General features: G+C 37.4%; 2 protein-coding genes and 2 long non-coding RNA genes across 6 annotated transcripts in view; 2 read left to right on the forward strand and 2 right to left on the reverse strand.

The window, feature by feature from the left end:
- Positions 1-19,293, reverse strand: part of LOC136256189 (alpha-tectorin-like) — a 25,835-nt gene extending 6,542 nt beyond the window's left edge. Inside the window, exon 1 of the mRNA XM_066049135.1 lies at positions 19,057-19,293. Within this exon, the coding sequence (XP_065905207.1) occupies positions 19,057-19,242 (186 nt within the window). The 5' untranslated portion in view covers positions 19,243-19,293. The remainder of the gene's footprint in view (positions 1-19,056) is intronic.
- Positions 19,294-24,461: 5,168 nt separating this feature from the next.
- Positions 24,462-36,270, forward strand: LOC136256195 (uncharacterized). 2 transcript variants are annotated; one of them, XR_010701364.1, is made up of 5 exons: positions 24,462-24,610; positions 24,658-24,764; positions 33,994-34,147; positions 35,893-36,007; positions 36,056-36,270. It is a non-coding gene; the product is annotated as an uncharacterized lncRNA (long non-coding RNA). The 2 variants fall into 2 exon arrangements; XR_010701363.1 differs by having other exon boundaries at positions 33,994-36,007.
- A 282-nt stretch (positions 36,271-36,552) lies between these two features.
- Positions 36,553-101,430, reverse strand: LOC136256190 (sushi, von Willebrand factor type A, EGF and pentraxin domain-containing protein 1-like). 2 transcript variants are annotated; one of them, XM_066049137.1, is made up of 36 exons: positions 101,318-101,430; positions 101,216-101,256; positions 100,946-101,156; positions 100,756-100,892; positions 100,606-100,697; positions 100,378-100,442; positions 97,723-97,845; positions 97,521-97,667; positions 97,357-97,467; positions 97,177-97,302; positions 88,222-88,413; positions 85,375-85,494; positions 85,169-85,315; positions 85,005-85,115; positions 84,815-84,940; positions 72,894-73,013; positions 72,685-72,834; positions 71,425-71,616; positions 69,104-69,673; positions 68,290-68,475; positions 67,762-67,953; positions 65,286-65,471; positions 62,146-62,337; positions 60,229-60,435; positions 59,194-59,385; positions 58,518-58,715; positions 55,720-56,289; positions 53,596-53,781; positions 50,075-51,022; positions 49,847-50,014; positions 47,912-48,109; positions 46,868-47,065; positions 45,852-46,052; positions 44,097-44,303; positions 38,882-39,007; positions 36,553-36,862 (listed from the first exon to the last, which is right to left on the reverse strand). In XM_066049137.1, exons 2-36 carry the CDS (start codon positions 101,216-101,218, stop codon positions 36,735-36,737), a joined length of 7,026 nt encoding a protein of 2,341 aa, XP_065905209.1. In that variant the 5' UTR covers positions 101,219-101,256; positions 101,318-101,430; the 3' UTR covers positions 36,553-36,734. The 2 variants fall into 2 exon arrangements, with proteins under 2 accessions (XP_065905209.1, XP_065905210.1); XM_066049138.1 differs by having other exon boundaries at positions 101,216-101,272; positions 101,318-101,390.
- LOC136256198 (uncharacterized) lies at positions 95,193-97,122 on the forward strand. The gene is made up of 4 exons (XR_010701367.1): positions 95,193-95,736; positions 96,457-96,528; positions 96,591-96,834; positions 96,902-97,122. It is a non-coding gene; the product is annotated as an uncharacterized lncRNA (long non-coding RNA).
- Positions 101,431-118,735: the final 17,305 nt, after the last annotated feature.

Below are 118,735 nucleotides of genomic sequence, written 5' to 3' on the forward strand. Positions count from 1 at the left end.
AAAAACATTTATTCATTCTTCCTATCACTATACCGACAGTGTGATGCACCAGCTTCTTAGTTGATATTATCATGAATATCATAGGAACATAGAAAATGGAAGAAAGGAGGTCACTGGGGCTGACATATCCTTTTGGTTGCTTCAAGAAGTCTAACCTTCCTGGATGAGATCACATTCATGAATATGAGGCTAAAAAAAGGTTTTGATGTTCTCTAGTAAAACATGTAAATGCTTTCATTATGTCATAAAAGTGTGTTTGTGAAACTAGTTATACTTTGAAATAATCAAGAGTTATCATCCTGGAATGATTTATTTACCTCTCAATCTATTACCAGCACTTATAGTGCTTATACTCAGTGAGATCCTGTAAAATTTGAGAAAAAAGCTATTGCATGAGATAGCCTAGTCCAACTGACCCTGATTGAAGCAGGGGTGGATCCAGGGCTTGGCAAGGGAGGGTGCACCAGGGTTGTAGGTACATATATGGAGCAGGGGGTCTGGAGGGTGGAGCCCCCCACCCCAGAGATAAACTTAAAGGTATATTTCTAGACAAAAAGTTTCAATATAATGGGAAAATGTATAAATCTTAATATTACACTTTTTAAGAGGTCTGCATTGATTAAGAGGCAGGACTCAGTGACAGTCATGAGTAGTTCAATTATGAGCCAAAAAATGGCATACAAAAATCCTGTGCATTTCATTTACAAAATATCTCCTAGCAGGCTAACTCAGTCCATGTAAATCATACTCAGAAATAATTGTGGAGAATTCTTAATTTTGGTGATTGTTCTATTAGAGTATTTGACTGAATGCTCCATTAGAGTTTCTCATTCTTGTATAAGTTTTGTTTGTAAGCTTGCTTTGGGGGGAGAGGAGAGCTCCACCACTGTGAACTGATTTTGGCTGGGACTTCATAGTAAGGTGGCTTAATTTTGAAAAAAATTGTTAAGAAGTGGATAAAAACAGCACTTTTTCTGAAGGCTTGTTGAAACATTTTGACCATTTTTAAAAGGGGTGCCATGCCCCCATTATTATTGGCCACTGCTTACAGCAAAAAATCGAAATACCCTAATAGAGCATTCAACTACTAACAGATATATTGTATATATCTAAAACCTGTAGCTATTAATTTATCTGTAAAAACACAGCAAGAACAGTCTAAAATGCTATAGCAGACCTTCTATGATTGCTGGGTGTATGTCCCCCAGACCCCACCATATCTACTGTATTATTCATACTTCAATATGTAATTTCATTTTCTAAAGTTACCCTATCTCTCACACTCTGGCTTGCTGCATGCTAAGAGTATAGGGTTAGGAAAGCAGCACTTTGTTTGGCTTCACTTAAGTTGCTTTTACAGTGTGAGTAATTTTTTGACTATACTCTTTGTCTTTGTGTCATTGTAGCTCAGCACAGTATAAGTATTGCAATAGTTTACATCCTTGGTGAACTTCCAACTTTTATGCACAATTATGTTGATGATCTAGAAACTTAACATTTTTGGGAGTCTAGAAGAACAATCTGCAACCATTTTTTGAGTTTTAAAATATATTTAGCTATTCGCTTATCCAGCATGTTATGGATGTTAATGTAGTTGCTTAAGACCTCCTGGAGTTGGTCCCCCTGTTATGACTACACAGAATGCAATTTTATCCCATGCAACGTTTTTTTAGTTGAAATGGTAAAGTGTTACATGAATAGACAGTGTATATACAAGGAAACCAATATTCAAGAAAAGATGTATGCAGAAACACATATCTCAGCAAACAAATCTATCTGGTTTTAATGGAACTACAGTACTTCATAATGCAAAGCAGAAAATAGACTAAACTGTCCATGTTGTTAGTTTAGAGTTTATGATCTTCCATGCATGCAAACTAGTTTACTACTAAACATTACAACAAGTTAAGACAGTCTTTTCTAAAGGGGTGATGGCGTATGGAATTCCATAGTCATCTTGTTGTAGTATCATACAGTATGGTAGTACTGTATATTAGAGATCATGGTGTTTTGGGGTTTTTTGCCCCTGAAAAACAGCCTCAGTTTTCCTTCAAAACAGCTTGATTAAGCATAACCAAGCCCAAAAAGCAACCCCAAATCTAAGTTTCTATGGAATTTTAAAAATTTCCTATTTACTGAATTTTCTACTAACTGACTAACTAATTAACTAATTTATGCCTTCAGACAAGCATAACTCAACAATGCATAAGGCTTGGGGCTTGAATTTTTCAGTTTGATGTTGCCTCACTCCAAGACATGACTGCAGTATGTACAATACACGCATCAATTGGCATTCCTTTTAACAATAGTCAAAATGTTTCAACAAGCCTTCAGAAAATGTTATGCTTTTATCCACTTCTTAACAATTGTTTTCAAAATTAAGCCACCTTACTATAAAGTCCTAGCCAAAATCAGTTCACAGATGCACTAAGAAGCTAAACTAAAGACCGTTCTATTAAATAGTTCAAACCAGAAATTCATAAACAATTGCTTGACAAAATGGTGCCAATATTTGGCAACATATGCTGTAGACCTTTTGTTTTAAGATCAAAATTCCCTAATAAAGTTGTCAGCAACTGTAATTAAACAGACACATTAACTGCAATGTATTTAGCAGTATTTATTGTTGGGTCCTCTTCTGCTTTAGCGCTAAAGCAATAACGCGCATTCTTGACAACAATCTGCTGTGTCTCAACATGGTCTCAATTTAAGACATATTGAAAGCTAGTATACTTAATTTTGCATACAAATAAACTATGCATACAGGAATCTATCATTTGTAGAGAGTATAAGGCGTAGGACTGCTCTCAAACCAAGGTACTTAGTGGACGACAGAAGACGCGTTATCTCTTAATAACCTCAAGTTTTAGCTCCAATACTTCACATGATGAAAGCATATTATTACAAGAATCATTCTACGTATCAATAAGTGGAAGTGATTTACAAGTCGAAATATATGGCATTTACAAGCAGATGAGAGCCTTGTTCCACCGTTCGCACCAAGTGAAGAAGCCATAGAATGGATTTATGATATACTGATACGTAGAATTATTTGGACACTATTGTTTACCATTCATACGAAGTATCATGGCTGTTCAACCCATGTCTACAAAGAAAAGATAATGTTTGTAACAGGCTGTAGGGTGAGTCGAAACAAATAACAATTATTAGTGGCACTTGTTTTCACCTTGTTAAGGTTGTCAATTTGTTATAAAAGTGAGTTACATTCCACCTGAACTGTGTAACAGTAGCTGCTTGTTGTTTTTGCTAACAACTCACCTGTTATTCATGGCTCGGTAAGTTTATTATGGTGTAGAGCTGCTCTGTAAGTTTATTATGGTGTAGTGCCAAATTAGCCCAGCCTGATTTACCACAAATCACATAGTATATGATACGATATGTCATACGTAATTGCTATGGCTTCTTATGCACGTCATTGCTTTATCGCCACCTTAAGTAGCTATATAAGTCAATGTTCACATAGAAGGCTATTAAAACTAGCTAGTTATGCCAAAGAATAGCTACAGCATTCCAAATATACTATAGCATAACTAACTAGCTAGTTTTAATAGCCTCCTACAATGTGAACATTGACTTACACGTAGCTACTTAGAATTCCAGTAACAAAGAACAGAATACACTGTTGCAATTCGTGACTGCTTGATTAGAGAATATCAGAACACTGGTAAAGCACAATAAACATATATAGCTAGACATGATTGCATGAGACCGATACGTGGTACTGAAAGCTTGTCAGTGAGTTTGGTCATTCCGTTCCGGATTCCGGTTCTGGTTATAACTTGCCGGACCATACCAATCTGCTTCTGTCTTGGGGAAGCTCAAGGCATAAACTATAATCTATGCTCAAAGTTAGTTCTATAATTCACTACCACACAATAGCTTATCAGCTGGAAGGTCATGAAATATCCTTTCATATTAAAAAAAGGGAACTATATATGCTTTAAATTATAGTCATAGGTCTTGCATAATAAAATGAAGGTAACTCCATGAATACTTTGTGTTCAGGTTCATAACTTACAATCAACAAAACCAATTGCAAGTACAAGAAACATACATTTATGTATTATGAGTGATTTGATGTAGCCATTACAGAGATATGGCACACAATTGTTAGAAAAATGCTAGAAAAACAAATCAGTCTGCTTTACCGCAGCTGCAACTATTCTGTAGTGCTGCATTGACTTCCTCTGGTGGGCAGTTTCAAGGCAATTTTAATGCACAATCATTCAATCATGCCGATTGAGGGCTACATTTATGTACTTTTTGGCCATTAACTATGATATCTGAAGTACAAGTGTTGCACTGGCTCAGGGGTGGATCTAGGGTTTGGCAAGAAGGTGCATACCAGGGTAGTAGGTACATGAAGCTGAGGGTACAGCCCTTCAGAAGCTAGAGCTATATTCCATGTGTTTCAGGATTGAATATTTGATACAGAGTGGTTTATGCACAAATATCTAAATCATACTGCTTTCTAAGTAGACTACAATATGAAACAAGGAACGGACATTATTGTGCTTAATCACGGAAACACTGCAATTTTCACAAACTAACCTGCAGAACTACAGTAGCTAATTTCCAATGTCAATTTGCCATAGAAAAAGTAAGTGATTTTCAACATGCTTATATTTCCTTTGGCTTCCTTCTGCTATAGCTCAGTTTAATCACTATTCACTGCTCTTTCCAAATCTGGACGGAATCTGGAATATCTATCATGTGCCATGGATTACTATGCCTTTTAATACATACCCCTGAAATGCCCAATACAAAATGTATGGGGAAATTTGCTACACCGGAGGTCATTTTGTAGGCTTGTGCCAATTATGCCGGCATAATTTCGAGCATAATAGGCTAGCAAAAGTATCAAGCATTATTCCAGCATAATAAGACAATTTTCAAGAATTTCAAATAAAACGTGCAATGCGCACATCAAAAATACTGCACAACATGAACATACTGCACATTATTACTGTTTCTTGACTGATTATTCGCACTTCATGGAAATAAGATCGAGATACTCTAATAGAGCAGTCATTTACTCTAATACAGCATGCAGATATACTCTAATAAAACAGTCAGCTCTCGAAAATAATCTTGAGCATAATTTTGAGCAGTCTCGCATGGCCAGGCCCACTCTTCGCATGGCGCTTATCAATTGATAATTATAAGCGCCTAGCTGCAAGAGGGTCTGGTATAGTTCGAATAGAAAAGTTGTTCTGACACCCTGAGTTTTCTCAGGGTGACAAAGAAACACCTGGTTAACTTTCATTACACCACGTCATATTATGGACTGGTGGCTTACTGTCAACAGAAAAAGGAATTCACTAACAACCCACAACTTGATGTGGCGTGATGAAAGTTAACCAGGTGTTTCATTATCACCCTGAAAAAGCTCAGGGTGTCAGAACAACTTTGCTATTCTAACTATACCAGACCCTCTCGCAGCTAGACGCTTATAATTATCAATCGATAAGTGCCACGCGAAGAGTGGATCTGGCCACACAAGACTAAATTTAGAGCATAATAGGCTGGATTTTTGAGCATTCCTCAAAAGCATAATAAGGAAATTTTTAAAGCATAATTGGCTCAAGCCTACCATTTTGACATGCCAAAATTTCCAAACTTACTCTGGCATTAGCTATTGTACTTGTAGCAAGTTTCTCCACACCTATCACACCTGGAAAGCCACTAAACAGACTTGAGATAGGCAGTACAAAATAATTAATTCAATTTCTAATGGTTTTTCAATCAGTATTGGACATGCCTGTTCCAGCTGGCATTTTTGCCATGAACAATAGTATAGTAAATGTCCACAAACTTGACAGTCATGACTACCGTACGCAAGGAAATTTTGACATAAGAAAAATTTGACGAATTCACACTTCAGTAGATTTGACGAATAAAATGTTGATGAAAATCAAGAAATTGTAGAGAAAAACCTATACTTTTAAAGACGCTTATAAACATTTGACAAATTTAAATTTGATTAATTAAAGTGATTCATCAAATTGGGAGAAGCACAGTTAACTATCATTGCATTATCGTTATCTATACATATATTAGTATTAGTATTACTTTCAGGAAAAAGGCATAGCCCGTGAATCCTGCTCAATTACATGCATACAAATCAATCATTATTAAACTAATGATAATCATTCCAATGTTTATCTAAGAGATCCTTGAATGAATTTAATGAATCAGCATTAACAATGTAACCAGGTAAACTTAGTCCGAAGTTCCATAGCATAAAGTAATTGTGTAACACAAGACTTGCCAGGCATAAAGCCATGTTGGTAGGATGTAAATAAACCATTATTAATAAAATTGTCAAGGATATGATCTTTAATGATGGATTATAATATCTTACCTATAATTGAGGTCAATATTGTATGTTGTTTACTCTGTAAATAAAAGTTAACATCATTGATCGTAACGGGAGGTAAAGGGGATACAATGGGTCACGTGCACCATGCAGCATCACTATTTATAGCTATACATGTGTGCACTCACCTCAAGGCGCAGACAAAAGTATAAGAGTTGCAGATTCTATCCAGCTCTATCAGTTGAATAGCAGCCCATCATGCCAAAAACACCCACCCACCCACCCATATGGACATACATGCATACACCCGGTAACCCAGGACTAACAGGGTGCAGTGCAACTGCTTGACCAGAATGATGCTCACTACTTAATAGCTATAGTGATGAAATCACGTCATTAATGCAGAAGCTGTGCACTAACTTGGTCAGGCACTTCACTCAGCCATGTTCTTGGCTGCCCAATATTTTCCCAAATTAGGCCAATCATGCACCTGAGCTTGGGTAAGCTTGGCTAATACAATAAGATGTTAAAGGACGATAGTTGTCAACCAGGCGACGGTCTCCTTTCTTATGGATGTGTATAACATGACCTCTTTTCCATGAAGTTGGTAGTATGGATGAACTTAAACACTTAGTGAATAATATGGTCAGAGGAATACATAACTGATCTGCCATTTCCTTGAGGACTTTGGGTGGCCAGTTATCAGGACCAGCAGCCTTGTTTGGATTTAAGCCACTTAGTTTTGTATACACAACCTCAGGTGAGATTGGTACATCATCTAAAACAGGAGAATCAATCTGATGCTAAACTCAGGCAATGAACTGCGGTCTTCCACAGTAAAAACACTTAATAGAGGCGTTAGCTTTGTATCTGTCAGATTCAATCACATAACCATCAGATTTAGTCAAATCTTTGATGGGAAATCTAGTATGTAAGCAGGAGTTGACATACTTCCAAAAACATTTAGAATTATTTTTGATGTTACCAGTAAGCCTCTTCTCAAAGTCACTTTTCACCTGACTGGTAAGAGATCACAAAGAATCTCTAGCATGCCTAAAAGCCAACAAGATATCATGGGATTTTGTCTCAGTATAACGTCTCCACAATTGATTTTTTTTATTCTTCAACCCCATCAATGGCGGATCCAGCATGGGGAATTTGGGGCAAATTCCCCCCACCTTGTGGAGGAGCCAGCCATACTTCTGATTAAAATAGCTACTAAACTTTCAAGATCAGTTTAAAACTCATGAAAATATGCACATTTATTACAAATTCATCTGAAACCAAAGCGAACTAAAGTCAAACTAGCTGTGAAATTGTCACCCAGCACCTTCATGCATACTAAGCGCCTCTAAAAATAGTTGTTGTCAGGGGCGTAGCTAGCCAGAAGGTGATGGAGGGGCAGGCATGCCCAAAACGCTCAAAATCATTCATGATTGCAAAAAGGGCTAATGACCCAATGGTGGGCTAGCCAACATACGGTGTTGTATTATTACAGCTCACACAACTAGCTACATAACTACTTCAGTATTAATTGCTTATCTTTTATCAATGATTCATTCGTCGAGCTTCATCGCACGTGCCACAACTGTACTCCAACTAATTCATCCAGTCCGGTAGAGCTATATTGTTAATATTTTAGTGCTAATACAAGTTACTTTACGTTTGCCACAGCTTGTGTTGCAGTCCTAGCACACTGCTGAAAGGATGACATGTTCACTCACTTCACTCGGCGAAATTCAAATGCCACGTATTGCATGAAATCCCACTAGTCTTTCTTGCTAGCACAACTTGTAAGCTTGTGACTGATCCAGGCCCGTAGCCAGGGGGTTCTGAAGAACCGCCCTCTTGGAATAGGCCGACTACACTGGCAGCACTGCCGTACAAAGATCTAGTGTGATCAACTCGAGAAAATAAACTTGGTACATTTAACACTTTATGACCTCATAGGCAGTAGGTTCTTAGCGTCATCTGGTTTCCTTTGTCACTTGTGAGTTGTGACTCCTGCCGCGGCAAGGTCCTTTGAGCGGGTCACTCTTTAGATTCGAAATGCTCTATCACATGAGTAATCTAGGCTAAATATAGGAGTGTGTTTCTTATATTTTCGTTCGGTGGATTCACGAGCGAGTTGATGTTGTGTGTGCACATTCACTAGCAACCCCTGGTGGTACCGCGTAGTAGCGCACATAATTTATAGTAATTTGCGTGTCAGTTTAATATTGGCAAGCTTGTGACGGAGGTTTAAAAAAAACCACTACGGTGATGGGGGGGCAAATGCCCCCCCTTGGCTACGCCTCTGGTTGTTGTGTTGCTGTTTTTTAAGATATTCAGAGCCTTTTAAACAGCTTTTAAGACTTCACACAACCATTTCAAAATGACAAAAATCAACAGTGAGACACTACTATTAGGTGATTATTTGCTGCTTCAAAAATGCATCACTGAACTAGAGAATCTGGCTTTCCCCAACCACCTACAACTTAGCCTGTTTGTGCCCCTCCCCTCGCCAGCTCCTGGATCCGCCTCTACTCATAGCTTCCTTTGTTATGTAAATATTCTTACACATTTGGGCCTAGTAAGGGGCACACAATCTCTCATTATCCTATCAAAGGTTTCAGAAAAATAATTCCAACAGTCATTGACAGACAGGTCAAACATGTCAGTTTGCCAACTAACAGCACTGAGGAGTGACTTCATGTTATCAAACTCAGCACCATATACATTGTATCTAGGTGGGTCATCTGAATCAATAACATGATAGAAGAACAAGATCAAAAGCAATACACACATGGTCACTATTTCCCAGCCCAGGAAGATAGGTAAGATTGTCAACCATATTCTCATCATCTGTAAACACTAAATCTAGGAACATGAGGGGTATCATCCCCTCTATACCTGGTTGGCTGCACAATGTGTTGAAACATGAATAAGTCTTGCACATGTACAGTATCAATAAATACTTGAGCACTATAGGGTTGCTAGAAGTTAGACATATATTCTCCCAATCAATACTGCTATAATTAAAATCACCACAAATGAGGTAAGAGGAGGTGAAATTGACAGCTTATCTCAGCAGTTGATATAAAAAGTTAGTACTCCCCTCAAGGGTAGAGGATGGGCTGCGATACACACAACCAACAAGAGTACTATTTGATCCACTAAGGTTTATTTTAATTCATAGTGACTCTAAGGAGTGTACAGTAGAAAACTGAACTTCTGCAGATACTAACTTGTTGGAGACGTAAATACAAATTCCTCTCGTACCAACAACTTGTTCAGCATCAGGATCAAAATTGCTATAATGAAAAAAACTTGGGAATATCCACTCTGCTAGAGGACATGCATGTAGAATAGGCTTTAGGCATAACTTCAGTAATTAAAATTAAATCTGGTTCATTACCAGCAATTAACATCAGTAAGTCATCCCGTTTATTGAGAAATTGATCGGCATTAGTGTATACAACTTTTAAAGGGCTAACAGAATTATAACTCGAGAACTATTACAAGGATTGTCCAAGGAACTAAGGATTGTCCAAGGAACTAAGGATTGTCCAAGGAACTAGGTATTGAGGGTAAAACTTGGGAAGTACACAAATTAGAATCACCATGTCTCTGATATTTTTGCAGGAGTGTCTAGTCAATTGTTTGATGCAGTAGTGGAAGGGTTTTGCCTGATTGTAACAATCTTGTCACGTCGAATTACAATATTTTGTTCACCTTGAGATCTATGTTTTTTCAATTCCATTCTCAGCACTTTAGCTAGCTGTTTCCCTTTCTCTGAAGCTCATATCCCATGAAATGTAAGCGTTCTTGTGGTGTTCGCTTATTACGTAAGATAGAGCTTCTTTTGTTGGCATCTAGAACAGTGATTAACACTGGCCTTGGTTTGTTTTGAGTAGCCTTGCCTAAACGAATGCACTTTGTGATTTCAACATCATCTACATGAAGTTCAGAATGTAGCAGTTGAGCAAGGACGTTCATATCAGACTTGGACCTCTCAGTTGCTGTTTGTGCTGCATTAGTCTCCTCTAGATTATATACAATCAGATTATTCTTTCTTTTCTCACAATCTAAGTACTCATCCACTACTTCACTGGGAGTGAGTGTTGAAGCAAGAGATGAATTTAACATGTCAGGGTTTGGTTTATTGATGCTGAAGCAGTCTTAATCTCCTTTTCAAGAGTTTGATTCATACCACTCAGCTCATTGACTTTCTGGGATAGTTTCGATAGCGTTTGGCAGATTGTATCCTGTTCCTCCACTAAAGATTGAAGGGTATTACCACCAGGTGTAATAGTCACTTTCAAGTAGGCAAAAATAAATTGTTTAGAACGCGTCGCACAGTTATTTAGGCGACAGTAAAACATTAGTGACTTCGTTAACTGAGAAATTGACAAATATTGTTTCTTGCTGAAACCTTCGCAGTTGGCATGCACCCATGTAGAGCACAGGTCACATTGTAGAACTTCACAAGTAGGTGTACATTTCTTTTTGCAGTGTCCACAGATCTCAATATCTCGGTCTTTGGGGTCCGGAGAGTCGTTGGGTCAAGTTCTTTTGCTCCATGGCGATCAAGCATCATCCATATCATTGTCCAAACTAACTTGGGATGCATTTGCATCCATCATTATTCTAATAAAAGCCTGTTCAAGACTAAAACATACTGAAGCAAGCCGTTACTGAGTTTGTTCAGAATCCTAAATGATCTATTTAGTGATCTATCACACTAATGTATCAAAGAAGTTGAAAATAAAGCAGGAAAAGACAAAATACATGGGTCCTGGTTTTTGACAACCAGGTCCCTTGCCAAACTATGTATTATCTAGCTACAACTACAGGCTACACATACTAACTATAATTATGGGAAAAGGGGATTGGTCAAATTCATCAAATTTTTCTGATGTCAAAATTTCCTTGCATATGATATTAAACTATTATATGAGCCTAAAGAATGACATACACAAAACCATGTGCATTTCAATAGCAAAATTTTCTTAACAGGCTAAGCGTTCCCATGCATGGGATAGTGCTATAGATGCCAGTTTTCATACCTATGGAAGATTCTCAATAGTGCTATTTGTAGTGACTGTTTTATTAGAGTATTTGACTGACTGCTCTACTAGGATATCTCAACTTTTTTTCGGGGGTGGGGCATGCCCTCCTAGAAATGGGTAGAGGTTTTCCTATAGCAAAGTTTTGTTATTTGAAGCAAAATCATGCTACACTACTTTAATCAATGATAGCAATTCCAGAATAAATTTAAAACTAACTTATGATGTAAATAGTTTTATAGCCTTGTACAGTACTCCCCAAAGATCTCATAAACTAAAAATCCGTCATAGGATGGTGGAATTATAAGCAATCTTCTCCTTTAAAATAGGCAACATTTTCTCCGTATCTTTCTACTGAAAAGTCTCAAAAATGGCACTATTGAACAAATCCTTATAAATTACAACTCAGCTTTGCAAAATCATTTTGAACTTCTGCTGCTTTCTGTTATAAATACCTTAGTACATGGACTGCAGTACAACCTTACTTGTAAGACTTTCTGAATAAAGGTCATCTCCATAGAAGGCCAATAAATAGTTGGATGCATTTAGCTAGCATCTTAAACCAACATGCATATGGTGGAGTGCAAACACTCTGTGCCAGTCATCTTCACCCAAAAATATGCAAAGCAAGGAGTTATATTGTTGATTTATAACGATTAAGTTTGTTCTTAATGTATACCTCCTCCTTGATGCTGTAGCTGTGATAAGCTACTTGTGGTGCGAATTCACTGACTTTCAGAATAGGTAATACATGGACAAAAATGTTTACCTTGGTGTAACTAAAATGTGCTGGATCGTTTCTTACAAAGAGAACATAACATTGTGTGGTTAACTATTTATTGTAAACTAATCTTATAATTGACATAAAACACCACACAAACATATTTGTATAGCAGAAAACTAACTGCACCATCATATTCCTCATCCCCCAATGAAACCCTAGGAATGATCCAACTGTTTGATCAATCACTTGTACGGCAGCAAATCAATTGTACCAACTCTCCAATGGAAGATTTAGAGAAAAATTTATGCAACATTTCAGAATCGCTATTTCGTAAAAACCAGAGCAGCTAGAAAGTTCCACTTTAGCACAAACAAGTCTGGCGCAGCCACCCCTCAAGTGCCAGACTATCCTGGTGATCTTCAACATGTACTGAGGATTTCTAAATCTTTGCAATGCCTAATGCATTGCATTCACATGCGCTTCCATCACATGAAATTTCAAATACCTGTAATATGTGATGAGACATGTATGGCTGAATGAAACACTGATATATGAGTTTAAAAGCTAACTTGGTTGAATCACACTGGTTGTACCGTTCACCAGTCACATTAATTGGTAAAAGACAGGAAGTAACGTAGAGGATCACATTTTTTGTTTTGCGCTTTACAGGTGTTGCAAATAGTGATGGCCAATACCAGGATTTCAGAACAATACGATATCGGTATGACATTGACTAAAGCTTAGAGCTGTACCGATACCACATTTTACAGCCAATACCAATATCCAATATTTTTTGTCTATTTCTGATACTTGCAGGTTTTCTAATAAACCAATATTAAATATTTATCCGATACTTGAAAACTGTAACCGGTTGTGTATTATTGTGATAATAAGATTATACAGCATAATCACTACGGTTGTGTTTAATTTTCTAAAATTCCTAACCAATGATTGTCACAAAGTGTTTTCATCCAAACTTGTCTGTTTTTGGTCAGTGCAAGAGGCCAAATCAGTATCATATATTGAAAATGTATCACCAAAAACTGGTACAAAAAACCTCAAATACAAATAAAAAATATGTGACCACTTGGGAAATTGAAATTCATAGTAGTCAAGAATCTTACCACTTGTCTACAAAGTCACTTGTGCAAGTAAAGTGCTTTAATAGTACTAGTACATACGTTACTCAAATGAAGTATCTGTACTATAGACTTGCAATTGACCAATACCAATACTCGTAATATTATCGGTATTGGTACAGCCCTACTAAAATTGTCCGATATCAATATGAAATGATTGCTACTTTTCTTAAATAATATGATAGTGGTTTCCCACACACATACACAGAGTAATAGTGATTACTGCTAAGCTACAATTATTAACTATTAAATAGGCTAAAATACATGTTAATTCAGATCACGTCATATATTGTATCGAAATATTGAATTCTAAAAAATATATCGATACGATTTGGAAATCTGCAGTACATAGTAAATTTCGATCTGCAGTTTAGGAGTTACAGCCCATCAAAGACAATTTACATGTATAATATACATGCTACAAAAAGTAAGGAAACAAGCTCAAAACTGTTACAGCTGAAATGAGAAATGATCCAACAGTAAAAAGGAATTAGATGACTACTTGCTAAAATGAGATACACTTTAATCCCTACTCTTGGCTAGCATCTTGAAGTGAGACCATCAAATTAGCCAAAAGTAGAGATTAAAGTGTGTCTCATTTTAGCAAGTAGTCGTCTAATCTTGTTTCCTTACTTTTTACTGCTGAATCATTTCTCATTTCAGTTGTAACATTTTTGAGCTTGTTTCCTTACTTTTTGTAGCATGTAGCTATATTATTATACCAATCCCTACTTCCTTTCTATTTTTTATTTTATTAAATAACTAGTTAGCTTACTTTTGTGTCTAGCTAGCTAGCAATATTACACTCTTTTTGTTTTCCACATAGTATAAATATCACTTGAAGCAGTTATCTTTTGCCTTCGTACACAATATGTGCCTCTAAAATATTTATCGTTTTGACTGTTAAAGCTATTACAGCAACTGTTAAAAGCTTCAGTTGCATTTATAATGGCCTAAATGTTGATAATTTTACAGCAAAACATTGCTGGAGAGCCCACCATTAAGAGTGGAACCCTCGCATTTAGAAGTCTGGATCCCGAGGTGGATCCGTCCCTCAAAGACATTATTAGCTAGCTAACTACCTCACAAAAATGACTACCCGGCATTAATAAAAAAGACAACTCCTTGGGTACTGCACTCATCTTACGCACCTGTACTCACATTTCGTTAAAATCATATGTTTGGGTTGTGGCGTGTGGCGCAACTTTTAAGCACCGCAACTATTAATTAATAATCCTTTGAGAAGAACAAAAAAGCGAATGAATGATGAAAGCTAACAGCTTGGTGCAGTGGACAGAACGTAATCGGAACAACAGATGCGTGAATATCCGCCATCATTACCTTAGCTATCTGAAATTTCTGGAGCCTAGGTCTTAGCTACAGCAGGCAGGCAGGCAGACAAAACCCAGGTGAATTTCAAAATTTTTAAAACTCACTGTACATCGAAATATTCTACTTTAAAAAATTCTTTATTATTGAAAAAATACTTTTCGCTTCGTTTAACCAAGGTACAGCAGTACTATTGTATTACAGGTGGTTTTTTGGGGGTAAATTTATTGCAAGGCCGATTTTTAAGGTGCGAAAATCCACGAAACCATGATTTCTTACCAACTCCTACTATACAGTACATGTACTATATGATAATACCCATACAGACACGTGTACAACATCCTATGACTGTAGGAGCTGGAATCGCTGGGCTTTCCGATTTCGCAGTGGCTATTTGTCCAGCAGTCACGTGAATAAAACAAAACTTAAACAAAAAAGGGTCCTGAAATGGAAAAAAAAGCCTTGACCAGGATTCGCACTCGGTACCTCGAGCTTTGTAAGCAGGCGTCCTAACCACTGTACCATGGCTCCCAGCTATTCACCTCCTTTAGTTTCTACTTTATATACATCATTCAAGAAGAAACCTATATAAGAATACCCAGTGAAGAAGAAACCAAAGCTACGTGCATCAGGGGAAGCCATTCCATCTCTTACAGATCATCTGATGCTTACCTGGAACTGGGCCTTGTAAGTGGCCCTAGGGACTTTTAATTGTCCCCATTATTGTTGTTTCAGTTGTGTCCAGCACACATGCCTTTTGTGCTGGGAGTGGTAGGCGGGAATAAAAATTATGAAAAAAAAGAAAAAAAAGCTGAACTCGACCCTAACCCTAACCTAACATTACGTTCGCCTGTTACACACAATGATGACCTTCACTGTCTGTATGAAGGTAAGCTTTTGGGTGAGTTTGAGGCAAGCTAGGGTTGGAGCGAGCGAAGCGAGCGTCCCGTCGCTCCAACCCCAGCTCACCTCAAAGTCACCCAAAAACTTACCTTCATACAACTAGTGTTAGGCATTCCAGCCCGACTTTTAAATTTTGGAAAAATGGACTTTTTATATGCTTAATAGATAGAGTATTGATTGCCGATCTCAGAAAAGTATAGTTTGTTAGGTTGGAATTAGCTACTTTGGCATGCACAGTGCTTAAAAACTGAAAAAAGGTACATTTTTCTCCAGGGCTCTCCATACATTTTAAAGGGGAAAATGGCACAATTGTATTAGGAAGCCATCTAGCAACCTGGACTGTCTTGAAACTGTAGTTGCTTCTAGCTGCAAGTTTGTACATGTAATGAGAGTAACCTCAGATCTTATCGGATCTCAGTGATCTTTGTATGCTTTGTGGTGAGCAAATATGTTTCACCTATTGTACACTTCTCAATACAATGGTGTATACCCATAGTCAAGAGGTTATGTCAAGTAGGTAAAAACATCTAATTAACAACTTATAAAGGCTAACAATTAAAGTGGAGGTGTCACAATGATGCAATAATACCTAAGGTGGAGTTGTGGTTTCAATTACGACATTGTTATGCTGACTTTGAAGTGGTTTATACATTTAAGCTGATGATACGGCCATCAGAAAATTGCTGTGGAGCTGAAAATCGCTAACCCGAGCGAAGTAACTACGCCCTTTAAAGTACAAAAAGAATCTCAGTAATAATCTAAAGCTAAAGTTACAAGCAGAAGAAGATAATCTCCAAGCATTGATTGTAGAAGCTAAGAGTGACTATGAATCCAACTTAATCAGCAACTATGCTAGTGGAAATAATAGTCTCATCTATAAATACATATCCTCTCTTTCAAAAAGTTACTGCTTACCACCTCAGATGCATTTAGGTACAGACATCGCCACCTGTGACCAGGACAAAGCCAGATCATTTAACAGCTATTTTTACTCTGTTTTTAATGATAAAGACTTGACCAATGATTCCCTGACTACCACCAATGAAACTTCTGGTACTTCCTTAAGTGACATAGTAATCACAGCTGAAAATGTTCATGAAGCTCTAGTCTCCCTAGATCCAAACAAAGCAATGGGACCTGATGGCATCAGCCCTAAAGTATTAAAATATTGTGCAGACGCCCTCGTCAACCCAATCAGTTATCTTTTCCAGTTAACCATTACAAATAGCTATTTATCATTTGAATGGCAAACACATTGTGTCATTCCAATCTTCAAGTGTGGGGATCGTGCTACTATATCCAACTACCATCCTATATCACTATTATGTATCATTTCAAAGGTTTTGGAAAAGATCATCTTTAATATATCGATTATCCAACTCGTTTACCCCTCATCAGTTTACAAACAAGGTATCAAATGACATTTATCTAGACTTCAAGAAAGCCTTCGACTCTGTTACTCATACCAAGTTACTACACAAAATAAGACCTTTTGGCATTACTGGAACATTATTTAACTGGTTTATAGCATATCTTCCTAATGGTGTACAATACGTCCGAGTCAACAACAGTCTCTCAGAGTTTCTACCGGTGTTATCTGGGGTTCCCCAAGGAAGTATAGCCCATTGTTTTTTGTTCTATTTATAAATGATCTACCTAAGTGCCTAAAGTTTTCCAGTGCATTTATCTATATGCTGATGATACCAAATGCCTGAAACATCAAAGTGGTCTGAATACAACTGAAATGAACCTCCTTCAAAAAGATCTGGATAACCTCTTCCAATGGGGCATAACATCTGATTTATATTACCATATCAGCAAATTTGCACACTTACAATTCTGGCTGAAGAGCTACATGACTGCTGCCTCCTATTTTATTGACAACAAGCCGATTGCTACTGTTGATAACACTAAAGATCTTGGGATAATAATAACACAGAACTTAACATGGGAGAACCACTACAAATTAATATCAGGCAAGGCCTACAAAATTCTTGGATTAATTCGTAGAAGTTTTTCAGGTAATGGACCAGTTGAGACTATAAAAAAGTTGTATATCTCACTTGTTCGTTCACAAATCTTATATTGTTCACAAGTGTGGAGACCTTATCTAATTAAAAATATCAATATGTTAGAAAGAATACAGAGGCGAGCTACAAAGTGGATTTTGAATGACTACCAATCATCATATAGGTTACGCCTGGTCAATCTACATCTATTACCACTAATGTATGTATATGAAATGGATGATATTATTTTCTTCATCAAGTCCTACAAGCAACAGTCATCACGTTTCAACATTACCGAATATGTTCAGTTTAGTACCTCTAATACACGATTTGGTACATCTGAAAAAATGGTTCATCATAGATGTTCCTCCAACACTGCTCAGAACTTTTACTTTTATTGTATACCACGTCTCTGGAACTCATTACTAAAAATAGACCTATCTCTGTCTACAAACATTATTAAACACAAACTGTACAACTACATGTGGGATCATTTCATGCGGCAATTCAGTGATACAAACGTTCATACTTTAATTCCATTACCTCTGTCCCTGCTGCCACTGTTCAACAACATCGCCATCACCAATATATGCAGTACTGTTATAAGCAATTATTTACTGTAATTAATTGTAGTAGAGTCACTGGCAGCACTTGTCAGTGGCTTTCAGTATCTTTTTGTGTGTACTGAAAAACAATAATAATAATAGCAGTAGTAAGCACCAGTGCTACCTTCCACCCGACAGTACGTTTTGAAAAGTTTTAAAGTATTCTACGTACGTTACAAGGCTTGAGAAGATTACCGAACAACACAAAACTTACTTATATGTAACGCACACGATAAAACTAAGATTTTCATGATGATCAGCGTGTGGATAAACTACATAGCAATTGTCATCCTCATTGGAGCTCGGATGATGGAGCAATCCTAAGTTAAACACGAGTTGTTCTTTGTGCCAGGGCTCTATTGGGGAATATACGGAGAATCTTTTTATTAAAAAATCTCGGATACTGGAATGCCTACTAGTGTGTTTGATATTTGAGTTATGAATGATGCCGCCGGGCGAACAGCGAAAAAGTGGTGGCCGGCTGCCAGACGAATAGCCACTGCGTTTCGATTTACCGTTTGCAAATCGCCTATTGCCTATCGAGACGCTTCCCCAGCAGCTACTCCTGCAATTTCAATTCCATTTAGCTATTTTCGATAGTTGACAGGTCTACAGTCAAAATGGTTTTTCCCGTAAGATTGCTAAACGATAGTTACTGCAGCAACTTTCCGTCACCCTGTGGCCGTAAAAATGATTCTCCGGCAGTACGCCCTCTCAGCTTCTGTGAATTTTTTTACCAATAATAGAAATAATAGCTACACGATAACAAATGCTACAATTAGAATCTTGAAGTAGCTTCTGTGGATTTTGGTTAAGTAATGTGTAGCTGTATCGTAGATAGTTAGCTACTAGCTATAGTTTAATTAATTTAACTATAGTTGTAACTTGGATTAACTACCACAGGGTGATAAGTTTTACCCAATTAGCTGACTGTGTAGACTAATTATTGAAAAACTTACGCATATTGTATCAAATAGATCGCCACAATATTCGGAGACAATACTACCCTGTACACAGTCTGACTCTTCAGCATCTCCAAGTGTAAAAAACGTTCCCGTTCCCAGCATAAAGAAGTCATTCATTGGAACAGAGACAGCGTGCTTTAGCAAGCACAAAAAGAAAATACCACTCGCTTTGCCAATCATTCTTGCACCTCGTGCAAACTGCAAGCACTAAGTGGAAAGTGAGCTATCCAGTAATAATACTACTTCCTTTATACCAAAAACTCCGGAAACGGTGTTACTGACGTTTGCAGCAGTGATCAAATCGCTAGCTCGCAGATTTTTTAATAAAAAAAAATTCTCCGTATATTCCCCAATAGAACCCTGGCACAAAACAGCAAATCGCGTTTAACTTGGGATTGCTCCGTAGTCCGAGCTCCAATTAGGATGAAAATCGATATGGGGTTTGTTCACACGATGATCATCATGAAAATCTTAGTTTTGTCGTGCGCGTTACATATAAGTAAGTTTTGTGTTGTTTTGTAATCTTTTCAAGCCTTGTAATGTATGTAGAATACTTTACAACTTTAAAAAACGTAGTGTCGGGTGGAAGGTAGTCACTGCTGCTTACTTTAAAGTGCGTAGTTACTTCGCTCGGGTTAACGATTTTCAACTCCAGAGCAATTTTCTGATGGCTGTGTCAGCTCAAAAATACAAACTACTTCAAACGGTCAGCATAACTGTGACAATGCCGTAATTAAAACCACAACTCCACCTTAGGCATTGTGGCACCTCCATTTTAGTTGTTTACCTTTATAAGTTGTTAACTTGATGTTTTTACTTACTTGAGGTACCCACTTACCTACAGGTGTACACCATTGTATTGAGAAATGTGCAGTAGGTGAAACATATTTACTCACCACAAAGCATACAAAGATCGCTGAGATCCGAAGTTACTTTCATTACATGTACAAACTTATAGCTAGAAGCAACTGCAGTTTCAAGATAGTCCAGATGGCTTCCTGATTCAATTGTGCCATTTTTCCCTTTAAAATGTATGGGGAGCCCTGGAGAAAAAATGTACTTTTTTTCAGTTTTTAAGCACTGTGCATGCCAAAGTAGCTAATTCCAACACAACAAACTATATATTTCTGAGATCGGCATTCGGCAATCAATACTCTATCTATTGAACATAATAAAAAGTCCATTTTTCCAAACTTTAAAAATCAGGCTAGAATGCCTACAGTATATAGGCTTTGATCATAACCGCAAGAGGCACGTATGGGGAAATTTGCTACATCTGGTCGGATAGTCCATTTTGACAAGCCTAAATTTCCGTGAATTGGACTTCTTTTAGCATCATTGTACTCGCAGAGAGTTGCTCATTACATGTATTGAATTCGGAAAGTTACTAGGTAGGCGAATAGATATACCTTAATATATACCATAAGTAAGGTATATATTATCTATGGTAGGCGGTACGTGATAGGTAAGTTTTAATGGTTTTTCATTCAAGGACATGCCTGTTCCAGCTGACAAACTTCTTGATAAGTTACAGAGGTTTTGAGGTTGCTTGATCAGTATTTGTATTATCGAATTGCGCATGTGCAACTGATCCAGCCAATGGAATTTACACTCCGTGGAATTCAAACATGCCCTCGAATTTTATTGGCTGTTCACTGCACATGCGCGAAGAAATCGTTATCAAGCAACCTCAAAACCTCTGTAAACGGAAGCAAAAAGTTCGCACGTGTGCAGCGTGTGCACTATGCTCACGTGATTATGTAACCATCATGTGATCATGATGTGTGTTATGGGATACACGGCTTCCGCTGTTACGCAATTTTGTGGTTGAGCAAGAAACATGCTTTGCAGGGTAGCTAGTTGCAGCCATGTACAGACTAGCTATATTCGTGCAGTCCATACAACAAACCCAAATCTGATTGACATTAAAAGCTACAGCTTCATTAGCTAGTTAAGCACGACGAATGTCACACCTCGTGTCGTAGACACACATGCTTATTATTATTATCAATTAGCAAAGCCCACCGGGGGCAACACGCTAATGTTCATTACAATTACACACAATACCAATCAGATTGTTCTTAAAAGTGTCAATGCTGTTAGTTAGTTCTCTCAAATCTTGACAAAGAATTCGCATGTTGACTTGTTTTTATCTTTAATGCAGGTTATCAGGCCTGTCAATAAGTCACACCATAGATAGTATATTCTCCGTATCTATGGTCACACGCATTGTGACACACGCATTCAACCTTTTTCTCACGCTCATACGCACACAGTCATCAATCTCACGCAATTCAAAAATCTCCTCAGCGGTGAGTGCTCCTTGGTGCTAGTAACGAAACCTTCGAGGTGTGCATTATTTAGAGTAATAGTTACTGGTGTAACGTGATCAGTTGATTCAAATGTGGATGTTACCGCCATGTTGAGCAGAAACAGAGCCAGACAGGAGACTTCATAGTTTTGGGTGACCTCAAAATGTCATTATCATCAGTTTATACATAGATCCTTTATACCCTATGGTTTATACCAGCAGTTTTCTGATAGTTGTCTGAAGTCGAGGTTAGTTGCACGTGATCCGGCGGCATGGGATGGTGAAACGATTGCAGACAGAAATGAATCTGCATTGAAAAGTTCAGAGATGTCTGGATACATAATTGTACAAAGATTGTATACAGTTCTCAGTGAATGGGATTGTGCTAGTGCACGTGAGACCAGCCAGAAAGTACAGTTTATCTAGCTAGTTCACTAGTTCAGATACCACACTCATACCTGATATATCATTTTGTAATATACCCACAGGTAGCTGTAGCTAGTTATAGAACAGCTAGCCACAGTACAGCGTAAATGTGTTGGTTAATGATTTTGCTATAATCAGCACAGGGAAACAATACTGATATAATGACGTGGAATCCTAGGCGCTAGTTATAAATTTTGGTAGTTGGTTACATGATGCAGCTCCATCATGGTCATGGCTTGGAAGGATCTCACTCATTCTGGATTGCTCAACTTGACAGCCCTGGGTTATGCCTACATTACTACTAATGGCCTGTGGGCAACATGTACCCATAGCCAGGAAAAATATACATACACACAAATTATTACAATACAAATTATATACTACTTACACTATTACAGCTATAGCTACTAATAATTACAGTTGGTTGAAGTTGGTGGGGATTGTTTCCCAGCAACGATAGCAAGAAATAGAAAATGGTACACACAGACTCTCTCAGAATTAAACTTGTCAGTAAAATGAGTCCAGAAGTAGCTAGTTATGTGATGCTTGATTGTGTTAGTAGATAATGATAGGTCTAAGACTGGTAAACAGTTATAAAGTCTCGCAATTCTGTTGAAGTAAAAAATGGCGTTGAGTTGCTTGGGTGCATTAAACTTTTGGTGAGTTCCAGACCTCATAGTACTGCTAGCAAAAGTGATGTGATGATTGATGTTAAAGTTATCTGTTGGTGATTTTAAAGATTTTATAAAGAACATTAGACCATTAAGTGCGTAGATATACATAAGTGGCACTGAGTAGATTCAGTTGTTGCAGTCTAGATTTGCATGATGAACTATAGTCATTTAAGATGCATGCGTTCTAACATGATGATATATATCTTTTATTAGTTGTGGTCTCCATAGTTGTGAATAGTCGGTACAGAAGTTGAGATCGAACTAGTGCAATGTATAATTGTTTCTTAGTGTCGATACAGATAGTTTTAAAGGTTTGTCTGATGAGTCCTAGTGTTTGATAAGCTTTTGTGGAGATAATGTTATAATGTGCTGACCAGTTAAAATCGGATGAAAAAGTTACACCAAGATTTTTGTGTTGTAGTGAACTTTTGACTGGGTTTCCATTGCCGGATGGTATAAGTTGGATGATCTGTTGTAGTTGTTGGATAAAAGTGAAGGCATATAAATTTTGAAGAGTAGATCTGACGTGGTGCTCCAGTTAGAAGCATTATTAATATCAGTTTGTAGTTTTCTGGTATCCTCAGTGGATCTAATTACATGGAGCCACTGTGTATCGTCAGAAGATATGAAAGGAATTGCAGATCTAATGCATTTAGGCAGGTCATTGATAAAGAGTAGAGGTTCTAACACACTCCCTTTAGGAACCTCTTAAAGTACATTACACAGCTTAGAATATGAGTCCCCTATTGTGACTTGTAGCTATGACTCTCTCAAATCTTGACAAAGAACTTCCATTTAGAGTGTTCTAACTGCAAATCAGCAACTCTAGAAAGCATCTATTTCATCTGTTTAAATTTTTATATGAGTTAGCTAGCTAACTATATAGGAGGTTTCAAACCATGTGTGGGGTTAAAAATTGTATGCTTAAAGCTAGTTAGCCAGCTACATGTATATATGTGCAGGATGTAAAAGGACAAGAACATGGTCATCGCATATATCTCGTACTACAAGTAAAGCCATGCACATGAACCCAAAGCTTTCTAATATGTGTACACTATAAAAAATTAGTAGCAAATGATTTCACTACTATAATTTCTGCCACAATACTCACTATTTTTGTGTAGTGGTGACAGTTCACTACTTTTGTAGTGATCTTCACTACTCTTTTATAGTGACCCTAACTACATATTTGAATGCCACTACATGGTAGTGATGTTCACTACAAAAGTAGTAGTGAACGTCACTACACAAAAATAGTGAATATTGTGGCAGATATTAGTGGTGACCTTCTCTTCACTGGTTTACTTTTATAAACTCAACAATTGCTCTTCAGGCGTAAAAGCTGCAGCATTTCACTCAATGATATGTCCATCAATGGAACACGCAGCAGTGGTCTGGGACCCCCACCCATGCTGGGGATATCCAAGAATTGGAAAAGTATAGTGTAGAGCCGAGAGATGGGTGTTTGATTATGGAAGACTCAATCTGTTGTCACATCAATGTTAGAGCACTTAGGTTGGGACTCATACACTTTAAAAAGATACACAATATCAAGACTACAAAAATCCTACACCAAGCTGGAGTATGCACTTGAAATCCTGCACTATTATTTCCCCCTATCAAGACACACCAAACCTCGCACCAAACACTTATACTTTATCATATTACTGATATTCATCCACTGCCATACCACATCAACAGAGCTTCTCAGTACTCAAAAACAATTAGAGAGAATGAAATCACTTACCTACAGCAATAATTGAATGTGATGATCTAAACTTATTTACTGATAAATTACTAACATTACTATTGACTCATTAACCAAATCATCAGAGCTAGCTAGCTAACACCTGTAATCTTCGTAATTTTTTTTTCCTGGGCACATCAACCAAGCTACCTGCCCAGTAATAATATGTAAGCAAGCCTGTAAGGCTCCTGATCTAAGTAAGGAGCTTTCTTATAACTCATTCATTGTACAGCATTTGACCTAAAACTTTTTTAAAATCGGGTCACGTGAGTCTGTGACGAGAAAGATGAGGCGTGTGTGTGGTGGACAAGGCACCCAACGCTGTGGACAAGGCTTCCAACGTGGTGACCTCCAACGTTGCGAGAAAAGAGCTCGGAAAAGAGATAATTTGTGAGTGTTGAATAGTCTGTACGAACACACTGATCAATTCCCCGCAGTGTCTTTGACTTTGAACGATGAAACGAAGAAGGTTTCATAGAGTTCCTGTAAAGCTTGAATACTAAGGAAACTGTTAAGAACACTGAATACCTCGCTGAACACTGAGGTATGGAATTGTTATAAGAAATACGTAATGCACCTATCAATATATGCCCCACCACCCCCCTCCAGGAAAAGGTGGGGATTTGACCATGGATAATAGAGTACATAAAAGGGATAGGAAACGCAATAACGTGACGTCACAAAATACATACATTTCTATTGAAATTCCGTGTATTACGTCACGAACATACTTGTTACGTTTGCTGCGCTTGTATCAAAGAGAAACAAATTGTTGTAACAACAGAATTTTGTAACCAACGACTGTGAAACTTCGCTAGAGTGAACTCAAGTAAGTAATCAAGGGAACTAGGATGGTACCAACCCTCAAGGAAGTTATACGCAAAATTAAAGGAGATTGAAAGTGAAAAAAAAAAAAAACGGCCCAAAAATTACTTTAAACCACTTAACTTTCTTCGTAAATATATTTTAACTGTGATAAACCTATTCCTTACCATTTAATAGAGAGAACCAGAGGAAATATTAGAGCAAAACAGGAACTGTTGCTTGAAGAAACGACTAATTTTTTACCAAAAGTTTAAACCACCTTGTAGTACAATGCAAGGGTAAAAGACTGTATTGATGACATGCCTAGCTTACCACAAGATTCGAAAGTGGAACTGGCTATACAAGAAGCGGTATGGACAAGGTATGAAGGTACTATGAGCGAAAGTATGATGGCGTGTAACAACCACGGTTAATGCGATACGCTTTGTTACAAAATCTACAGTCTGAATTCTCTCGCCAAAATCTCTCACAAAGGCCTAAGGATTACTATTTACACTCCTTAGAACACTAATTCCCATGCTTGAGCACAAAACTGTCTTGTCCTGACAAGTCACGCGTAATGGAAATCAAATCGGAAATCAGTTGCATTTCCTATCCCTTTTACTCTATTATCTATGATTTGACTTATTCAAAAATCAAGTTCCCCACCCGTGGGGCATGAAGAGTAGTCAAATCCCCACGTAGTGTACTTTGGGAAAGTAGGTTATTCTTGCAGGAGGTGCATAGCTATAAAGATTTCATTATACTCCACAGCACTTACGTCTTACCCTGGTGTATAATAATGCCTGCCTGCCTGCCTGCCTGCCTGCCTGCCTGCCTGCCTGCCTGCCTGCCTGCCTGCCTGCCTGCCTGCCTGCCTGCCTGCCTGCCTGCCTGCCTGCCTGCCTGCCTGCCTGCCTGCCTGCCTGCCTGCCTGCCTGCCTGCCTGCCTGCCTGCCTGCCTGCCTGCCTGCCTGCCTGCCTGCCTGCCTGCCTGCCTGCCTGCCTGCCTGCCTGCCTGCCTGCCTGCCTGCCTGCCTGCCTGCCTGCCTGCCTGCCTGCCTGCCTGCCTGCCTGCCTGCCTGCCTGCCTGCCTGCCTGCCTGCCTGCCTGCCTGCCTGCCTGCCTGCCTGCCTTGAGACAAGCATAACTTGATAATGGGTTAGGCTATGGACTTGTTTTTTTCGCTGTTCGATGTTGCTTCGCCCCTAGATGTGCCTACTGACATACCGCAGTGCATAAAATGCACACATCATGGACTTACCTTTATCTTCCTTTGTGTTCCTTTTTAATCCAAGGTGTCGATTTGAGTTAGCACTATGCATGGTTTCCCTGTATTTTCCATGGTGACTGGATTGATTGCAGAGGCATTCTTCATTTGTAAGTGTAATGGGCTGAAAATAGGTGAAAACAGAGTGTAATGGCCACTTTACTCTCGAGTGAGTAATTGATAGTTTGGGCGTGCGAATCGTCTGTATTTTTCAGGGTGACTGTATTGATTGCAGATGTGCTTCTCCTACTGTTCTTTGTTTGTAGCTCTGTGTAACGGGCTGAACATAAGCTGAAAGCGAAGAGGAGTGGCCACTTCACTTTTGAGTCAGTTATTAATAGCTGGGATGCATGTTCAGACAAAAGCATTAACTTTAGCACTATCCTTTCTTTTGATGCAGTATGCATGGTTCAGCAGTCATAATAATGTCACAAAAACGTAAACAAGCAAGTATAAGGAAATATTAAGAATTTTAAGGATCATAGAAAATAGGAAAACAAGGGAGGTCGCCTACACCTGCAGATATGCTAGCGAACATTTAATCCTTAATTCAGTCATGGCTATAGACTGAATTAGGGATTAAATGTTCTATAGTATAATATCTGCAGGTATAGGCGACCTCCCTTGTTTCCCTACATTTTGTTCTATTATCCCTAATCAAGCTTAAAATTCCTAATTTTTCCTTAAACTTGTATATATTAATGATATAAAACTCACAAATTTGAGTATAAAAGGAATTTCTTTAGATTAATTAAATACTGTTAATTATTAAATAAGTCAGTGTTGGTTGAAGAACTCTATCAAAATCATTTAGTGAAGAAATATAGACCTTGGATAAAAATTAAATTTGTAATGCATCAACAATAGCAGATGGTTTAATGAACGTATCCCGATTTCCTCTTCAATATCTACAATATATATAACTGGGGGTAGTAAGCTCTACTAGGTGGTGGACAATCTTGTAAAACATCAAGTGGCAAAACCTTATCATATTATGGTGATACAATGTGGATTTCTATTTTAATGAATGTACAATATGTGATATATTACTTGATCTGAAACAATAAAATGAGTAGCACGTTTGGCCTCAAGCTTGTTGATGTAGTATTTCTTGTGTAGAGACCAGACTGTTTCAACGTAGTTTAGGATTGGCTAGACTAGTATCGTGTAGGCATCTAACTTGACTCTTTGATGACAGTGTTTCAGGTTTCTGTGTAAAAATGCTAGAATGTTATGCTAGCTTTTTCAGTGTCCACATGATGATTGAAAGTAAGCTTGTATAATTATAACCATTGTACATTCTCGCAGCTCTATCGCTACTACCATTGCTATCCTGTTCCATGCAGTATTGCTAAGGAGTACATAAGTGCTGTAGTGCATAGTACAATAAACAGAAGACAGTTTTTATGTATTTTGCTGCTCATATTTACCATTGTAATATAGTAGCAGAGTAGTGATCCCTAAAGGCCCTCAACACTCAATAGATCCAATTATAGAATGCACAAAAAACCCAATATTTCGAGGGCAAAATTTTCGAGGTTGAGCAACATTACCATTTATATTTTTCACGGATTTGTAAACAATCCCAAAATGTATTAGACTATATGAAGGGTTAAATATTTCAAGGATAAAAGTTTTGCTGTTAACCCCCAAAACCTCGACATCAGCAAAAAGCTTCTCCCTCAAAATATTTTGGCTATACGGTATGTCAGTGTCCAGTAGTCCAGTTGGAGCAGTCCACTGAATAGTGACAGCTGCAGTGTGTTGACATTGTGATGCTGGTGTAGTATGCTACATTCCACAAACAAACAGCTCTGGTGTTTACAGGTTGAATTGTTAATTGAAAATTATTCTGTTGCTGGCCACTTAGTGAGAGGCTTTTTGTGTAGTGAAGTACCCGTTATACAAATTATAGAGGTGACCACTTAGTGCAAACTATCGGGACTGTAGTCACGTGGCCATTGTGCTGAGGCGACCGACCAACTTACTGACCTTTATGGGAGATTCCACTGTACTTAATTTTTTAGCTTCCTGCAACAGAAACACTGCATGTTGCTATAGCAGTAAATATTTAAAAGATACTGGCCAGTAATAGGAATTCTTTGTTGACTTTTGTGTCCAGACACATACTTGGCCACCCTGTACGCTTCAAGCTAATTGTAGGCTCCATCATCCTTTTTCTAAACTTTAGTAAAGAACTCTTTAGAGCTACTGTGTCAGTAAAATATTGATATAAATGGGTATACCTTTATGTTGTGGTTGTGTGGCAGGAGCTTATAAATGCTGAATGATGTACGACACAGAATAGTCTGCAACCACATTTATGAACAAGGGAGTGGTCAAATTGCCTAGATGTCTGACCATATATGTACTTGCATGGGCGAAATCAAAAGAATGGTACTATTTCCGTACAGCACTGAAAGAAAATACAGCGCTGTGTAGGGAAAATACAGCACTGTTGATCACGTGTGTAACATTTTAAATCACCAGAAGTAGCCAAATCAATGTTATCTGTTTGTTTTATTACCAAACTTTTACTACGTATATAGACACTTACTGATTGTCTGATGGCTGAAAACCAACACGGTTTGAGGCTACAAAATGAGCGCTCCGAACAACAGAAAGCACTTTAAACCAGTAAAAGCGCCACCACACTTGTGCAATATGAGCATTCTGGCATGGTCTCGAGCCAAATACAGCACTCGTCTTTGTCCCATGCTGTATTATTAGTCTCTCATTTTTGCCCTTGTGCTATTTTTTCCATATTGTCACAGCGGTGCTTTAACAATTTAACTACTGTAGTATATATTGTACTTTGCATAGGAGGATCAGTGTGCTGTTGCATACTGTATTTTCCATATACTACCAATTAGCTACATATAACTATATTGTACTTTGCATGGGAGGATCAAAACGATGCCACGTATCGTATTGTCCATACAGTATTAATCAACTGCATAACTGTACTGTATGAGTTATACGGTACAGTTATGCACTTAATTGGGCAAATACAGCACACTTGGGCAAATACAGTACAGTTATGCGGAGAATTTATTTAAGGAATGTTACATAAACAACACACTGTAAATCACTAAAACCAGCCAAACTAATCCTACGAGTTCGTTCTATGGCTAGGAATAGATTGTATAAACACTTACTGATCATCTGATCACAAAGCTTTTTAAACACGACTTCACTAAGACAGCACGATTGATCACGTGCGTGACATTGTAAATCGTTAAAACTAGCCAAACTAATCCTATTAGTTTATTCTACGACTAGAAATAGATTAGTTAAACACTTACTGATATCCTGACCACCGAAAATTACAGCGGTTTGAGTACTAGAGAAAATCGCTCCAAGCTATACGACCAGGAAGTACAGTATAACAGTTAAAGTACCGCCTATGCTTGTGTGTATGAAAAATACAGCACTCGGGGGGGGGGGGGGGGTCTCAAGGCAAATACAGCACTCGGCTTCGCCTCGTGCTGTATTAGCCTCTCGACACACACCCTCCTACTGTATTTTCTATACACACATGCGGTGGTCCTTTACCTATAATATATTGTATGGATCATACAGTACAGTTGTGCACATAATTGCAGATAATTGGCCAAATACAGTACACTTGGGCAAATATGACTAGACATAGATTTCATGGATACTTACTGATAGTCTGGTCACTGAAAATTGAAGCAGTTCAGGCATACAAGATGAACACTCCAAGCAACAATATTAGGAAGCACTGCCTATGCTTGTGTGTACGATAAAGACGGCACTTGGATGGTGTCTCGAGGCAACTGCTTTTGCCTTGTGCTGTATTAGCCTCTCAACACGCCCCCTCACGCTGTATTTTCTGTACAAGCACGTAAGGCAGGGCTTAAAATACTAGTTAAAGCACTGCCGTGAGTACAATATGGAAAATATAGCATGAGTGCATGGGCGAGAGACTAATACAGCACAAGACCAAGCTGAGTGCTGTATTAATATTTGGCTCGAGACCATGCCAGAGTGCTATTTTTTCATGTTGCACAAGCATGGCAGTGCTTTAACTGGTTTAAAATGCTTTCTGGTCATCTTTGTTCGGAGCGTTCATTCTGTAGACTCGAACTGCGTCGGTTTTCAGCCATCAGACAATTAGTAAGTGTCTATATAGTACAAGTTTGGTCATAAAACAAAACAGATAACATTGATTTGGCTACTTCTGGCGATTTAAAATGTTACGCATGTGATCAACAGTGCTGTAGTGCTGTATGGAAATAATAGCACTCATATTCGTTTGATCTTCACACACACAAGTGCTTTAACTATAAGTTGTCAGGACAAAGTGTCCCATCAAAGCACAAGGAGAGAGCCTAAGGGCTGAGCTGGCATGTCTGTTGATTCTATCTAGTAGCAGTCACTTGGTTGTTAGGAGATAGTATCGATTTGTACAACCCAAGGGAATGATGACTCAATAATTGACTGTTCACTTGGTTGCTAGGAGATAGTATACTCCCTTACAACCCAAGGGAGTGACCACAAATGAACCATTGCCAACCCTCTGGTGTACTGTAACCACATCACAGCTGCAGCAGTAGTGGACACAATAGTCCTAATCTAGTGGTCACAGGCCTAATCTAGTGGTCTAGGTCATAGTCCAGTGGTCTAGGTCATAGTCTAGTGGTCTAGTGGTCAATTAGGTAACTGTCCAGTCAGAACATTGTGGCAGGACAACAGAAATTTATTTTCAGTACTTGTAGTTTAGTGCTAATGAACTTCTGTGTGTATAAATGCACTGAATTACATTGTGGTCACTAACTGGGTTATTAACTTTGTGCCATTTGTTATTGATTAACGTAAGCTGGAGAATCCAGTGATAGATTATTAATGGATTCTTCCATTTATTTCACTATTAGTAGGCAAAATCAGACTTGTATTGAGCAGAATTTTTGTTGTATGCATAATACCAGATTTTATAAAATTGATACCAAAATCAAAGACTAACCAACACCATCATTAAGTATTTAATCTATCATACTAAAGTCTCGTTGCTCAATATCTGTCCGGGTTTTGACAGCCATCTTACTGAGTGGTGTGGTAAGCTCGAATGATGAATTCTGACATTGGTAAGGAACTGGATTGAGGTGATATGTGGGTGGATGTTATTGTAAAACTGTTCAATCATTGGTTTTGTTAAATTTTAACTGTTAAGGATCCAGCCTTCATTCTAGCGTCTCCTTCCATATCTGTGTATCTGTAAAGTTTAACAATTATACATGTCTATGAGAGAGAAGTATATCTTTGTGTTGTCATAGTCATAGTGATGGGTTACCAGGTTAATGTACAATGGGAAGGCTACTGGACTATACTTCATGGAAATGGTTCTATTTTTAAACTACTTTGTTGTCTCTCATTAGACCATTCACTTTTTTGTATTGGTCTGTTAGGCCTTTACCCTATTCAATTGTATAAGCTTGTCCCTTTGTGGTACCTGTTATATAACCCTTTCTGGTGATGGCACTGGATATCAACACTGCCTTTTTATGAGTAACCTTTTTAACAATGGCCATTCCTGTGGTGTTGTGGCTAACTTCAAGGGTATTCTATCCTGAGGTTGATTATGTAATAACTGATAACATATGGTTATTTACTCATCATTTCTTTGTTGTGTAACAAAGTGCTGATTGAGTAGTCAGTACATGTTCATATAATATGGGTGATAACTAGAAGGAACATGGTCAGAGTTATCATCTTAATTGTTGTGCATTTTGCATCATTTGTGTCATACACTTTCAGAGTCATATCTAGCATTGCACACGTTTGACGTTTGACGTGCAATGTGTTGAAACATTTGTACAACAAAGCATAATCACATTTGAGGTGAGGAGTGTGTGGGTGAGTCAATGTAGAAATTATGCTGAATGAGGACAGTAAAACTTGCACAGTCTAAAATGTTTAGAGTATCTAAACCATCATGCCCACTATACTGAACCACAAGTTATATCCTGTTTTCTTCCATCCCACGACAGTGTATATAGGGCAATAAAATATTTACAGTAACATCTGGTATATAGCTGACTCTGCTATATAGTGATATACATGTAGCTGGTATGCCATCTAGTGCATAACCTCTGCAACTAAAGCTATCAAAGACTGTAATACTGCTAGTTAGTATCCTTCAATGCGGTCCTTACACATATGTGCATACATATTAGTTTTGTGAATACATTTATTATAGATTACTAACTGTGCAGTGGAATATAATAGAACCCTTAATGGTAGTACCAGAAGTCAAATGTAACTGAAAAACCCATCATTTTTGCACATTCCTCACAATTTATTTTATTGCTTCTCTGTTGTCTATAGTAACAAAGGAGTGGACAAACAAAGTTTCAGCCTGTTATGCTTAATAGTCTTGGAGTTATAATGCTGGACAGTTGGAACAGCAGGAAAGATTTTTATAGCACCTATACAGCAAATAAATTACAGACGCTTAATTAATCAATCAGATCTCAACTGACACAAGCTACGAAACTCACCATGAGCTGGAAAACCCAGCAACATGTAGTACTTTCCCTACATTTCTCTGTGTGCACAAAGAAGAAGGCTGTTCTGACATGCCCTTCACTGTGCGAGCAAGAAAGAAAAGTTTTCTTACTCTCCTTGAACAGGTGAATCTGATTCTGATGGTATATAGGTTTACTATATACCAAAGAGATTAACATTTTTATCTAACCTATATATTTTTACCAAGTTAATTTCAATATGTTTTAAGCAACATAGAATAGTTATGAAAACAACAGGTTTTCACTCAGCAGGTCACAAATAATGTATAGTAGGTTGGGAATTATATTTGGCGATTTTACTAGTAAAGCATATTGGCGGACTGTTATTTGGTGAATGGATGTTATCTGTTCTTTTGTAATAAGATGTGGCCAAGTACGTCATGCTTCAATTCATTGATGGAATGCACTGTCTTGTGATACCAAACCATAGATAATAGAGTACATAAAACAGATAGGAACACAATAATGTGACGTTACAAAATACATACATTTCTATTGGAATTCCGTGTATTACGAACATACTCGTTGTGCTTGCTGCGCTTGTATCAAAGAGAAACATAACCAACGATTGTGTAACTTCACTACAATGAACTCAAGTAAGTAATTGAGGGAACTAGGATGGTACTAACCCTCAAGGAAGTTATATGCAAAATAAAATGAGATTGAAAGTGAAAGTGAAAACTGTCTTGTCCTTTCAAGTCATACATAACAGAAACCAAACTGGACGTCGCTTGCGTTTCCTATCCTTTTTAAGTACTCTATTACCTATGATCAAACTAAGATGATGATTATATTTCTAGAGACATTTTTGAAATAAAATGTCTGTTTTTCTATTTGTTAAAGAACTTGTTTAAAAACTTGCGTTGTGTTTATACACTTGTGTGTAATCGTTCTCAACACTATTTGCTGAAAAATGGCAATAACATTGCCAAGAAAGATATTTGATGTTGGTGCCTGGCCTTCAAGTGCCAAACCTGCAGTTTGTAGCTAGATTACTGATCTGAATCCTCAAGGGGTTACGTTTTTAAATGAGATCCACATAAACGATATGTGAACTGTTTCATTTTAGTCCAAACAATTGTCACTTATGGTGTCTTTATTGTTTGTTGACTGGTCATTGTGGTGATGATGATGATTTATATTTTCCTTAGCTTGTAGTGCTGATATAACATTCTGTGTGAAGTGGATGATAGGTACGGTAGTTGTCATCTCCATGTCTCCACTGTATTCACATATTGGTATTGATCACCACCATACTGTTGTGATTCTATGACTTTGTATATGTGGTCTCTTCACACCCACCAGGTAAGCCTCACAATACATTCATGGCATTACATACTTTACTTACTTACTTACTTGCTCACTTATGCTTTCAGACAAGCGTACCTCAATAATGGCTTAGGCTACAGGCTTGATTTTTTCCCTATTTGATGTCATTTTAGCCCAACATGCAGGTGCCTTTTGGCAGTATGTACAATGCATGCATCGTGTCCTTCTTTGTGTCCCATATATCTTTGCTGACAGCGCAAGGTGTCGATTTGTGCTAGCTAGCATGTGAGGCTTCCTTAGGCTTTTGTAAGGGAAATTTCCTGGAGTCCATATTTTTATGCACAGAGTATACATGCCCTGTACCCATTTATAAAAAGCTTACATAGAACCACAGTCACTAGTTTATCATTGCTGAGTTTTACCCTATAGCCACCTATTTACTTAGTATGCTAGTGGAGTGCCCTTGACACATGCCTCAGATCCGGGTAATCCAGGTCAGTAGGTACATCTGGTTTAGTGAAGGTCTTTCATAGATTACTTAAATCCTGCCATATATTACGTGCACATACATCATATTTGTAATGGGTAAATAGGTCACAATAGAATGGAGTTTGTGCCATTTGGAAGGCAGTACTGGCATAAGAATTTGGTTGTTTTTTATGCCCTTTTGTATCCTGACATAGCATTCTGGTTTACTGTGTACACTGCCTGACTTGCAGTTTGTTGTGTACACACACACCATCTGGCAGTGATAGTACCCATTGTTGTCAGTAACCTTTAGTGATGTGCGATACACTAGCAGCTGTGTAGTCATGGATACAATCCCTAAAAGTGCCCTTAAGCATGTGGGCTGCCATTCGCAAGGTACCAGCTAATACTCCATTCATGTCCATTGCACTGTTATGTAACAAGCTTTTAAAAGAGTTCGGGAAAGTTGTAAGCAACCCAGCTACACTGCCAAAAATACAGACCTTCATATTAAATACATGGGCAGCCGATAAATTTTCATTGTTCAGTACCAGCTATTACTCCATTGCACTGTTATGCTTAAGGAGTCTAGGAAATTGGTAAACAACTAAGCTACACTATTAAATTTCAAAATACAAGACCTTCACATTTCGGTGATTGCGCAATCAAAATATCGATACATTTGCATAGTATCGGTGTCGCAATACAACTAGAGTATCGTGATACTCCAATATATCGATATGTATCACACATTACTAGTAACCTTTGGTGCTTGAGATAAGACATGTAAATATGTGAGTTGTGTGCCATATGGCAGGATTGTATGCTAGTATGTCTGAAACTTCATTATTTTGACTCTATTCTAACTTAGAAAATATACCAACAGTATGAAAAAAATTAGGAATGATGTATGTAGATAAATGTAAAGAATGGACCTCTGTTCCCTAATGGCTATGTATAAAATGAATGTTTGATTGACTGTAAAGAAGCTGTTAATACAGTGGAACCTCAGCTATCTGAATCCCTTGGGACCAGGGGGTGGTCCATAAGTCTGAAAAGTCCATATCTCTGAAACTGTGTATATTGGTAAAAAATACCAGTATTATTCAACTACCCTAATAGAACAGTCACTACTCTAATAGAGCAGTCATTTCTGTAGTTCAGTTAACTGAGAATGTAACTGAGGTTCCACTGTATTATGTTTGACATACAGTAATTGCAATTGGATTGCAGTATGGATTGCAATTACATACAGTAATTGCAATCCTGTAACAGGTAATAAAGTCATCTAGTGGTTACTGTAATCCTTATAGTTTGCAAGAGAGCGAGAGTTAGCCATATATGCTTAGCAAGGTTGATTAGATCAATCAGATAGAGCAACACTCCAAGATTATGCTTTAAAAGCTAGTTGGCTGATGGGATTAAGAGGTAACTACTAATTTGCATCATTATAATATGCACAAGTATATGTTACAGGTCAGCTAACTTCCTGTACATCTTGAAGGCTAAAGACTTCTCATACTAAAAGAATTCACCTGATAAAATGTCCTGTTCATGTTTTACTAAACTGTGAACCTATGTACAATACCTACTGTATAAGACCAACGCACAATTCATTGGGCCTTGATTAATTTGTTCTAATTGTACCACAGTAAAATAACCAATATATAGTGTTGAAGAAATCCACACAAGTGTTTTAATGAAAGCTACAAACTACCTACATTAATTGCAAATATGTTGCTAATTTTGTTTCAGAATCATTCCATTACGAAGTCAATGGATATGTCTGTTGAACATAATGGTAGTACATAGCCACTGACAACAGAGAATTGTGTAATTCCACGTGATAATCACGTGGTGATGAAGTTGGACATCCGTAACCAAATTTGCCACAGCATGTATAGGTATGCATCAATTTTATCGGAACAATGATTATTTGGAATGATAGAAAGACTAAAGCAAGGAGCAAAATGTAGGCATAATAGGGTGTTATCCAATTTACTCAGTAACCACTACAATTGTAACAATGTACAATCAACACATGTACATGTTCACAGCTGCAAATTTGTGTATGCATATAGAGATGGCACATAAAATATGTTTCTACAACTAAATAACTGTCGTATCAGTCCACTTTACTAGTTTATCAATCCAGTCAGACAGGTGAACGGATCCTGAATGTTGATGTATTGGATATTCCTTTGGTTTCACCAGGACATGTGGACACTAAAGTGATTGAATGACTTCCAGCACTTAGTCCAGAGTACACTTGAGGACTTGTGCCTAGAGAAATTATATAAAGTAGAGTATGTATGCACAAAACATTATACAGTACAATTTAATTTTAAAATGAAGTAGGGTTTCAGCGATAAAAAGCAGTGAAACAAGAAATGATGGTAGCTATGAGGGAAAATCCCTAGCTACTAGGTATTGTAGGAGTAATGCCAAAGTAGGGATTTTCCCACATTTGCTGCAATGCTAGGGATTTTCCCTCATAGTTGCCATCATTTCTTCTTGTATTGCTGGAACCCTGCTTCATTTTTAAAGTAATATTATTGCACTAGTTTATTAGAGTTTAGTTATGAAATACACATGTGGCTGTGACTGCTGTATTAAAGTATCTTGATCTCGCCACTCAGCTACGCAGTAGATCAAGCTAATTGGTGTGGCGCAATGCCTTGTTTGTTTCTTTCCTATGGAGCTAGATTGTTGTCATGGTGCATTCTGATTGTTAAAGGGGGCGTGGAAATTGTTTTAAGAGCGCAGCTGCTGCCCAAAAGTACAGTCCGTTAAGCGCCTCAAATAGATTCATGGTGTCTAAATACGCTCCTTCAAGGAAAGTGTCAATAGGGAAAATTAACACTTTGTTATGCTTTTTCATAAAGAAGAAAACGACCATTTAATTGAAGATAAAAGGAATGGCAAAGCGCAGAAGGCAGACATTCATCGGAAAGGCACATCCTTCCAGTGAGTTTTTGTTGCTGTGGCGTAAAATGGTAGCCATGTGCTGCTTCAGTTTGTTTGGCCTCTAGCCTTGTGACTTGTCAGGCAGTCAGACAAAATTTCGAGTTATGGCGATTTCTTTAAAATTCAATATCTAGATGCCTGTAAGTGTTTTCTTGTTTTTAATGCTATAATTGATGCTGAATGGAGTCATCCCACTCTCTAAGGCTAGCAAAAGGTTTAACTAGTGTCCATCTATTTGTTTACTACCATTGTGCGGATATACAGTCCCAAGTGATAGATGGGGGTGAGTGAAAGTAGTTTTGTGATCCAGTCTGGGAAAACTGGTCTTATTGCCTATTTAAAAGTATTGAGAAATGTCGGTTTTAAGTATTCAGTGTGTTGTAGCTCACCAATGGTTAAAACTATGTGTACCATGTTTTACACCAATTCCTTACCTTCCAGAGCATCCGCTGTACAAGTAGCCAACAGCTAAGTTTCCCACTACTTTAGATAGTTTTTAAACCAAGTATCAGGTGAGTTCCAAAAGGGGTGGGAGGCGGAGTCCAGAGAAAGGTCAGAGGCTGTTTTAAAATATTTTTAAAAGGAAGGCATAGGAATGAATTAGGCCAAGTTGTGGGCCATTCAGGTCTCAAACTGGCTAAAATGTACAGTACAGGTCTTTATTTAACACAGTGACACTGTACAGCCACATACAGCCATCCCAAGGCTGGTCAGAGTTGCATTAGGGCCCCAGCCGCTTGTACGGATTGCCACTGCTTGAGAAAAGCAAACCACTTATATAAGTCTAGCTGATTTTGACAATGAAACTTGATGGTTTATTCATGTAGCTTTGTGTTCTTGGTGAAAATCAAATCTGCTGTCATGGGTAAAAAGACTGGTTTTCCTAGACCCAGTCACAACTGTTATTAACTTTGAAAAGAAATGTGACCGAATTTAGGAAAATCATCTTTATGGGTGCATTTGACACATTAAATATTTAGTTCTGAAACACAGCATTACAAGTCAAATTCCTATCCAATTAAGGGTAGAATAAACCATAGATACCCTGAATTACAAGAAATTTTTTAGAAATATTTGAAAAGTGCGTTCTGCTAGTAACAGCACCATGCTAGTTTCAAAAATTCTAATTGTTTCAGGCACGACCATAAGGGTGATTTTCCCAAATTCGGTCACAAATTATGCCGCATACCAGTTTAGCTAAAGAAAGTTGTAGACTATTGCTATTAAGTATGCATAATAATCAAGGACAGGCAAAACTACTATAATGATTATTCCTAACATACGTACATAATCAAATGTATGTACTCTCTGTATCAATATCAAGGTTCAACTTACAAGTGACTGCTGTTCCACTATCTAACTGGCATGTAAAAGTGGCATCCTGATGTGATGAAAATATCACGGTAGCTCCATCACCTCCTGTAATAGTCTGAGCAGTGATGTTTCCAATATCAATGCAACCTGAAATACATGTAAGCATTCTTCATTGTTGGTTATGAATATACATTATACAGGATAAATATACAAAAATTAGTTTATTTGCTTGTAACCATATCCTAAATCGAGTTCCTAGTAAAAGTCTAGGTTTTAATTAAAAGAAACGTTTTATGCTGATATTCAGGGAGTGGCTGTTGAGTGAAAAAACTTGACCTGAAGTGTGGTTCTTGACAAAAGTTTCATGGAAGTATAAAAAGTTAAGTACTGACCAAATACAAATGAAATAATATGTAATCGTCTGTAGTAACAAGAATTAATATGTAAAAAAACTAATGAAATTAAAAATTGTTGACTTAGAAAGTAGTGAAACCAGACTCAGCTACGTACAAAAATCTCTACATTATCATCTGGGGTTTTCCCACCTATAGCTATGCTTTTGAGTTTTGTTTTACTACTTTTATCGCTGGAGCCCTAGTTACTTCCTTTTAAAATTGATTTGTTATTGCATATAAAGAAATACATGCATGCTTATTAAAGCAACTCAATTTTGCTGCTTATCTTGAGTGAGCTACTCAGTAGATTAAATGTTCCGATTGTCATGCCTTTTTTTCTGCAGCAAAACTCCAGCTCAGGGGCACACCCAGAATTTTTCCAAGGTGGTTTCCAAACGTGGTAGTGAGTTATAGGTGCAGGGGTCTGGGGGCTCAGTCCCCAGCTGCTGACGGATTATGTACACTAAAGTTCCTCAAATTTTACTAGATTTATGATTTTATGCATACTATAAACTATTTTCAATATATACTGTCATAGTTTGGCAGCACAAACACACAGAACTAATCACAAAATAACGGGAACAAGGCAGGGTAGTATAGCTACAGTGTAATAGGAAACTTACATTGACTTCTCAAAGTGAGAACAAGGGTATGCATTGAAAATCTTTAAAAAGATCAAGATAATCTAATCTAATCAAAAACAGCCAAGCTGTAAAAAAAGGTGCGGCCCCTAAAAAGGCCATGGTGAAAAAAAAAGTGAAATCCAAGGTGGCGGCCAAGAAATGGCTGTGATGGTAGGTTAATGGCAAAAATTTTAATTACGACGATTCAGGTGAATTTGCGTTGCCTCCTCCACTAGGATTTGGCACCAAATTCACCTGAATTGTCGTAATTAAAATTTTTGCCATTAACCTACCATCACAGCCATTTCTTGGCCGCCACCTTGGATTTCACATCTTTTTTCACCATGGCCTTTTTAGGGGCCGCACTTTTTTTTACAGCTTGGCTGTTTTTGATTAGATATCACTTCTTTTTGTATTTGTATATTGCAAAGCCAGTCTATAGCTGGCTTTGGGGCTTTTTTAACAAATTTGTTGTTTTTTTTTATTTACCACAGGAAGAAGAAAAGAACTTAAAGACAATTTTTAATACTTCAACTATTTTTGATTCTGTTATATAGTAATTATACAAATTATATACATATATTTATTAAATGTCAATTATTCCCCACAGGATAATTTCTTTGCACCTGATCTCTCTATTGGGTGACTTGAAATGTAGCTGAACTACAGGATGGTTTCTTTGTAGCTGACCTCTCTACAAGGTGACTTGTTTCTAGTTCATCTCTCTATATAGTGGTTTGTTTGTAACTGAACTCTCTGCAAGGTAATTTGATTGTAGCCGAGCTTTCTACAGGCTTCTTTCTAGCTAATCTCTATATAGGGTAACTTGCTTGTACAATGAACTTTCTACAGAGTGGGTTCTTTGGAGCTGAACTCTCTACAAGGTGACTTGTTTTAGCTTATCTCTCTACAAGATGACTTCCTCTAGCTGATCTATCTACAATGTGACTTGTATCTAGCTGAACTATCTACAGGATGATCTGTTTGTAACTGAAATCTCTACAGGATGACTTGTTTCTAGCTGATCTCTCTATAGAGTAACATGTTTCTAGCTGAACTCTCTACAGAGTGTGTTCTTTGTAGCTGAACTCTCTACAAGGTGACTTCTTCTAGCTGATCTCTCTATAGGGTGACCTGATCTCTCTGTATACAATGACTTTTATCTAGCTGAACACTCTACAGGGTGATTTGTTTGTAGCTGAACTCTCTACAGGATGGTTTTTTTGTAGCTGAACTCTCTACAAGGTGACTTGCTTCTAACTGATCTCACTAGATGGTGACTTCTTCTAGCTGATCTCTCTAAAGGGTGACTTGTATAGCTGAACTATCTACAGGTGATCTGTTCATAGATGAACTCTCTACAGGGTGATTTGTTTGTAGTTGAACTCTCTACAGGATGGTTTCTTTGTAGCTGGTCTCTACAAGGTGACTTCTGCTACTACAGGGTGACTTGTATCTATAGCTGAACTATCTACAGGATGATCTGTTTGTAGCTGAAATCTCTACAGGATGATTTGTTTGTAGCTGAATTCTCTACAGGATGACTTGTTTCTAGTTGATCTGTCTATAGGGTCACTTGTTTCTAGCTGAATACTCTGTTCTTTGTAGCTGAACTCTCTACAAGGTGACTTCTTCTAGCTGACCTCTCTATAGGGTGACCTGATCTCTCTGCAGGGTGACTTTTATCTTGCTGAACTCTCTACAGGGTGATTTGTTTGTATTAAAACTATCTACAGGGTGACTTTTATACCTGAACTTTCCACAGGGTGATTTGTTTGTAGCTGAACTCTCTACAGGGTAATCTGATCTCCCTACAGTGGGTGATTTGTTTGTAACTGATATCTCTACAGGTAGATTTGTTTGTAAGTGAACTCTTTGCAAGGTGATTTGTTTGTAGCTGATTTCTCTACAGGGTAATTTGTTTGTATAGCTTAACTCTCTACAAGGTGATTTATTTGTAGCTGAACTCTCTACAGAGTGATGTGTTTTTAGCTGATCTCTCTACAGGGTGATTTGGTTGTAGCTGATCTCTCTACAGGGTGATTTGGTTGTAGCCGATCTCTCTACAATGGGTGATTTGTTTGTAACTGAAATCTCTACAGGTTGATTTGTTTGCAGTTGAAGTCTCTACAAGGTATTTTGTTTGTAGCTGATCTCTCTACAGGATGGTTTCTTTGTCACTGAACTCTCTACAAGGTGACTTGCTTCTAGCTGATCTCTCTACAAGGTGACCTCCTCTAGCTGATCTCTCTACAGGTTGATTTGTTTGTAGCCAAACTCTCTACAGGGTGATTTGCTTGTAACTGAATTCCCTATATTGTGTCTAGTTTCTAGCTGATCTATCTACAGGGTGATTTGTTTTTAGCTGATCTCTCTACAGGTTGATTTGTTTGTAGCCGAACTCTCTACAGGGTGATTTGCTTGTAATTGAATTCCCTATATTGTGTCTAGTTTCTAGCTCATCTATCTACAGGGTGATTTGTTTGTAGCTAAACTCTTTACAGGGTGATTTGTTTCTATCTGATCTCTCTACAGGATGGTTTCTTTGTCACTGAACTCTCTACAAGGTGACTCGTTTCTAGCTGATCTCTCTACAGGGTGATTTGTTTCTAGCTGATCTCTCTACAGGATGGTTTCTTTGTCACTGAACTCTCTACAAGGTGACTTGTTTCTAGCTGAACTCTCTGTAGAGTTATCTGTTTGTAATTGAACTCTCTACAGGATGGTTTCTTTGTAGCTGCTCTCTCTACAGGGTGACTTCTTTCTAGCTGATCTCTCTACAGGGTGAACTTGTTTCTGGCTGAACTCTCTACAGATGATTTGTTTGCAGCTGAACTCTCTACATGGTGGTTTCTTTGTAGCTGAACTCTCTACAAGGTGATTTCTTCTAGCTGATCTCTCTACAGGGTGATCTGTAGCTGAACTTTCTACAGGGTGATTTGTTTGCAGCTGAACTCTTTATATGATGGTTTCTGTGTATGTACAAGGTAACGTCTTCTAGCTGATCTCTCTATAGGGTGACTTGTTTGTAGCTGAACTATCTGCAGGGTGATTTGTTTGTAGTTGAACTCTCTACAAGGTGTGATCTCTCTACAGGATGACTTTTTCTAGCTGAACTTTCTACAGGGTGATCTGTTCATAGCTGCACTCTCTACAGGGTGATATGTTTGCAGCTGAACTCTCTACATGGTGGTTTCTTTGTAACTAAACTCTCTATAAGGTGATGTCTTGTAGCTGATCTCTCTACTGGATGACTAATTGTTTCTAGCTATCTCAATATAGAGTTATAACTTTCTCTATAGAGTTATAACATGTTTGTATAGCTGAACTCTTTACAGAGTGGTTTTTTGATTGGTTGCTGAACTCTCCAGCTACACGGTGACTTGTTTGTACTACAGAATGACTTGTTTGTAGCTGAACTCTCTACAGAGTCAGTTACTTGTAGCTGAACATTGCTTAAAGTGACTTGTTTGTAGCTAATCTAGATGAACTCTCTACTGGGTAGCTTTTTTTGTAGCTGAACCCTTTACGCAGTGATTTGTTTGTAGCTGAATTCTCTACAGAGTGACTTGTTGTAGCTGAACTCTCTACAAAGTGACTTGTTTATAGCTGAATTCTCTTCAGTGTGACATATAATGTTCTGAATCTCTACAGCAACATATTTGTAGCTGAATTCTCTACAGGGTGACTTGCTTGTAGCTGAATTGTCTATAAGATTAACTGTATGTAGCTGAACTCCCTACAGAATAACTTGCAATTTGGAGTAGGGGCCATGGAGCTATGCACCCATGAATGAAAAAACTGTTATCTTTGTTCCTGCCAATATACTCATGATGTGGTGCACTGACTTTCTTGGCTGCATGACACACTACCACACTACCATGTGTCTTGATGTCTACTCAAACAGCAACAGTAATTCAGTATTGTTGAAAATTTTTTCAAATTGACTGAAAGTAATTTAGGTTATTTGTAGAAACTGTGGCTAGATATTTATTCGACATACTATGCACATTGTGGCACATATACTTAGGAGAATGGGTTGAGCTGGATGTGGGTACAAACTGTACTCCTTTGTCAGTTGTTAGAACACTCAGGTTCTAGATAGTGCTGACCCCGGAACTGAACTTCACCAGTTTATTAGTAAACTATGTTTGAACTTATAGTAATACACATAATTATAGTAGTAGATACATAATAATACAAAACTTTGTATCATACCCATGTTGCAAGTAGCTTGATTGCCAGTCCATCTGCCTCTATTATTTCGGATTCGACACCTTCTTGATTGACTACCACTTAGCTCAAAGCCATCATTGCAAGCAAATCTACATATATCTCCATTAGTAGGAACTCCATCACCTCCCAGTGAACAATCAATCATTCCATTATCAGGAGCAGAGAGAGGGTCACATGAGGGTCTTGTGACTATTAAACATACAAGAGATATTTAATAGCTAATCTAAGCACTAGCTATGCTGTTATGATCATTGTTGGGTATTTGATATTTTATTTCTCAGATTTACGATATCACTGGAGTGCAGGAATAGGTCGAGCAACTCACAGACCAATATTTTTGTGAAATCTTGGGATAGCTGGCTTATAACAATTAAGGCTTGTGCATCATGTACAGTTTGCCTGACCAATGCTGAAAATGCTTCCTACACCACTGCATGTACATAATAAGCCTTGTCAACAGAGGTTCAGTATTTTACATAAAATTAATTATAACAGTGACTACAACAAGTCACATACACGTGGTGGTGTATGACATGCAATAGTATATAACAAATAGAATATCATAGTGACTACTGCTAACTACTCAAAGGGTATATACATATATTTGATTGTCATCTCCTTTAGTAAATGGTTCCACTGTTGACTAGTATGTGATCTGACACTGTAATTGTCATATAAGGCTAGGCATATATTATATTCATGATCCCTACTATTCAGTACTAGCGTACCAGCGTTGAAACCGGGTTTGGTCAACCGGGTCACATTTTCTCTGGGTCATCCGGGTCCAACCGGTTTACAAATTATCCGGGTCTGATCTGGATTGGATCACGTGAGAAACGAAATTGTTCGTTTGACGATATTGGAAACTTATAAACGCTACCGCGTAGCTCTTTCGTGAGCCATGACCACTTATCGCGTTACAAACATACGCTCGGTCACGCCCATTTATTAGTAAGTGCAGTCTGTAGCACGAAACGGTGTTCATTGGCTGTCTGCAAGCCCACTAATCGATTATTGTAAGAGTTGTATATAGTCAAGTCTTGCAGCAGGATAAGTACTTTCGTGAGCCACACCCACTTCAATATATCGGGAAATTGTAATACTGGGTATGCACGAAGCCACACCCAATTGCTGTCTGTAAACTCGCAGTAGTAGCTACGTGGAACCAAAACCCACTGAATGATTTTAAATTATAAACTTACCGGCTTAGTTATCACATAATAGTCTCACTCGCTTGAGACTACCCGAAACATAGCTCTTATCGCACGCCTTGGCTTTAATTAATCCGGGTTGCTATCCGGGTCAGTGGGTCATCTGGGTCAGCAGTAGTGACCTGGTTTCAACGCTGTAGCGTACTGAACAATGACCAGGTAGACAAACTTTCTATTAAGCCCAGTAATGCATGGTGAGTCTGCGCAAACAGTGTATGAAGAAATCATGATGCATGAGTGTTAAATAAGCAAACTTCTTCATAATTGGTTTTTTTTACAGCATATATATGCCAGTAGGAAGAGTAAAGCACTTCAAACTGACAGATGGTGGGCATAACAGTCACTTTGTAAACACAATAAACCATGTGTGTTAGACGGTTCACTAGTATACTAGCATAAAAGAATGTGTGCTTACATACACATCAGCACGAAAAAGTAATTCCCTAAATAAAACATTAAAATTAAAGCAAGTATTTAATTAAGGATAATGCATGTAGTGGTGGTTAAGGTTTCATGCATACTGTACCTTTTATACAACGGGCCTTAGTACCACGCCACCTTATCCCACGACGTGTAATTCGACATTTTCTTGTAGCATCACCACGTAGAGTAAACCCATCATTACATGTAACAGTACAAGTGTCTCCATTAGTAGCACCTCCATCATCTCCCAGTGAACAGTCAATTGTTCCATTTACTGGTGCCATTAGTGTTGAACATACACGACCTAATAGCAATATATGCATGAAGCATCATTTAATGTTATACTCACCTGTACATATACATACACATCACATTGTGACTGTGTCAGTAAAAATAATACAGTAAAATTGATGGTTATTCAATGACTAAAAATACAGAAGTTATAAATGTATCAAGTTGCCCTATTTTTGTGCTGTAAGCCAATAGTTTGAATTTATATTAACATGTATGTGAGCAATACTTAAATTTTATGAACATGTAGTAATAAGAAGTAAAAACAATGTTGTTAGCTGTATACTCTAAATCAGTAATCTAGCCCAATCAATCTGCAAAGTACTAAAAAATCCTATCATCTTGTTTAAGCACATACACCATGCTTAAATACTGCATGTAAACTCAAACTGGTGCCTATCACACTAAAGTGCCACACACTAACTGAGAGAAGCACGCAAATGATTCTATCTTCAGATAGGTTGGTGAGGTATGGCAATGATCTTACAAATAACACAAACTACACACTTCTACAGTTTTAATCTCAATTCAGACAGCTGACTGTAGACATGTTAATGGATTCCTTAAATTGTTTTGTGTAACTGAGTCATTCAATTGTATGCATGTATGTCTGTGAATTTGTTAACTATGTGAGCAAACAGTTTTAAGTGGCACATAAATTCTTATGTCTATAAATTTTCAGTTGCAGCCATTGCTTAGCTGCCACATTTGATTTCAAGATTTATATTGGCTATTACACTAGCCATTTTTAGGATGTACATTTGCACAAGTTAAACTATTGGTCAGGAGTAGTGACTGTAGATACTTCACAAAACATTCTGTGCATACCAAGTACACATCTGACTTCATTGCCACTCCATAATGTCCCTTTACGGCGTTGGTACTGACACTCCCTCGTAGCACTGCCACGTAATTCAAGCCCATCATCACATGTGAAGGTACAAGTGTCTCCAGGATTAGCAATGCCATCACTTCCCAGTGAACAATCAATTGTTCCATTATCAGGAGCCGTAAGAGGGCCACACACTATAAAATAGTATAAGAATTTACAATGCATACTTAGTACAGTAGTATTTATATTAAGCCTTTTAAGCGGGGCTGAAAGCCATGATAAAGATCAATATACTCTAATAGAACACTCAAATACTCTAATAGAGCAGTCAAGGCCTTCATGAAAACATGTTCTTAAAAGTACTAGAAAAAAGTTGCCTACAGTGGGAATCAAACTAGCTACCTCTTACTTGAGAGTTGGTGTCTTACCTAAGTACCAAGTGTTTTCAGGTAGCTAAAGGCTATTTTGTACTGCTTATAAATACTATATGTTCATTAACCCTAAAGTCAACAGCTAAAGCTTTGCCAAAAGAGGCTTTTATTAACTGCAAATAGCCTGTTTTAAATATTTTTGACTAAAAGTTGGTGTTTTAGTTAAAATGCTTCAAAATGTACCCACATATAAAATTGCTATAATTTATTTTTGGTGAACTTTGAGACATTGTGAAAGTTAAAATAGCTACAACTTCTGCAGATCCCCTGCTGCCAGAGATTCTATACTCTGGTCAGTCCCCCCTCACATCAACTACTTTCTGTGCCACTGGTGTCTGTGCCATGCTTTGTACACTTTACACTGTATATGCACATAACTGATAGCCTTTATTGATTTTCTCATCTGACTGCATGCATGCATGAGTACAAAGTATTTGGCACAATACATACTAAAGACAAATTTTATGTACTTTCAAAGGTAAATAGGAAAAAAAACTGTAACAATTTTAAATTACATATAAATAAAACTTTAAGTATACACATACAAATATTTACAATGCAATAGCGAGTAAAAGTAATGGTGACATAAAGTTATATATATATATATACCTCGTCTACACCTAGGCTTTTTTCCACTCCAGGTACCATCATTCTGACATGTTCTAGTGGTACTACCTTCTTGCAGTCCATAACCATCATTACATGTGTAAGTACAAGTGTCTCCAGGATTAGGTTGTCCATCATCTCCCAGTGAACAATCAATATCTCCATTACGAGGAGTATCAACAAGTTGGGGACACGTTATCACTGTAGACAAAAATTAATTTTGAGCTGGGTATGCTTAGCATACGGTGTAATTATCTTAAGGATATTCAAACTACTACACCATAGATTGGGAAATATTTAATAGTAAGAACGAATACCCCCAAGAATAGACTTTGTGACATAATGCACACACCAATTAGATAAAAACCTGTAACACACACTGTTTACTGCATGTGTATGCATAATTGGGTTGTAATTTATACGTGTATTTATAGCACATTGTTTTATGGCTATCTTGTAATAGGTAAATACTAAACACAGTTGTATGTAACATAGCTGTGTATAGTGTGTACTTGTATGCATGCGTGTAGATGCATCACTAATAGTATAAGGAAGAACTATGTGGTATAGGGTTCCAGCCCTTGCACTGTAACGGGGCACTCCAGCCCATTACATTTGAGGCCCTACTGAGATAGGAACAGAGCAGAAGTTAGCATGACAGCTAGAAGCTCAGTAGTAAGACATTTGTTGGACATTTTCCACCAATACCTTTGAAGATAGTCACTGAAGACATCCAGAGAGCTCTCTGGGTGAAGATACTGGAAGAATGCTGTAGCGGAGAGTCCTGAAGTGAGATTTCCCCCTGGCATAGAGACCAAATGTGGGACCAAGACAAATGGCAACTAGGAAGAAGGCCAGCTGGGTCTTGTTGGATTGCAGGAGAACCAGGAGCTGAGTGGAGAGAGAGGGAGAGAGAGAGACAAGAGCAGCTAGAGGACCAAGCCTTGTAATTCGCGCGGCCATGTAAGGAGACGACTTTGAAAGGATAGCAGTCAGATTAGCATCTGGGAGGGACATTGAGAGGTTCTGCTGTCAAGCGTTTAGTCTGTGGTACCTGCTAGTGCTTGTTGATCATTTAGTTTATAATGTTGAGAGATGGACTGTGGACTGTATAGAGTAAGCAAGGACTGCAAGTACTACATATCATTGGATGTATTTATACGATGTGCTGAGGAGAAGAATGTAGAGTGTGAACTTACGGAAGTGTCAGGAGGAGCTTAGTAGAAGAGTGATGATGCATGTATATGTTAGTATGAAACAGTCAAACTTGGAGTTCCAAGCTTCTATAGGGAAGGAGTGATGTAACATAGCTGTGTATAGTGTGTACTTGTATGTATGCATGTAGAACACGTCAATAAGAATAGTATAAGGAAGAACCACGCGGTGTAGGGTTCCAGCCCTTGTGCTGAAATGTGACACCCTAGCCCATTACATATAATACTTTTGTAAACATGTGTATCTATATGTATTCTTGTTGTAGTATAAAGAGTTGTGTTGTACCCTGTATTTATTGCCATTGTTATATTGCTATTACAGACTGTTAAACTATATTTCGTGATGCTAAACCCTTAATATTAATTTTTAATTAAATACTACCACTGATATAACAGTTCACAAACATAGCTGTACTTGATACAATATCTATGAATAAAGTTTTAAATGTACTGGGAAGTAGTCTGCTCACAGTACTTTGGCTAGCAGCATTGGTCTAACTGTAAGGCAGTCATAAAAACATTAAGTAAAATAATGTCCTCCCAAGTTTGTTGTAAAACCATCATAATAGACAAATGAATTACTCTTTAGTAGTACTAGTGTTGTTTTAACATAAAATGTTTAAGACAAACGGTTTCAACTAACTACTACATGATAATGTGTCCAATATTATTATATTGCATGCATTTATATAGTTTTATTAAGTGCACATAATATTTAATTTACTTGCACAATCATCAACATCTCTACATCTTCCCTCAATAACTACTTGCCCACTTGGACAGAAACATCCATCAATACAGCCACCAATACAACCGGTATTAACAGTTTGACATGTTTGAGCACACACTGGACCACACTGCTGATATTCCATACCATCTGGGCAGGTGATGGCTACATTATAACAGACAATTAGTATTTAATATGATATTGCAAATGCTACATTACACTTACGGCAGAAAGTAGGAGTCCTCCAGTTATTAATAACAATGCCATCTTCTGCACATTGGGTAGGATAACTAGAAATGGCATCACAATAACACTCTTCTCTGTCTTCAGCTGCACAATTGCAGAAGTCAAATATGCAAGAATCAATAGTGTCTGTTGGATCTACATCACCATTACACGCAGCAAAGATTCCTGAACGCAGCACTCCACACCGTGTCTGTGCTTCTTGCATTATATCAGCTGGGCATGATGAAGGTGGGTCAAGCACACCACAATCTGGAGGATTTTTGGCATATTCCCAACTGCTTCCAAATGTGTTTATAGAATTTGTCATTGAGCCATCAGGGAGCATAAAATCGTCACTTCGATCACCATTGTCATTGCCACACAATCCACACAGCAATCCTTGCCATCTGTCAGATACAGTAATGCGCACTCGACGTCTTCCATCCCAAAGTATTCCCACTGGGAATCTCATTGAAAGCAACACAAATGGAAGACCACCTGTTCTGGACACTTCCACACCATTAGAATTATATACTGGTCCATCTCCATTGTTAGCCTGCATTACACCATCAATGAAGATCTGTCCACCAGTTGCTCTATTTCTTGTTAGCTGGATTTCTACATTACCAGGAACAATTACTCTCACTGATTGTAATTCTGAAGCATGTGGATTTCTGTTCACAGGGGTATTTACACCTACAATGATGAAGTCATTACCAACACATGGTTGAGAGAGAACATATTCACAAGTTCCCATGAAATCAAATTTGCGTCGTGCATCATATTGTATGTAATGAGGATCTCCATATATGGTACAAGTTGAGCCATCAAGGGTACAATCTTGATATTCACAATTAAAGTCATTGCCTTCACAAGCACATCTTGTAGTACAATTGGGTTGAATGATGTCTCCATTTTGATATCTAATTCCATTGTACATACAACCCTCTAACAAAAGAAAATACAAAGAAATAAATACAACAGGGGCTAAAAAAGGAGCTAGTTGCAAGTGACTGGAGATGCAATGAATAAGATATTATTATTAATATTATTATTATATTATATTATAAAAGCCATGCTAAGTAATCCAGACTCTTTTCAAAGTTGTCTCTTATAGTTTTAAAGTGATATATGTATCATGTGAGGCAAGTGGACTAGCCATGCAAGACTAGACACCATGACTTGCCATTATCCATTATCAGGAGCAGTAAGTAGTTGACAGTAAGTTCTAGTTATATCACAGTAGGAGTATGATATTGTAGTTATTGCACGAGTCCGAGGCGAAGCTGAGGATGAGTGTAATAACTATGATATCGTACAAGTAAACATGATATAACTGGCTTGTACCATCAAAGAAACTGAAATTAACACATTTCACTGAAGCCACACAACTAGTTTGAAACTTTAGAAAATGCTTGTTCCTCACCAGAACTCAAGAAGAGAAGGCTGTTACTTTCGAAAGGGAAATCTAGAAAACCACTATCACCTTCATCTTGCTTTAACAGTACCATTACTGAAGAAGTGACTACATTTTGCAGGTGTGTAATCCCCAAGAATACTACTAAGAATACTTCATGGGCAGTTAGTGTATTCAATGAATGGATACAGCTAGCAGCAAAACAAACACATGGAAGTAAAATATCCTAGCAATATTCTAAAGAAAGAGTATAGCTGTGTTCAGTGTTCTGTGTGAGTGCTTGTAATGCTTTGCAGGGCCGGAGCCCAAGGTCCGGCCGGTCCGGCATTGGCCGGACCACTTTTAAGCTACTTGAATTTGAAAAAAGATCGAGATACTCTAATAGAGCAGTCATCATAACATACTCTAATAGAACAGTCATCGTAATACTTTAATAGAGCATTCGGTATAGAATATAGCCACTATTCTAATTAGTCTAAGCCATTACATCTATGTTAATTGTCCTTAAATCACTCAAAACATCTGCATGATACTAGTACTGCATTGGGCCAATTGATCATGTGAGCATGTCATGCATGTATTAGCAATTATAAACCCAATGACTTCTGTATCTCAAAGAACTAAGCTTTCACTGAAATTTTTAAAATAAAATTAGCTATGAAATTGAATTAATTGTTACTGTAGTACAAAATTACCAGGATGTATCCTTAATGGTAACAAAAAAGAGAAAGAGGCTTTGCAAGTAAAATAGCTTCCAGATGCCATTTCAAAGCATCTATTTTCAAAAATTTTCCTTGGGGGAGTATGTGCCCCCATGCAGATCCCCCTAACTTGGCATGCATGCTGTGTGTGCTTAGCACATGCAGTTGATTATCACATGATCTAAAAATCACGTCAGACAATAAGCAGTATGACCTCCATTGCAGTCCATGGATGGCCGGACCACTCAAAATCGCTGGGCTCCGGCCTTGCTTTGCATCTGAAGCTAGAAGAGGTGATGGAATGCCATATCTCAAGGGGTCTGCAACTCATTAAAACCCTGTACGAGATTTCAAAGATTTTATGGCAAGATTTCAAGATTTCAGAGCAAAAAAAATTTGTGGCATCAAGAATAATACACTTAGTATTCGGAAATGTATGGAAACTATTGCGAGTAAAGGTTTCAATCTCTAGATGCCATACGAAAGTTTCAGACTAACATAAGGTGTAGCACAGGTAATGCTGAATAATTATACGAAAGTATATGTAAAATATATGGAATTTTGCAAAAAAATTTCAGACTTCAAAACCAGCTAAGATTTGAGATTTCAAAGAAGCTGTATGAGATTTCAAAGGAGTTGTGAACCCCCCACCATATCTGCCTAAAACAGTTCATCAGATTCTCTGTAATACATTTGCTTACCAGGGTGTTAATAGACTGCTATATATTGACACCTATTTGGTCCATGTTTTAAACTTCCAGCCATGCATGGTCTAACTACCAACCATTAGTTATACCAAGGCAGAACACTTTGATCTGCCCATGCACCATGGTACAAGTTATAGTTATACCACAGTAGGAGTAGGTTATTGACACGAGTCGAAGCAAAGTCAAGGATGAGTGTTACAAACTAAGACATACTATGACTGCTGTGATATATAAGTGGCAAGTAAAAAGACTGTTGGCACTTTGATGTATATGGATTCATATTCAGCTGACACTGCAGTTTGATTGCCAACATTGCATATTTGGTGTTAACACCTTACTGGACAATATGGTAGTTATTAATGGCCACCTGTATGGAAAGCCCACCTCTCTAAAAGAATACCTATCAACTGCTGTCATTTACTCAACTCTCCTTTACCTACTATAACATTATGCTGGGTGGTGTGTAGACTACCACTACTATTCTGGATACAGTATTGATTAAGTGTAGCTGATGCTATATGCATGGTGTTCACTACATATAGAATCAAACAATCAATTTAGTAATCAATGCATTAATCGAAACTGAGAGCACTACTGTGGATAAGTAACATGGATAATGTTGACAAGATGGATATTATTTGAATGCATACTGATAAAACCCTAACTGTGTGATGATACACCTACAAAATGACTTACTCAATATGCACTCAGTCTCAGTACCACTCCAACTTTCATCAATCTGACATGATCTACTGACACTACCAGTTAGCTCATAACCATCATCACATGAGAAGGTACAAGTGTCTCCAAGATTAGCTTCTCCATCATCTCCCAGTGAACAGTCAATATCTCCATTATCAGGAACAGTAAGTCGTGGACATGCTATAAATAAAATCAAAAATTTTCTAATTTATATTATTCAATCTATAGGCTAAACAATGTAACACCAACACAACCCACTATGCTGCACCAAAGATATGGATGTCATAGGGTAAATTATCCCACAGCATAGTTTGACTTGCTGCATATTTGCAATTTATCAGTGATTTTATCAGCAAAAGGCATTGATTTTGCTAAAATATTAGAGTCATTGTTAATGTTAAAATGATGACAATGAAGCAATTGATGTGCAACTGAAAAGCAGACATGAAAAAATGTAGACATAGAGTAGGGTATCAAACTTGGTCATGTCATTGGTAGTATTTCTTACAGTATGCAAAACAAAACATGAAACATGCTAAGAATTAACACATAGTTTAAAACCTTCCTTCAGTTACAGTAGCTAGCAATATTTTCCTTTAAATCCCCCATATGTATGTGTGCTAAATTTCAAGGCAATTGGTTAATATAATTGTGTTTTATGGCAGCTTTTATAAGTGTGCACCAAAAGAACAATAAGAAGGGAAAAAAATTGAGGTAATTTTTTGAAGAATCATATTTCAGGAATGCCTGGAACAACTATGTTCAAATTTGGAGTGCAGACGTCTGAAGGAATTTTCACAGTAAATGTCATTTTGTTTAACATAGGCAGCTCAGGGCCACACATGCATGAAAATTGCATTTTTGCTATTAATACACACCAGCGTGGTCAGTGCTGGGGGTAATGAGTTACTTGTGCAATAAGTTACATAATAATTTTGTGGTAACCAAGTAATATAATGAAATATGCTAAAAACTAGTAATATAACTCAAGATACTTTACTTACAAATGTAATGCATTACCTAAGTAATGAAGATACTGTAACGTATATAACATTAAGTAATTTTATTACTACAAGTAATGAAGTTACTAATCCGGTTACTAATCCATTTAGTAATGCCTATAGCCACAATGAAGTAATGAAGCAGCTTATTGACCAGTTTCTTTCTCTTGAATCAGTGGAGGATCTAGAAATTTTCAGAGGGGGTTTCAGGTTGAGGAAGTTTTAATAACTGTCAGGGGCGGATCCAGACGTTTTGAAAGGGGAGTTCCACTCTGGAATTGCAACTTCAGCCTAGCTTTAAGTTGAAGACCAAAAAAAAAGGTAATTACCTGCTGTTGAATGACGTAATGCTGATTTCAAAGACAAAAGTATGAAGTTTAGCCAGTAGATAAAGTCCTAATATAATACACTATGTATAACTCTTCGTGATGTTATCACCCACACAATCACGAATCATCATCCACATGAATCGTAAATAACTTTGGGAGGTGGGCTATTTTGAGAGGGGGTTTCAGCTGAAACTATTGTACCCCCCCTCCCCCCATTGTGAATACAATTATAACCAAGATTCACACGCAGTCCAACAATACAATCATGTCACATAATAAAGTGGTAGTGGCACACAGGACAGTTTAAGGCTGTGAACACAAAGTAATACAATGTGTAACATTATTATAGATACTTTATGGGTAAAATGTAACTGTAACTAAATGGTTTTAGTTGCAAGTAATAGTAATATGTAATGAGTTACTTTTAAAAATTAATTTCCGCAACACTGGGTGTGGTGCACCAGCTTCTTGGGGGACACACGACACACTACCATGTGTTTTGATTAATACTAAGTACACAGCTCTAATGTAATTCTTTGTAGCATATATACATAATGACACAGTAGTTTGTATGTAGTCTTTCAGCAGCTACACAACCTGTTCATTTCTTATGTTTCAACATGCAGTTCTGCTGTGCCATGGGTACATTGTGCTACTATACAGCATTGACCAAAGAACTGTGTGCACACTCACAGTTGATTTTTACTGTTGCATAAAACTTTACCATACTCAGGTGTGGGAATTTACATAAATGCAGCACATGTTGTTAGACTATTTAGAAAACTAACTTTTATTACAGATCGTTGTAATGATGTTATCAGTCAACTCGATGATAGTGTCCAAATTGAACTCTCTTGAAAAGAACACAAGTGATGGGTCACTAGCAATGGCATTCAGTTCATTAATATCAGCATTTCCTAATCCTGCAGCATAAACTTCATAAATATCAGCTGCATGAAGAGCTGCAGCAGCAGCTAGAGTATCTCGTTGATTGGTAGATCTTCCATCAGTTACAACAATAGCAATGTGAGCACGTCCATCTCTTATTCCCATTCTACCATCTTGTGTACTGGATAGCAAAAGTCGCAAAGCAGCTCCTGTAAATGTTCTATAGCCCATAAATGGTAAGTTTCTAAGAGCTGGTATGAGAGTAGCAGCACTAGTATGTTCCATCAGGTTAAATTGCAGTGATTCAGTGTCACTGTATTCTATTACTCCAACAAGACTATCATCTGCACCAATTGTCAGAGAATTAGCTACATTTACAGTAAATTCCTTTATTAATTCCCATCTGTCCATTCGAATACTTCCAGAACTATCCAGCACAAAAACTATGTCTATTCCAGCACTGTCACAAGCTGTAAAATAATAGCAACACAAGAGATATATAAAATGGTCACAATGTGCTGTAAGCTGAACACTCTAAAACATTAATATAAAGCTGCTTCAAAAATCCAGACCATTTAAAAGGAGTTTGGGATTCCTCAGACACCAACCCTTTAAATTACAACAGTAAAAATAGGTGGAGTTTAACTAGTTAAACTAGATTAATGTTGCAGTCAAGCATGCGTGCATGAGTGTATTATGACAGTGACTAACCTGAAGCTCCACCGTGACTGGAGGGAAGATTGGGCAGGCACACAGGTTGGCAATAATTGGAGAATAACATTGCGCATGCGTTACAAGAAAAAGGCACGTAGAGAGGTGTTAGAATGCATGGTGCTGCATGGCGTAGTGAATCTTGTCTGTCCCACCCACACCACTCCCCTCTATATAGCAACTTTATCTCATCTTAGTATTTTAGAAGACGATAGTCACATAGGGATTGTTGGATGGGGTCTAATGTAATATATTGCTGAGAAAAAAAATTAATAATGGGGGTGTGGGGAGGTGAAGCATGCACCACAGACAGTCCCAGCAGGGAAGCTTAGTAAATCCCCCACCCCTTTTTCCCCCTTGTCTTTGAGGCTAGCTCAGGGTTTGACAGTGCAGGGTTTCTATTAGGAACATTGTGGCAAGCAGAAATTCTTGTGGCTTCAGAGAATGTTAGAATCTCCAAGCATTCCTACCTCCAAGCCTTTGTAGTAAAACATGCTGTATACATCATGTAAAATTGATGAAAAGGGGGCCTATTTGAGAATCAATAGGAGAATTCATGGAACCCTGCACACCTACCAAAACAACCACCATCTGTTGACGGTGGCAGCCCATTCGCAACAAGATAAGCCCTGCTGACCGGGTTAAACTGACAAGTAATATTAACCTTAGTTTAAATATTCAATATTCATCAACCCTATGTTATCTCAAAAAAATTCTTTTACAGAAGTACTGATTAAACATTCAATTACTTTTAATTGTATTCAGTATACTTAAACTTATTGGTGAAATGATTTGTATTAAAATAGTGCTCAACGACTAGAGTTGTTGTTACAGTTAAACTGACAAAATTGCGGTGACTTGAGAATAGCAACTTGAGAAACAAAAGAATGCCTGAGCAGTATATAGACTAGTGGAGGAAGTACAAGATTGTGTTGCTTTTATCAAAAGTCACTTAATTTACACTTGAATGATTATATTATTAGTGTAAGCAAGGTGTAAGTCACTGACTATCAACTTTTAATGTTTCAGAGGTGCTTACAGGGATGTTCTGAATAGTGCTGCAATAGAAAAAGTGCTTCAGAATACTATATATGAGATTTAATTGCATAGTGTACAACTCTGGATGCGATTTATTCGTACTGAAGCCATTACGAAAACTTGTGTTGTCTTATTCAACTTCTGAAGAGTTTGTGATTTGTCCTGTTTACTCACTATTATTTACAAAATTACAGTAGGATCTAATTATAGTAGAAAGAAAATACATTTCCCTTTTGTTTTGTGGTTATCTGCCATTAAAGCTAAGATAAAGGGTGAGCAAGTTTTAGAGTCATAAAAGATCTTACTAAACAATCTCATCCACAACTGAGTGTCTACATGAAAATGATGCAGAAGTGATTGACGCAACTTAGTAATAGAGGTGGATTGTGTGGAAAATGAATGCTACAGAATCGACGTGATGGTCTGACTAGCAAACATGATGTTTAGCAAACCATTATATATATGCACTATCCAGCACATATGCAAATTCTCTGCTATGCAATTGCAATACATACAGTACCTTCAGTAGCATGTTACTATCATACACTACAATAATACTGTATAGTAGAGACCACAAAGGTGTAGGCGTGGCCCATGATAAAGCATCACCCAAAAACAGCCTCAATTTTCCCTAACAACGATGAGGTAGTACTGGATAGGTAAAACTAAGCCCAAACAAGCTTTCAGGTCAACCCGAAATGCTTTCAACAAGTTGCTTGGAATTTAAAAATAATAAATCACAGTAAAACAATAAGAAGTGTTATATCCCTACTATGCTTAAGATACCATAAGAAGAGCACGGTAGGGATATAACACTTCTTATTATTTTACTGTGATTTAATATTGTGCACTACTCCAGCTTGTTTCAGTACTTTTTATTGATGTGCTATGGTCTCTACTCTAGTTGAAAATTCCAATTATTTGTGCACTTGCTAAACAATGATCTTACCTCTTGTGCATATGGCATCAGTTCCACTCCAGCTCCCATCATCTCCACATGTTCTACTGTCATTACCTCCTCCTACTTCATAACCATCATCACATGTGAAGGTACAAATGTCTCCAGGGTTAGCTTCTCCATCATCTCCCAATGAACAATCAACATCTCCATTATCAGGAGCCGTAAGTGGTGGACATGTAACTATCTCTATTTGAAGAAATTTGTTAAGAGGGTCATTATAGATGATGAATTTAATACATCATAATAAGTTTTATATGCAAGTGGTGCAATTTATGATTCACCATTAGGCGGATTACTATGTACCGAATTTTGAAGGCTGCACTCAATATATAACTGATCTCTTTCAACTAGTAATGAATGGTAAAGCTTTCTACCATTTTAGAGGGGTTTTTTGATCTGGAAAGAGTGGTGTGTAGGGACTGATGAGGCAGACAAAAGAGTCATTGTTTAATAATGAAGAAAAGTTTAGTTACAGGATAGTATTGTAAATAACCAGCTGGAATTTTACATTACAGTTTTTTATCCTACTCTACACAGCTATGCAGTCAGATTCAGGCTGACCACACTTATACAGTAGCTACTTATCTGTAAACTACATAAACTAAACAATGCTCTAGAGAGATGTAGTGAAGAGTATATATACCATTAATTATTAATGACATACTTATGCATCTTGATACTTCACCATCCCAAGTGAAATCAGATTGGCATCTCCTGAGTGTGCTTCCAAGTAATTCATAACCATCATTACATGTGAAGGTACAGCTGTCATCAGGGGTAGTAGGAACCCCATCATCTCCAAATGAACAAACAATCATTCCATTTTCAGGAGCAACAAGTAGTGGACACTGAGGAACTATAAATATGAGTATCACAGTTTCATCCTGATTATCTACAGCAACTTTGAATTGCTTTTGCCAGTAATTTGTGCATACTGGTTAATATGACCGGTTTATTTACAAACACAATAATTTCTATATGTTCAAACTCTGCATCTTGCACTATAATTATAACATTGAGCAATGGTAGAAGTGACGCAAAAAAATATAGTAGTATATGTGAAGAGTCTAGAAATGTTTGATCTCTTAAAAGTACTATACATATTATACTGTATGTCAGTTTATCTGAACTGTATTGATGCATTACTATCGTGCATAAATTTACAAAAAAATAATGTAACTTCTTAATGATATACACTGAATAGTGTGTCATTAGATCATGATGATGGAGAGTAATAGACAAAGTACAGTCTACATAGGGGTGCCTATACATAGGGTAATTAAAAACCTGTTTGCATTAGTAGCTAGATAACTCCATCCAGAAACAAAACAGATATTATTTTGAGTGTGGGGAGGGATAGGAGGTTGTGTATATACATTCACTATTAAAACTCAAGATACAAATATTGCATTACATGTCATACCCAAGACTAACAATAAGGCATGTCATGGCAAACGCAGTAACTGGTTGATTAAACCAGCTTATCCAGCTTATTTATATGAGATATAGACTAGCCACTGATGAAAATTCATTTCAACAGCAATATTATAATATTTAGAAACTTTTTGGAAATGCTTGCTAGTAGTTTAGATGAATACTAACAACAAAATGTGATATACACTAACTATACAGTGTACAATACTTAGATCAGGTACACAATGCAAGCAATTCTACAGGTCTGTAACAGTTGTATGTATACCTGGAGTACAAGTGTTATCGTCGCCATTCCATGTTCCTTGGCCACGTCGAGTTCGACATGTCCTTGTTTTTCTTCCATTTAATTCAAAACCAGGATTACATGTGAAGGTACAGGTGTCACGGTTGGTAGGGAGCCCATCATCTCCCAGTGAACAATCAATCATTCCATTCTCAGGAGCATCAAGTGTTGGACATGTGGTTATTGTTACTGAGAAGATAATACACATGTAAGTCATTAACAAAGTAACAATATTTGATGTAATTATTGTTAAGGTGGCAGTCACCTGCACTTCCGGTCTGAAGTGTGTATTTTCATACCTCCATTGTGAGCTCATCTAATCATGTGTGCCCAAGAACTCAACACCAGGTGATACACATCGATTTTTATACTATTCCTATGCTAATTTTCATGGTGGTGGCTTGTTGAGAATTGAAAGCAAATATTCTTTTAATGTCACTTTATGTGAAACTCTAGGCATATTGAAGGCAAACTCTACTACAAATCTACTCTCCAACAAAAGCTGCTATAACATCAACAGGCAGTAAAAACTTCTTTCTTGACATGCTGCCCTGTGCCTACATCACTTATATTACACAACAGTAGAGATCTCCCTCACTTGAGTAAACTAACCCAGAAAGTATTATAAGCATACCATCCTAAAGTACATGTATACTGCCAAAAGTTTCGTGCACATGACACAAACTTTCTTAAACAAGGCATCTCTACTACTCTACTTACTTTTAGGGGTGTCTTCTATAATAAGTTTTACAGAATCTTCTTCTTGATGCAAAGCTCTGGCCAGTAACACACGGAGTTGTCATTTAATATTATGCAAAAACTAATTACATGATGTATGTAACTTATGGATTTTTGTAGCAAGACGGAGGATTTCAGTTTTCAAAGGCTTCATAAACTGCTACCTCCAGGTGACTGCCACTTTAATAGGCTAGCTTCTGTGGAGTGAATTAACACAATGGATCAATTTATAGCACTTTATGTGGCCATCTGTCACCTGGTTGCATAAGTCTGCTTCATGATTAAATTCCAAAATTGCTATATAGTAGGGTTTGCATGCCACAACTGTTTATTGGTCTTGTCTGTGTGTTTGGTGAAAGCACACAGACAAGACCAGACGCACACAGACAAGACGTCTGTGTGCGGACAAGCACACAGACAAGACGTCTCTGTATAGTCTGTTTCATCAGTCTATACAGAGACGTTAACCATGCCACCACATTAATGTGAAGTGTTGGTACAGTGGGGCATTGGTAATGTTTGCATAAGCAATGTAGCATGGAACACACCACCAATAATAGCACACTTCACCTATTCGACCCATTGCTCCCCACCGCAATTACCCTACCCTCCCCCAAAGAGTTGTATGTACATACATGTATACATGTTTGTCGAACAAAGTTATGTGTTGTTATCACATGTAGAAATGTGAATAGAACAAGGGTAAAGCCTTCACGCAAACAGTTAATTAATTGATAACATGTAGTGCAATTTTTATATGCAGCAAACCCAAGCCAAATATTATGCAGTGTACACATTCATTTATCTTCTGAATGATTAAAGCAAATTACAGTGGAATTATTGTATGATACATGTTAGTCCAAGAAAGGAACTGCTCTAAAGGCCATTAGCTTAATGATTATATAGAACATCTGTGAGTTCTCTTCTGCAGTTAAACATCACATAGTTAATTGTTTTAAGGCTTGTGTAATATGTTTATTACAGTGAAACCTGTTGATTTAGGACACCTTGGATCTGTGTCCTGATTATCAAGGTGTCCTGATTTTCCATGTCAGTTCACATGCTTTACAGATACTTTGTGACCACTACCAAGTGTCCAGAATACACAGTTAACAGGTTACACTGCATTTACTGATAAATAGTCAACTGCAAATATCATACCTTCTATACATGTAGTGTCAGTACCACTCCAGTTCCCATCATCTTGACATGTTCTTATGGAGCTGCCTGCTGATTGGTAACCATCATCACATGTGAAGGTACAAGTTTCTCCAGGATTAGCTTCTCCATCATCTCCCAGTGAACAATCAATATCTCCATTATCAGGAGCAGTAAGTGGTGGACATACTGGAACTACAGATACAAATAGTAAGACAATTGGCAATGAATCACTGCTCTTAACATCTGGTCATACTGGTCAGGTATCAATATAAATGTATTTCAACTGGTACAATTAATTTTAAAATGAAGTAGGGTTCCAGCGATAAAAAGTAGTGAAATAAGAGATAGTGAATGATGGTAGCTATCACAACATTGCTATGTGGAAAAATCACTACAATGGCATGCTATCACCATCTGTTAAATACCCAATGGGAATTTCCCACATAACTATGTTGTATTAGCTACCGTCACTACTTTTTTATCACTGGAACTCTACTTCATTTTAAAATTATTTGTATTAATTTTTAACATACCATATTGCCTCAAATTATGGCCCAGGTGTTTATTTCTTTCAAGTAACTTTTTACCCTGGCTACTAAAAGAGACCAGCGACTATATGAGACCGGCATTTATATACCTGATCAGCATTCACGAGTCAACTTCATACCTTGGTGTTGTATTCTCCTGGACTCTCCTTAATGTTTCCCTCAGCATGTTTCACAGATTCAAGCTTAAAAGGAACTCTATAAAACGTTCTTCACTTCATTGTTTATACCACCTCCAGGAATTGTTAAAAATAATGACTGCACCAGACGTTTATTTGAGACCCGGAATTTATTCGAGACTGGGCGTTTATTTTTGTTATGGTGCTGTATATCCCCGGCGACTAAATGGGACCAGGTGTTTATATGAAACCAGCCATAATTCGAGGCAATACAGTATAGCTACATGTACGTATGTTGTACATGTGTTGCTTTATTAGAGTATCTCAATCTCCCTGCTTGTCTCGAATGCCACATAATAGAATAAGGGACGTGGTTTACCATTTCTAGCTTTTACAACAAAACCACAGTTGACTACAGCTAAATCATTAAGGGGCATGGTTGCAGAGTGCACTGATCATTAAGTGCAAGGCCCATTTTCTGATCGTTTAGGGGCATGGTCAGATCAGTGATTGTTTAAATGTACGTACCTACACTGTTTTAAGCACTTCAAATCATGTTAGTTTTGTGGCATCTAAATATGCTCCTCTAAGGAAAGTATCGATGTAGAAAATTAAATATACCACAGTATCATAGGGGACCATGTAATTGAAGATAAAAGGAAAGGTGAAACACAGAAGGCAGATACTCATCGGAATCAGAAAAAAAGGCAGTGAGATTGTTATTGTGGCATGAAATGGTGGCTGCACACTGCTTCATTTGGCTTATAGCCATGCAACTGTGGTCAGGCAGGAAGAAAATATATATTATTTTTGAATAAAGTTCAATATCCAACCATCAGTGAAAGTCTATCACTGGATTTGAAGTTAAGGCTTATCGTAAAAGTGATTTTCATCCTAATATGTATCTATGATTATTTTACTGGTACATCACTTTACCTACTAAACAGTACTTCTGTACTGTCTGATACTACATATATCAAGGCACCCTCATGCACTTGATAATGGCTAAGGCTACGAGCTTAAGTTTTTCACTGATATCCAGCTGGACCACTGCATTTTCACATATCACAGTACGTGCAATGCATGCATTATGGGCTCACCTTTGTCCTCCTCAGTGTCCTACTTCTTCTTGCTGACAGTGTAAGGTGTTGATTATCAGTAGTGCATGCATGATTTCTCAATTTTCTGTATTTCTGTGGCGACTGTTTTGTTAAACCAGGTCAGTGCACTCCTGGTAATGTTTTCTGACAAACGTGTGTGCATGCATAGGTGTGCAAGTACGTATGTAGTGATGTAGTGTATGCCACACTCACTTGTGGAGCAAAAATGCTTATTATTAAAAGTAACTAGTTTGAATGCTTTTACTGACCACATAGCAATCTTACAGCCGGGTAAGCTTCACTCTGAGGTATATACTTCATTAGTTTGAAACATGAGTAAGCCTGTCCTCTAAATATGGTGTGAATTACTCTCCTAATAGATTGTATAGGTGTTGTAATGACTAAAAACAACAGCATAGGCCTTGTAGGCTACCAGAAATTAAGTTCCCTTTTGAATCAAAGGGGTGTGTATCCCTGTTGGTATACATATGAAAACAAGAGCAGACTCAAGGATTTACAATTGTCAAGGAAATTTTATAAGAAGATACTACTGACAAACTATAAAAGAGTTAATAGATGGTTCATAGTGTTGTTTGTGGTTTAAAGTGGTTGTTAAAGCTAGGCTTACTTAGCAATGAAATAGTGGTAGTTAATGAATAATGAAATAGTTAATGAATTATGAAATACACAGAATAACATTGAAATGCTTATGGATTAAAAATAAATCAAATCGACTAATTAATACTTATAGCCTGGGTAGTATTAACTGTGTCGTTTTTAGAAGTAGCTCAACTAGGCCCCAGCCTATTATGCCCAAAATTTTACCTGTTATGCTTTTGAGCATTGCTAAAAAATTAAGCCTATTATGCTCAAAATTATGCTTTCAAAATCAAGATTATGTGCTAGGACTGACTGTTTTATTAAAGTATATCAGCCTTTCCTGATTGCTGTATTAGAGTAAGTGATTGCTCTATAAGCGTATCTTGATCTTATTACTGCAAAGTGTGAATAACCAACAAAGAAATGGCTTAATAAGTTATATTATTACATGTTTTTAAATATGAAATGCACTAATAATACTATTGGCAGTGATTATTTGCTTTCTTTCAGGTGCATGTATGGCACATTTTACTAAAATTTTCAAATAATGTCCCTATTATGCTGGAATTATGCTTGATGCTTTAGATCACCTATTATGCTTTAAATTGTGCTGGCATAATCGGCCGGGCCTAAGCTCAACAACAGCTTGCTTTTTGTGGTATTTATCTACACTTAAGAACTTCTAATAGATTACACCAGAAGGCCAAAAGTTATAGATGCAATTGTATACTGTGTTATTAAAGCAGCTAATGTGTTGTATAGCAAAAATAACATACCTCTTGTACAAGTAGTGTCAGTACCACTCCAGCTCCCATCATCTTGACATGTTCTACTGGTACTACCTCCTGGTGCATGACCATCATCACATGTGAAGGTACAAGTGTCTCCAGGATTAGCTTCTCCATCATCTCCCAGTGAACAATCAATATCTCCATTATCAGGAGCAGTGAGTGGTGGACACACTATGGGATATGACAAGTCATGAAATCATGTCTTCTGTAATAAGCCATTAATACACCTGCACCACTTTTGCCAGTGTATGTAATGCATATCATAGATGTATGCAAAGGAGTTTCTATTATATCATTATATCAGCAAGTTTGTAGGGCGAGAGTATACCTTGAAAAGTGGGAGGCCAACTTTGACAATGAATTTTACACAATGGGGTTTGAACCATACAACAGCTGTATGTGGATGTTATTATGGGTGTCTGGGATATTTTAGAAACTCTGAGAGAGTAATTTTAGATGATTTTATTATATTATTAGCTACTTACAGTTTTTGAAAGACATGTAATAATGATAGTTCTACTACAGAGTGACTGACTGTTCTATTACAGAATCTCAATCTTTTCTTGTAACCATTGTTTAGTAAATGTGTGGGTCAACTGTATGTCAGTATAGCTTAGTAACAATGATACAATAGATTTTACGTTATTCTTAATTCACTAATACAGAACTATGATACGTAGCGGGCTATACTGCTGCTACCCCAAAACAGACTATATCTACAGTATCTATTTCTGCTTCAATAATCCAACATCCTCACCAATTGAACACAGTTTTGAGCACCAATGAGTGCCAGAATATAGTGGTTTTACTGTACTGTAGTAGATACAAGCAATGCTAAAAATTGTATTGGGGTGTGACTGGCTTCCTGTGGCTATAACAGCATGGCATTCAGCAGAAATCTATACATGCAGATTTGAAACAAGAAAGGTAACATTGTCAGTATAGCAAAAGGTGTTTATGATTATTGTAAGCTATATCAAATGGAGCTTAAGGGTGTTCTGTACAGTTTGTACAAAGCTTCCCAAGACATAGTCTGTTTTGCACTAAAAGAAATATTATGGTCACTTAATTAGTCTGTGACATGTTGACGCATTTTAGTACCTGTAAATTAGGTATCCCATAACAACAAGCGCACACATCTTGCTATTCTACACCCTTTCACTTAAATTAGAACTACTTCGGCATTTTTAATCCAATACACATGAAATTTTTACACAAGCTACTTTAGTAATTTTGCCAAAGAAGAGCGTTTTCCATTTTTAAATAGCAAGTTCAGATGATGAATAACGTGGAAGTAAAGAAAATGATTTCTGGGAGTGTCAACCCGAAAGATAAATATGTAATGATTCAGAAGCTAAAAGACAAAAATAAAAATGCACAATTGTTTGTGGTGTTTAGCATAGTGTATCATAAAAGTATCAAGGATCTTGTGTGTAAACTGTAGGACTAGTTCTAGTATAAAGGGAAAAACTGTAACTCTTGTTCTAAAGCAAATTTAGCAGTTGGGTTTGGACTAAACTGTGTACTAGTGTTAGCTTATATCCAGTAAAGAAGTACAGAACATTTGCTAAAACCATTTGTAAGTTATTGAACAAATTAATTTTCATGGGAAGCCATATAAGCGGACTGTACAGAGCACCCTTAAGTCGTAATAGTTTTATAGTTAGCTCAATATTTCTTGTTATAAAGGTTTGAAAGAGCTTTTGGAATCCCTTTGGCATGCCTCTCAAAATGTACTAATTCTAGAACGCTAATAAGATACTCACATTTATCTGTGTGTATATCTTGCTAACTAAAGTATTTCTCTGTGGACATTAGACACCTAGTTAGATGTCACATAAGGTGGAGGTTATCATGGTATAAACCCAGGGGCAGAGAAGACTCCTTTATTTAAGGGAGGCTGGGGTGTAGCCAGGGGATGACAAGTAAGCACACCAGCATGCAAAGCATCCCAATCTAGGGGATCTGGAAGCATGCCCCCAGAAAATTAGGCTATCTGAAATTGAATTTAAGAGTGATTTTAGCAGTTTATCAGCTAGAATACTATTATTAGCTTGACTGTCATCTTAGGATGACTGCTCTATTAGAGTATCTCGATCTTTTATATTAGTATCCAGTGGATCATATGGGATCTGAGAGCATGCTGTCCTCCCCAGGAAATTAGACTCTCAACATTATATCTGAGAGTAATTTCAACAGTCACCATTACATTAAATCTGTTGACTGGTGTATAAGGGTGACTGTTCTATTAGGATACGTATATTGATTTTGGAGCATATAGAATCCAGTCGAATTGTAGGTAGCTAAACATTTGTATAGTTAGCTATTCAGTGCAATACAATCAGAGATAATTTTTAGAGGGAATAAGCCCCTCCATAATCTTTTGACAGGGGCTAAGGCCTACCTTGCCCCCCTCCTATATAATTATATCGTGTAGTGTGGTATAATCACCATACTATACCTCTTATACAAGTAGTGTCAGTACCACTCCAGCTTCCATCATCTCCACATGTTCTACTGGTACTACCTCCTAGTTCATAACCATCATCACATGTGAAGGTACAAGTGTCTCCAGGATTAGCGTCAGTATCTCCTCCCAATGAACAATCAATATCTCCATTATCAGGAGCAGTAAGTGGTGGACATGTTGGAACTATAAGTACATACAATACTTTGCTATTAAACCTTTTCAAACTATCACATACATGAACATTATATAGTTCATGACAACAAGTCAAGATTCTAATGTACTGTAATCATTAATATGTTTATACAAAATTTGTTAGGGCTGAGGACTTGTGTATATGATTTGTTAGGATTAAAATATACTTACAAGTACACAAAAACCATCCAAAAAGTTACTGCAAGCATTATACGTACTCTAATATACATTATTCAGTAGGAACATAATAATGTGAACAGTTGTACAGATTAATAGTGTAGTGGCAGAGATAATGACAATTAACAAAAATAAAAATAAATGACATACTTAGTGTGCAAACAGTCTCAGTACCACTCCAACTTTCATCAATCTGGCATGACCTGGCGAAACTACCACTTAGCTCATAACCAGCATCACATGAGAAGGTACAAGTGTCTCCAACATTTGGTATTCTATCTGCTCCAACCGAACAATCAATATTTCCATTATCAGGAGCAGTAAGTGGTGGACAAGCTATACATTATACATAATGACAGCATAAACTCAATAAAGTGCTGTATACTTATATATATATGTATACTTTAGGACAGATTAGGCTTCCTTTAATTGTATTAATCAGAACTGGTGATGTGTCTATTTCCACCTATTCATCTTTCCAATTTTCACCTATTATGCTCCAAATTTTGCTCAAGAATGATTCTTTTTCCCAGAAATCCCTTGCCACCACCCCCAGTACTGGCTGAGGGGTGGTGGCAACACTCACTCTAATAGCGAGTGTTCTATTAAAGTATCTCAGTCAAGCTATTATTGAAGGTCTTGTGATCTCTATTATTCTTTGTGAATAACAGTACTTACAATTCAATACATTACCAAGTACTTACTACAGTGTATGTGTTGTTTACTAGGCACACCAGTATACAGGCATATAGGCTTGTTAGATATGAATTTGTATGCAACCATTCAGTCATTACATGATCTGTGACTCAATTCAATATTTTACATGTACTATCACATAAAGCAGCCAGTTCTGCTGCAATATAGCAATGACCAAAGAGCTATGTGCACAGTTGATTTTTCACATTGTATAATTTTATATATGTGGGAATTTAAAAATAATGCAATATACACACATGTAACTAACTTCTATTGCAGATTGCTTCAATAATCTGATCTGTCAACTTAATTACAGTGGGCAAATCAAAATTTCTTGAATTGAACACAAGTGATGGGTCACTAGCAATGGCATTCAATTCATCAATGTCAGCATTTCCCAATCCTACAGCATAAACTTCATAAATATCAGCTGCATGAAGAGCACGAGCAGCAGCTAGAGTATTTAGTTGATTGGTAGATCTTCCATCAGTTAAAACAATAGCAATGTGAGCACGTGCATCTCTTAATCCCATTGTACCATCTTGTGCACCGGATAGTAGAAGCTCCAAAGCACCTCCTGTATTTGTTGTAGAATCCAAAAATGGTAGGTTTCTAAGAGCTGGTATGAGAGTTGCAGCACTAGTGTGTTCCATCAAGTTAAATTCCAGTCGTACATTTCCACTGAATACTATCACTCCAACAAGGCTATCAACTGGACCAATAGTAAGGGAATTGGTTACATTTACAGTAAATTCTCGTATTATGTCCCATCTGTCTCTTCGAATACTTCCAGAACTATCCAGCACAAAAACTAAATCTATTCCAGCACTGTCACAAGCTGTAAACACAACAACACATAATTTATCTACACACATGGCCACGATGTAAGCTGATTAGTAAAGCAGTTCATAATTAAGCAATCTTTGTAGTCACTTATATGTCTACCCATGCATTCATTGCCATTAGCTACTTGCTATCATAAGGTTGTCTTCAAGCTGTATTGCACTATTATGTTAGCTCTTGAACTTAGTGTTCTGTGAATACAATGTATTTTCTAGTTGCACTGAAGTGCAGTGCAATTGTCATCTCATTTGACTAATTCAGTTATATTTGTTTGTTAAAGTTGGTTTGTTGGTAAAGCTTTCTATTGTGCTTTTCCCAATAAATTCTCTCACAAGACTGCCCTATAGTTTTGTCCACGTAAGTATGGGATGGTTTTCCTTTCAATTTTCTGGTAGTCTACAATGCCTGCACCATTGTTTTTCAGTTGTTAAAAGCCTGTAAAACCTAAAGAGAAAGTACTGTAAATCAGGAAAAATTCGCTGTCAAAAATTTTCGTCACTGGCTGTATTAAAATGACGAATTATTTTTAACTATATAATTAATTGCGCATACAAATAGCTATTAATGCATGGTTATTCTGTCAAAATTTTTTTGTCGATTATGCTAGCAACGAAAATATGCTGCATCAAAATTTTAATAGACGAAAATTTTCTGCACCAAAATTTTCCAGATTTATGGTAGTTCACAAAGTCTAAGCAGAGTCACTTCAGACTGCCAAAAGGAATCCACAAAATTTACCTGTGTGAAAGTTTAATACAAACTTCATTTCACTTTTACTTCTTACTTGCAAGCTGCTTTTACCATTTAACATTTAGCTCATGTGGGGTGCATACAGACAAACATACATACAGTGGGTAGATAGATTGGTAGATAGATACACACAATCTTTTTGGAAAACAATCTCAGTAAACCAGGCGTGGGCACACAGCCAGCTTTCACCCGGCTATGGGAGCATGCCTGGTTTGAAAACTATATGAGAGACATTACCTCTTATAATTATACTGTAAAGCTTCTCGGTTATATTTCTATGTAAACTGTGGGTACTCAACCCATCACCCAAGTATCCAGTATAGCATTATTATTTTACGCTATCAACTTATACTGTAACAAATAAAAGAATGCAGTGTGTGAAACTCACTCAGCATACCCACACAGGAAATTGTTGAAAATTCAACCCTTTGGATTGAATATGGAAATAGTTCTGACCAAAATTACTTGATCAGTGAAAGCTGTAAAATTATGTACCAGCTAAGTTTTATGACTATGTAGCTGTTGGCTTGTTGCTTTAGAACATTAATTTTGAGGAATCTTTTTGATGATAAGAGACTGACTACTGTATTTAGAGTAGCCGACTGTTCTATTAGGATATCACAATCTATTCTATGAAATTAGTGCTCCAATTGTTAAAGGCATGGTTGGTTCAATGCCTTTACTTTATTAATATTGTATTGTGAGAAGTGCATGGGCCAACTAGTTATATACATGCTTTACTCTTTGAGGTTTGTATAGGATCCTAAATTTGGCATGCCAGATGACTGCCTACTTTGTCTACCCTTATGGCCAATCCTGCCTCCTTGTATGGTATACAGTTGGCTTAACTTGCCTCTATTATTTCTTCTTGACTTCACATAGTCACTTATTGTATTTGACACTTGGTGTTACTGTTAAAAAATGGCGATGTATGTTTGACTATAAGTACATTTTGGACTGTTGTGGCATCTCACATAAGCTAAACAAATATCATACCTTTTCTACATATAGCAGCAGTACCACTCCAGGTCCCATCATCTCTAAATGTTCTACTAGTACTGCCTTCTACTTCATAATCATCATCACATGTAAAGGTACAAGTGTCTCCAGGGTTAGCTTCTCCATCATCTCCCAGTGAACAAACAATATCTCCATTATCAGGAGTAGTGAGTGGTGGACATGTGACCACTACAGGTAAAGTATAAACTTGCTAATGTTTGCTTATTTTATGATTTTCCAATCCTTTTCATGTAATTTCACATCCAAAGTTAATTTTGCAATAAGAAAATTTCAGTAATCATTCTAGCAACCAATATTTAGTAAACCATCTATTTTGGCACAGAAACAAAAATCTATCATGAGTTGGCTTTGCTATATGACTCAAATAATTAAACTCTGCCTTATTCTTAATAAACAGGCCTGCAGTGTAGAGTCAAGCTTGCATACTTGCATATATATGCACAAGTCTGATATGAAAGTCAACAACTTAAAATAACTGAAATAGATGTGATCATTTTAGCCAACCTTTTAAAATTAATCCAATGTGGAATGTGCCTTTGTGCTGGTAAACAATTGGTATATGAACAGAAAATAGCTGAGTATGTTGAGTCATGTTGAAAAAGCTTGTTTGATTAATCGTACTTTGCTTGGCAACACTTTTTTTTACAGCCCCAAGGCTGTTTTTGTTTAAGGATATCACACATTTTTGTCACTGAGTAAATCAATCAAGACCAAAAAATTAATGCTTACAGCTATCAGTTTATACAAACTGCCTTTGGCTATCACAACTTCAACAGTTATTGTGTGTATTGTATCATACATAGCTTGGAATAGAAGTAGTATGCATCCCCAAATTCAAAGAATGTAGGGTGGTACAAGTAGGCAGGCACTTGTGGCCTCTGAGCACCACTAAACGATCAACAGTTAGGTAAACATTTTGTTTATCACAACCTGTGCATAGCTCTAGTGCATGCTGTGTTTTGGGAGTGCATGCGGGCCAAGCTGACTCAGGATGTTAACTAAGAGCTTATAAGTGTCTTGTGACATTTATAGCTCCTATTTTCTCTCAGCCTCTAACACTAGTTCCATTCACACTAGATGACAAATTCAAAGTGGCTGAAATACCATGGCACCATGTAGTGATATTAAACAATAATGTGAACAACACGACTATGCAGTAATGCAGTATTGTGTTCACTTAGACAGTTTATCGTAAAATCTAAAAGTAGTTTCTGAACTTCTGCAAGTTATACTTACTTGTAATATTCTGTGTTGGTGTGGGAGTGGAATCTGCTACAGTGACAGTAAACCGTAGTGATGCTTTTTGAGATATTCCATCAGGAGAAAATTCAGCATCAATAAAGTGTGTTCCAGCTGATAAACCTGAAAATGTTTCACCTGTTGAACCTATGAAAAAGATATTAATTAACTGTAGTCCCTTGACATTACAAAGAATTTACACATACATGACTCAAATGTTCCCCCATCCAAGCTACATTGCCATGTCCCTTTAAGATTAGCATATAGCATTATGGTGGCTGTGTCTCCACTGGTAGAAGATGAACCATTGACAAAAATAGATGTAACTAAACAATGAAACAGTATATACATGTAATATGTGTACATGTGCACATACAGCATATCAGTTGACAGTATGAGTTAGGTATAATCAAGCACAAAGTACTTCCAGTGAAACACAAAACACTTACTACAAAATTATTTTCTATATATTGACTGATTGACTTACAACTATGGTTACGGCTGTACCTTTTGGTACACTGCTGTGCATACAATGTGTATCATTTCTTTTTACTGACAGCACAAGTTGGATATTTGTGCGCGGTTTCACTTTGTCATTAATCTACCTTACTCCCTCCAAGGGAAACCAATTAATTGATGTATTATTGCAAAACTAAAAACAGTTTAGCTAAAATAATAGCATAGCAATACTTAGTTTGTTAATTCTAGATGAATTAGCGCTAGCTGCATGGCACCTGGTTTTTAGAAGTAGCATACTATTCTTAGTCTCTGCCATATCCATTGAGTCCAAGTAAAGATCTGTGTGTGTTTAACATGATGGTTTGTTTTCCCATATACACTATTTTTTCCACAGGCCTACATACAACAAACTTTGAGTACTTTTTGGAACTATAACTATGTAATCTTTCATGTTAAGTCTTTCTTTGTGTCCATGACCCATGCATATTACAATATTAACATCTACTTTAAAGCAATTTGCTTCTTGTAGGTTCACTTTGCCATTGATCTTCTATAGTCTCTGCAAGAGAAACCAATGAAAACAACATGGTGATTTGATTGTAGCTGAACTCTCTATGGGGTACCTAACCCTGAATATAGGTATATACATATGTAGGTAGATTTTTGGAGACTCCTTTCAGCAGTTTAATTCAAAACCACTGCAACAGTCAACCATAAGTACACAACCAAGATACTCTACAAGTGTAGTCACCCTCTTGGAACATTCAGCTCTGTCACTCAAAGCGTTCAGCTATAATCAAGTCACCATGTAGAGAGTTCAACTCCAAACAAATTACCCTGTACAGAGTTCAGCTACATAGCAAGTCACCCTAGAGAATTCAGCTAACAACAAGTCACCAGTAGAGAGTTAAGCCACAAAAATATCATCCCATAGAGTGTGCAACTACAATAAAGTTACCCCAAAGAGTTCAGCTATAATAGTAACCCATAGAGAGATCAGCTACAATCAAGTCACCATGTTGTGAGTTCAGCCACAAAAGATCATCCTATATAATTATATTTCAGCCACTAACAAGCCACCCTGTATGTAGAGAGATCAGCCCCAAGTCACTTTTAGAGAGTTAAATTACAAGTAAGTCACCCTGTAGAGAGTTAAGCAATGTTAGAAGTCACCACGTAGACAGTTCAACTTGGAACAAGTCACTCTATAGAGAGTTCAGTCATGTATAAAATCATCCTGTAGATATTTCAGTTATATACACCAAGAGTACATAATGTAGAAAGAAGTGCCTATCTACCATACATCATATTAAATATATCTGCATACACAAATCTCAGTAACATTTAGGTTATCGTAAAAGTGTTTACATCTAGTAATTATAATCTGTATAACACTTATGCACAATACAAGCTTGTGTACATATGACCTGCTATAGACTAATTTGGCACCTTCTTTGAGGATGTTCTAACAGGAAAAGTGTACTTAACACACTCATTTTTGACCTGGTATGACAGTTGGATACTCTCTTTGCACCCTTCACAGGATTCAGTTACATAACAAGTCACCATAATAACTACATGGTAATCAATTTATTCAGTTTCATATTTAAAATCAGGGACGCCAACAAGGGGGAATGTAACTGGGCACTTTGACCTAGGCCCCACTTTGTAAGGGGCCCTCCAGGGGCTGCACAATAGCTATATCCACACATACAATAAAACTGAATGAACATACAACATGCAGTGTAAATCTTCCCTCTAGACTTGAAGACACAGGAAGCCTCAGTAATAGATACAATCTATTAGCCAGCAAGCTCAATAAGATCCATAGCAATAGGCATATTTCCAGGGGTAGCATACCATTTCTCATAATATATCTTATAAGGCGCTTATATAGAGCAGTGTGACACTGTAACTTTTTCATCAAGATCGAGATACTCTAATAGAATAGTCATCCTAATACAGCAGTCAGGAAAATATTCAGCTACTCTAACAAGCTGTAAAATCAGTCTCTCAGAAGGTACAGTGCTTAAAACTGTCCTAGGTATATCTACATGCATTTGGCAAAAATATTACAATAAAATTCAAGCTCAAGATACCCTAATAAAGCAGTCACCCTAATACAACAGTCAAATAAGTATTAATAATTATACTATTGAATCACTCGCATAATCAATCTCAGAGGGTCTAATTTCATGGAGGAGGCATGCCCCCTAGGTTGGCATGCTTTACATGCTAAAGGTAATCTAATCAAAAACAGCCAAGCTATAAAAAAAGGTGCGGCACCTAAAAGGCTATGGTGAAAAAAGATATGAAATCCAAGGTGGCAGCCAAGAAATGGCTGTGATTGTAGGTTAATGGTAAAAATTTTAATAACAACAATTTATGTGAATTTGTGTTTCGGCACCAAATTCATCTGAATTGTTGTTATTGAAATTTTTACCATTAACCTACCATTACAGCCATTTCTTGGCCACCACCTTGGATTTCACATCTTTTTTCACCATGGCCTTTTAGGGGCCACACCTTTTTTTACAGCTTGGTTGTTTTTGATTAGATATCATTTCTTTTTGTATTTATGTACCCCAAAGCCGGCCATAGGCTGGCTTTGGGGCTTTTTAACCTATCCTTTTTCTTTACCACAGGAAGAATAAAAAGACAAAGCAGATTTTTAATACTTCAACTGCTTTTGATTTTATCAGTAATTTTACAAATTATATACATATATTTATTGCATGTCTATTATTCCCACTGCTTGAAGTTTCTTAGTTTACTAGAGTGGTATATCCACAGTATATGGAACAGTTAATTGTTAGGAATTTTAGTAGCTTTTCAGTAAACCTGCATTCACTGATGTTTACTGAGAGTTTAAAATTTAGTAAAACAATTATGTTCCATATACTTAAAGTTACTGACATTTTACTATCAGTATAACTGGATACAACTACAGTAAAGCAGCTTAACAAATTAGTAAACTAAGAACCTTCAAGTAGTGTCCCTACTGGATAACTTGTTCGAATCTGATCTCTCTACTTAGGGACTTGAAATGTAGCTGAACTCTCTACAGGGTGATTTGCTTGTAGCTGAACTCTACACAGGATTCTCTCTAGAGGGTGAATTGTTTCTAGTTGATCTCTTTACAGGGTGATTTATTTGTAGCTGAACTCTCTACAGGGTGATTTGTTTCTGCTGATCTCTCTACAGTGTGATTTGTTTGTAGTTGAACTCTCTACAGGGTGATTTGTTTGTAGCTGAACTCTCTACAGGATGGTTTCTTTGCAGCTGGTCTCTACAAGGTGACTTGTTTCTAGCTGATCTTTCTACAAGGTAACTTCTCCTATTACAGGGTGATTTGTATCTAAAGCTGAACTATTTACAGGATGATCTGTTTGTAGCTGAAATCTCTACAGGATGATTTGTTTCACTTTGTAGTTGAATTCTCTACAGGATGACTTGTTTCTATATAGCTGATCTCTCTATAGGGTTACTAACTTGTTTCTAGCTGAACTCTCTACAGAGTGGGTTCTTTGTAGCTAAACCCTCTACAAGGTGACTTCTTCTAGCTGTTCTCTCTATAGGGTGACCTGATCTCTCTGCAGGGGGTGATTTGTTTGTAACTGATATCTGTACAGGTAGATTTGTTTGTAAGTGAACTCTCTACAAGGTGATTTGTTTGTAGATGATTTCTCTACAGGGTAATTTGTTTGTAGCTTAACTCTCTACAAGGTGATTTGTTTGTAGCTGAACTCTCTACGGGTGATGTGTTTCTAGCTGATCTCTCTACAGGGTGATTTATTTTGTAGCTGCACTCTCTACATAGTGATTTTTTTTCTAGCTGATCTCTCTACAGGGTGATTTTTTTGTAGCTGAACTCTCTACAGGGTGATGTGTTTCTAGCTGATCTCTCTACAGGGCAATTTTTTTTTTGTAGCTGAACTCTCTACACAGTGATGTGTTTCTAACTGATCTCTCTACAGGGTGATTTGTTTGTAGCTGAAGTCTCTACAAGGTGTTTTGTTTGTAGCTGATCTCTCTACAGAATAATTTGTTTGTAACTGAACTCTCTACAGGGTGATTTGCTTGTAACTGAATCCCCTATATTGTGTCTAGTTTCTAGCTGATCTCTCTACAGGGTGATTTGTACAGGGTGATTAGTAGTGTCTCATTATTGATTTTCATCATTTTGGTTTTTGCATATTTTTAAACTGTTTAGAAAGCCATAAATGTGTTAAATTCCAGCAGCACAATAATTATTGTTAGCATGCACAAAGGTGCTTGACAGACAGCCACTTTTCAAGTAAGTTTGCATGCAAGTGTTCTGTTAAACAGGAATGTCACTATAGTGACTCTCGTTACATGCATGTGTTCAAACGCATAGATCTCGAAAATGAACTATCCGAATATATGGTTTGGATTATGCTACTCTGTGGTTAATGGATATTATCCTAAGCTTTATCCGAGAATTGTAGCATAACCGATTGTGATATAAGGTGAATCTGCATTTGAAAGAATTTTCAGCTGTTTCTAAGACACCAATTATGATGATACTACCTGTCACAAAGGAAAGACGAAAATAATAAAGAATAAGTTATATGATATTGTATTGTAGATCTATCTTTTGTGAGTATATAGTTTTATGCAAACCTCAGGGGAATACACGGGTTAACAGGTCCCAAAGTTTTGTATTTCAAAATGTGTATTTTACGCTTCATTTTTAAGAATCAAAGCCACTATAGTGGCATTTGGGGCCAAATGGTTTGAACTTTTCCAGCTACTTTATATTTTCCAATTCTTCTACAAGATTCCACTTCCTCTGTTTACCATGTAAGCATTTAACAATTCACCATTATAGGTTGTTTTGTCAATGGTATCTTTTTCTGGAATTCTGTCCCACTTGATATATTTACTATCTGTACCTCATCAATCCCCCCTTAGACATGTGTTGTAGAAGTCTCCATGTACTGTAACAAAGCATCTGTAGTATAAGTTTTTGTTATTTAACTTTTTAAAACTAATACAGTTTATATAGTTTGTGGTGTTTTGTTTGTTTTTGTATCTCTGATTTTTGTAGGTAATACTAGCTATAGGCTTTGCCTTTTATACTCATCTCACCCTTTGTGGTGAAACAAATCAAAAGGTATGTGGCTCCTCCACAAAGGGGTGGGGAGTAGGAAAGTTTTTTTGCTCCAAATGCCCCATCACAAAGATTTTAACTTCTCTTCTAACTGGAGGTGGGGAGTATGAATGTTTTTTTTGCTCCAAGTTTTTTTTGCGCCAAATTCACCAAGATTTTGCATGCTTCACGTGCAAAATCTTGGCTTTCATTGATCTGTACTTGCTTTCCATCCCCTTTTGCATCAGTTGTGTTTGTGGTAATTAAAAATCACCACCTCCAGTTAAAAGTACTGACTTTATGACTCAGTTTAGTATTTTAGACCTAAAGAATGAGAATTGTACAAATTTTGGATCTAGTCTCACAGTTTTAATTCTACACTTCTTAAACTTTGTCATCTGCTACCTAAGTATGTTTGTAACAAAAGTATGGTAGTACTTTTCTGAAGTATTTTATCAATTGAGCTATTGAACTCTTTAAATTTTCTATGAAAAACAGTTATCTCCTCTTTTGAAGCCATAGTAGTCATTACTAAAAATCTGTTTCCATACTTTTAAAAATAATGTTATTACAAGCCACTGCAAGAATTTTTGGGGAGTTTCACAATTAGCTGTAGGAGGAGAATCGATTTTAGTGTTAAAATTACAGTGTTTTGTAACCATGCCATAATTTGTACATACTTAGAGGATTTCACTCAGATTTGCACTAAACAGAAGTTCATTGTCTCAATTACAACATGTGTTATTCATCAGGTGGAGAACAGTATCTGTGTTGGTTTTACAGCTTCATATAAAACACATAATTTTATTCACGGAAGCCATAGGACATAGTTGCTTGCCCCTTAAATCAAGACACACGATAGTGTGTCGTGCGGCCCAAGAAGCCGGCGCGCCACACCGTGAGTATATTAACAGGAAGAAAGAAAACGCAATTTTCACACCTATGTAGCTCTGTGATCCCTTATCCGATTGGAACCAAATTTGCTGGAGACGTGCCGCCCAGTTAGGGTAGTCAACATACCAAATTTGAAGAAAATCGCTCCAGCCATTTCCGAGATACGAGCGAACAAAATTTCGTTTTAATTTCTTCGTTTTCTTCTTCTTCTTCTTCTTCTTCTTCATCATCATCTTCTTCATTTCGCACACTTCGCAAAATTCGCCATAAAACACGAATGCGTGTTCAGATTTGGCTGAAATTTGGCACACTTAAAGGGCTCATTAAGGCGGATCTCCGTACCAACTTTGGTAGGAATCCGATGAACATTCACGGAGTTATGACCGATTATTTGCGTAAAATAAGGTCGAAGGTCTGTCACGCAGTTGAAAATTAATATGTAGATGGAGCAACCATCGTAGGAGTTCCTTTTTGTGGTTTGAAAGGAATCGGGATAAAGACCATGGAGATATGACACGAAACCCAACCTGTGTCAAAATTACGCGATCGATTTTTATGAATAAAAAAAACTATTAGTTTTCGTATCTACCAGGCAAACCGCTTAGAGCAACGAGCTGAAAATCAGTATGTAGCTGGAATAATCATCATAGAAAGTCCTTGCAGTAGTACAGGAGAATCGGATTACAAATCACTGAGTTATGATTCGAAAGGCAACTAGGTGCAGCAAATGCGAGATCGAGATACTCTAATAGAACAGTCACCCTAATAAAGCATTCAGCTGCATTTATAATTTACTCAGTTATATTACATTGTAAGTTATTCTGTAGGGAATTCAGCTACAAACAAGTCACCCTGTAGTCAGATCAGCTAGAAGAAGGTACCTAATAGAGAGTTCAGCTACAAATAAGCCATCATGTAGAGAGTTCAGCTCAAATAAATCACCCTGTAGAGAATTCAGCTACAAATAAAAATTGCCCTGTAGAGAGATCAGCTAGAAGAAGTTACCTTGTAGAGAGTTCAGTTACAAAGAAACAATCATCCAAAGAGTTTAGCTACAAACAAATCACCCAGTAAAAAGTTCTGCTATGAACAGATCACACTGTAGAGAGTTCAGTTAGAAACAAGTCATCCTGTAGAGAGATCAGCTAGAAGAAGTCACCTTGTAGAGAGTTCAGTTACACAGAAACTATCATGCAAAGAGTTTAGCTGCAAACAAATCACCCAGTAGAAAGTTCCGCTATTAACAGATCACACTGTAGAGAGTTCAGTTAGAAACAAGTCATCCTGTAGATAGATCAGCTAGAAGAAGTCACTTTGTAGAGAGTTCAGCTACAAAGAAACCACCATGTAAAAGAGTTCAGCTGCAAACAAATCACCTGTAGAGAATTCAACTACAAACAAATCACCTGTAGAAAGATCAGCTAGAAGAAGTTACCTTGTAGAGAGTTCAGCTACAAACAAATCACCATGTAGAAAGGTCAGTTACAAACAAGTCACCCTGTAGAGAGATCAGCTAGAAACAAGTCATCCTGTAGAGAGTTCAGCTAGAAGAAGTTACGTTGTACAGAGTTCAGCTACAAAGAAACTACCTGTAGAGAGTTCAGCTGCAAATAAATCGCCCTGTAGAGAGTTCAGCTACAAACAAATCACCCTGTAGAAAGATCAGCTAGAAGAAGTTACCTTGTAGAGAGTTCAGCTACAAACAAATCACCATGTAGAAAGGTCAGCTAGAAGAAGTTACCTTGTAGAGAGTTCAGCTACAAACAAATCACCCTGTAGACAGTTCAGCTACAAACAAGTCACCCTGTAGAGAGATCAGCTAGAAACAAGTCATCCTGTAGAGAGTTCAGCTAGAAGAAGTTACATTGTAGAGAGTTCAGCTACAAAGAAACTACCATGTAGAGAATTCATCTACAAACAAATCACCCTGTAGAAAGATCAGCTAGAAGAAGTTACCTTGTAGAGAGTTCAGCTACAAACAAGTCACCCTGTAGAGAGATCAGCTAGAAACAAGCTACCCGTAGAGAGTTTAGCTAGAAGAAGTTACATTGTAGAGAGTTCAGCAGTTTAGCTGCAAACAAATCTCCCTGTAGAGAATTCAGCTACAAACAAATCACCCTGTAGAAAGATCAGCTAGAAGAAGTTACCTTGTAGAGAGTTCAGCTACAAACAAATCACCCTGTAGAGAGTTCAGCTACAAACAAGTTATCCGGTAGAGGGATCAGCTAGAAGGATCACCTTGCAGAGAGGTCAGCTACAAAGAAATCACCCTGCTTCATCTTTTCTTCTTCCTGTAGTAAAGAAAAAAATGACAGGTTAAAAAGCCCTAAAGCCGGCCATAGGCCGGCTTTGGGGTATACAAATGCAAAAAGAAGTGAAATCTAATCCAAAACAGCCAAGCTGTAAAAAAAGAGTGCGGCCCTGAGAAAGGCTATGGTGAAAAAAGATGTGAAATCCAAGGTGGCGGCCAAGAAATGGCTGTGATGGTAGGTTAATGGTAAAAATTTTAATAACAACAATTCAGTGAATTTGGTGCCGCTTGGTCTTGGCACAAAATTCACTTGAATTGTCGTTATTAAAATTTTTACCATTAACCTACCATCACAGCCATTTCTTGGCCGCCACCTTGGATTTCACATCTTTTTTCACCATAGCCTTTCTGAGGGCCGCACACTTTTTTTACAGCTTGGCTGTTTTGGATTAGATTTTCTTATTGCAACTTTTTAGTTGTGAAAATATACAAAGAAGTAATTTGGAAATAAGTAAATACAGGTACAGTGAAACCTCTCTAGTATGGAAATTTTGGGACCAAGAATATTTGGTCACTTTTTGCTGTGATATAGAGGTTTTCCTTTTTCAGAGGTAATAAATGTGTTAACCAGACCTGTTGGGACCAAAAAGTGTGTTCTTATTATGGGCAACCTTCCTTATTCCACCATTTTGTAGCTATTCCCTTGTTTCACTACTTTTTTCCTTGGTCCCTAATCCAATTCCTACTTTTTCATTCTTTCTACTTGTTTGTTTAATTTTTAATAACGACACATTTAAGGAAAGAATTGCACCAGAAATTCCATAAAATTAATTTTGCATCAGAATGCGTGCCCCAACAATCAATAATGTGATGATAAAGGAGGTAGCCACTACACTTTGTTTCAAGCTATCCATCACCCATTTCATAGTAGTACAAATGAATAAAACAGTAAGAGAAGCATCTCTACAATCAATCTGGAAAATACAAGCGATTAGCCAACACAGCCACAGGGAAGCTGCATTGCATTGTCGCAAACTGACACCTTGCATTGTCAGCAAAAAGAAATGGAACACAAAGGAGGACAAGGGCAAGTCCATGATGCATGTATTTTACATACTAAGGTTGGCAAAAAGGCATATCTCGGGATGAAGCAATGTCTAACAGTGAAGAAATCAAGCCTATAGCCTTATCCATTGTCAAGTTATGCTTGACTGGAGGCATCAGTCAGTCAGCATAAAATTCTGTTGAATAGAATTTTTTTCCATAGAACATTTTGGAAAGGTTTGGGGTTGGTCTGAAAACATTTTTTGGCTTGGCTGTGCCTAACCAATACAGCTAAGTTGTCATGAAGGGAAATTGAGGCTGGTTTTAGGGTGATATTTTTGGCTGGAAGCCCAGTTCTGCATGATCCCTATACTACTAGTATTTTTAAAGATTGCTAATTTAAAAATGAAGTAGGGATCTATGCAACAAAAAGTAGTGAAACAAGAGAGGAATGATGATGTTACAGCATAGCTAGGTGGGAAGTCCCTGCTTTGGTATTGAACAAAATAATAATAGCTAATATGCCAAAGTAGGGACTTTCCCACTGAGCTATGCTGTAACACCATCATTCATCTCTTGTTTCACTACTTTTTGTTGCACAGATCCCTATTTCATTTTTAAATTAACAATTTTAAAATACTAGTTTGTTGTATTAGAGTATATCTCAGGTCAGCCAAGGGGTGAGCAGCTAGCTAGACCAATAAGGAGTGAGGTGATCTTGTTTACTGTTAAGAAAATAGCTAGATTGTTAAGAGGCGCAGTCTCCATACTCTTTCGCTATTAGTCCACGATCTTTAATAATTATTGATGGGCTGGTTTCCTTTACTCCTTTAATATTTTCAGCCACAGGAGGAATTGCTAATGAAGCAACCATGTTTTACAAACACCTTGCTTCCTTGTTATCGGATAAATGGGTCTCAAATTGGGGTGGATCCAGTGCTGCTTTGTCTTTTTCACTTCTGAGGTCAGCAATTAGATGTCTGAGGGTTCTAGATCCTCTTTGGCCACTCTTTAGGTTGAGGCAAGACTCCCATCAATTATACAGAAAATCTTATTGCCTTTTTTTCTTTGTACTTTTTAATTTGTTGTTCTTGTTATTTTATTGATTGTGAAGACAAAAAAATTGATGGCATGGTTGCGAACCTATCGCGAACGGGATCCCAGTCGCGAACTTGCAGATATCTAGATAGTATATCTCTTATGGTAGCACCAGGACTGAAGCACTTCTGAAATTCAGCTCGGAAATAATTCTGTGGCGTCTAAATATGTTGGTGTTGATACAGAAATTAACACCTCCATATGGTTTCATTGGATGAAGAAGAAGACAAACAGCCTGATTGAAGATAAAAGAAAAAGCAAGACGCAGACAGCCTACACTCGTCGGAACCCCAAAAGGAACATCCCACTGGTGAGTTTGTTATTGTGGTATAAAATGGTGGCCGTGCGCTGCTTCCTTTAGCCTTGCGACTGTGGTCAGTGAAACAGGCAGTGAGTGAGGCAGTGAGTCTAAAATTCAAGTTTTGGTGATTTTTTAAAATTCTGTATCCAGCTACCTGTGTTTTGTTATATTTAATGCTGTTTTTTTTATATTATATGGACTAGTACTATTCCATAAAGGTGATTTTCGTCACACAAAATGTCTCTACGGTGATTTTTAAAGGTAGAATTTTGGGCGGCGCACGAAATTTTCAAATGGATCCCTACTTAAACACTACAACCATACCATTTGATACAGTACTATATACCGTACTGTATGATATCAATACACACATCAATACAGAATATAGCATGTGCGCACATTGATTAGCTGATCACTATACTCAAGGCAACAGAGGTGCTATTATTGAAATCATTCTGTGACAAAAATTGCATCTGTCACAAATATGCCAAACACTCTTGTCTACATAACAACCCAGACTCTCACTTGGCTAATGCAATCATACACAATTAACACATTTGACATAAACCCAGGGACTCGGTGCAGTCAGGCTGCTTGATATGACTAAGAATTTGTTAAAGTAATAGAAATGCAGCAGCTAGCTTCCTCACTAAGGCAGACGCAGGTGTACTTATAGCACCTACAGTATCCAGCAATGTCCTGGCCATGGGCTGCCAAATTTAACCTCAAACTATGCATAGCTCTAGTGCATGCTGTGTTGCGGGAGTGCATGCCGGCCAAGCTGACTTAGGATGTTAACTAAGAGCTTATAAGTGTCTTGTGGCATTTATAGCTCCTATTTTCTCTCAGCCTCTAACACTAGTTCCATTCACAAATTCAAAGTGGCTAAACTACTATGACACCATGTAGTGATATTAAACAATAATGTGAACAGTACAACAAAGCAGTAATGCAGTATTGTGCTCACTTGGACAGCTTATCATAAAATCTACTGTACTCAAATCAAACTCTTGATCAGATTCCACTGGAGAACACCGAACATCCAGGGTATGGTTATCACAATCCAGATCATAAAATGTATCACCAGATTGGCCTGATTAACATACAGTATGTAAGTATTAATTACAATGCATGATATTAACCAGATTCATACATACATTGCATATAAGGTCCACCATCCAAACTGCAAGTGAATGTTGATGGAATAGAGACAGTCAATGTAATGGTAGCATTTCTCCCCCTGATTGATAAGGATATGCTGGCTGATTCTGTTTGCATTTAAAATGAAAGTAGTTTCTGAACTCCAGCAAGTGATACTTACTTGTAATCGGTGTTGGTGTGGGAGTGGGGTCTGCTACAGTGATAGTAAACCGTAGTGATGCTTTTTGAGATATTCCATTAGGAGAAAATTCAGCATCAATAATGTGTGTTCCAGCCGATAAACCTGAGAATGTTTCACCTGTTGAACCTATGAACAAGATATTAATTAACTGTAGTCCCTTGACATTACAAAGAATTTACACATACATGACTCAAATGTTCCCCCATCCAAGCTACATTGCCATGTCCCTTTAAGATTAGCATATAGCATTATGGTAGCTGTGTCTCCACTGGTAGAAGATGAACCATTGACAAAAATAGATGTAACTAAACAATGAAACAGTATATACATGTAATATGTGTACATGTGCACATACAGCATATCAGTTGGCAGTATGAGTTAGGTATAATCAAGCACAAAGTACTTCCAGTGAAACACAAAACACTTACTACAAAATTATTTAGTAGAACCTTCTATATATTGACTGATTGACTGGCTAATTCAGAGAAGCATAACTCAATGACAACTATGGTTACTGCTGTACCTTTTGGTACACTGCTGTGCATACAATGTGTATCATTTCTTTTTGCTGACAGCACAAGTTGGATATTTGTGCATGGTTTCACTTTGCCATTGATCTACCTTACTCTCTCCAAGGGAAACCAACTAATTGATGTATTATTGCAAAACTAAAAACATTTTAGCTAAAATAATAACATAGCAATACATAGTTTGTAAATTCCAGATGAGTTAGCTAGCTGCATAGCACCTAGTTTTTAGAAATAGCATACTATCCTTAGTTTCTGCCATATCCATTGAGTCCAAGTAAAGATCTGTGTGTGTTTAACATGATGGTTTGTTTTCACATATACACTATTTTTTTCCACAGGCCCACATACAGTGAACTATGAGTACTTTTTGGAAATATAACTACATAGTCTTTCATGTTAAGTCTTTCTTCATGTCCCTGACCCATGCATATTGCAATATACTTTAAAGCAAATTTGCTTCTTGTAGGTTCACTTTGCCACATAATGTTTATTGTAGCTATTACGAGTGTTTAAAGAGTTCAGCTATATTACAAGTAACCCCATAGAGAGATCAGTTACAATCAAGACACCATGTTGTGAGTTCAGCTACAAAAGACCATCCTGTATATATTTCAGCTACTAACAAGTCACCCTGTATGTAGAGAGATCAGCCCCAAGTCACTTTTAGAAAGTTAAATAACACCCTGTAGAGAGTTCAGCAATGTTAGAAGTCACCATGTATACAGTTCAACTTGGAACAAGTCAACCTGTAGAGAGTTCAGTCATGTATAAAATCACCCTATAGATAATTTAGCTACAAACACTAAGAGTACATAATGTAGAAAGAAGTGCTTATCTACCATACATTATTAAGAATGAGCCTGTAAAGTATATCTGCATACGCAAATCTCAGTGACATTTAGGTTATCGTAAGAGTGTTAACATCTAGTAATCATCATCTGTATAACACTTATGCACAATGCAAAGCTTGTGTGCATAGGACCTGTTATAAACTAATTTAGCATCTTCTTTGAGGATGTTTTAACAGGCAAAGTGTACTTAACACACTCATTTTTGACCTGGTATGACAGTTTGATACTCTCTTCCCCCATTATTCACTCTTGACAGCACCTTGTACAGGGTTCAGTTGCATAACAAGTCAGTGTAATAGCTACATGGTAATTTATATTCAGTTTCATATTTATAATCAGTGTTGCTAACAGGAGGGGCATTTTGACCTGGGCCCCACACTGTAAGGGGCCCCAAGGGGGTCTCCAGGGGCTGCACAATAGCTATATCCACACATACAATACAATTGAATGTACATACAGCAGTGTAACTCTTCCCTCTAGACTTGAAGACACAGGAAGCCTTAGAAATAGATACCATCTATTAGCCAACAAGTTCAATAAGATCCATAGCAATAGGCATATTTCCAGGGGTAACAAACCATTAATATTTTATCATAATATACCTTACAAGGCGCTTATATACAGCAGCGTGACACTGTGACTTTTTCATCAGGATCGAGATAGGTATATGTCCTAGGTATATGTACATGCATTTGGCAAAAAGGTTTCTATAAACTTCAAGCTCAAGATACTCTAATAGAGCAGTCACCCTAATACAACAGTCAAATGAACATTAATAATTATACTGTGATAAACTATTGAATCACTCTCATAATCAATCTCAGAGGGTATAATTTCCTGGAGGGGCGGATGTGCCCCCTAGGTTGGCATGCTTTGCATGCTAAAGGTAATACCTTTATCAGCTATAGGGGCCCCACATTCTAAATTAATTTGCTCTGAACCTCCTAAATTCTCTCAGTAGCCCTGCTTAAAATAGACACACAGTTGTACACCAATACTCAGTGATTCCTGTGGTAAAGAGAAAATAACAAGTTAAAAGGAAGTCACAAAGCTGGAGCTTGATACATGGAGTGAATATGGCAATGTCAAAACAACCAAGCTTTGAAATAGGACACATGTGCAATCAAATATGATTACCAAAAATGGCTGCAATGATGCTAATACCAATCATTTTTAATGGTGTAATTATTGAAAATGATCAGCATTAGCATTACTACAGCCATTTCTTGATTGCCACTGTTGATTTACAACTTGGGTCATTTTGGAAGGCTGCACCATTTTTTCACAGCTTAGCTGTTTTGGTATAGATTACAAATCAACTGACATAATACCATTGCAGCCATTTCTTGGCTACCACCTTTGATATTATATCTTTCTTATGCTAGCCTACAGTATTTTTAAAAGACTGCACCCTTTTAATAGCTTGGCTGTTTTGTATTAGGTAGACATCGTTTCTCTTTGAGTTTGTACAGCTATGGTGGCTTTTGTCTCTTTTTTTTTTCCTACAGGACTGAATGAAAAACTTGATTTTGAGATACATTTGTGCTCTTTTACAATGTACTCCTGTTTTGCTTCCTTTGAGGTACAGTTTCAATAGTATACATGGATAAAAAAACCTTTTTAAACTGCAGTAGACAAGAAATGTACATACCTAATATACAAGTAATGTCAGTACCACTCCAGCTTCCATCATCTCCACATGTTCTACTGGTACTATCTCCTAGTTCATAACTATCATCACATGTGAAGGTACAAGTGTCTCCAGGATTAGTTTCTCCATCATCTCCCAGTGAACAATCAATACCTCCGTTAACAGGAGCAGTTAATGATGGACATGTTACCACTACAGGTAAAATAGCAAACTGTTTTATATTTGTGTATTTCCAAATTACTTCTATATAGATTTTCACACCTATCACCTAAGTTAGTTGACCATCCATTTTGGCACAGAAACAAAATCAAATAACACTATTACAAGGTGACTTTACTATACGGCTCTAACCAGGAGCTTATGAGCCGCCAAAGGCGGCGAAGGAGTATAAAACTGAGTTTCATGACAATCCAAATTACGTTACTGTGTGTGTTTTACGTCACATGCAAATGATGCTCCAGTCACACGAAGTAGAGACGAGTTCGCTACCATCGAAGAAGAGAAAGACCTCGAGGAAGACTCAGCCAGCTTTACCATTGCCATGTGTCACTGGTCACATGTAATTTTGTTTACGGCTTCAAATACCAAGATTTTACTTTCCTTATATGGAAACTAATCGGCGATTGATTTGGATTGTGATGGCACCTGGCAGGCAGTGTAAGTTTCATGATCCGCAGCTCATAAACTCCTACTCTAACAATTACTCCACTAACTCTGCCGTAGTCTTAACAGACAGATCTGCAGTCTAGAGTTGCAACAGTGGGTCCACAATAGGGCATTTAGAGTAAATGCACCTCCCACCCGTTTTTGGAAGAGCTACATTTTTTCACCACAAAGGGTATAACGTGAGTACAAAGGTACAGTAAAAGCCTACAGGAGTATAACCGAGTATTACCTACAAAAAATGCAAGATACAAAAACAAAATTTAGATAATGGTATGCATAATATGCTTTGATCTTTGGAAGATAGTGAACTATACTAAGAGATCTATTAGCAGGTCCTTAAAGTGGTTAGAAACTAGGGTTGGGCAATACAATTATCACATGTATTTAGCCTTCACATAAGCAATATTTATCGCATTTTGCAATAATTACCACATACATCATCTAATTTGTATCTATTCTGGGCCTCATATTTGATACAGCTAGTTCTTGTATACTATTGCTAACGGCCGTGTCAGTATGTAGGTAAAATTATTAATAAAAAACTTCGTTTGTAAAATGATTCTCAATGAATACAGGAGCCTAAAGGTGCATAGGAGCGTGATGCTAGTGTTAAGTGTTTCAACTTTTGACTAATTAATTAAACGTCAAGTCCATATAGGGCATTCATTCTATATTCACTGCTGCTCAGTGGTTTATTCACTTTATTGCATCATCACTTCAAGCTGTTTATGATACTGGTTTTTCAAAGGAAGCCATGATGAGTCTAAGTGCTTGTTTGCTACTAAAAGAGCCTGAACAACTCTTAACAATGAACTAAGTAACCATTTTGTAAGCTATCTGTGCTGTAGAGGACCAGAAACAGAACTTCACTGAAATTTATGTAACAACTTTAAACATGCTGTAGGAGCAGGTGTCCTACAGACCTTCAGCACTTGTGCTGTAAAGTCTTAAATATATATAAAAATAATAAATAAAATCATTCTTTTAACTACCCAGTCTACCCTACCAGTATTACTGACACTCTATGACTACATATTAAATGCTAGCACCTGTTGACATAACCAGGAATACTCTCTATAAGGACATGTGGTTGCAAAGACATTTCATAAAAGATGAAACACAGCTATATCCTGAGTGTTACACTCCTTTGCGCCTTGCAGTGCTTATGAGTTCCTGGGGAAAACAAGGACATTACAGACTTTCCCACTTTCCTACTGTCTAGTTGTGTTTCAATTTTCAAATGCAATATTTCAATAATTGCATTAAATGGCTCATGCAATAATTGCATATTACAAATTAAATATCGCCCACCCTTATTAGAAGCCTGCTAGCAGGTTTCTAACCAACTTGATAGAGACCTTCCAGCAGTGCATATCTCATTTTCGATCATTGATTTGCTATGTTCTTCCGAGCATATTCAGGCTAATAGCCCACAGCTGGCAACCAGCTGTCCAAGCCAATGCATTCCTTTATGAGCTTGCCAAAAAGAATTGAGGTAGAATTTAACAATAATCATTGTAATTATTATTTGTTATGACAAATGGACAAATCCAGCGATATCATGGAAAATTCTGTTTAGAGCTCGTGTGTGTAGTAAATTAGTAAATGTTTTATGGCTGTTTCTTCTATAAGACTAGTAGCCAAGACCTAGATGAGTAAACTTCCTTGTGGAATAGTTTTTTTTGTTATGTGCAATGTGGGTGTGGTCCATAATCAAGCCATCACTATCCCAACACTCAAGCTTCATCTTAGAACTGTAACAGTTTCTATACACCTGTTCTTCACACTGCTGTGATGCCATGGACACTCAACAACTTATAACATTTCTTGTTGACACACTTAACCATGTATTTCATTATATAGCACTGCTCTCAGTTCAACTTCTAAAAAGCAGTGAGAAGGTGCGAGCTTTGATTTCTCCAGCTTTCAACAAACAAATACATGTTCAGTCTTTTACGCTTATTGTATTATAACAATGTACGATGACTTTAAAATAACATATCTGATCCCACAATGACTCCATCTATATACTCATACAAATGATACTATTATCTACATTGGTTAGGAACCATGCCCCGAGAACCTCCTCACCTATACAAAGCACAACAAACCACAGCAGTACAAAACAATTAAATATCAAACACTTACTTATTTTATACAACACATGTCTAAAAGGCAATTGGTCAGGTACAGAGAGTATATCATGCAGGACAGAATTCCACAAAAAGAAGTGACTATTGAGCTATCGATGCATGAAAATGGCATTTCTAGGTTCCTGTAAAATACACACTTGTCTGTTGTGTGCTTGCACTGGCTGTACTCGGCAGCACAACACACTATTGTGTGTGTTGATCACATCATCTTCAGTTAATTTAAAACCATAGACTCCTACATCAGATTTGTACATACTTCATATGTATATATATACACGCCTACATTTGAAAGCGTAACTCAGGGGCGGACCCCGGAGCAGGCAAAAGAAGGGCACAAACAAGCAAAGTTTTATGGGGATGAGGAGAGTGTTAGTTGCTGTATTACCCATGTAGAAGGTTCAGCTCCAAACAAATCACTCTGTATAGACTTCTATTATGATTAAAGTACTTGGTAAAGGCAGAGCCTGTATACCAGAAGGCCTTATAAAGGCCTAAGATGTTTATAATTATTAACTGCACTAAGTATGTTTGAAAAGTAGGAGAAAGAAAAAATCCATGACTGGACCTGGGCAGCCTCGAACCTGCAGCCATCCAATTAATGCTTGAACGCTTACAGGAGTCGGGATATTTTCTTCTTACTATTTTCATGTATTTGTATCCATAGGAACCTAGAGAGTGACTTATTATCTCTAAGTACCCCACTTCAGCTACATAACAAGTTGCCTAGAGGATTCAGCTAACAATACGTCATCCTATAGAGAGTTCAGCCACAAACAAATTACCCTGCAGAGGATGCAGTTACCAAAAAGCCCCCCTGTAGAGTTCAGTTATGTTACAAGTCACCCTGTAGAGAGATCAGCTACAATAAAGTCACCCTGTAGAGAGATCAGCTACAATAAAGTCACCCTGTAGTTAGATTAGCCACTAAAGACCACTCTGTAAAAATTTCAGCTACGCACAAGCCACCCTGTATAGAGATGAGCTGCACTCAAGTCACCTTGTAGATAGTTCAACTATGAGCAAGTCACCCTGTAGACTGTTCAGATTCAAACAAGTCACCCTGTACAGAGTTCAGCTCCAAAAAGTCACCATGTAGACAATTCAGCTATACATAACACCAAGAGTAGATAATGCAGACAACTACCATATAAGAATGAACAATCTGCATACACATGCATGAAAATCATGTTCCCTTGGTTCCTGTAAATTATGCACACTTGTTTGGTCGTGCTCATGGACACATTGGCTTTCCTTGACCCTCACTTGGCACAGTTTAAATATGCAAATAGATCAACACACTTGGCAACCCAGGGCCTAGCTGGGCACAGTTAAGCTGCTTGATATGACCAACGATTTGTTGAAGCAATAGAGATGTAGTAGCAAACTTCCTCACCAAGGCCAATACAGGTCCACTTAGCACCTACAGCTGCATCCAGCCATGTTGTGGGTTGCCCAATTTAACCCCAAACATTAGTGCATGCTGTGTTTCGGGAGTGCATATGGGCCAAGCTAACTTGGAGCTTATAAGTGTCTTGCGGCATTTATAGCTCGTGATAGTAATTAATTAAAACTGAGTAATAATAATCCCCTCAAAAACACCTTTGCTGTAAAAAAAAGGTGCGTCCAAGAAACTACAAGTATCTGTAATCCCATGTAAGCTCAGCTGTTGAAAAAGACTACTGGTAACTGAAAGAGCTGATATCCAAGAATCAATGTTACTACAACTGACTATGATTACCAAAGATATACCAAGTCCATGCAAGAATACCTTGGCTGTAACACAGGCAAATAAAATTAACTGGCAACTAAAACAGCTGATATCTGAAGTGGCCAAGAATAAAAGTTAAGTTGATACAATTAACTACAATTATTAACTTGCAACATTAAATCCTAATCATTCAACTGTGTTCTATACATTCACCCTTACTACATCCTAAATTAATTCTTTGTAACTCTAATTGGCTGGTAATTTGGCCGCCTTTTTCAATAGTCAGAACACAGTTGAATGATCAAGATTTAATGTTGCAAGTTAATAATTGTAGTTAGTTGTATCAACTTAACGTTTATTCTTGGCCACTTCAGATATCAGCTGTTTTAGTTGCCAGTTAATTTTATTTGCCTGTGTTACAGCCAAGGTATTCTTGCATGGACTTGGTAAATCTTTGGTAATCATAGTCAGTTGTAGTAACATTGATTCTTGGATATCAGCTCTTTCAGTTACCATGCAGTTCATTTCATGGAGTCTTTTTGAACAGCTGAGCTTACATGGGATTATAGATACTTGTAGTTTCTTGGACGCACCTTTTTTTTACAGAAAAAGGTGTTTTTGAGAGGATATCACAAATTTTTGTCAGTTATATAATTTATAGACTCAATGTTCAAGCCATGGGAGTATATGATGAATTCTGCCTTGTAGAGGTGTTGCAATTAACCAAGCACAAATCTGCTGATAAGTTGTGTGCATATAACATGCAATCCTATAGTAGCTGTTAATTTTTATTAGGACAAGATCCAGTGGAAATTACTGCAATTTACTGATCAGGCCAAGTAATGGCTAGAGTGAGGTTATCAAAGATGTGTGTAAAGCACTTATTTGCAAAGCATGCTTTTCTAGGTGATCTTGGGGAATGCAACCATAGCAACTCTGAGATTGCATCTGGGATCTGGGAGTGTTTTCAGACAGAGATGTAAATATTCAGCTATATTGTTTGATGACTGTTCTATTAGAGTAATTTTATTGCCTAACTGTTCTATTAGAGTATATCAATCATTCTGTACTTTTCAATGAATAAAACCTGCTACGGCCACTGTGTCCTGAGGACAACTTATAAATTTGGTTTGCCACTCGTAGAGCAAAATGCTTTGCTGAGGTTTTTTTTTTAAAAAGAGATCACATACATCATACTATTATTTTTATTTCACTACATACATATGCTTACATCATATACAGGTACAAGACACACACAAAAGGTGCAAACACTATACATGCATGTTCATGCATGCACCACATTATTATTGGTTGTACTTAATGTAAACAAGTTAATATCACATCTCTTGAAATGCTCTTGTAGGTGAGCTGGTATTGCCCTTACTAGGTGTTAAAAAGGTCTTGCAGAAACGAAAATTGTGTTGTACATTCTGTTTAGTGTCCATTTATTACACATGTCACTCCATAGTTAAGCCATGAGGATCTACCAACCTGGAATATTGATTTTTTGTACATTCTCTTTTAATTCAGTGTCTGCTAGACTGCATTGTGTCGTCAGATATTCAAGGAAATGTCTTTGGTGTTGTGACCAATGTTCCAGAATGTGTGTTTAATTTAACAGTGCCTGCTTGTTCTTTTACAGGTCTCACTTAATATTGTGTCATCATGGAAACATTCAATATTGTGCAAGCTGTGTGGAACAACCACAACTCATATACACAGTCACCGGCAAACCATGAACCACATTCAAGCAATCCGTTACAAATTTTGTTGCATAATGAGTAAGGCCAATGAAACTTGATTACCAGTTTCTCGCTCAGATTTTTGAAAATTTGATGCGGGCGGGCGGTTATTATTCATTATTCATTATTTTCCAAAAGCACAACACACATCCCAAACATGAAAATTTCTGCCAAAAAACAGTGAGATCTACTCTTGTATTAAACTATGTTACTAATCCATAAGAATATTCAGCTATTTCTGTAACTCCTAAACAAGTGATTTTTTCCATTAGAGTATAGCTGATTGCTCTATTAGAGTAAAAGTGACTGCTCTATTAGAGTATTTTGATCTGAAATACCAATAATGAAATTCCATGCGGGTGTATCAAAAGCATGCGGGTGATGACGCGAAATTGCTAATCAAGTTTCATTGGCCTAATGAAAGCCACAACACAAGCTCCATGGTGCATTACTGGAAATAAATAAGTTCCACACAATTATCACTTGACCTATTTAGGGGAAATCCTTTGGAAAATCCCTGTGCAGTAACACTTCAAGTGAAAAATTAACACACGTGATACGTGAATACGTGATTCATATTACACAGCTTCTAATACTGTATTATTGATGGTGGTCCATGTCATAGATTTATATATAATCTATGTCCATGTCTAGCACGTGACCTATAGGGGAAATCTCTAGGAAAGTCCCTGTAACACACACGTGATACGCGATGGACGTCCATTTCTTGAGAGGAAGTACGAATGATAAACTGGCATTTGTCATAATTATTGTAACTGGATTTCAATGGAGTGGTGAAGCGTACTTTAAAATACGTAGCTACACCGCTTGAAGAAGTCGAATGGATATTAAAGAGTCAAGAATGATGTACTCAGCTCCTCGTGGAGGTTCAGAAACGAAAAGAGGAGTGGAGATTCAGTAATGAAACGAGGAGTGAAAGTTCAGTAGCGAAAGGAGGAGTGAAGAAAGATGAGGCTAGTATATGTAAAGTGCCCCATCGCCTTACACTGATTAACCTCGTTTATGCGATCGGGTTTTAGACTGTCAGACGTCTGCACTGACTAATGCAAATTCACTGAGACCTAGTTCTGATGGTACCAACTTGAGTAACAGCAAATACCAGTATTATCCAGCTTGGAATTATCTCATGGATGGATTGTCGACAAGGTGTACTCGTACAGACCAAGTAACTTTCACCCGTATTAATTGTCACTTTATAGAAGTCTCGGAACTGTAGGTGGAAGAAGTAAGCTAATGTACATGATGCTTGTACAAAATAATACTTAATTCACATTGCATCTGGTCTAAATAACTAAATATCATGTACAGTGAAATGTACCTCTCTAATCAGGACACTGTGTAGTAACTAGTAAGGTCGCTGCCGGGCCAACTTCAAATGTGTTGTAAAAGTGACATATATTTTGGGTGTGTTGTATTATGCACCTATCAATGTTAAGCCCCACCCCCCCAGTACGGGGAGGGTGGGGATTTGATCAAGTGGAAAGTCAAATTCCCCTACCTGGGGGTAAATTATCAGGTCAAATCCCCACATAGTCCCACCCTGTGAGGTGGGGATAGGATCATAGGAAGGGGATTTGACAACCAACATGTTGTAAAAACAGAAGCCACAGTGACAAAGGTACACGAGGTGCTGCGGTTTTATCATGTGTTCTCTTGCGCTTCACGTATAAAACTACTGTAAAGGATCTATGCTACTATAGAGCGCTTGTTCAAATTCCCCACTCCTGGAGGCAAAATTTAAGTTCAAATCCCCTCCTAATGCCCCACATAGCCCGTACTGGGGGGGTGGGGCTTGACATTGATAGGTGCATTATCAGTGTATGTAGAGTGTAATGACGTCAAGGGTGTCATGAATTTCCAGGTCCCCAAATGTGTCATTTGTAAAGATATAAGTGACATAGATTTTAGGTGCATTGTATTTAATGCCCGCCTGTCAATTTTACAGGTCATTTGTCATAGCATACAGTTCTCTCGCTAGCAGTTGTGGTACATACATAACTTGGCAACTAAGATCAAGGTTCGGGTCAGTTTATCTCCAGAGGAATTTTATAATGTTATGTACATGTGTGCTTTTTGTAGTTCTCATTTACGTGGACTGTAGTAACATCAAGGACGCTGTGGATCTCCAGGTCACAGTCTGTGTATACTAAGAAATTTTTGTAATACCTCAAGGGTGTGATGAATTTTCAGGCCCCCAAATCTGTCATTTGTGTAAAAAGTGACAGATTTTTAGCTGTATTGTGTTTAATGTCTGCCTGTTAATTTTACAGGTACAGGGTACTTGGTCATAGCATGCAGCTTTCTTGCTAGCAGTGATACATACGTAAGTAACTTGGCAACTAAGATCGGTATAGACAGAGGAATTTTATAATGTTATGTGTGTTCTTTAGTTCTCAATTGTCAAGTGTACGTGGACTGTAGTAACATCAAATACGTTGTGGATCTCCAAGTTAGTCTGTGTATACTAAGAAATTTTGTAATACCTCAAGGTGAGAGATGTTGCATAATCCAGGGCTAATATTGTGAAACCATCCAAATAACTCACAGTAGTGGCCGCGCATCTTTTAATTGGGCATGCGCTTTGTAGTTTCTTGGCCACGCACCTCACTACCATGAGTCTTGATGTGAACAGTACAACTGTGCAGTAATGCAGTATTGTGCTCACTTGGACAGCTTATCGTAAAATCTTCTGTACTCAAATCAAACTCTTGATCAGATTCCACTGGGGAACACCGAATAGCCAGGGTATGGTTACCACAATCCAGATCATAAAATGTATCACCAGACTGGCCTGATTAACATACAGGATGTAAGTATTAATGATATTAACCAGATTCATACATACATTGCATATAAGGTCCACCATCCAAACTGCAAGTGAACGTTGATGGAATAGAGACAGTCAATGTAACAGTAGCATTTCTCCCCCTGATTGATAAGGATCTGCTGACTGATTCTGTTTGTATTTAAAATGAAAGTAGTTTCTGAACTTCTGCAAGTGATACTTACTTGTAATCGGTGTTGGTGTGGGAGTGGAGTCTGCTATAGTGACACTAATCTGTAGTGATAGTTTTGTAGTTATTCCATTAGGAGAAAATTCAACATCAATAATGTGTGTTCCAGCTGATAAACCCGAGTATGTTTCACCTGTAGAACCTATGAACAAGAGATTAACTGTAGTTCCTTAACATTACAAAGAATTTACACATACATGACTCAAATGTTCCCCCATCCAAGCTACACTGCCATGTCCCTTTAAGGTTAGCATTCAGTGTTATGGTAGCTGTGTCTCCACTGGTAGAAGATGAACCATTGGCAAAAATAGATGTAGTTACTGTAAACAATGAAACAGTACATACATGCAATATGTGTATATGTACACATAATAACAATTATGATGCCTTAGTAGTATGGGTTAGGTATAGTCAAGCCCAAAAGTACTTTTACTGTAACACAAAACACTTACTACAAAGTTATTTAGTGAAACTTTTCACTAACTGATTGAGTGGCTTTCCGACATAACTCAATGACGGCTATGGTTACAGTTTGATACTGTCACTTTCGGACATCATTTATATAGATACCTTATGGCATATATACCGCTGTGCATACAATGTACATATCATGGTCTTACCTTTGTCATCCTTTGCGTCCCATTTCCTTTTGCTGACAGCAGTTGTGGTGCATGGTTTCATGTTTAAAATTGTCTGTAAACTATCCGTAACAGCCAAAGTAAGAAGATTGGTTGTGGGCTAGCTTCACGTCTCTTTTAGACAGCTTACCAACTATCAATGAAGCCTTAGAAATTAAATTGAAGAAATAAAGTCCACAAGTAAGTAATTGTAGAGTCAAAAGGGACTGAAATTTATTTTTATAGCTTCCATCCTATTTCTTCCTTTATCTATTTTTAAATGTATATGTACATTGTAATGATAACAAGCAAATTTGCTTCTTGTAGGTTCACTTTGCCATTGATCTGACTTACATAGTCTCTCCAATGGAAACCGATGTGTTAATATGTGTTAATAAGTATACATCCAATCAATTCAAGTTGATATGTTTGTTCAAGTTGATATATTAAGCTCATACCAGAGCAGCAATGTTGTGTACCACTAAGTAGAGTGGTGGATACAGGGGGGTTGCAATGGTTTCAGCTGAAAACCCCTCTGAAAATAGTGTGTGCCCTAATTAATTGTGGGGATAAACTCACCACGAGTTATACACAGTGTATTATACATAGGACTTTCTACTGGTGAAACTTCATACTTAAGTTTTGCCTTTGAAATCACCATTACGGCGTTCAACAGCTTGTGACATTTTTCTTGTGACCTTTTTTTTTTGGTCTTCGACTTGTAGCTAAGCTGGAATCTGAAACTCCCTCTGAAAATTTATAGATCCGTCACTGGAGTACTTGACTTACTGTGATCACATAGTTGCACAAGTGTACATATATATCAGAAACCATAATATTACTGACCACAGCATGCCATACACTAGATACCTAATGTTGGATATATCAAAGCTATATATAGGTACATATCAAAGCTATATATAGGTACAAAGTACACAAGTACACTCAAGAAATAATACACTGGTGTTTGTTAGTACTTAACAGTTACTGTACACGATGAACTGACTTCAGAGGCAGATCCAGAGTTTGGCAAGAGGGGGTACACCAGGTTAGTAATCATATGAAGCAGGGGTCTGAGGGGCACAGCCTAGAGGTGTATATCTATGTATTTTAGGGCTCAAAATTTTGATGCACAGTAGTTTTATGCACAACTGTCTAAACCATAGTAATAAGTTATGCTTTCAAAGTGATCTGCATAGACTTGTAGGGATCAATAACAGTCGAGTAGCTAGCTAGTTCAGGTACATATATGAGCCTAATGTAGAATGGGATACATCAGTTGCAAAGTATCCTAGAAAGTTAAACAGGTGTGCAAGCCGGTGGGATGATGCTGCAGATGCAAGTTTTTTCATATTAATCAACATTTGTGGAGGATTAGGTTATATGTGGTGAATGTTCTATTAGAGTTTTGATTGACTGCTCTATTAGAGTATCTCGATCTTGTGTGGATGTGTTCCCTGTGCCCCCCTTGGATCCACCACTGGATTTGATATACATGTGTCGTACGGTGTAATATCAAGCACCATCAGTACTTCTTATTATCATGTCCATAAATGGTTTAATAACAAGTAAACAAACTAGTGCAAAAATAATTTTTAATGGAAAATGGAGATCACTGAAAAAACAAAAGAAACACAAACGATTAAGTTAGTATGTTAAACACACAGAGATCTCTATGTTGACTCAAATAAACATTTATACATGAAGCATTCTCAATACTTATCTGCTCCTCATTTTTGAAATAATTGTATCCATTGAGTCCAAATAGAGATCTCTGTGAGTTTAACATGCTGGCTTGTTTGACTTCTATTTCTATTACTTTTTCAGCATTATTTTAGTTTTCAAAAATTATTTTTGCATAGTGGCACATGATTGCTATACTTGTATAGCCTCATCCACCTGGCGACACTCTTTTCTTGGGTGTGATAAATATTCATTCTAATATTACATATAATTAGAAGTGTTAGAGCTACTAAGGATCATTACAACAAAAGCCGGGCTCAAATTAATTTATTCTCTGTGTAAATCAGCATGGCTAAGTAGGGGTTAAATATGCACTCCAGGATCTAGGAGATGCTTTCCCTTACTTCAACATTTCTATTGTAACAATCCTTAAATCATAAGTTTGCCTTCCAACTGTATATTAAGATGCATGGTTATCATATAGTATAAACTAGTACAGTACAACTACTACAATGAATAGGGACAAGCATAGTGAAACACATATTTACATACCTTCTTTCAAACAGCGAGTCATTTGGTTAGCCCAAAACAATGCAAACCGATCCACAAAAGCAAATCTATGAATGTACATATATCAGCCTGATCATAAGTATTCATTCAGTCAAGAAATACATACCTAACTTCATTAGTCTGTGCTAACATTATTTGTGGTTTGTGATATGTACACACATCAAACAACTATCCATTACACTACAAGGATGTATCTTATAATTGACTGACCTAAAACAAATCTCTCCTGTTCCAGCAGGTGGTGCCTTCCATGTGAGATCAATTGAAGTTTTTTCAGCTCTGCTAGTATGAGTAGCAGCTGTCTATATAACAAGAACAATTAAACATATTAAGATGAATACTGAATGTTGCATTACTGACATCACCACTACACTGGGGTTGATAGTCAGTTCTTCCAGTGGCATCAAAACTTCCAACAGGAGAATCATCAGCCCTAGCTCTTCCTTGAATCATAAATCCTTTGAAGTCCATATTGCTTGAGCTACCTCGAAGTCTTACTAACAGTTTTGATATTGTATATAAAAGCTTGCTGTAACAATATGGTACTTACTGGTATAGGTCTCTCCTCTGAAATAGTGATCAAGGGGAAAATCACTAAGGTCCACTGAATATGGTAGTGGATCAGTTGATGGAGATCCAGAGTGTTGAGGTACTATGTTAGAACAAGCTGCTGCTGGTGCTCCTTCAGGCCTTCCACTGACCAGCACATACCCCAAGATGTTGCTTACTACTAAGATCTTATATATTCCTAGTTGAACTGCCTGTATCATTTAAAGCATTTACTAATAAATCTATAACCCTGGTTTACATAATGGCTTACCATAGCTCTAGCAAATGGCAAAACAGTGCAAACAATTTATCCTAATACATAACATAGCTAATACAAATACACAAGGATATGTTGACATAAGAACATACGTACTTTGGGCCTTCTTCTTCAGACCAGCAACAGTGCAAAAGCAAGCACAAGCTGCTACTGTTCAGAGAACAAAAGAGCACTACAATAACTTGGATCAGACCTTACAGTTATAAAACTTAATCTGCCAGCTGAAGTATGCACTACAAAGGTTTATTGTCAAGGGCAACAGTAGATGGTCTTAACACAATGATGGCTGAATTTGCAACCACTAAATGACATCACTGCTGTAAAAACACATCTGACAACTGATCTGACCACATCACAGAAAACACACCATTAACTATCTTCAAAGAAATGTCATATATAGTAATCATACTACAGTGAATTAGCTATCTATCACTGCCATAAATATATAACATTGAAGTTTTTACAATAAGTTCAAATGTAATGTTTTCAGTTTGTCATAACTCAGTTTTCTTTGAATAAGCATTGACTGTTGTTTAACTGTGTGAAGTCATTTCTGTTCCAAAAAGGCTGTCAACAATATAGAGCATAGTGTCCTTCAATGATTGAGATGCTAGGGACAACTAAATTACCTCCACCTTGTATAGACACAAGGGGTTTTAGTAAAATGCCAGTCAACAAATTCTCCATCTTCTGTGATTACTTTAACAGTGTAATATTCAAAGTCATCCGGGATGTAAATGAAGACACTCAACAGGAACATTCCTATAAAAGGACAGCCACATACTATTTAATATACATAGTATTAAATAAATGTTAACATGCCAACTGAAGTTGGTTGAAGATCAAATAATTATTCTCTTGTAATGACAATTCAGTTTTACTGTTTTATTGATTCACACACAGCATCACCCATACTACAAGATCCTACAACTCACAGTTTGGCACTGCAGCGCTTTTTTGTTGTTGTTGCATGGAATAATGCCAAAGGTATCATAGAATAATCTGCAGCCACACTACTATTATTATTTTAAGTTATTAGACAGAGCTTATGACAAGGTTTGGACACTGGACAAAACCTGGTCAAATTGCCTAGATGTATGACAATAATGTAAGTTGTCTGGACACAGTGTCCCATCAAAGTACAAGGAGGTAGCCTAAGGACTGAGCTGGGCAATTGGAAACAGTGGAAATGGAAACTGGAAACAGAAAGTGGAAATGGAAAACTGAAATGGTCAAATCGTTATATACGTGTGTCCTAGAGTAAAACTCTTGTTTAGCGGCCACCTCTTAAAGATCACCTTTTTACAAAGGCCACCTCTGCACAAAGACCACATTGTATTAGTTCTGAGGATAGTTAAGGCATACTTGATGATCTAATTGATTAGACCACTTCATGGTCACCTTTAATAAAGACCATCTCTTCACAAAGACCACTTCTTTACTTGGTAATATTCAAACATGTATTTACGTGAGGGGTCACCCATATTTTGGTCCACACTTTACTCAAGTCATCTGCCATCGTCGCTTAGTTTGTATCAGAATGTGTCATGTGAAATGTAGCTAGCCACTACAACCTACTGATCAATGGAAGAGAGGTCTCATAAGGAGATGGTGGTGGCCTCAAGAACCTAGCTTATTGTAGGTCATGGAATATGTAGATGCTTGGAACTTTACAACTTATTTCTGTTTCCCATTTCCACTGTTTCCAATTACCCTGCTCAGCTAGTGGTTGATTCTTTCAATAAGAACAGTCACTTGGGTGCTGGACAATTCCATAGTAACTGTCACTTGGTTGCTAGAAGATAGTACACTTGGTTGCTAGGAGATACTATTCTTTCTTACTATCCAAGAAAGTGACTACAAATGTACTATATATGTGTAGTGCAACCACACAACAGCTGCAGCAATATATTGTGGATTACACATGTCTAATAGGAAATTAGGCAACATTTCAGGACATTATGGCAGGACAACAGAAATTTCTTTATCAGTAGTTTGTCCCTTATGGTGCTCATGAGCTTCTGTGTGTAGTAGTGCAATGTGGTCACTAACTGTTAAACTTTGTACCATTAGTTATTGATTAACACAAACTGGAGAATCTATATCCAGGTAGATTATTTATTACTATTGCATTGGATTTTTCCATTTATTTCACTATGCAGTAGGCAAACTTTGAACCAATGGTATATGATGGTCCATAAATCAATTTGTATTAGGAGATTTTCAGATTTTATAAAATGAGATTTAAGAACTTTGCAAGTTTTTTATCATATACAAAACAATAGTATTATGTATAAGCAATAAGTTAATAAACTGCTGCTTTGTAAATAAGTTTGTGACTTACCACTATGGGCTGATTTCTGTGAAAACAATTCCTAGAGAAGCTCTAAGCGTAAGTGCTTCTAACTGATGTATTTCCAGGAATCAATCTACAACTTGTTTTATTAGACTGTCAATAGACACCTAGTATAATAATAATTAAAATAGCTATGTAGGGAAATAGAGATCACTGAAAAAACAAAAGAAACAAGAGTCAAACAAGCCAGCATGCTAAACACACAGAGATATCTATTCAGACTCAACAGACACAATAGAGACTAAGCAAAAAAACAATAGTTATGCATAAATCAGGAGCAAATAAGTAGAATGCTCAGTACTACACATATATATCAAGTCAGTGATCACGTACAGAAACTATAAAGTGTTTAGATACTACTATAAGAGTTAACAAACACCAGTATATTGTTTCCTGTACTTTGTACCCATGTTGTGGTCAGCAATGTGCATTTGGACATGGCTTCTGGTACATGTGCACACATGTGCAGCTCTGTGATCACAACAACAAGTGTGGCTAGACCTTCAGTGCTAAAAGCCGTAATAATGAAGTCAAGCTGGTACGCTGTGATAGCAATAACATTGCTGCTCTGGTCATGATGAAGAACTTAGCACAGCTAGCCAGGTAGCTAATGTGGTGATATCATAGTAGCTGGGTAATGATATAGGGTTTCCAAATGAACCTGTTAAGTTCTAATTCTATTAAGCTTATATAGACTACTACTGCAAGCACCATAAACTCACACACCACTTCTTATTGAGGAATACTTACACTGCCATTTACTCGGCCATTTAATCAGAGGATTAACATGCTCTGATTCATTTACATGGTGTAATGCTAACAACACTTGGCAAAGAGTAGCATAGGCGTAGACATTCCCCCCAATAATTTAGTCAGTCTATCAAGCCATCTATTAAGTACATGTACTCAACTATTATTTTTGCTTGCACACCTGACACTTCTGAATGGCATCGTCACAAGCACCTCTAAAATTAATTTTATATCATTTTGTGTGTGACCATAGATGTATGGTAATTTTCCTTGGGAATGGAGGGGAGGGGGGGGAGGCATGCCCCCATACCCCCCCTTCCCCCAACCATGAGGTGCTTCCTAAGGTAAGACTTTATATTCGTAACTTTGTTAACCCAACTAATCTGCTATTGGAAACTTAGTGATGATTGAAGATACAATAAACATGGTGAGCATTTATACTGTGCCAGGTGGTACAGCAATTTGCTTCCTACACCTATCTGTAGTTTTGTATTACCAATAACTATCCCATGCCAATCTGATACATACCATTTAGTATTGGTATTGCAGCTGCTGCAAATAAAATAAAATTACTACACTATTTTAAATGTGCTGGAGTATGGGTGTGTACTTTGCAGTAACAATTTTTGAAATTTGAAGGATTAAGTACATACAAAACTTGAAATTAAGGGATTGCTCCTATGCCTGTGTACAACATTGCATAGTCAATATGTAATTTAAGCAGATCATGATACATTGTGGTGAAGTGTCACCTGAACTTTATTCTTATGTAAACAATGATCTAGTAGTTGTAGTAATTATTGAATTTTCTTAATTTCCTCAACGATTAAGTGACTCGATAGCAACCAGGATGCCCACAGGGGTTCTGTATACTCTATTATGTAGTGGTGAAGTATATTGTTACTATGAAGTGTAGTCTGTGCAGGTAATGTAGTAATTGTAGTCTACATCCTGATTTACTAAATAACCTGTGGGTCCTTTGTGGGTAGGTAGCTGCTTGTAATCAACAGCTGTGGTTCATAACAAGGATCACCATGAACTTTCTTGCTAAGTAATAGAGTTAGAGCATACACAGTCACCTAAAACCCATCTTACAATGTAGGCTTGATCATGTAACAGCTCTCAGAAGACCTATTATCAATCACTAAAATTACAACATTATGGTAAAATAAGCTGGGTGAAATTTGGATTTTAAACCTATAAATCTTATCCACTCTTTTGTAATTAAACTTAATAGCTGTGCTTACTGAGCCCTTCCACATGTATACATGTCCCATTTATAATTTCTAAATTCTCTTTGCTATTAGCTATTACCAATGGTTCCTTATACTAAAGAAGTCTTATGATTACAAAATTTATAGTGTTTAGTTTCGTTTGCCAGTGTTTGTTTGGACATGTTGTAGTGTATAGTTGGCTTAGTTCAAGGTCACTAGAAGATATGTATAGCATGTGGTGTCCCTGGTGAGTTTCTCCTCACATGTGATTTGCCATCTAAGTGTGGTTATCATGCCTCCAGCATGAATTTGATTTCCATAAACCAGTTCCCTTTTATGGCCTAGAAATTAAAGCTATAATTGTGTTTGTCATAATTATTGTGTAGCCACAATTTGTAACCAATTCTCATGCTGAGTAGAGAGAAATTATTGACAGCATTTTGTTTCCACTGCTACCTCTAAGCAGTTATAACTACCTAACTAATCCATGACAACTTATCTTTCTGATATTGGTAAGGTCCATATCTAGATATTCTTCTGGTAACTAGATAAATAAAAATTGGAAATCACCCTGTAGACAGTTCAACTACAAACAGGTTACCCTGTAGAGAGATCAGCTACAAACAAGGTACCCTGTAGAGAGATTAGCTAGAAAAACAAATCACCTTGTAGAGAGTTTAACTACAAACAAATTACCCTGTAGCGAGTTCAGTTACAAACAAATCACCCACCCTGTAGAGACTTCAGCTACAAAGAAATCACCCTGTAGAGTGTTCAACTACAAACAGATAACCCTGTAGAGAGTTCAATTAGAAACTATAGAGAGAATCCTGTACAGAGTACAGCTGCAAGCAAATCACACCATGTAGAGAGTTCAGCTACATTTCAAGTCACTCAGTAGAGAGATCAGCTGTAAACAAGTTATCCTGTAGGGAATAATTGGCATGTAATAAATATATGTAAATAGTTTTGTATAATTACTGATAAAATCAAAAATGCTTGAAGTATCAAAAATCTGCTTTAACTCTTTTGTGGTAAAGGAAAAAAGATAGGTTAAAAAAGCCAGCCATCCAGAGGCCGGATTTGGGGTATACAAATATAAAAAGAAGTGATATCTAATCAAAAACAGCCAAACTGTAAAAAAAGGTGTGGTCCCAAAAAAGGCCATGTTGAAAAAAGATGTGAAATCCAAGATGGCGGCCAAGAAATGGCTGTGATGGTAGGTTAATGGTAAAGATTTTAATAATGACAATTCAGGTGAATTTGTGTTGCTTGGCCGCCGCCGTCTTGGGTTTCACATCTTTTTTCACTATGGTCTTTTTTGGGGCCACACCTTTTTTTTACAACTTGGCTGTTTTTGGTGAGATAGACTACTACTGCAAGCACCATAAACTTACACACCGCTTCTTATTGAGGAATATTTACACTGCCATTTACTCGGCCATTTAATCAGAGGATTAACATGCTCTAATTCATTTACACAGTATATAGCTAGCAACACTTGGCAAAGAGTAGCATAGGTGTAGGCATGCCCCCAATAATTTAGTCAGTCTATCAAGCCATCTATTAAGTACTCAACTATTATTTTTCGCTTGCACACCTGACACTTCTGAATGGCATCGTCACTAGCACCTCTAAAATTAATTTGATATCATTTTGTGTGTGACCATAGATGTATGGTAATTTTCCTTGGGAATGGCGGGAGGCATGCCCCCAGACCCCCTAGTTTAGCATGCTCAGTTTGCACCTTACCCTTTGGTCCTCCCCCAACCATGAAGTGCTTCCTATAGCAAAGGCTTTGTATTCGTAACTTTTTAAGCCCAACTAATCTGTTATTGGAAACTTAGTGATAGTTGAAGATACAATAAACATGGTGAGTGTTTATACTGTGCCAGGTGGTACAGCAATTTGCTACCTACGCCTATCTGTAGCTTTGTATTACCAATAACTATCCCATGCCAATCTGATACTTACCATTTAGTATTGGTATTGCAGCTGCTGCAAATAAAATAAAATTACTACAGTATTTTAAATGTGCTGGAGTATGGGTGTGTACTTTGCAGTAACAATTTTTGAAATTTGAAGGGTTAAGTACATACAAAACTTGAAATTAAGGGATTGCTCCTATGCCTGTGTACAACATTGCATAGTCAATATGTAATTTAAGCAGATCATGATACATTGTGGTGAAGTGTCACCTGAACTTTATTCTTATGTAAACAATGATCTAGTTGTTGTAGTAATTATTGAATTTTCTTAATTTCCTCAACGATTAAGTGACTCGATAGCAACCAGGATGCCCACAGGGGTTCTGTATACTCTATTATGTAATGGTGAAGTATATTGTTACTATGAAGTGTAGTCTGTGCAGGTAATGTAGTAATTGTAGTCTACATCCTGATTTACTAAATAACCTGTGGGTCCTTTGTGGATAGGTAGCTGCTTGTAATCAACAGCTGTGGTTCATAACATGAACTTCCTTGCTAAGTAATAGAGTTAGAGCATACACAGTCACCTAAAAACCCATCTTACAATGTAGGCTTGATCATGTAACAGCTCTCAGAAGACCTATTATCAATCACTAAAATTACAACATTATGGTAAAATAAACTGGGATTTTAAACCTATAAATCTTATCCACTCTTTTGTAATTAAAACTTAATAGCTGTGCTTACTGGGCCCTTCCACATGTATACATGTCCCATTTATAATTTCTAAATTCTCTTTGCTATTAGCTATTACCAATGGTTCCTTATACTAAAGAAGTCTTATGATTACAAAATTTATAGTGTTTAGTTTCATTTGCCAGTGTTTGTTTGGACCATGTTGTAGTGTATAGTTGGCTTAGTTCAAGGTCACTAGAAGATATGTATAGCATGTGGTGTCTCTGGTGAGTTTCTCCTCACATGTGATTTGCCATCTAAGTGTGGTTATCATGCCTCCAGCATGAATTTGATTTCCATAAACCAGTTCCTTTTTATGGCCTAGCAATTAAAGCTATAATTGTGTTTGTCATAATTAATGTTGTCACTAACCTTGCCTGGGACAACTGTATTCTGTGATTCTCTGCCACAATCCGTAGCCTCACTTGTCTTCCAAAATCATCTAGCTCAACCATGATCTGTAGTTGATTGTGGTGAGTTGGTAGGTGTGCAAGGCCTCGACTGCTTTGGGTCAAGACTTTTTACTTTTGATTAAAGGCCAAGAGTAACATTACAAATTAGGCGACAAATACTTGGGCAGGCAAGAATGTTGGAGCAGGGCCAGCAAAATTGACCGTCCAAATTCTTGCTGCAGAAACCATAGAAAGGAGACCATGTGCACATGGGAATCTTTCACCCCAAGGATTCTGGCGCTTGAACTCGATGATGCTTATTGTTATACATGAATGCATAATACAATGTTTACAATTGAACAGGGCAAATTACTTTCTATAAGCTGGGTGCTGTGTAGATGATGTCACTGAAGTGGAGGAAGGTGTTACGTACTTGTGTATTATCACCAGGTGAGTCCTTGGCCATGCTCTGTGAGGAATAGAGGGCCAGTTTGTGTTCCTCTTCGGGCCAGATATGGAAGCATCCCTAGTATATGGGGCATACAGGGGTGTCAGTTGCTCCCAAGTAAATTTGTACATCCTGTCGAACAGGTTAGTATTTGATTGTTTGATAGTGATTTTTAAAGATTTGTTTTTTTTGTTAGGACTCGAGGATATTTCTATATGAGTAGGGTTGATTGGATAGTGTCTGCTTGATACTTAGCATTATTTGGAGAGTAATTGGCAGTCTGACTTCTGTGGGGAGTCCAATGCTTGAGAATTATTTGATGCCACGTACAACTAGCTGAAGTCGAGGTGTGAGCTGCTCACTGAAAGATACACTTTGATAGTGGTGCGAGAGATGTTGACCTCAGCTAGGATTTGTGACAAATAGAATTACTGTTGATTCTGATGATGGCATTCGGGAGGTCCTAGACATTTGCAGAAATGACTGTACTTTTTCTTTCCTGCAGAGTACGTAGTTATAGATGATGGGGTTAGTTTTTTTTGCAAGGAAGTGATCAGACTTGCTGCGGAGATCGGCTAAATGTGCGACATCCAGGGTAGTGGTACACATCTACAGAAGGAGATGATGGTGGTAAACGATAAGGATTACAACATGATTACAGTGCTTGTGGAAAGGTGGGCAGTTGCAATATATACAGCTCGGAGCAAACACCCCAGTATGAGATTCTTGGTCAACATGCCAGGCATGCATGTTACTGGTGGGAAATATACATATAAGCAACTAGGCCAGTGAATTATATAGGGCCCTGTCGCATATGCAATGTGCATGACATATATCCCATAGATATTATGAATAGGCTCATGCGTGCCCACACACACGTTATTTGTACATACATCATGATTACATATACAGCTATATATAGAAATAAAATAGTACATGGATACCAAGTGCACTGGCGACATAGATCCTGTTTGAAAAAAAATGTGGTGTATTCAGTGCGGTGTAATGCAGTTGTGACTAGTAGCAGAGGTTACTGGGGCATCTTGATGACTTGGGAGTGTCGGAGGAACTGAGACGACATCTAGTTGAGCTGTCTTAGTGACACAATTCGAGCAAGGCAAAGTGGAATTGGCAGTTGGTAAGCAAGTGGCTGTTGGCTGTGAGACAAGGAATTGTTGAAGCTTGTTTCTTGACAGCAGGTCTGCTGCTGTGTTTTGGACTCCCGGAAGGTGTGAAACTGTGATGTGAATGTCATAGTGGGCTATGAAAAAAACAAAACCTGAGACATCTGAGAAAGTTCATCATTATGTTGTCTTTAGATGCACCATTCCGAATGGGCTCTACAAGGCCAAGGTGGTCACAAAAGAGCTGTACCCTCTTTCTACTCAGGAATCTGCCCCATATTGAGCAGCTGAAGACGATAGCAACAAGTTCCTTGGCCATTATAGTAATTGGTTTCACTCAGGGGGCCAGGGGGAACTGGAAGCATTGATCTCCAAATTGTGCACCACAGCCCCATGTGCCAGAGGCATCTGTCCGTATCTGGTAATCCAACGAAGTTTCCTGAGAGTGGTACAGAAAACTGATGCCATTTCGGGATGTAATGAACAGCGTAAGTCGGATTTGAACTCAGTGGTAAGTCTGATTTTGTTTCCACTGCTGCCTCTAAGCAGTTATAACTACCTAACAGTTATAACTACCTAACTAATCCATGACAACTTATCTTTCTGATATTGGTAAGGTCCATATCTAGATATTCTTCTGGTAACTAGATAAATAAAATTTGAAATTACCCTGTAGAGAGATTAGCTACAAACAAATCACCTTGTAGAGAGTTTAACTACAAGCAAATTACCCTGTAGTGAGTTCAGTTACAAGCAAATCACCCACCCTGTAGAGACTTCAGCTACAAAGAAATCACCCTGTAGAGTGTTCAACTACAAACAGATAACCCTGTAGAGAGTTCAATTAGAAACTATAGAGAGAATCCTGTACAGAGTACAGCTGCAAGCAAATCACACCATGTAGAGAGTTCAGCTACATTTCAAGTCACTCAGTAGAGAGATCAGCTGCAAACAAGTTATCCTGTAGGGAATAATTGGCATGTAATAAATATATGTAAATAGTTTGTATAATTACTGATAAAATCAAAAATGCTTGAAGTATCAAAAATCTGCTTTAAGTCTTTTGTGGTAAAGGAAAAAAGATAGGTTAAAAAAGCCCCAAAGCCATCCAGAGGCCGGATTTGGGGTATACAAATACAAAAAGAAGTGATATCTAATCAAAAACAGCCAAGCTGTAAAAAAAGGTGCGGCCCCAAAAAAGGCCATGTTGAAAAAAGATGTGAAATCCAAGATGGCGGCCAAGAAATGGCTGTGATGGTAGGCTAATGGTAAAAATTTTAATACCGACAATTCAAGTGACCAAATCCTTGGAGGAGGCAACACAAATTCACCTGAATTGTCGTTATTAAAATCTTTACCATTAATCTACCATCACAGCCATTTCTTGGCCGCCGCCTTGGATTTCACATCTTTTTTCACCATGGTCTTTTTTGGGGCTGCTCCTTTTTTTTACAGCTTGGCTGTTTTTGATTAGATAGACTACTACTGCAAGCACCATAAACTTACACACCGCTTCTTATTGAGGAATACTTACGCTGCCATTTACTCAGCCATTTAATCAGAGGATTAACATGCTCTAATTCATTTACACAGTATATAGCTAGCAACACTTGGCAAAGAGTAGCATAGGTGTAGGCATGCCCCCAATAATTTAGTCAGTCTATCAAGCCATCTCTTAAGTACTCAACTATTATTTTTTGCTTGCACACCTGACACTTCTGAATGGCATTGTCACAAGCGCCTCTAAAATTAATTTTATATCATTTTGTGTGTGACCATAGATGCATGGTTGGGAATGGGGGGAGGCATGCCCCCAGACCCCCTAGTTTAGCATACTCAGCGTGCATCTTACACTTTGGCCCTCCCCAACCATGAAGTGCTTCCTATAGCAAAGGCTTTGTATTCGTAACTTTTTTAGCCCAACTAATCTGTTATTGGAAACTTAGTGATAGTTGAAGATACAATAATCATGGTGAGTGTTTATACTGTGCCAGGTGGTACAGCAATTTGCTACCTACGCCTATCTGTAGCTTTGTATTGCCAACATGCCGATGTGATACTTACCATTTAGTATCAGTATTGTAGCTGCTGCAAATACAATAATAATTACTACGGTATTTTAAATGTGCTGGAGTATGGGTGTGTACTTTACAGTAACAATTTTTGAAATTTGAAGGGTTAAGTATACAAAACTTGAAATTAAGGAATTGCTCCTATGCCTGTGTACAACATTGCATAGTCAATATGTAATTTAAGCTGATCATGATACATTGTGGTGAAGTGTCACCTGAACTTTATTCTTATGTAAACAATGATCTAGTAGTTATTTGAATTTTCTTAATTTCCTCAATGATTAAGTGACTCGATAGCAACCAGGATGCCCACAGGGGTATGGTGAAGTATATTGTTACTATGAAGTGTAGTCTGTGCAGGTAATGTAGTAATTGTAGTGTACATCCTGATTTACTAAATAACCTGTGGGTCCTTTGTGGGTAGGTAGCTGCTTGTAATCAACAGCTGTGGTTCATAACATGAACTTTCTTGCTAAGTAATAGAGTTAGAGCATACACAGTCACCTAAAAACCCATCTTACAACGTAGACTTGGTCATGTAACAGCTCTCAGAAGACCTATTATCAATCACTAAAATTAGACATTATGGCAAGATTATAAGCCTATAAAACTTATTCACTTTTTTGTAATTAAAACTTAATAGCTGTACTTACTGAGCCCTTCCACATGTATACATGTCCCATTTATAATTTCTAAATTCTCTTTGCTATTAGCTATTACCAATGGTTCCTTGTACTAAAGAAGTCTTATGATTACAAAATTTATAGTGTTTAGTTTCATTTGCCAGTGTTTGTTTGGACCATGTTGTAGTGTATAGTTGGCTTAGTTCAAGGTCACTAGAAGATATATATATCTAATCCAAAACAGCCAAGCTGTAAAAAAAGTGTGCGGCCCTCAGAAAGGCTATGGTGAAAAAAGATGTGAAATCCAAGGTGGCGGCTAAGAAATGGCTGTGATGGTAGGTTAATGGTAAAATTTTAATAATGACAATTCAGGTAAATTTTGTGAAGCGGCACAAAAATTCACCTGAATTGTCGTTATTAAAATTTTTACCATTAACCTACCATCACAGCCATTTCTTGGCCGCCACCTTGGATTTCACATCTTTTTTAACCATAGCCTTTCTGAGGGCCGCACACTTTTTTTACAGCTTGGCTGTTTTGGATTAGATTTCATTTCTTTTTGTATTTGTATACCCCAAAGCCGGCCTATGGCCAGCTTTGGGACTTTTTTAACCTATGTTTTTTTTTCTTTACTACAGGAAGAAGTAAAGATGAAGTAGATATACTTTAAATATTTTATCAGTAAATGTACAAATTATATATATAATACATATGTGACCGGATTTGCAAAAAGGGGCCTTCCACACACATCCAATTTGCCAACTTTGACAATTGATAACTTCAGATTGGAAAGAGCTATTGCCTTGAAATTTGGGCAGTGGTGATTTCTTTGCAGCTGAACTCTCCACATGATGGTTTCTTTGTAGCTGAACTCTCTATAAAGGCAATTTCTTCTAGCTGATCTCTCTACAGGGAGATTTGTTTGTAGCTGAACTATCTACAAGGTAACTTCTTCTAGCTGATCTCTCTACAGGGTGATTTGTTCGTAGCCGAATTCTGTACAGGCGATGTGTTTGCAGCTGAGCTCTTTACAAAATGGTTTCTTTGTAGCTGAACTCTCTACAAAGTAACTTCTTCTAACTGATCTTTCTACAGCGTGATTTGTTTGTAGCTGAACTATCTACAAGGTAATTTCTTCTAGCTGATCTCTCTACAGGGTGATTTATTTGTAGCTGAATTCTGTACAGGTGATTTGTTTGCAGCTGAGCTCTTTACAAAATGGTTTCTTTGTAGCTGAACTCTCTAAAAGGTAACTTCTTCTAACTGATCTTTCTACAGGGTGATTTGTTTGTAGCTGAACTATCTACAAGGTAATATCTTCTAGCTGATCTCTCTATAGGGCGATTTGTTTGTAGCTGAATTCTGTACAGGTGATTTGTTTGCAGCTGAGCTCTTTACAGAATGGTTTCTTTGTAGCTGAACTCTCTACAAGGTAATTTCTTCTAGCTGATCTCTCTACAGGGAGATTTGTTTGTAGCTGAACTATCTGCAAGGTAATTTCTTCTAGCTGATCTCTCTACAGGGTGATTTGTTTGTAGCTGAATTCTGTACAGATGATTTGTTTGCAGCTGAGCTCTTTACAGAATGGTTTCTTTGTAGCTGAACTCTCTACAAGGTAACTTTTCTAGTTGATGTCTCTACAAGGTGGCTAGTTTGTAGCTGAACTCTCTACATGGTGGTTTCTTTGTAACTGAACTTTCTACAAGTTGACTTCTTCTAGCTGATCTTTCAATAGGGTGATTTGTTTGTAGCTTCACTCTCTACAAGGTAACTTCTTCTAGCTGATCTCTCTACAGGGAGATTTGTTTGTAACTGAACTCTCTACAGGTGATTTGTTTGAAGCTGAACTTTCTAAATGATGGTTTCTTTGTAGCTGAACTCTCTACTAAGTAATTTCTTCTAGCTGATCTCTCTACAGGGTGATTTGTTTGTAGCTGAATTCTGTACAGGTGATTTGTTTGCAGCTGAGCTCTTTACAGAATGGTTTCTTTGTAGCTGAACTCTCTACAAGGTAACTTCTTCTAACTGATCTTTCTACAGGGCAATTTGTTCGTGGCAGAATTTTATACAGGGTAATTTCTTTGCAGCTGAACTCTCTACATGGTGGTTTCTTTGTAACTGAACTCTCTACAAGGTAACTTCTTCTAACTGATCTCTCTACAGGGTGATTTGTTTGTAGCTGAACGATCTACAAGGTAACTTCTTCTAGCTGATCTCTCTACAGGGAGATTTGTTTGTAGCTGAACTCTCTACAGGTGATTTGTTTGAAACTGAACTCTCTAAATGATGGTTTCTTTGTAGCTGAACTCTCTACAAGTTAACTTCTTCTAGCTGATCTCTCTACATGGTGATTTGTTTGTAGCTGAATTCTGTATAGGTGATTTGTTTGCAGCTGAGCTCTTTAAATAATGGTTTCTTTGTAGCTGAACTCTCTCAAGGTAACTTCTTCTAGCTGATGTCTTTACAGGGTCACTAGTTTGTAGCTGAATTCTCTACATGGTGGTTTCTTTGTAACTGAACTCTCTACAAGGTAACTTTTTCTAGCTCATCTTTCTACAGGGTGATTTATTTGTAGCTGAATTCTTTACAGGTGATTTGTTTGCAGCTGAGCTCTTTAAAGAATGGTTTCTTTGTAGCTGAACTCTCTACAAGGTACCTTCTTCTAGCTGATGTCTCTACAAGGTCACTAGTTTGTAGCTGAGCTCTCTACATGGTGGTTTTTTTTGTAACTGAACTCTCTACAAGGTGACCTCTTCTAGCTGATCTTTCTACAGTGTGATTTGTTTGAAACCGAACTCTCTACAAGGTAACTTCTTCTAGCTGATCTCTCTACAGGGAGATTTGTTTGTAGCTGAACTCTCTACATGATGGTTTCTTTGTAGCTGAACTCTCTACAAGGTAACTTCTTCTAGCTAATCTCTCTACAGGGAGATTTGTTTGTAGCTGAACTCTCTACATGATGGTTTCTTTGTAGCTGAACTCTTTGCAAGGTAACTTCTTCTATTGATCTCTCCACAGGGCGATTTGTTTGTAGCTCAACTCTCTACATGGTGGTTTCTTTGTAGCTGAACTCTACAAGGTGATTTTTTCTAGCTGAACTATCTCTTTTCATAGTTGCATGAACTCCCTACAAGGTAACTTCTTCTAGCTGATCTCTCTACAGGGTGACTTGTGTGTAGCTGATCTCTATACAGGTTTCTTATTTCTAGCTGATCTCTTGAATTCTCTTCAGGGTGACTGCTCTATTAGGATGACTGCTCTATTAGAGTATCTCGATCTTGCACTTGCTGCACCAAGTTGGATTTCGTGTTATAACTCCGTGGCTTTAAGTCTGATTCTTCTACACCATTGATGAGCCTTTCTAAGATGATTACTCCATCTGTACAACGATTTTCAAAGCATTACCCTAAGCGGTTTATCTGGTAGGCGTGGCAAGCAGTCGTTTTTTTTATTAGCTGATCTCGATTGCGTAATTGTTACACACTGTTGGTTTTTTCGTTGTATCTTCCTGGTTTTTAGCTCGATTTCTTTCAAACCACAAAAGGTTTGAGGTTCAATAGTTAACCTATTCACCCACCGATTTTCAGCTTCTTCCCATACGCGGTTTACCCTGTAGGCGTGACAACATATTGGTGTTATTTTTCGTGAATAATCGCTCATAACTCTTTGCCTGTTTATCGTATTCCAGCCAAAGTTGGTACCGAGATGCGCCTTTATATCCCCCTTCTGTGTGCCAAATTTCAAGGCAATCGGATAACGCGTTCGCGTTTTATAGCAGTTTTTGTAAGTGTGCGACAAGAAAAAGAAAAATAAGAAGAAAAAAACGAAGAAACTGAGCCAATTTTTGAAGTCGCATTTCTCGGGAACGCGCAAAGCGATTTCGCTCAAATTTGGAATGTGGAGTGCTGCAGCTGGAGGGAATGTCCACAGCAAACATCGTCTTGTTTCATCAAGGAAGCACAGAGCTACGGAGGTGCGAAAATTGCGTTTTCTTTCTTCCTGTCAATATACTCACGGGTGTTACGCGCCGGCTTCTTGGGCCGCACGACACACTACCGTGTGTCTTGATATATATAGCATGTAGTGTCTTTGGTGAGTTTCTCCTCACATGTGATTTGCTATGAGAAGCCATCTAAGTGTGGTTGATTTCCATAAACCAGTTCCCTTTTATGGCCTAGAAATTAAAACTATAATTGTGTTTGTCATAATTATCGTGTAGCCACAATTTGCAAACAATTCTCATGCTGACCAAAGAGAAATTATTGACAGCATTTTGTTTCCACTGCTACCTCTAAGCAGTTATAACTACCTAACTAATCCATGACAACTTTTCTTTCTGATATTGGTAAGGTCCATATCTAGATATTCTTCTGGTAACTAGATATATAAAAATTGGAATATGAAAGGGGAAATAAGGATCACTTTTAAAAAAGCCACAAAACAAGAATGCATTGTGGGGATGGTAACCTAAACTGCATCCCTATTTTGCCTTGATAGAAGAGTCAAAACAGAGAATTATCATGGTTACATTGCATCAATCCCTTCCTGTTTTGTGGTTTTCTTTACTGTTCTATATTGCACTAAAGACAAGAAACAAATGGCCATTCCCAAGACTCTATCATTATACACGCTATGAATTCAATAATATTATAGGGGTCTCTTGCCATTATTGAATTCATAGCTTTTGATAATAGATACACTTCTTGAGTGGTTTTATGAAGCACTATAAATAAATATAACAATCAAAATGCAATTAATTTTAATTGCACATACATAAACTGGATGTTGTGGATACCCATAACTGTATTGAAGACGATGATAGTTGCAAAGTATACGTTTCAATTCTCCTGTACATAGAATGAAATTTCACAGTTGTCTGCTTTGAATAGGGTAAAGGATGAGTGATCATGAGTTATCAGTCATAAGTTTAAAGATTTTGCTGAACAACTGTTACACTTTCCATAACGAGTTTGTGCATGAAAACAAACAAAACCAAATTTTAATTAGTTTCTTTGTTGTAATGTCATGAGTTTGTTTCTGTTTTTTTTTTTTTGTTGTTGTTCTTGTTTATAGCATAATTTTTTTGTGCATGCTTAATAGTAGAGTATCAGCAGATCACATCAAAGATAATATATAGTAGATACAATCAGCTTGAAGGGTCAACAAGCCAACATCATGTTTAGCAAGTCAACAAACTCTATCTAGGTGATCGTAGTGCTTGTTTTAGTGTAAAGTTATTATTTGCAAGGTTTGTGGTTACATTGGGTAAACCCACTGATCCCTTGTTTACTAGTATCATACAAAGTAAGTAGAGTCAAATTAGGGATTTGTGGATTTACTTGATGTAAACAGGATCCTTGTTGATTACCAGCAATTCCTTCTGATATTTCATCAATCCCTATTCTTTTTTGAAAAAAAAAATAGGTCTAGTAATAACAGAAATCCTTGGTGTCTCTAGTCTCTAGTGTTTTTCTTACAGGAAGAAGGCAAAATTTTTTAATTTCATAATTGCATTGATATAATACCCTTGTGTATGGTTGTACATTAGAAATTAAATTTACTGTATGACTGATTTCGTGATCGAAAATGCTTCTGAAGTAATCTTCTGTTTTAAAAAATGTCATAAGTTACTTGCGTCACAAGTTGAACACTGCGTAAATGAAGTATACATTCCAAAAGAGATTTTATCAGTAATTTATAGTGAAGTTCTGTTGACCAGACTTTGTTATGAATATTTCCCAAGTCATCAATGGATTCCTGTTGTACTGCAGTTGTCCTGGCTCAATATCTTCAATGGATTCTAACCAATGGATATAGCAACATTTCCATCATGGTCTCTCTAGTGATGAAATAAGCATTGTCAGCGAAGACA

The sequence above is a fragment of the Dysidea avara genome, chromosome 5 (assembly GCF_963678975.1).
Source record: "Dysidea avara chromosome 5, odDysAvar1.4, whole genome shotgun sequence".
Lineage (NCBI taxonomy): Eukaryota > Metazoa > Porifera > Demospongiae > Dictyoceratida > Dysideidae > Dysidea > Dysidea avara.

What these genes read in the sequence shown, in the direction of transcription:
- LOC136256190 (XM_066049137.1), bottom strand. An exon ending in CAGAGGAGAGACCTATACCA is followed by an intron (nt 100,893 to 100,945) that starts GTAAGTACCATA and finishes CAAAACTGTTAG; the next exon opens with TAAGACTTCGAGGTAGCTCA. An exon ending in TCAAGCTACTTGCAACATGG is followed by an intron (nt 39,008 to 44,096) that starts GTATGATACAAA and finishes CATGTATTTCAG; the next exon opens with GTTGCATTGATATTGGAAAC.